Here is a 144,179-nt window from a genome sequence, read left to right as displayed (position 1 = left end):
GTTTGAAACAGTGTTGTTTATTGGCAATGCTAGTTTTCTTCCAACTTTCAATTGTATTCCCTTTAGCAGATGTCTCTTTGAGCAGAGATGGCATATGGGCACAGCTGCAGCCCCCCACCCCCATTTGGTTCTCCTTTCTATATAATCTGGAATGCCTGTCAATGCTTTTCATCATTGTGTACTTTTTTTCATTCAATGTATAATTTTTCCATAAATAACTTGCTGATTTCATGTTCTTGTCTACGATGTGGTAGCATGTCAAAGAGGCTTTTCAATCTGTAAACAAATTATGTCTGTTGCTTTACCCCTGTCAGGAACTCATTGACTTTCTTGCCTGATGAAAGTTAATTGGTTTGTAAGTTTGACACTCATCTTTCTTTTCATCAATCCATGCCATTTTTTCCCCCATAGCATTCTATACTTGCTTAAGTGTTCTCATATTGTTTTTCATTATTTAATTCAGTATTCTTTGTCTAACTAGAGTTATAGTTCTGTTTTACATATTTAATATCTAAGCTAAAGTCAGATGGGTAAATTCAGACCAAAAAAGAAGTGTTTTGGTAAGTTGCAATGTGGGGTCATATCTAAGCACAAGGGGAAGCCCTTGAGATGGGGGACTACTGATCACAAGGGCTGTTGGGGAAGTCATATCAGAAACTTATATTTGTTTGTGAGTCTGTGGGCTGTTATCTAAGACATGTATTTTCGTGAGTGGCCTAGTGTCGATTTAAGGGCCCTGCAGGCTGCTTGGCCAAACAAAATGAATGCCAAGGCAATAATACCACAGAGTAGTCTAGCTAAATTTTCAACAGCCCAAAATATAAAACATATAATTTAAGATAGTAGTCTCTGATAAATTATTTAATTACAAATGAATGTTTATATGAAATTGAAAATACATTTAGGTATTTATCCATCTCTTTGCAATGGAGGAAAGGTAAGACAGGAAGATTCTGTAAAAGCCAATTTCAACTTATATTACCCTTTAAGCCATGCGATATCATATGAAACCATGCTTTTTGACAGTGACATCCATCTAACAAGAGCTCTATCAGAATGTTCCTACAGTGATCAATTAAGACAAAAATGTGACTTCTAGATATATATCCTCTTAGTTATTTTAAATACTAAAATTATACTTTCCAGACACTATTATTTTTATTAGATTCTCATTTTAACTTAGTGAAATAGGATACAATATACCATTAATCCAAAAACATGACATTATGAAGTGATCAAATGTTGAGAAGTTGTATTAAGCTTTCTACCTAGTATAAATTATATCTGTAAAATGATATTGTGGTCATTTAGAACCAGCAAGCAGACCTAAATAGCATAAGACAAGTAATAAATTATGGCTGAAATAGATATTTCTGAACAATGAAGTGAAACAGAACAATAAAATATATATTTAATGATTGACAGGAAATCGGTGAAGAATAGACTTGGCCATTTGGCAGCATGCTAAAGCATTATAAATTTTAGTAGAAATAGTATAATGCTAATTCTATTCATTTTACAAATTTTCTGTAACCTGGCTAATCAAATTGCTTCAGCACTTATGTAAAACAAAGCACTATTCTGGTTATTAGGTGGGAGATGCTACGTTTTCTCTACCTTTAAGGAAAAGCAGGAATGCACACAAATAATATATAGTTATCAATAAAAGGCAAAGGGAAAAAAGAGCTGAATGTGGTCTAAAAATATATTCTAAAAATGGGTGTGATTAGACTCAAGGTCTCAAAATAGAGCACAGGCATTGCATTTTGAAGAGGTTGCTTTTAAATTCCAATCCAGCAAAAAAATTTCAGGTAGAACATCTCAAATTTGAGACCAGAGCACTATCAGATCCTGTAGATTTTTACTCACTGCTGGATTCCAAACTATTGGCCACACCCCAAAATTTTATATGAGGTGACTTCAAATTTCATTTTACTACAGAAGTTAATAAAACAAATGATATCTGTAAAAATCAATGAAGAGAACATAGACATATATAACAGAGAAAGTAAAATACATATATATATATATATTGCATATATATATACAATGATAGTCTTTGTTAATATTTCTTTAAGAAGTCAGACATAAACACAGAATATGGAAATAGTGACAACCATCATAAATAGCACATTTTAGTGTCTAATACTCATTGGCATAAATTATATTGAGAAAAATCAAAGAGAATAAATCAGTATTTATTTCTCTGATGCCAGTACATTATTTGTTTTTCAACAAATCTTAGAAGAATTTCATTGAAATAGTATATGATTCTCACATAATACCTGAGAATGACTAGTATCCATGTTTCTTATTTATTCACAAAATAAATATTTGTTAGATATATAATATATGCCAGGAAATTGCTGGGCAGTGATTGTACATTAGTCTACAGTATTGCTAACTTAATGGAAGAATAACAGAAGATGGACAAAAAAAGAGATGATGGAATTTCATTGCAAACTGGTGGCTTAGAATGAAGAAGAAACCATAATCCAGCTATATAGGAGAAATATTACTTTTAAGGGATATTATTGAATATAGAAAAGTTAAAACAGGCAGGTAAGTAAATTCCAGATGTATAGGGTAGTGATGAGGTATTAGAGAAAGTCAAAATTGTGCAAATTTTAGAAGTATTAATTTTATTGCTTCCAGTCTGACTACCAGGCAAATGAAGCAGAGTGTTCTTTCTGAGAAATACCATTTATTTATTAAGATAATAAACTCCAAAGTCATCATAGAAAAACAAATAGCTTGGTGAAGATCTAGAATCATTTCCATGTAAGGGTGAGCCACTCAGAGTTCTGGAATTATTTAGTTTGACTAGCAGAAGACCTGTGGGAGTGGAAAAGGCTCTCCGTGAATGCAGACATGTCCCAAACTGAGAAAGTTGTAGCTGTTCTGATTCTAACAAGTAGGTCTTATGATCTCCAGTCATGAGGAGCAACAGCTCATTTGTTAATCTAGTTCCCAAATTCCCTCACAACTTCTTTTTTTTCCATTTAATTTTTTTTATTTAGACAATTAAATTTAACAGGGTGACATTGGTCAACCAGAGTACATAGATTTGTAGCCATATTGTTCCATTAAGTCTTCTAGTGATGTCCTTTAGACAGAGCAGGAGAGCAGCCTCATGCAAGGGGTTTGGCCTGAGGAGCTGTTGATTACTGGTAACGTTTAAAGAATGTTATTAGTTGAGGGTGGATATATTGGTCAAAGAAAGTACAAGACTTCTGTTTGGAACATTAAGGATTGTAAAAACATTACCTGTTCTGCTTGTCCACAGTCCCATTGATTAACCTATTCAGAGTTTTTCCCTCCCCAGACCTACTTAAAACTGAAAAATAAAGAAAATATGAGAAAAATAATTACTTAATATAAGATATATACCAGTGAAAACAGACTGCTATTGTAAAAACAATAATAAAAATTTACCCAGATAAAACAAAGATTAGGTAAAGTGTTCTTTCTAAATCGAAAATAGCCTGATCTGAGTGACAAAGTCTGGAGGTCAGTGGTGATGAATCTAAAAGTGAAATTACCCCGTATTGAAGACTGAAGCCAGAAATCACAAATTATTCTTTCTTTTTCTTTTTTTTAAGTGAGAGGAGGGGAGATAGACAGACTACTGCATGTGCCTGACTGGGATTCACCTGGCAACCCCTCTCTGGGGCTGGTGCTCGAACCAACCAAATTATCCTTAGCACCTCAGGCTGATGCTATAACCAACTGAGCTATCTTCAGCACCTGGGGCTTACGCTTAGACCAACAGAGCTATCTTCAGAACCTGGGGCTGACACTCAGACCAACCAAGCTATCCTCAGTGCCTGAGGCTGACACTTGGACCAATCAAGCCACTGGCAGCAAGAGAGGAAAGAGAGACAGAAGAAAAGAAAATGGTCACATCTCATGTGTGCCTGGGATTGAACCTGGGATGTCCACATGCCAATTCAACACTATATCCACCGAGCAAACCAGCCAGGACCTGAAATCACAAAATTTAAGATCAGCAATCTGGTCAGTTTTCACTCTCAGCAAAGATAGGTCACCTATGTAACTCATAAAGAAAGTAACCCAACAGGGAGATGATCTTATTTGTGGAACTTCTTTTTGAGTTAAACTCTTCCTAATCCTCACCCTTGGACTGGCCATGCAGAGTGGGAAAAGTTTCTGGGTCATATGAACCCTCATAGCCTCCATCCTACCCACTTAGGATTAGTGCATATACTGTGATAGGCTTTTCTGTCTTCTAGTCCTCCTACTGCCTCCTGGGTGAGAAGTAAGTAACAGGATAGCCTAGAACAACCTCAGTCTCTGATTCTCCAAAATTGGGAGGTCTGGAGAAGGGTTGGGGCTTCTTCTATGCCACAATAAATGATTGTTGAACAGAAAGATCATTGTGAATATATAACTACATGATTTATTAACTGTGTTGATCAAATTAAATCAACAAAGGACAACTCGTTAACTTATTTATAGTGCCCCCCAAATTCTCAATCAAGAATTTTTAAATGTATATATTATTGCAAAATCAAAAGCATTCTTTCTCTACTTTTTTTTTTAATTCTATCTTGAAAGTCTGCCAGGATGGCTGTGCCATCTCTGTCTTTCTCTCTCTGTCAATGTGGTCTCTACCAACTCTCCCTTAGTCTCAAAGGGCTACCTAATTCTATGTCCAAATTATGCTTTCAATCTATAACCTTATAACTTCACTTCCTTATAATATGGAAAACGGTTTAGTACCATAGAGTGCATTTCTGCTGCCTACACAGAATGGCGATACTTTAGTACATGTACTCTAATACATACAGTACAGACCAGGATGGATAATGCTCTATCTTGCAGAAGTATAGTAAAGAGTACTTTTCTTCCAAGTGTGTGAAAAATGTGTTCTGTGATAAAAATTACACACATGCAAATTGTTGATTACTTTCCACTGTATCTTAAATTCAGCAATGGGCGTTAAACTAATCTCTGTGTTTTTCCACTGTTGTATTTTGCTCTGGTTTCAGTATCAACATTTTCCTCTAATAACTAAATGTACTTTTTCTATTATACTAGTATATTTTTTTTGTGAATTTTACTTTATATTTCAATAAACTAAAATAGGTTCTAACTCCAAGTACTTTCCTTCTTAGAGTCTTTTTAAAAAAAGGACAAATCGGCTTTGCCTGGGTAGTTTAGTTGGTTAGAATCCTAATATGCCAAGGCTGTGGTTCAATCCCAGGTCAGGGCTCATACAAGAATCAACCAATGAATACATAAATAAATGGAACAGCAAAAATGATGGTTCCTTCTCTCTCTAAAATCAATAAATTTAAAATAATTTTTAATTAATAAATTATTTTTAGTTTTATTTATTTATTTTTAAATTTTAATGGGGTGACATTGATAAATCAGGGTACATAGGTTCAGAGAAAACATCTCCAGGTTATTTGACATTTGATTATGTTGTATACACATCACCCAAAGTCATATCCTCTTCCATCTATCTGGTTTTCTTTGTGCCCCTCCCCTCCCCCACCCCCCTCCCTTCCCCTCCCCACCCCCAGTATCCACTACACTCTTGTCCATGTCCCCAAGACTCATTTTTATGTCCCACCTATGTATGGAATCATATAGTTCTTAGTTTCTTCTGATTTACTTATTTCACTCAGTATAATGTTATCAAGGTCCATCCATATTGTTGTAAATGATTCAATGTCATCATTTCTTATGGCTGAGTAGTATTCCATAGTATATATGTACCACATCTTCTTTATCCAGTCATCTATTGAAGGGCTTTTTGGTTTTTTCCATGTCTTGGCCACTGTGAACAATGCTGCAATGAACATGGGGCTGCACGTGTCTTTATGTACCAATGTTTTTGAGTTTTGGGGGTATATTCCCAGTAGAGGGATTGCTGGGTCATATGGTAGTTCTATTCTTAATTATTTTAGGAACCACCATACTTTCTTCCATAATGGTTGTACTACTTTACATTCCCATCAACAGTGAATGAGAGTTCCTTTTTCTCCACAGCCTCTCCAACACTTGTTATTACTTGTCTTGTTGATAATAGCTAATCTAACAGGTGTGAGGTGGCATCTAATTGTATTTTTTATTTCATTTCTCAAATAGTGAAGATGAGCATATTTTTATATATCTGTTGGCCATTTGTATTTTTATCTGGGAGAAGTGTCTGTTCATGTCCTCTTCCCATTTTTTTATTGGATTGTTTTCTTATTTGTTGTTAAATTTTAAGAGTTCTTTAAAAAAAAAAAAGAGTTCTTTGTATATTTTGGATATTAGGCCCTTCTCTGTGCTATTGTTAGAAAATATCATCTCCCATTTAGTTGGCTTTCTGTTTTATTGTCAGTTTCTTTTGCTGTGCAAAAGCTTCTTAGTCTGATATAGTTCCATTCATTTATCTTTGCCTTCACTTCCCTTGCTTTTGGAGTCAAATTCATAAAGTGCTCTTTGTAACCAAGGTCCGTGAGTTTAGTACCTATGTTTTCTTCTATGTAATTTATTGTTTCAGGTCTTATATTTAGGTCTTTAATACATTTTTTTTTCTGAAGCTAGAAATGGGGAGAGACAGTCAGACAGACTCCCGCATGCGCCCGACCGGGATCCACCCGGCACACCCACCAGGGGGGCGACACTCTGCCCACCAGGGGGCAATGCTCTTCCCCTCCGGGACGTCACTCTGCCGCGACCAGAGCCACTCTAGCGCCTGGGGCAGAGGCCAAGGAGCCATCCCCAGCGCCTGGGCCATCTTTGCTCCAATGGAGCCTCGGCTGCGGAAGGGGAAGAGAGAGACAGAGAGGAAGGAGAGGGGGAGGGGTGGAGAAGCAGATGGGCGCTTCTCCTGTGTGCCTTGGCCGGGAATCGAACCTGGGACTTCTGCACGCCAGGCCGACGCTCTACCACTGAGCCAACCACTTTAATACATTTTGAATTAATTTTAGTATAAGGGGACAAACTGTAGTCGAGTTTTATTCTTTTGCATGTGGCTTTCCAGTTTTCCCAGCACCATTTGTTGAAGAGGCTTTCTTTTCTCCATTGTGTATTGTTGGCCCCTTTATCAAAAATTATTTGACCATATACATGTGGTTGTATTTCTGGGTTCTCTATTCTGTTCCAGTGGCCTAAGTGTCTATTTTTCTGCCAATACCATGCTATTTTGATTATCATGGCTGTATAATATAATTTGAAGTCAGGTATTATAATGTCCCGAGCTTCATTCTTTTTCTTTAGGATTACTTTGGTTATTCGGGTTTTTTTATAGTTCCATATAAACCTGGTGATTTTTTGTTCCATTTCTTTAAAAAATAAAATTGGAATTTTGATGGGAATTGCATTAAATTTGTATATTGCTTTGGGTAATATAGTCATTTTGACGATATTTATTCTTCCTATCCAAGAACAAGAAATATTTTTCCATTTTATTATATCTTTTTTGATTTCCCTTAACAATGCTTTGTAGTTTTCATTATATAGGTCCTTTACATCCTTTGTTATGTTTATTCCTAGGTATTTTATTTTTGTTGTTGTTCCGGCCATGAAGGGGATTGTTTTTTTGAGCTCATTTTCTGATGTTTCATTGTTGGTATATAGGAAGGCAATGGACTTTTGTATATTAATTTTGTATCCTGTGACCTTACTGTATTGGATTATTGTTTCTAGTAGTCTTTTTTGTGGAGTCTTTGGGGATTTTGATGTACAGGATCATATCATCTGCAAAAAGTGAAACCTTTACTTCTTCTTTCCCAATATGAATGTCTTTTATTTCTTTCTCTTGTCTGATTGCTCTGGCTTGAATTCCAGCACTATGTTGAATAAGAGTGGAGAGAGTGGACAACCTTATCTTGTTCCTGATTTTAGGGGAAAAGTCCTCAGTTTTATGCCATTTAATATGAGTTTAGCTGATGGTTTATCATAGATGGCCTTTATTATGTTGAGATATTTTCCTTCTATACCCATTTTGTTAAGTGTTTTAAACATAAAATGATGTATTTTATCAAATGTCTTTTTTACATCTATTGATAAGATCATATGGTTTTTGTTCTTTGTTTTGTTGATATGGTATATTATGTTAACCGTTTTACATATGTTGAACCATCTTTGTGATTCTGGGATGTATCCCACTTGATCAAGATGAATTATTTTTTTTAATGTGTTGTATTCGATTTGCTAGTATTTTGTTTCATATTTTAGCATCTGTGTTCATTAGAAATATGGTCTGTAGTTTTCTTTTTTTGTGTTGTCCTTGCCAGGTTTTGGTATGAGGGTTATGTTGGCCTCATAAAATGTGTTTGGTAGTATTGCTTCTTCTTCAAATTTTGGAAGACTTTGAGTAGAATAGGAACCAAGTCTTCTTTGAATGTTTGATAGAATTCACTAGGATAGCCGTCTGGCCCTGGACTTTTATTTTTGGGGAGGTTTTTAAAAGTTGTTTCTATTTCCTCCCTGCTTATGGGTCTGTTTAGGCTTTCTGCTTCTTCATGACTCATTTAGAAAGATTGTATTGTTCTAGGAATTTATCCATTTCTTCTATCTATATTGTTAAACTTGGTGGCATATAGTTTTTCATAGTAATCTACACTAATTCTTTGTATATCTATGATATCTGTGGTGATTTCTCCTCTTTCATTTTGGATTTTGTTTATATGAGTCTTTTCTCTTTTTTCCTTGGTGAGTCTTGCCAAGGGTTTGTCAATTTTGTTGATCTTTTCAAAGAACCAGCTCCTTGTTTTATTAATTTTTTCTATAGTTTTTCTGTTCTCTATTTCATTTATTTCTGCTCTGATTTTTATTATTTTCTTTCTTCTGCTGGTTTTGGGCTGTCTGTTCTTTTTTTTTCTAGTTCCTTAAGATGTGAAGTTAAGTGGTTTACTTGGGCTCTCTCTTGTTTGCTCATTAAGGCCTTTAGTGAAATGAACTTCCTTCTTATTACTGCTTTTGCTGCATCCCAGAGATTCCGATATATTGTATTGTTATTTTCATTTGTTCTTATCTGTCTTTTTATATCTGTGCTTCTTTCTTCTTTGACCCACTCAATTTTTAAAAGTATGTTGTTTAGTTTTCACATTTTTGTGGGTTTGTTTACCTATTTTTTGCAATTTTAAAGCCTAGTTTCAAGGCTTTATGATCAGAAAATATGCTTGGTGTAATTTCAGTCTTTCTGAATTTGGTGATGTTACTTTTGTGGCCCAATATATGGTAAATTCTTGAGAATGTTTCATGTACAGTAGAGAAAAATGTATACTCTGGCACTTTGGGATGAAATGTCCTGTAGATGTCTATCATATCCAATTTTTCTAGTGTTTCATTTAAGGCCAATATTTCTTTATTGATTTTCTGTTTAGATGAATGATCTAGAGCCATCAGCAGTGTACTGAGGTCTCCAAGTATCATTGTCTTTTTTGTCGGTTTTTGTTTTTAGGTCAGTCAGTAGCTGTCTTATATATTTTGGTGTTCCTTGGTTTGGTTCATATATATTAAGAAGTGTTATGTCTTCTTGATTCAATGTCTTATCATTTTGAAATGACCGTTTTTGTCTCTGATTACCTTTGCTGTCTTGTAGTCAGCATTGTTAGATATGAGTATTGCTACACCTGCTTTTTTTTTTTTTTTTTTGTATGTTATTTGCTTGGAGTATTGTTTTCCAACCTTTCACTTTGAATTTGTTTTTATCCTTGTAGCTTAGATGTGTTTCATATAGGCAGCATACAGTTGGATTTTATTTTTAATCCATTCTGCTACTCTGTGTCTTTTTATTGGTGAGTTCAATCTCTTTATGTTTATTGTAATTATTGACACTTGAGTGTTTCCTATTGCCATTTTATATATATATTGCTTTCTGATAGTTTTGTATCTTGTTTGCTTCTTCTCCTTTATTTTTCTATCATTTGTTTTTGTTTGGTTGTAATCCATACTTCTTTTCTCTGTTACTTCTTTTTTCAAGCCATGTGCTTCAGTGGTGGTTTTTTCAGGGGTGGTTACCATTAAATAATGAAAAGGATACATATCATGTTAATTATAGTACATTATCTCATGAGTGCTTCTGCACTCCATTCTCCTTTGCTATTCTGTTAATCTTTGTCCTCTCCCCTTTTTTGTTTTTGTTGTCACAGATTAATCTTATTTTTATTGCAATCTTGATGGAACTTTTATTGTAGTTTTGTTTTGTTTTGTTCTCTGTATCTGGTTGGAAAACAGCCTCTAGTAATTCCTATAGTTGGGGGTTTTCTGATGATAAATTTTCTTATCTTTTCTGTATCTGTGAATGTTTCCATTTCTCCTTCATATTTGAAGGATAGCTTTGATGGGTATAGTATTCTTGGCTGAAAGTTCCTTTCTTTCAGTACTTTAAATATTGGGATCCACTCTCCTCTAGCTTGTAGAGTTTCTGCTGAGAAATCTGTTGATAATCTAATGGGCCTTCCTTTATATTTTGTATTCTTCTTTTCCCTGGCTGCCTTGAGAATTTTTTCTTTGTCATTGGTTTGTGCCAATTTCATTCTGGTGTGCCTTGGAGTAGGTTAGGATTAAGATAACTCGGTGTTCTGTTTTCTTCTTAAATTCAAGGCTTTAATTCTTTTTACAGGCTTGGGAAGTTCTCATCTATTATTTGTTTGAATATTTTCTCCATTCCATTTTCTCTCTCTTCTCCTTCTGATATACCCATTATTCTTATGTTGCTCTTTCTGATGGAGTCAGACAATTCCTGTAGGGCTATCTCATTTCTTTTTAATTAATGAGTCTCTCTCCTCTTCTCTCTTTAGTGCTCTAATTGCCTGTCTTTTATGTCACTAATTCTCTCCTCTATCTGGCCTGTTTTATTTGCTAAGCTTGTTACCTCATTTTTCAGTTCATGAATTCAGTTTTTCATCTCTGTTTGATTTGTTTTCATCATCCTTGGTGAAGTATTCTTTCTGTGCATTGAATTGTTTTTTGAGCTCCCTAAATTGCCTTTCTGTGCTTTCCTGTATATCCTTGAGTATTTTTAGGACTTCAATTTTAAATTCTCTGTTTTAACTCCAAGGTTTCTTAGCTATTAAATTTTTTTCTATAGATTTTTCCTCCTCTATCTGAGCTACATCTCTGTCTTTTATATTCATGACATTTGATTCCTTTTTCTTTAATTGCAGACAGTGGTATTGTTAATAACACTAATAAGAGTTGATAAAAAATTTTCTTTTTTTTTGAGAAAATGCAGTGAAATACTGAAAATTCTATTGTTCTAAGTAAAACAAAAATACATAGAATGGAGGGCCTGGTTTGTTGGCAAGTGACAAAGAGGCACAAAACAAGGCAAGAACCCACAAAATGCCACAGGAAAAAATTTGGATCAAGAATAAAATAATTTGCCTGACCTGTGGTGGCGCAGTGGATAAAGCGTCAACCTGGAAATGCTGAGGTCACCGGTTCGAAACCCTGGGCTTGCCTGGTCAAGGCACATATGGGAGTTGATGCTTCCAGCTCCTCCCCTCTTCTCTCTCTCTGTCTCTCTCTCCTCTCTTTCCCTCTCTGTCTCTCTCTCTCCTCTCTAAAAAAATGAATAAAAAAATTTAAAAAAAAGAATAAAATAATTTGTTTGTAAATTATGGTTGAATGAGAGAAATAGTGTAAGAGAAAAGAGAAAATAAAAAGAGAAAAAATACAGTGAAAAATGAAAATTCTATATTATTAAGTGGCACAAAAACTATAGAATGAAGAGCTGGAGTTGGAGAAAATGCTGAAAAGATAAAAAGCAAAGTAAAAAGCACACAAAATATCACAAAGAAAAAATTTAAATCCAGAATAAAATAATTTGTTTGGGGATGAGATTTAAATGAGAGAAAATGTGAAAGAGAAAAGAAGAAACAAAAAGACAGAGAGAGAGAAAAAACATTGAGTTAATTGTTTTAGAATGTAATACTCATTAAAAAAATGGAAAATGTAACACTTATGGGTAACAAAGTTCAAAATGAAAAGAAAAGAATAAAATGGAAAGAGGATAAAATGACCAAGGTGGAAGAAAAATAAGTAAATAAAAAATCCAAGAAAAAAGATTGAAAAAGTTATAAAGAGTGTGTATTTTTCCTGCTTTTGAAAAGTTATCTACTTCCTTTTTCTTTCTTCTTTCTCTTTTTGGCTGGTGGCACTGTACCCCAGGTTCTCCCCCTGTGTCACTCTTAGGCAGAGATTTGCTGTTGTGTCGCTGTGGTGATGACACAAACTAGGCCTCAGTCTCATTAGTAGGCTTGTTAGCATTTGCAGGCTCTGACAATGGGAGAGTCAGTTTTCCCGGAGCCTGTCTTCAAATCTCTCCTTCATGAACCAGCAGCCTGTGGACCTAGCTGTGAAGTTTCCCCAGCCACTACTTGAAGAGCAAGAGGCTCTAAGAGCTGCCAAATTCCCCACTTTATCCCCACTCAATGCAGGGTTCTGGGTAAGGCTTTGCCAGCCAGAGCTGCCAGCATAATCAGGCAGGGCTGGGAGCTAATTTCCTTTCAGGTGTCTTTCTATGAGCCTCCGGGCATGTCCAGTATGCCTCAGCGCTCCACTGGTCTGCTCTCCAGAGGCTGTCTGCAAGCTGCCTGCATGCCCTTCCCCACACCACTTCTGCAGTTCTCTTCCCCAGGAGTGTGCTTTGTCAGCCTGTATGGCTGGCAGAGGTGCCGCACCCAGACAGGTCCAGGTGTAGAGAAGCTGGCTTTTGTGCACTTTCTACGTGCTGTTGTTTGGGAAGCAAAGATTATTCAGAAACTCTGGTCACAGCCCATGCAGAGGGTCACTATTGACAGTCTCCGACTCAGCCCCTTCATCCGGGAATGCAGGCACCCACACCCGAAGTGCCAGGTGGATCCACTCACATGCTGCCCATGCTCGCTGACCGGGATACAGGGAGTAAACAAGGCAACTGCTCACCCACCTCTGCCAGGGTCTGCCACTGGCATTAGCTCTGAGTAGGCTGAGCTGTGGGCACACTCTCTCCTTGGCTTGAACATCTCTGCCCTAGCCCAGCTTTTTCTGTGCCCCCAGCCCTCGCTTTCTCTCAGTTCCAAGTGAAAGCAACCCTTGCTCAGGCCAGTGAGGAAAGCAGAATACTCTATTCTCTGTCTTATTTCCTTCAGAGTTGATTATATATACCTTTTTGCCCAATCAAAACTTTGTTTGATGTATGTTTATTTCAGATGCTCCTGAGATTGTTTTTCTGTCTCTAGTTGTTGAATTTGTTGTTGAAGTTTAAGGGAGGGGTATCGGGAGCACTCCTCATGGTGCCATTTCTCTGATGTCACTCAATAATTAATTTTTAAAAAAGAACAAATCTTAAAATTCAGTTCTACAGATAAATTTCCCCAGATAATTATTTGTCAAGAATAATTTAAAATTTATTTTCTTGGTAAGGGGATGGAGATAATAAAAAATTTCTGAGGCCCTTATAACTGTCAGTTTCTGAGATGCTATAATTATTTGGCCTCATAAAATACATGAGAGTACATATAAAATCAAGTTACTGTCATAACATTTTCTAATTAGTTGTATGAAGAACTTTTCAAGTAGTTGTATTTATGTCTCATAGAAATCCAATGTGATGAAAATAAAGTTAAGGAGGAAAGAAGGGAAGGAGAGAAAGAGAAAAGGAAGGAAGAAGGTAAAGGGAGGGAATAAAGTTCTAAATAAAACTTACACTACTTTTTCCCAAACAACATCTTCATTTTTTAAAAATAAACTTTTTGTTGTACAATAGTATTAGACTTAGAGAAAAACTGCTACAATAGCACAGAGTTCCCATATACCCTATGTTAGTCTTATTATTAAGATCCTATTCTAGTATGCTGTATTTATTATAATTAATGAATCAATATTGAGACATTATCATTAACAAAGTCCATATTTTGGATTTTCTTAGTTTCAACCTATTATCTTTATTTTTTTCTGTTCTAGACTCTCATCCAAAATATATTACATTTATTTCTTAGGTTTCTTTGGGCTCCTTTTGGCTGTGATGAAACATCTTTAGTCTTTACTGACATCCAGTTCCCTCTGTATTACTTTTTAAATGCCCCCCAAATGTTCCCATTCTAAATAGTATAAATTATTCTAGGGTTTAATTTCTGTAGTTTATCAAGAGAATAAGCTACATCTTAAAAATAAGAGATATATTATAGATTCTACAATAAAGAAACAACTTTTTTTCTTTATTTCTCTTTCCTGTTTTGATTCATTCTTTTCTTTTTTTTTTTTCTTTCTCAAAATATTAATGACTGCCATCTGTGTGTCAGGCATTATTCTCTGCTATGACATTGGATCATTTACAGCAAAATGGTGGGATCTTGATAACATTATACAAAGTGAAATAAGTAAATCAGAAAAAAACAGGAACTGCATTATTCCATACGTAGGTGGGACATAAAAGTGAGACTAAGAGACATTGATAAGAGTGTGGTGGTTATGGGGGGAGGGGGGAGAGGGAGAGGGAAAGGGGGAGGGGGAGGGGCACAAAGAAAACTAGATAGAAGGTGACAGAGGACAATCTGATTTTGGGTGATGGGTATGCAACATAATTGAACGACAAGATAACCTGGACATGTTATCTTTGAATATATGTATCCTGATTTATTGATGTTGCCCCACTAAAAAAAATTATTAAAAAAAAAAGAGAATGTAGCAAGCCACTACATAATCTGCGTTGTGTAGCTTACATTCTAATGAATAAAGACAAAATGTAAAACATAAATGTAATACAGTGGTACCTTGAGATACAAGCAGACCAACATATAAATTTTTTAAGATATGAGTTATGACTCGGTTCATATTTTTGTTCGAGATCCGAGCAAAATTCCAAGATACGAGTTGTGATTTGGGAAGCTGCCACTAGTTGGCGTGTCGGCATACAGGTCCAGTATTTGCAGCACAACACCAGCATCTCGTTCTTTCTCACTTGTTACCTGCAGAATCAAGTCAAATCTCATGCGCTGTACTCATTCTTGCATCATTTTTTATTTTTTACTAACTTTCTTGTGTGCTATCATGGAGCTGAAGAAAGTGAGTGTAAAGGACAATGGTGAGAAGAAGAGAATGATGTCAATAGAAGTAAAGCAAGACATAATAGAAAAACACGAGTGTGATGTACTACTGATTGAACTGGCAAGGTTATTTGATGGCAATACATCTACAATTTGTACCATCCTTAAACAAAAGGATGCCATCAAAAGTGCAAATCCAGTAAAAGGAACTACAATTCTGTCCCAATTAAGGTCAAATATCCATGAAAAAATGGAGAAGCTTCTGCTGGTGTGGGTGAAAGAGAAAGAGCTGGCAAGAGATACAGTGACAGAGACTTTAATATGCAAAAAAGCACGTATTATTTAAGGCAACTTGAAGAAGAAAGAACCATCAACCTCAAAAGAAGCAGCAGAAGAGACTTGAAGAAGAAAGAACCATCAACCTCAAAAGAGGCAGCAGAAGATACATTTAAGGGAAGTCATGGCTAGTTTAAAATTTTCAAGAAGAGATCTGGCATCCGCTTGGTGGTGAGGCATGGTGAAGCTGTGAGTGCTGACGTTAAGGCAGCTGAGGAGTACATCACATGTTTTCCTGCGCTTATTGAAAAAGAAGGCTACATCCCCCAACAAGAGTTCAACTGTGATGAAACAGGATTGTTTTGGGAAAAAAATGTCCTGGAGGACTTTCATCACTGCAGAGCTGAAGAAGCTGCCAGGCCATAAACCCATGAAAGACCGTCTGACCCTTGCATTGTGTGCAAATGCTAGCAGTGACTGTAAAGTAAAGCCACTGCTAGTGTATCATTCCAACAATCCTTGGACTTTAAGACTCACAAGATTCTTAAAGAAAAAGTGCAGGTTATGTGGCATGCCAATGCTAGGGCATGGGTTACGCAGCAGTTTTTTATTGAATGGGTAAATCTCGTCTTTGGTCCTACAGTGAAGAAATATCTTCAAGAAAAGAAACTCCCGATGAAAGCATTACTAATCCTTGAAAATGCTCCAGCCCACCCATATTGTCTTGAAGATGACATTCTTGATGAGTTCAAATTTGTGAAAGTGCTCTACCTCCCACCCATCATGACTTCAATCTTTCAACCTATGGATCAGCAGGTCATTTCCAACTTTAAAAAGCTTTACACAAAGCACTTGTTTCGCTGTTGACTTGAGGTGACTGAGAATACAAATCAAACCCTTTGAGAGTTTTGGAAAGATCACTACACCATTATAATATGTTTATACATTATTGACCTGACATAACAAGAGGTTACAAGAAGAACCTTGAACTCGACATGGAAAAAGTTATGGCCTGATGTTGTTGCAGAAAAGGACTTAAAAGAATTCGAACCAGAAACTGTGACTGAGGTAGAAGCATTGGAGGAAATTGTGTCCCTCAGAAAGTCGATGGGTCTGGAGGTAGATGAGGATGATGTAAATGAGCTCATTGAGGAGCATGAGAAGGAACTCTCAACTGAGAAGTTGAAGGACTACAGAAGATGCAACATATGGAACTTCTGCAAGAGATTAGTAGTGAGGAGGAGGTAGAGTCAGAGGAAGTGATTTCTACAAGTGAAATTGAAGACATGGTGGAATGTGAGAGATGCTTTCAAGTTTCATTGAAAAGCAACACCCAGAAAATGTTTCAACTGGTCATGCTTCAGCAGTTTTTAATGACACTTTTTTGTCACATTTCCATAACATTTTAAAAGGCAGGTGAAAGCATACCTCTTTGGATAGGTAGACTTTATTTAAAAGTCCTGCAAGTGAAAGTGCTGAAAGTGAAGCCAAAAAGGCAAAAACAAGTAATGATTAAATAAAAATATGTAATGTTAAGCTTTAGTTAAGTTTAAAGTTAGGAAAGTTTATTTTTTTAAATTAAGTTTTTGTGGTTTCATTTTAAGTAAAGAAAGTGCAGTTTTAGTTTTTTTTAAAGTAAAGAAAATGCAGTTTTAGTTTACATTTAGTGTTAAGAAAGTGAAGTTTTAGTTTACATCTCTAGAGTGCCTGCATCCCTTCCTCCCTCCCTGTTTCGCTGCCATTCAACTCCATTAGCTGCACTCATATGTCTCCTAGGTAAGAATACAGTACTAAATAACACTTTTTTAAATTTCATATATTTTGTTATGCATTGGTAAAGTATACATCAGTGTTTCTTAATTAAAAACATGTCTTTTTTCATAATTTAGAATGATTTGTGGATGTTTCACAGGGCTGGAATGGAGTAAATCTATTTCAGTTATTTTATTTTTTTATTTTTATTTTTTGTATTTTTCTGAAGTTGGAAATGGGGAGGCAGTCAGACTCCCGCATGTGCCCGACCAGGATCCACCTGGCACGCCCACCAGGGGGCAATGCTCTGCTCATCTGGGGCATCACTCTGTTGCAACCAGAGCCATTCTAGTGCTTGAGGCAGAGGCCATGGAGTCATCCTCAGCGCCTGGGCCAACTTTGCTCCAATGGAGCCTTGGCTGCGGGAGGGGAAGAGAGAAACAGAGAGGAAGGAGAGGGCGAGGGGTGGAGAAGTAGATGGGTGCTTCTCCTGTGCACCCTGGCTGGGAATCTAACCTGGGACTCCTGTACACCAGGCCGATGCTCTACCACTGAGCCAATTGGCCAGGGCCTATTTAAGTTATTTTAAATGGGAGAAATTTGTTTGATATACAAATTAACTGACTTAGTAGCTTGGTACAGAATGAATTAAACTTGTATCTCAAGGTACCACTGTAATTAAATTACATAGCACTCCAAAAAGTGATAAATGACAATGAAGGGTATAAAATAGTGCCAGGTAAGGAAAAGTGGGAGAGAAGATGTAGTCAAAGTCATCCTCAACTGACACACACAAAAAATAGCTGAAGGAAAAGAAGGCATGAGCATTGCAGATATCTGGTGAGATAGCATTCTGTACAAAGGCAGGAACCAAAGCAAAGTCTGTGAGACAGGAGCTGCCTAGAGTATGTGAGGAAAAGCAAGAATGCTGACATAGGTCACTGGAGCAGAGTGAAAAAGTAAGTGGGCAACAGGCAATATATTCAGCAAGATAACAGAAGGTCAAATCTAGTATCTTTGAAAAACTTTTTAGGGACTTATAGTTTTAATTCTATGAAATATTGATAAAATTTAGATAGTTTAAATATAACTGTTCCATAACACTGGGGGAAAAATTTTTTTTGGAATCCTCAAAAACACCTGTTCTTACCTAATTCAAGTATACTGATCTCAAATCTGACATTAGTTTTTCTCTGTAAGCTACAGTTTTTTTTTTGCAATTTAAGATTTTAGGTTTTCATCTTATTGTAAAATTTTCAACATTTAGTTTAACATAATGAAATAAAACGTCTTCTTGGGTATCATCTTTCTGAAAATACAATAATTTATATTATGCAGTAAATACACTAATACACTAAAAGATATGATTGCATCAGAATTTGTCTACAATTTTGAAATAGAACATATTAAAACACTTATTTTAATCATAAAATTTGTGCAAAATTTATTTAAATTCTATTCAGGCAAAAATTTGCATTTGTAGCTCTGTGTTTGTGTGCTTGTTGAGCACAATCTTGTTTGATGCTCCAGCAGTAGTGTGCTCATCACTAACAGCTCTCAGATTTTTGGGAAACTTATCAAGGTGACTGTTCAGGAAGTGAATCTTAATGCTCATGTTACATCCAATGTCGCGAAAAGCCAACAGCATCCTTTGAACCAGAAATTTATAGTTTTCTGCTTTTTGGTTGCCAAGGAAGTTCTTTGTAACTGCCACAAAGGACTGCCATGCTGCTTTCTCCTCCTTATTCATCTTCCTGGCAAATTCTTCATCATGTATGAGGGTTTAAATTTGAGGTTCATTGAACACACCTGCTTTTGTCTTCTTGAAAGACAAGGCAGGAAAAGCAGAAAGAATATGTTGAAAGCATTCACTTTCTCTATTCAAAGCCTGAATGAACTGCTTCATTAAGCCAAGTTTGATGTGAAGTGGGGGAAAAATGATCCTGTCTCAATTAACTACAGGTTCATTCACAATATTTTGCATCCCTACTTTCAGAGCTTCATGTTTCGACCACTCCTTCTGTGTTCAGTGTTTCTCTCGAGCTTGGCTATCCTACAAACACAGAAAGCAAGGATACTTTGTTAAACTTCTCTGTTGTCCTAGCAGGAAATTTACCACTTTAAATTCACAGAAATGATCCAGTTATGCTCCTCATACTTCAGAAAGTCGAAGACAATTTTTATGTCATTATAATCTTCTCGCAGATGAGTTGAATAACCAATTGGAACCGCTGCATAAACATTACCGTTGTGTAGCAGAACACATTTCAGACTCCATTTAGGGCTTTCAAGAAATAGCTGCCATTCTGTTGGACTGTAAGTGGTAACACAGCTGGCTGAGAAAACTACTGATATCATGACAGTAAACAAAGTGTTTGTCTTCGGAAAAAAAGTCAACTAAATTTGTTCATGCTTCCTGAAATGGTATTCTTTAGCTGACTGGTGAAGTACATTCTTTTCTTGAAGCCTGGAGGCTAATAACTCAGCTGCTTTCTTTGATAGGCCCAAATCTCTTACTAAGTCATTCAATTCGGGTTGACTAAACTGCTGAGGGGTTCATGACTGCTTGGCATCAGAAGAAGATCCTTCAGATCCTACAATCATTTCCTCATGCATCTTATCAAAATACACTTGATCACCATGTTCACTTTCTTCATCCTTAGAAGAAATAAATCATTGAAAACTGGAATTGGGAGTGTCTCAGAGTGTGAGATAGGTTGTATTGCTGAAGGAAAATTAGGATATGCGGTCATATGCTGTTTTTTCTTGCCTATGCCCTTTGTATGAATCAGACAGAAATAATAGTCACTGCTGTGGTCCTTAGGTTCACACCAAACCATGGGAATACCAAAAGGCATTCCTTTGTGTTTTCCTTTTGTCTGGTCATGAAGCATTTTCTCATAATTATGACACACAATATGAGAAACCCAATTCTTGTCTTGTTCACCAAGAGAACTTGAAAATAGGTAATACATGCACGTGTCACAAATGATGAAATATTGTGCCTTTGATGTTGAAGTGTGTAACAACCACATATATAACAGAAGGTGTCAGGACTATTCTTACATTTACGCCTACTCGAAGAAGCCATGATTCAATCTTAAAACAAAATAAGAGGGTGTTTTCTTTATCAGATAACTTTTTACATTTAAAAACAACTATAATTATGTAAAAGTGAGGTTTGTAAAACATTAATTGCCTTGTGGTTATGTTCAATCCAAGAGTCATTGCCCTTTAACTTTAATTTAAAAACGAAATGCATGCCTTTAACTATAACAAAATGAAAGTAAAATTGCATAAAAACTAGAGTATGCACCAAAAACGGATTTTAGATTTGGAATCAGTGATGCAGAGATATATAGAAACAGTTCTAAAACCTCATTCAACAGAAAATGAAAAAAAATTTGTTCCTTGGTGTAATTTATGGTAAATCAGAATCACTCTTGCTACTCTGCTGGGAATTGACTGCAGGAGGCAAGAATGAAGATGGAAAAATGTTATGAGGCTACAGCAACAATCCAGGCAAGAGATGTTGGGCAGAGAAACTAGTCATAGGAACAGATGAGATGTTTTAGGAATGTGATCTAGTTCTGAAAATATATGAAGGTTGAGCCAAAAACAATTTTCTAACAATTAGATGTGAAGCATAAAGAAAAGTAAATGGATTCTAAGGATTTGGACCTAAACAGTTGTACCATAAAGTTGTCATTAATGTGACAAAGACTAAAATGGAGCAGGATTAGGGTGGGGAGGCAGAGTTAGAAGTGCAATTTTGGACATGTTAAATATGAGGTATCTATTAGACATTCAATGGGAGCTAGCAAGTAGTATATATATATATGTCTGGAGTTTAAAATTGAGTTTTAGAATGTATTTACAAATTTGGAGCTATTAGCACACAGATCATATTTAAAGTCACAAGATTTTACAAGATCCCAAAAAGTAAGTATTTAATATAAATATAGGCCAAATGCTCACACCCTGGTTTTTCAAAAACGAAGAGTGTAAAACATAAAAAGTTGCTAGTGAGTGAGGCAAGAGGAAAATCCAGAAAAGGAAAACTCTACAAACCAAGTGAAGAAACAAAGGACCTCTGGGAAGAGAGAGTGAATTATCAACAGAAGCCATTAATTTATTTATAATTTTGATTTGAAGTATTATGAAACATAATTAGAACATTTTATATTCACTGTAAAAGTTGATTAAATAGGGAGGATAAAGTATGGGAAAAATGTAGAAGCAATTCCTCACATTCAGCAGCTTAATAAGTCATGAGTTTTCTAATGAGGAAAATATCCTCCTTAACTTTAGTAATAACATAGATTTGGGGTCAGAAGAATAAATGTCTTACATAAAGAGAAAGGTGATATCCATGAAGCAGAAATTGGAGTTAAGTAACAGGCAGGCTAGTGCGGCATTGGTAGCAAACCAGAGAGATAAATATTTTGGGCCAAGCCAATGGTTATTATTTCATTCAGCCAAGAAAGCCACCACAATAATGGCTAAGGTCACCAAAGCAGTGAGGCTTCATATGGTCTGCCTTGCAAGAGAAGAACACTAATGGAATGCTAGGAGATTAGTTGACCATCATTGGACCTTGCTTTAAAGAGGGACTTAAAGATATTGAGGTCTCAATGATTCCATTGATGGGTACTCATATTTAATTATTTTCTGTGCTTCTGAAGATGGGTGTTGGGAAAAATCCATGTTATGTTAGAATAAATATTTGAATCAGTTTCTCTTATTTTCTTCTGTGAGTCTTTGAAGAAATCACAATAGTCAGAAAACCAGTGATCCGTTTCTCTATCTCTAAAAAAGGCAAGCTAATTCTTTTGAGACAAAATGTAAATATATTCTAAAAATTCTCCTAAGTAAACAATTCCATCCTGAGAAAATGTGATCTCATATAAGAGACAATAAATATTGAATGATAAACTAAAACCATTCATAACCAACAAACTTTAACATCAGGAAATGTTTCCTCATTGTTACCTTAGTCTCTCCTGTTTTATTTTTTCTTGCTATGATCTCAGTAAATGTAGAGAATAGCTAACCATCAATCTCTGTATAATATCTGCTTTCTGTATAAAGACTATTATTAAATTTCCTTCATGTTCCTCAAAACCACTTAGCCTTCTCTTCTGTGGGCTAAATAATTCATCTCCTTTTTTATTGTAGTCTTGCCTGAGTTTTTTGCATTAGACAGAAGTCACAGGGGAATTTGAACCCAACATTCCTTAAGTATGTTAAGAATAACGAGAAAATGGCAGTAGTGTGTAGAGATACTACCATTAATACATGGTAACTAATGGAGATTTTCAAAGAAATGGCTAGCAGCTGAATAATTTTATAATTTAAGTTTTCTGTAAGACACAGAAGAAAAGATGCTCAATGAGTAAGAATAAAAGAATTGTGCTTGGTCTATAGTCTTTAAATACATGTGCCCTAGTTCTGTAGTTTTTTAGAACTCCTAAAATCTGAGTTTCCTGTTTAATACCTGCTAATGGGTTCACTCTGTAAAATGGCATATGCCTTGGAGTCTTCTTTGTACAAGTAGATTTTTTCTCTGAAAACTAGAGAAAAGAAAAATGGTTCATAAATTTATAATGGCCCCAGAGAAAAATCTTAAATTCCCTTCAGAGAAGTTAAATATAAAGAATGTAAGCTATTTATCAAGCTGACAGTTACATTGAAAGGAGTAAGGCATGCAAAGTTTTCAGCTTTGACAGAGCTGTGCTACTGAATTGTGTTCAAAATTCAAATGCCATGTCATATAACAGAAGGACATCCTCAGCTTGCTTATGTCATGAAGCAATGGATACAAAAAAAGTTAAGTGTCTTTTCTTTTAGGATACTGAGAATAAACTGGTTCCAAAGTTCATACAGAAGATTGGAAAGTTACATCTTGGTCTCCCGATGTCATGAAAGAGTAGCACTGTTACATTAAAACTCCATTAGGCAATCACTCAAATACTAAAGTTTTAATTTATAAAGTGACCACTTGATTTCTAAATATTTTATTTGAATCAAATATAATAGCCATAGCAATCTCATATCCCCTCCAGATGTATAAACATTTCATGCCTTAAAACTTAGAAAGATTATCTAGGAGACCCGTCATCATCACTATGAAATACAAATAAAACAACTCAGTCATTTATCTTAATCTAAGTTATTAATAGTATTCCATTGACTCAAGCAGTTTGTATGCATCTCAATTTTAATTTTATGTCTTAATTTATACTGTGATTTAAAGAGTCATACTGCATCAAGGTTTTTGAGGAAGGGGGATCTCAAATTTTTCAGTATTTTCCTTACTGAGAGTCTGAATGGATAACTGGTTTTCTGCAAAGCATATCTTGCCTAGGGACTACACTCACTCTGGTTAATCAACTGGCAAACAAGACACCTAGGGTTATCTCTTTACCACCCTACTGTTCCATCAATAATATATAGGCTGTCATTAAGAAGCCATTTCTCCTTTCTGGGCTGAATTTTGAGAGATACATCATGTGGGAAAAAATAGAAATTATAGTGTGGAGACTATGGGTCACACTGTGATCTCAGATACATGCTGTGCTATTTTGCAGACGGTCCATCAAGATATGTTCCATAGCATGCACTAGTGCATATAAAAATATATAGGCTGAGGCCACCAAACTCATTTCATTAGGACCTTTCAAGGTTAACATTATAATCATGCTTTAGGGCATAAACAAATCGCCAGCTGAGCTCAGGAAGGCATTTCACTTCTGTGGAAACATTGTCCCCAGTGGGTCAGTTAGTATTGCAGGTACATTTTACCTTTTGCAAATGTGTCTGCAACAAAATTTCTTACTTTTTTATTATTAATTAAAGTTCAAACCATCAATTTTAAATAATTTAAAGTAATTCTAATCCGAGGCTTTTTAAAAATTTTGGTTGTTTCCTAAATATTTAATTTTTTAATTAATTTTTAAAATTTATTGTGTAAATATGGATTCAAGTGTCTCACTCAGTATAACAACCTCACTGTCCCCACAATGTGCTCTCCATTACATTTTCTTGCCACTCCTCCCCTTGACTCTCTCCCACCCTTCCCTCTGGATTTGCTGTCTTGTTATCTGTATGTATGTGTTATGTATATATAATTTCACTAATCTCTTTATCTCTGATCCCGTTCCCTCATCCCCTTCCCTCTGACAGCTGTCACTCTGCTCCCTGTGACCCTACCTCTGCTTCTATTCCATTCTTCAGTTCACTGTGTTCATTAGATTCCATAGATAAGTGAGGTCTATGATATTTTTCTTTCTCTGCCTGGCTTATTTCACTTAGCATAATAATCTCCAGGTTCTTCCATGCCATCGCAAAAGGTAAGATTTTCTTCTTTTTCAAGGCCACATAGTATTCCATTGTGTATATGTAACACAGCTTTTTAATCTACTTGTCCACTGAAAGACATCTGGGTTATTTCCAGATCTTGACTATTGTAAACAATGCTGTAACAAACATGGGGGTGCTTATCTTTCTTTGAATGGGTGATTTTGTATTCTTAGGATATATTCTTAAAAATGGGATAGCTGGGTCAAAAGGCAGTTCGATTTTTAATTTTTTGAGGAAATGCCATACCGTTTTTCCACAGTGGCTGCACCAGTCTGTATTCCCACCAGCAGTGCAGGAGGGTTTCCTTTATTCTACACCCTCGCCAGCACTTGTTGTGTGTTGATTTGTTAATGAGCACCATTCTGACAGGTTGTGAGGTGGTATCTCATTGTGGTTTTAATTTGCATTTCTCTGATGACTAGTGATATTGAACAATTTTTTATGTTCTACTGGCCATCTGTATATCCTCTATGGAGAAGTGTTTATTCACTTCTTTGGTCCATTTTTTAATTGGATTATTTACCTTCCTGGTATTGAGTTTTAGAAGTTCTTTATAAATTTTGGTTGTTAACCCCTTATTAAATGTATCAGCAAATATGTTCTCCTGTTGTGTAGATTGTCTCTTTATTTTGTAAATGGTGTCTTTTGCTGTGCAAAGCTTTTAGTTTGATATAGTCCCACTTGTTTATTTTGTCATTTATTTCACTTGACCATGAAGATATAGTGGTACAAATACTGTTACAAGAGATATCAGAGAGTTTACTGCCTATGTTTTCTTTCAATATTTTTATGGTTTTGTGACATACTTTTAAATCTTTTATACATTTTGAGTTTAGTTTTGTGAACATTGTAAGTTGGTGATCTAGTTTTATTTTTTTGCGTGTACCTGTCCAATTTTCCCAACACCATTTATTAAAAAGACTGTCTTTACTCTATTGTATGCTCTTATCTCCTTTGACAAATATCAATTGAATGTAAAGATGTAGATTTATTTCTGGGTTCTCTGTTCTGTTCCATTGATCTGTATGCCTGTTCTATGCCAGTACCAAGCTGCTTTGATGACAATGGACTTGTAGTATAACTTGATATCAGGAAGTGTGATACCTCCCACTAGTTCTTCATTTTCAAGATTGTTGAGGCTATTCATGTTCTCTTTTGGTTCTATATAAATTTTTGAAATATTTGCTTTAGATCTGTAAAGTATGCCATTGGTATTTTAATAGGAATTGCATTGAATCTATAGATTGCTTTGGGTAATATAGACCTTTTAATAATCTTTATTCTTTCTATCCCTGAACACAGTATATGCTTCCACTTGTTTGTATCTTCCTTGATTTTTTTTTCAATGTCTTGTAATTTTCTGAGTACAATTCTTTTACTACCTTGGTTAAATATACTCTTATGTACTTTATTTTTTGTTGTTGTTGTTGTAATAATGAAGGGAGTTGTTTCCTTAATTTTTTTGACAGTTTATTGTTGGTGCATAAATATACCACTGACATCAGAATATTAATTTTATATCCTCCTACCTTGACAAATTCATTTATCAGATCTAGTAGTTTTTTGACTGAGACTTTAGGGTTTTCTATGTACAGTTTCATCTCATCAGCAAATAATGACAGTTTTACTTCTTTTCCAATTTGGATGCCTTTTATTTCTTCTTCTTGTCTGATTTCTGTGGCTAAATATCTAATTTTAGATAAACATAGATGATAGATAGATGATAAGTAGATAGATAGATAGATAGATGATAGATAGAGAGATGATAGTGTTTTCATTTACTAACACATTTATGTAAGCACTATGTAGTAGAATTGATTATAATCATGTCATAATGGAAATGTTATCTGACTAAAGACATCAAAAGTACTCTCAGTAATAGCTTTAGAAATGAACAGTTTCTATCGCCCAGAATGGTCTCTGATGTTTCACATCAAATGTATTAGCATAGTAGATTTCTGATATTTCTGGTCACTTACCTATTCAGCAGCATAAAAGACACAGAATGATCCCTACCACCAGCTCCTGCTTATGGCACCATGCTCCCAGTGCCCACAAAAAAAGTCCTTCTTTAAGTAATATTTTCTAAATACTCAATTCCTACACATAACAGAAGTACTCAGGAAGGGAGATGAGGAAACAGTTTGGATCTCCATAAACAGCCAGACAGCAGAGAGAAGGAATATGAACATTACCAGCATGTCATACTGTGGGTTTTTTTTTATTAGAATTTGTCTCGGATTTATTTCTCATTCATCACTAGCTCCTTTTGTTAGATGCTCTCTTTCTTCGCACTGCAGAATGTGAAGATTATTAGAATTAGATAATGCTCAGTGTTTTCTGATCTCCCAGTAGTGCTATCATTGAGAAGTCATAGCTCTTATATTTTCTTCTGGTGATACCATCTATATTCTCATGACACGTTCCTTTGTTTTGCTGAGCTTGAAAAACTCCCTGGAGCTGCATAGTTAATGACATATCAGCGGAAACCATCTACTGAGGCAATAAAGCACTGATCTAGACGACCTGAGTTCAAAACCCACCTTCACCACTTAATTAGACACTTACTTAATTTTTCTTTCATTGGTTCCTATGCCCACCCTACTGCCAGTCACATTTGGGGGTGAGCCACAAGGTCAGTGTGAAGACTACTTAATTTAGTTAAGAATTGCTCCCAGTAGTAGATTTTCAATAAATGTTTTTTGAATAAGTGAATGCAAAATGCATATGTGTCTGCTTGGACTGTAGCAAATATTCGCTTATTTTTGTATTGTCTTTATCTTTCCTTTATATTAGAAATCTTGATCTTATTTGGAAATAGAGCCAAGCAAGAGCTGCCAGTCTTCATAGCAAACCCTGTCTTGGACAATGGCTTTGTTGTCCACATAAGAAATTCTAAAATTTCAGAATGGAAAGGCAAATTTAGGGAGAGAATATTAAATTGCCTAAATCTAATTTACTTGAAATCAATTGGCATAATGATCACTTTGCCTAATGAGACATTCACCTATAAAGTTCATTTATGATATATACAAATTCCATCTGTACTAAATAGTTTTAGCCCGGAGGCATTTTTGTAAACTCTCATAGTGACAATTTGCCTACTTTTGAGAGTTTCCAAAGCATTTCACCCACTTGAAACTCAATGTTTATAGTGTTATAAAATAGGTTTAAAATATACAGTATCTCACAAATGCTTGGAATGGCTTCTTATACATGAAATGCTATATAACAGAATTTCATTAGGAATATGACTATTAGGCTAATGGATATTTTGGGGGGTTGGACATTTTGAGAAGTGATTTGAGGTAAACTGACCTTAAACCTCTTAAAAGATTGAGGTGTGAAAGCACCGCATCATTTTTTGTTCGGGTTTTTTTGCTGACTTCTCTCTGTGACTAGAGTCAGCTCTCTTGTTATCTGCTGACAGATCTAGTATGACAGCACTCAATTTTAGATTTGTGACAAATTTCCAGACCTGGAGCCTGCTCACCCTCCACCCCAGGTTGACCCCATGACAAAGTAGCAAGTCTGTATTCTGCACAGATTTGATGTGGCCACAGATATCCATTTTGCCCTGTCAATGAACTCATTCTGGTATACACGATTCCATATAACAGCTTCCTTTTATTTTACCTGTTTTGATAATATTTATATATATTGTACAATACTTATCTCCTCCAATAAAAAGTATTTTTATCATCAGTTTTCCTTCAGAGAGCAGGAAAGATAATTAAGAGGTAGAGGTATGGAGGGTTTGTCCCAAAAAAGAATGTATAAAAAAATATTCAGAAGGTATGTGGGACATACACAGTTTCTACACAGAAGAATCTAAGACATATGTGAACTCACAGTACCCCTTCTAAAAGCAGCCAACATAATAAATCTTTCTTTGAAATCAGTTTTACTTTCACTGACTCCAGCTCTTACGTGAAAGAGCCAATTTTCTGCTATTGCAACTTCACAAAATTCTTCTTCAATTGTTCAAGTACTACAAAGGCAAGGGATTTATATTTAATGGACTATTTAATTTTCCTGACCTCATAGGAATGTAGAGAACATGCGAGGTGCCCAGAGTTTGTTTAAAGTTTTGCCTGGCTATATAATGATACAAATATGTCCGTCACATCATGTAGTAACTAGTAGAGTAGAAACTGACATCTGCCAACCTATAATGGTGGTCATACCTCACTGCTGCTCCAACTGCTCACAGGCCGGTGTAGCCTGCCACCCTGAGCTCCAGCCAACTGTCAGGATCGTCACAGCTGCCATCTTATTTACTGCCATAAGCTTTCTTGGCATTGTGGACCCAGACACTGCTGAGACAGCGCCTGTCATTGGCTGTCAAAGGCACAGGGACGAAAGACTCTGAGGAACCCTGGGAAGGTGCAACATGTTCAAACCACCTGACGGTGGAACAAGTCGGCACTAAAGTCTCTAAGGTTGTTCTTTGTTGACTGATAAGATTGGACAAGGCACAGTAGGCTCTCCAGAGCTCCTATTCAGAGCTGTTTTAATTGAATGTGTCATTGACAAGGGACAGTCACTTGGACTGTAGCATCTATTCCAAATGAAACAATTGTTTTAAAGTGATTGGTCTGACAAGAAGGTTGGCAGCCATTAAGGATAAGATGCACTCATTTCTATGAGAAGAGAGAGAAAGCATGCTCCCTATAATTGCCGCAACTAAGCTTTTAAACTTTTCCCTTTAATTCTCTTGAAGCAAGTCCTTTTAAGACCTCTAATTTAAATAAAAATAGAAGATTCTAGAGACACCACTTGCTATCTCTATCTATTTTTTTTACACACATAAGAGACTAATTCTTGGCTTATTTAAATTATTCGGTAATGCCGATTTGCAATGGATGTAATAGGGGAAAAAGTACAAAAGGTTAGTTTGTCTCTAGACTTCTTTGCGTTTCTCACTGTTAGCAATTCCTGATACAAGGACTGCAATTACGCAATGTAAGACAGAATGTCAATTACATCAGCTAGTTAGCACAGACCGAGCCAAATTTCCCCAGTCTGTATTTGGTGCCTCAGGAGACCGGCTGAGACTATAAGAGTCAAAAGCATCTAAGCAAGTGATGTCTAGCCATATGACACACCTGTGCAACAACAGAATATATAGCACATTAGCAAGAAAGGAAATGATAGGCTCTAACCCACAATCTTTGCACACACTGTAGACAAGCTCATCCCTACTATAACAATAAAGAAAACCAAAATTTCCAAAATATTTTGCAAAATATTTCATATATATTATCTAATTTGATCCTCACAATATTCAGTGTAGGAATTATCTTTAGCCACGTACATGACTATGTGATAGAAATTAATATAATATAAAAGTAATATTTTTGACTCCAAGTCTCATCATTTTTCAAACATACCACAGTGACTGATTCTATGTTCATCTTTCTCTGTTTGCTATACTGAATATGCTCTTTCTATGAAATCACATCTGGCTTAAGGTATTTTCTAAAATATATAAATAGAAAAAGAAAAGGAATTTATTATCCTTCCTCTAATCCTTTTTTGAACTGAAGTTTCCACTGAGTCACTAGGCACATAAAGCCAGTATGGTGGTTAAACATGCATTCCTTAGTCATATTTTACAGGCTTGAAACTCAGCTCTATGACCACCATAGTTGTGTGCATTTGAGAGCTTTACTTATTTCTCTGTGCTTCAGTTTGTTCATCTATAAAAAGAGCAGTCATTCATTCACTCATTCATTTATACATTCACCAAAGAAATATTACATACCCACTACATGGGAAGTAGGATATAATATGGAACAAGCCAAATAAAATCCCTTCTTATATTACCAGGGAAGGCAGTCAGTTAGTTAACAAATACATCAAAAGATATATTCACTGGGAAGCAGTACCTGTAATGAAGAGAGAAAATTGGTTGGAAGATTGAGCATGATAGGAGACCAGGGAGGAGATGCTATTTTATTTAATTTTTTTTATTATTATTTTTTCTTTTAAAAAATTGAAACGGGGAGAGACAGTCAGACAGACTCCCGCATGCGCCACACCGGGATCCACCCGGCACGCCCACCAGGGGCGATGCTCTGCCCACCAGGGTGCAATGCTCTGCCCCTCAGGGGCGTCGCTCTGCCGCAACCAGAGCCACTCTAGCGCCTGGGGCAGAGGCCAAGGAGCCATCCCCAGCACTCGGGTCATCTTTGCTCCAATGGAGCCTTGGCTGCGGGAGGGGAAGAGAGAAACAAGAGAGGAAAGAGGGGGTGGGGGTGGAGAAGCAGATGGGCGCTTCTCCTATGTGCCCTGGTCGGGAATCGAACCCGGGTCCCCCGCACGCCAGGCCGACGCTCTACCGCTGAGCCAACCGGCCAGGGCCAGCTATTTTATTTATTTAAATTTATTGATTGATTTTAAAGAAGGGAAGGGAGAGAGAGAGAGAGAGAGACAGAGACAAAAACATTGATTTGTTCCTCTATGTACCCTGACAAGCGATCTGACCCATAACCTTTGTGTACTGTGACGTTGCTTTAACCTACCAAACTATCTGGCCAGGATGAGGAGGTGCTGTTTTAGATAGAATGGTCAGAGAAGACATGTTATAGGAAATGACATTTGAACAAAGATCTGTTTGTGGGAGGTAATCCTGTGAAGAGGATTCTAGGAAGAAGAAAGAACAAGTACAAAAGCCCTGAAGTAGGAACATGCCTGAGTGTGTATTCAAGGAAGAGCAAAGAAGTGTGGCGAGAATAAGATGAGAGGCGTGGAGGGAGCTGGTAGGCAACAGTCAGAGAGGGAAGTCGTGGTCGCTCACACTGGGCCTTGATGCCCTTCATTAAGACTTCTGACTCAGGTCTAAGTGTGATGGGAATCACCTGAGGCATCGAGATTTAGCAGTTTCAAGTAATAGTGGAGAGAGATGATTGCAGCTTGGACAAGAGGCTATTGCCATGGAGGTGGTGAGGAGTGATAGTAATCCTTACTGATTAATTGGATGTAATAGTGGATGGAGGAAACAATCAAGGGGAAGGCATTTGGCCTAAGTTATTGGGTGAAATGTGACCCATGTTGCTGAGCTGGAACACATCAAGGATGACAAGTTTTAGGGAAATTAAAAGTGCCTGCTTCATCAGTTGAATATGAAAACGAAAGCTTGGAGTACAAAGCCTGGTCTATAATAAGCCCTCAATAAGCATCAAGTATTGTTATGATCATTATCATTAATATTACTACTAATTAATCAAGTTCTGTAAATCTTATTTTTTAAATAGCTCTCACGTGTATACTTCTCTCCTTATACTCACTGCTGTGTCCTGGGTCAAGCTCTTATTATCTTGTATTTGGATTCTTGTAATGGCCACTTAACTTAATGTCCTGTCTCTAGACTAGACTATATTTAATCTAGTTTATTTACTGTGGGCAAAATAAACTTTCTGATTTGTAAATCTGATTATGTTCTTTTTTTCCCCCCAGCTTAAACACTTCAGTGGTTCTCTATGGCATATAGAATGAAGCTGTAATCACGTAATGATCTGGTCCCTGACTAATTCGCAGCACTACCCTTCTGGTTTTTCCAGACTCCAGTAATGTCAAAATACCTGTAGTTCTCCTCACATCACAGGTGTTGCATGCCTCTCTATCTCTGTTTATGTCTTTTACTTTACCTGGAATACAAGGTATAGTCTCAATGCATCTTGCAAAATTATATTCTTCCATTTAAATCCTAATTAATAGTGACTTTTGTACCTCCACATCATCCCATGTCTTGTACAGAGTTCTATTAACTATAAATAGAACATCTTTTTTTATACACACAGATACTGTTAACATGTATATATGTGTGTGTGTCTCTTCTATACAATTACTAAATCCTTGAAGGCAAAACTATCTCTTCTTTACCTTTGAATAAAAATATGTGCACAGTTAATGTCACATATGTGTCCACATTAATTTTTATAACCTAGTCAGATGATTTCTAAAAAAAAAGGTTTCTCTTTTTCATGCCTGGGGGCTAGATATCAGAGACAAAGAGTGGAGTGCATAAATATGCACATGTAGTCTGATGCTTAAGATCATAGTTGCCTAAATAACTTTTAGGGTTTAAACAGACTTCTTAAGTTTATAATGAATTTTACAGTGACACAGTGGCTATTAACATTATTGAGTTATGAGAAATACAAAAACAAGCACAAAAGTGAAATAAAAGTGACTACAGATATATGACTCTTTTCTTTGGCTCAAGTAACCACTGCATTCTATCACGACCTTTGTTACCTTATGTATTCATCCTTTTCTCTCATTAACTCGAACTATTCATGCCAAACTAGCCTCTTTGCAGATATGTCAAGATCATTTCTGCCTTGGAGCTTTTACATTTCTGCTCTTTAGAACATTCTTTCCTGTTTTCTGAAATTGTGGGCCTCACACATGCAATTTATTAGTCATCTTGAAGTCTTCATCATTCACTCTGGTTTGAATTGATGCCTTCCTTCTCTGAGGTTATAACATTATCTGTACAATTTCCATTGGTTTCGAAATATGCATGGTCTCATGTTATTTTAGTACTATTCCATTTCGGCAATTATTTCTCCAAATTGCTTTTAATATCCTCACTTGAAAGTACTGTCACATAGTCTATTTTTATCTCTCAAAACTCACGGTACAGTTTGACCTCAGTACAGGTGTTCAATAATAGATGTTAGAATGAAAAGAATAATCTGTAAAATGTGATTATCAAACCTATAATTATAATCACTTCAGGATTACATTAATGGACTCCGGCATGATCTTAGATAGAATGTCTTTTTGAGGATCTCAAGGCAAAAGGTAATAAACACTTGTTTCCTTTTACTTACAGTTATATGGAAGAGAATGAACTAAATTAAAACTTAAATTTGATCATCAGTAGTCTTCTTTTAAAATTAGAAAAGGAGGTTCTAATTGGAAAAGAAAAGTTTTTCTTTTCTTTTTTCTTTTAATTTTATATGAATAATAACCTCACAGGTGATCTTTTATCATGCAGGAACAAGGAAGCAGTATTATCATATCTTCAGTTTCTTTTTTTCAAGGAAAATGGGCCCTATTTGAAAATAGTGGGCTAAAAAAGTTTCTTACTAAAGATGTCTAAGGCCCTGAAGATGCCGCAAGGGCCAACATCTTCAGGTCCAAACCAAATGGACTTGAAGCTAGTTGCCTTGTTGGCTCAGGCTGTATCAACTCCATGCCCCAGAGAAATAAATATATAGTTACGTTCACCAGGAATAAGAGCTTTCAAGGACCCAGCAAAATCCATGTTAGTCAATCCAGTATATGATTTAACTGCATTTCATCTTTGGTTTTTCACTCCTGAAACAAGTTTTGGGAGGGAAATTTGAAAGCATTTTCTCTATTTTACATATATGTATATTAAAAATGAAATGAGAGGACATACATTTTTTTATGGTACACAGTCAGAGGACAGTTTCCACTCCCCATACAATATCTAGCATACAGGTGGCTTGTTAGATAATTTCATACTGGCTCCCTCCATTACTTCTTTGTCAAACAAAATTTAAAAAATTAAGCCCAGGACAAAGGGCATTGTAAATGAATTAAAAAACTGTCACAGCTCTTCCAAGTAGCCTGGGAAGACATAGAGTAAATTTTGCTTCCCTCTATGTTATTTTTTTTCCTTAGGATAAATATTGGCAAGTGGTCAGCCTGTCATGAGAGAGTCCAATTAAAATTATATGTCATTGCAAGTTTTCTCTGATGTCAGTAATGGAGATCCTTCAGATAGCCCTTTGATATTCACTCCTGGGCATTTTAATTTCCTGACAAATCTATCATCTGAAATTTACCATCAGGAGTAGTCAGCCCCTGAACTGTGATAAAAAAGCACAGATTCCTGGTACTTCCCTTAGCATTGTAACAAAGAGACAATGGTCATAGATACTATTATGGCTGTCTATGCTTACAACTTTACTGAAGTCTGTGATTCAGTGTTCTGTAGGAATAACTCTAGCTGGGATTTGATAATCTAATGAAGGAATGTATAAAAATATAACATCTTAGACAAGTATTTTTAAATCTTCAGGATCTTTCTGGTCTTTCAAGTCTTTGTTATGTTGTTATAAATCTCTTACACATATTTGACTATGTAAAAAATGTTTTATTTATTCTCTATGAAAAGTACAATTTTTTAAAGTGTGTATTGAAAATAAGTGGAGATATTTTGAAGTGGAAAATTGCTAACAGAGATCAAAGCTAAAAATTTAAGCAGTTAGAAGTTACTGTCTTTGAAATGTATATTTATCCAATTAAACAAAACATGATATTTTTCCTTGGAATGAACAGAAATACTTAGGATCTGAGGGAGCAAGAGGTTTGTTTTCTTCTTTTATTTTTCAGTTCTTAATGACTTGTTACTTATTAAAGTAGAGGCTAGCAAATTAATCTATTTTATTTAGAAAAATTAAATTGGATTAATAGCAGCAATGACCTCAAAATATTTAAGACAGTAACTTAGTTTGTTTTTCAATAGTGACGAGCTGCTGTGGAAGAGATTAATTGATAAGTGAATCGCTTGAATGTGAGAACTGCAAAGATCTCAGCAACACAGAGCAGTGAACCTATGACATGTTATGGGCAGAATTCTGTCATCACAAAATTTATATGTTGAAGTCCTAACACCTGGGGCCTCAGAATGTGACTATATTTGGAGATAGGTCCTTGAAAGAGGTGATTATTTAAAATAAGGCCCTTAGAGTGGGCCCTAAACCAATATGACTAGTGTCCTTTAAAGAAGAGGAGATTAGGATACAAAAAGGGACACCAAGAATGCAGTGCACAGCCTGGTCAGGCAGTCACACAGTGGATAGAGCACTGGACTTGGACATGGAGGACCCAGGTTCGAAACCCTGAGGTCGCTGGCTTGAGTGCAGGCTCATCTGGTTTGAGCAAGGCTCACCAGCTTGAGCCCAAGGTCTCTGGTTTGAGCAAAGGGTCACTCAGTCTGCTGTAGCCCCCAACCCTCAGTCAGGGCATATATGAGAAAGCAATCAATGAATAACTAAAGTGCCACAACAAAGAATTGATGTTTCTCATCTCTCTCTTGTCCAGTCTGTCTGTCCCTATCTGTCCCTCTCTCTGTCTCTCTCTCTGTCTCTGTCACAAAAATAAATAAATAATGCAATGCATAGAGTAAGGACCATATGAGAACACAGTAAGAAGGCAGATGTAAGTCAAAAAGAGGAGCCTCAGCCTGACCAGGCAGTGGCGCAGTGGATAAAGCGTTAGACTGGGATGCGGAAGACCCAGGTTCGAGACCCCAAGATCGCCAGCTTGAGCGCGGGCTCATCTGGTTTGAGCAAAAGCTCACCAGCTTGAGCCCAAGATTGCTGGCTGAAGCAAGGGGTTACTTGGTCTGCTGAAGGCACATATGAGAAAGCAATCAATGGACAACTAAGGTGTTGCAATGCGCAACGAAAAACTAATGATTGTTGCTTCTCATCTCTGGGTTCCTGTCTGTCCCTGTCTATCCTTCTCTCTGACTCTCTGTCTCTGTCTCTGTAAAATAAATAAATAAATAAATAAATAAATAAATAAATAAATAAAATAAAATTTAAAGAAAAAAGAAGAGGCGCCTCAGAAGAAACTAAATCTGCCAATACTCTGATCTTAGACTTATAGCCTCCAGAGCTATGAGAAAATAATTTCTGTTGTTTAAGCCACTCATTCTTTGGTATTTTGCTATGGCAGTTCTAGACAATAAATATACTAGAGGAGGCCACGTCCCATTAGAAATCAATACAATCACATCCAGGATGAAACTCAGGAAGTAAGTTGTGTAATAAAAGTTTCCTCTGCCCCATATATTCACCCAAAAAAGTAAGAGCACAAGAAAGCAAGATTGCCTTTGAAGCCTCGTGGCCAAGGAGCACAGACTTAGACAATGTACATACCAAGCATCCCAGTCTGCATTCTAGAATATAACAATGTGGGGGTGAGTGAATACTGAACCAGTTCTGACATGAGGCTGGGTGTTATTCTGTGTAAGGAAATTTCTCCATACAAAGAAGGATCTTTTGAAATGGGCCAAAAATAAATTAGGGTTTACCTTTAGGGTAAGAGGGATGACAGGAATTAGTGAAGTATCAGATAATTAGGCACTGGCTGAGGTTGAGAGTGGGACCCGTCCTCGATTACCAGGTAAAGGACGGTGGAGAACAGCAGACTCCAGAGTCACATGAAGGTAGGAAATGCTATTTCCCAGAGGCTAAATGAGCTTTGGCTGCTTATAATTCCCCTTACCAGTATATCATATCTTTTACATAGATGGCCACAGACAAGACATGCAGACATTGAGACATTGGTAGAGGGGTGAGGTAGGTTCTTGTAGGTGTATGTATTTATGCAAAGATCCATTAATCATGGCTCAGTCAGCATATCTCAAATCTGGAGGAAATTGACTTAATTAGATTATTCATTTATTCATTCAGATGTTCATTTAAAAGCCAACATTTGTGAAGAAATCCCAAAAACTAAGGTATTTTTCCACTACAATTATATCAGTTACTAATGCTGAAGATGGGGTGGTGGGGAGGGTAGTTTGAAGGGAAGGTTATGCCTAAAGATAGGACTAACATATAGAGAGCTACATGGAAAGATACAGAGAAGTAAACATGTAGATTACATTCATTTATGTAATCTACCAACCAACAAATAGTAGTTTCTTTTCTATAATGTGCCTAATTTTATTGAATTCATTAGAGATTAAAAAAAACACAACACCTTTAAAACATAACCTCAAATTTTAAGGGAATTAAAAACACATTTTTATAAAAATATCAACTATATGGCCAGTGGAAATGAGTATAAATAGTTTTGGTTGATAGGATATGGAAATGTCAATGTAGGTTGTGCTTTTGTAAGTGGGGTCTGCTTTGCATTGGCACCAAGATAAGCATTGAAATCAAGCATCCTAAGGGAAGGCATTGAATTAGTAGATTAATACAGCATATTAAAAACAACAAACACCAAAACAAATTGATTTTACCTGAAGCAGAGGATTACTTGAAGAGCAAAGGGAATTTGAAGGTGTGGGGTTCCCAGGAAGGACACTCTGAGACTGACAGTGCATTTGGAAGTGCTCTCAGGATCAAGCTGTGGCAGGAGAAAGAAAGAAATGGGATTGAGCAAAGGGAGAAATTGGGCTCCAAGTCTGTCTTAAAAAAAACCTGAACTAAGTCCTGGCTGGTTGGCTCAGTGGTAGAGCATTGGGCCTGGCGTGCAGGAGTCCCAGGTTCAATTCCCGGCCAGGGCACACAGGAGAAGCACTCATCTGCTTCTCCACCCTTCCCCCTCTCCTTCCTGTCTGTCTCTCTCTTCCCTTCCCGCAGCCAGGGCTCCATTGGAGCAAAGTTGGCCCGGGTGCTGAGGATGGCTCTATGACCTCTGCCTCAGGTGCTAGAATGGCTCTAGTTGCAACAGAGCGATGCCCCAGATGGGCAGAGCATTGCCCCCTGGTGGGCATGCCGGGTGGATCCTGGTTGGGCACATGCGGGAGTCTGTCTGACTGCCTCCCCGTTTTCAACTTCAGAAAAATACAAAAAAAAAACACCAAAACCCAAAACCCTGAACTAACCAAAATGGAAACTAGGAAGCTGGGATAGATGACCTTTCAGAGTTGCAGCAAGGGGACTGAACTCTGAAGTCTTATACCGATGTGTTCAAGGAATACTGACTTCCTCCAGAAAGTAATATGATCTTGAACAAAACAGATCTCTGAAGCTGAGAGCCATTTTCAGGAAGTCCTAACAGCTGGAGGTAATCACCTCTAATTTTGGAAAAAGACCTGGGTAACACCACAGCATCCTCTCCACTCCATTCCTTGTACCTCTCAGATCCAGTTGTTTGTGTATGTTCTGGAGCAAATCCTCCAGGACTCTGCTACGTGTAGTTTCCTGAGGAAAACTTAGAAGAGGAAGGTCAGTGGAACAAATTACAGCTGCCACTGGTAGAGCTGGTTTCAGGACCACAACTGATATGCATGAGCTCCTTCCTATACTGCATCTAGATTTGTGTATCCTCTGCTAGCACATCAGCTGGTCTAGGTGGCTTGCTGGGTGATGTGACTGTGATGCTCACTCTGATGAGATTTGAGCCTGTCCTTTTTAGGCTGTGGTTTCTGCACTAGTCCTTTTACTGTCAAAGTTGATCAAGGAAGTAGCAACAGGTACCTGTAATGCTGGTGGTTAAGGCCAGGCATGTTTGCATTGAACTCGGGCAGGTGCGAACTGGAAAGTGTCAGGCCATACCCATTTATTGGAGGCTCACAGACACAGGCAAGTGAATAAATAAAGGAAATCCTCCTTCAGGAAAACCGCCTGTGGGGAAAACAGCTCTGTCAGGCTTGCTCACTGGTTTACTGGCTGCAAGCATTTTGCCTGATTGGTGTTTGAGCATGTGGCAGTGCCACGTGTGTGGTGTCTATGTAAGGCCACAGTTACTTGCCGTCAGGGCAGATGGTGAATTGTGGATTACTGCTTGCCATTGTGAAGGGACATTTTGCTGTTCATTTGCCTGAGAAGTGGTTTTTCCCTATCTGTTTGCTTGTCCACCATTGCAAAATTCTATCAAACGGGAATGTCCCAACGCTTTCTGGCTCTGCAGTTTCTCTATCGCCTGTCTGAATCCAATGTGAACCTGTATGGCCTCGGCCACCAGCATTACCTCTGATGCAGTGAGCAGTACTTGGATCAGATCGGCATGGAGCTGCTGACATCCTTGAAGGGTAGAGTAGAGGTGTGGCCATTGTTCTCCACCATATGGTACCCTATGGCTGTCATTTTGGGGGTTGTGGGCTGGGTGATTTTTACAGTTTTGCAAGCAAAACCCAAAAGTTCTGTGTGAGAGGCCTTCTGAGTTCGAAACCTCCAGGATGAGCTGTAGACTGAGCGCTGACAGTGGCAGGAACTGCAACAGTTGCGGAGAAGGAGGCCAACCACTCTCAAGGGCTGCAGTGTGACATGCATGCTGAGTACCAATGGCACCTGGAACTGGAATGATTGCTTGAGAAGGAATTGTGGTTTCATCAGCTGCAATTTGCCCTGGAAGCTGAATGTGGGTTCAATAGCACAAGCTTCAGCTTCAGCCAAGAGCCAGCAGCTGCAGGAGCCAAAGAGGTTCCTGAAGAAGGTGCAGCATCTCTGCTGGTGGAGTAGCTCTGAGTTGGTGGTTGTAGTTATTTCCAACTCTTCTGAGAAGGAGAAGGTTTGGGTTGAAACTGCTGTCCACAGACTCAGAGCCCAGCCAGCGGTCAAACAGAAGGTAAAAACCCAGCAGCTAAGAGTCCCTCTGGGGCAGGCACTACCTTCTCTGCAGTTCGTGGAGAACTCTGTGGTTCATCCTTACACCCATGCAGAGCTGATGGAACTGGGGGCACAATTCAGGCAGAAACCTATCAAGCCCCTGGCAGCCTATTTGCTGTGGTTGTGGGACATAGGGGTGGATTGCATCATGCTCTCTGAAACAGAGATGGAGAAATTGGCATCTTCAGAACTGCCATGACAACCCAGGAAACCATACCCTATTAGAATGGGTGATAGCTGCCATTCTTACAGCTGACAGAATGCTGGAGACTAGCTGGGAGCAGTGAGTCAGTGAGAGTCATATACAGAGCTATAGCAGATCCTCTGAGAACTAGGAATGAAGAATCCTTCTTTCAACCCAAGGTCCTGTGGGCAATATTAGGAAGTATTTATGGCAGGAATGAGGGACCTTATTCTCTGCAGTGCCCCATCACTCCTTTTTTAGTCACTCGTGGCTATCTTGAGCTCCTATGTGGGGCAGCCTCTCAATGCAGTTATACAGATGATGGCAGACTTGGGGGATCTGGAGACAGCATAGAATTGTAAGGCTGTGCAGGTTGCTGCCTATGCTGCTCCCCCCACCCCCACTAACAAGAGAAAAAGGCCTGTAAAGGTTACGCAAACCTAGATGTGGGTAGATTCTATTGTGGCCGAGGCAGATAAGGAGAAATTAAATGGCATGCTTAATAAAATTCTGTTAGTGCTTTGTTGACAATTTAAGCTGCAACAGAGGTTCCCGCCACTGAAAAAGTGGGAAAAGTGGGTGGCCCCAGCAGCTGCCAAGAAAACGGCTTATTCAGCTTGCAAGGTTTCAGGATTACTTGCTGGAGACAACTGAGGGAGAAGAGGTTCTCTAACACCCGTTGTCCTAGTTTGAACAGGGAAAAGGCTAAGGGACCCATCCAATGCAGATGGGCCAGGGGCCAGAGACCCCGTGTGAAATTGGCAATCCACTGCTCCCCTTCTAATATGCAGCAGGTGTTGGTGTTAGAGGATAATAAGTGCTTTTTTATTGCAACAACAGCAGCAGCTAAGGGAACTGTTAAGGCAACACAAGCCTTGAATGTGTTTGACCCTGCCGGGCCCTGTGAGCTTGCTCAGGGGTTTGGATGGGGCTTGTGGCAGTGGACACAGAACTTATAAAAAGGTGCTGAGGTCTGTTATCAAAGAACTGTATAGCTAGTTGCTTGTAATGGACTTTTTCAACTTGGTGATTTGCAGAGACAGCTGGGTTGTCTATTGTGGACTGATCACTGAGTGGTATAATAGACTCCTGGACTGTCACCAGAGGAGGGCACTGGCTGTCTTTCTGGATGAACATGCTGCCCATAGACAGTACTATGAGAGACCCCGATGAGGGTGCCATGGCACCTGTGGAGGCCCGTCTGTACTGGGAAGCTGTTCCCATCCAGTTGCTGAGATGAACCAAGGACAATTTCTTCAATGGACACGGCCTTGGACTATACAGGCCCTCCCTCTTACTGTGGGGTGGGGGGCTTGAGGTGGGCTTTCAGTTAATTCCCTAGGCAGAGTGTTCAGAGAAACATTGTGAAGGGTACCTTTGTAATTATTGTATAACTTGTGCTATTGCTGTAGTCTGTTTATGTAATGTACCTCACTCCTTGCACAGGGACCATCATAAAAGATACTTGTCATGTAGATTGTGAGGAGAGCAACCTTAATGGAGTGGAATGTAGAGAAAACAGCGTCAGGCTTGCTCACTGGTTTACCGGCTGCAAGCACTTTGCCTGATTGGTGTGTAAACATGTAGCAGCGCCACATGTCTGTGGTCTATGTAAGGCCACAAGGGCTTGCCATCAGGGCAGACGGTGCATTGCAGTTTGCCTGCCTGACACTGTGACAGGCCATTTTGCTCTTTGTTTGCCCGAGGAGTAGTTTTTCACTGCCTGTTGACTCGTCCGCCATTGTGAGACTATTAAATGGGAATGGACCAGTGCTTTCTGGCTCTATAGTTTCTCTACTGTCTTCCCAAATCCAATGTGAACCTGCTTGGCCTCACCCACTGGCATTGCACTGCTCCACACGGTGCCGACTGAGGGAACCAGGGAACCACACCTCACAGTGGCACAGGAGAGCAATCTGGGAGAATTGCCCTCGAGAGAAAGCACCCACAGCTTTTCAGAGAAACATATGCCTAGCTTTCTACCATGTGCTCATGCACTAATAGTGCAAAGTGCTTGCAACTGGGAAACCAGCAGGCAAGCCTAATACAGCTGTTTCTCCACAATACCAAAGGGAATCACAAGTTGCCAAACATTTTTTTTCTCCCTGTCTCTCTTGTGTAACATAAAGCTGATTATCACAGTGAATTACGCTTGCCAGGAGAGTGACTCCTTTTCCTGTCCTCTGGTCTTTTGGGACAAGGAGATCAAAGTCTTCAGGCAAAGACACAACTTATAGTTCAATGGAACTTTTGCTGTGTTCTCAGATGGAGGAACCCTCACTTTGGAATCAGAACAAAGTCCAAAGTTGCTTCAATGAGAACATAAATTTCCCAAGACAGTTACTGGAAGTGATGGGGAGCAGTCACTTCTGCCTCCGGGCTTTGGTTCCTGGGTCCACATAGGCTACCTAATGGAGACACAGCGCCTTTGGGTTACACTGAATCCAGGAAGATGGTGCCCCATGCCTGCAAGCTATTGTGTAGTCTGGTGTTTTAGGTGTGCCTTCAACAGACTAGTCCACTACTTCAAGCTGGAAGCTTCTCAATGGTGTGGTATGTGATGCAAACAGGCAATGGTTTCTTAGTCTTAACACTGGGCAAGGCATTATGAAGTTTTACTGAGACAACTGTCCTAACCTGATCGTTATCTTTAATCATTTTTAGTTGTTTAGATTGGGCCATTCTCCCATTGGCTACCATCTATCTTGCTTCTAAGAAAGCCAGGTTCTAGTAACCCCTAATAACAATAATTGCACCCACCTAGATTCTGTTGACTAAGCCTCTCCACCTGTCCCCCAATGCGTGGAAGTTCTATCATACCCATTGTTCTCAGAGAATACAATTCTGTCATGACATATTTTACCACCTGCCTTGGCTTGACAAAAAAGAGGAATAACTGAACTTCTTAGTGATGCTGATTCCTTTATCACTAAAAGATTCCTTAGTGCTTTGTTAAATAATGAGCACTCTGGGTAATCCCAGGGAACTTAGTCATTGGTGGTGTTTCAGACCTTATATAGTATAATCATTCTAGCATGCCTTCTACTGAGGCTTTAGACCCCTCTTATTTGTCTGGTGTGACAATTAGGTCATTTCTACCTTACTTTGTGTTGTTTCTTGATTTTTTACAGCATCTGAGAGCCATTCTAGAAGTGTGTTGCTGAGAGCTTTGTTAGGGGGTATACTTCTTTTTCTCCATTAGCAGGCACAGGACTTCCCTAGCCAACTTTCATTGCCAGAAGTGGAGGTAGGGAAGATTCAGAGGGCATGGGGATATAGGTGTTATATTTTCTTACAGGTAGAATCTTCTGCATCTTCCTCAGACCAGGGGAAGTACCAGCCATTGGTAAGAATGGGTGGGCCATTTTGCCAGGCTGAGAGTTCAGAAATATTTAGAGATTCAATATTTGAGTGCCTCACTGAGGTATCCCATTCCATGATGCTGGGCTACGACCCTTAGATAGCCAACTTGACTAGATCTGGCATGTCACTTTCTTAGGACCTCTGCCTTACTTATGATTAAGTTCTGGTGGCAGAGTTTTCTGTCTTCAAACTTAAAGAAATGAGAGCTTCTTTAGATTCTACCAGAAGGTCCCTTGACTTTCACACACAGTTTTAATTCCCAGTTAATCCTCTGAGCCTGTGTGGGGAAAACAGCTCTGTTAGGCTTGCTCTCTGGTTTACTGGCTGCAAGCACTTTGTGCAATTAGTGTGTGAGCACGTGGCAGAAAGCCACGTGTGAATCTCTGAAAAGCTATGGGTGCTTTTCCTCAGGCACAGTTCTCCCAGATTGCTCTCCCTCCACTGCAAGGTGTCGTTTTCCTTGATCCCTTACCTTCCACTGTGAAAAGCAGATTTTCTTTTATTTATTCACTCACCTGTCTTTGATAGTCTCCAATAAATGGATATGGCCCGATGCTTTCCAGCTCTGCACCTGCAGTTCCTCTACTGTCTGTCTGAATTCAATGTGAACCTGCCTGGCCTCAACCACCAGCATCTCGTTATTCTTTTCCAAGGTATCAATTGTACTTAGCAACACATGTCCATGTCCATAATATGTATAGTAACTATTTCCCCCACAGTTTTCAAACCCCTGATATACTGGCCCCATTAATGCAATCCTTTTCACAGTCATACTGTTCAAGTTCCCAACTGTGCAAGTTTTAAGAATTGCATTGGCCAAGTGATATAAGAAAAGAGAACATAACAAACCAATCAAAGGAACTCAGTTGCCACCTAATCAGATACCGATTTGGTGATGAATTTCTAGGTAATCCTAGTATAATTGGAATTTTTTAAAGTCTATGTATATAAAGGATTTTTTTATTGGTGGTGTTGTTATTTTCTTATATGAGTTTGAAAGAATAAATTAAAATTGATAAGAAACTTGTAAGCTTACTATTTATTAAGCACTTAATTTCCTGGCAATGTTTAATACACTTTTAATAGAAAGACACTTGACCATAAAAATAATTAAATTGAAGGTTTGAAGTAATGAAGCTAGACACTTCCAGATGTGAAAAATATCCTACAATATTATAATGAGTTTAGTAGCCACATTTGGGGGATCATGGTAATATCTTTAAGCCTTAATAAGGGACTCATCAACAGTGGGTATATATATGCTGCCCCAAATATATTGTACTCAGTCTAGACCTAAATTATTTCAGTACTACTCTTACTGGTATGTAATGTAAAACAAACTTGACAGAAAACGAAATGTAGAAATAGATTAGGTTATAGATTCATGTACCAGACAGAAAAGTGTTAAAGAATTGTTTGTATTCACTTTTCTATTTGTGTTTTCTTTTTTAAATTTACTTTTTTAAGATTTTATTTATTTTCAGAGAGAGAGGGAGGAGCAGGAAGCATCAACTCCCATATGTGCCTTGACCAGGCAAGCCCAGGATTTCAAAGCAGCGACCCCAGTGTTCCAAGTCGTCGCTTTATCCATGGTATCACCACAGGTCAGGCCTAGCTGTGTTTCTTAAGGTATTTAAAACACTTCAGTTTTCAGTTTGAAGTGCAGAACAGCATGTTAGAAGCAAGCTGAGCAGAGAACAAACCACTCACAGCCTTATAAATAAAAATCAAGAACTTAGATTTCACTCTAAGTGTATTTTTCTCTAAGCTATTGAATAATTTTAAACAAAGTATCATATATATATGTATATATATATCTGTGTATGTGTATTAAATGAGATCAGTTTTAAAAATTAGAGGCAAGCATTGCTGAGTATTTGAGAGAGCACTGAGAAAGGACTCAGTGCAGAGGGTGAAATTTGATGAAGCAGAATGGATGGATTTGAGATAAATATTTTGGATAGATTGATAGATCTAACTGGTGAATTGGCTGTGGAGACAAGAGTACTTAGATATTTGCAGAATAGTAACAATCTCTGCCATAACTATTACTCAAGAACGAAGGTGAAGTAAATATATTTTCTAATGAGCAATGTTTGCTACCATCAAGTTCACTGAAGGATATTCTAAAAGCTCCATCTTAGAAATGGAAATTGAACCGCAAAAACCGGACTAAGATAGAGCAGGGAATAATAGCAAATTTGCTAGTGTGTGGTAAATATTTACTACAGAAAACAATGACAAAATAATGACTAGTCAATGGAATTAGAATAACAAAATAAAATATAAAAAATGACATGAAAATGTCAAGGGATGACAAGGGTTAAAGCATTTTAAGCCTGACCAGGTAATGGCACAGTGAATAGAGTGTCAGATTGGGACACAGAAAACCCAGGTTCGAGACCCTGACTGAGGTCTCCAGCTTGAGTGCGGGCTCATCTGGTTTGAGCAAGGCTCACCAGCTTAAGCCCAAGGTCGCTCAAGCATACATAAACATATGCCATATGTGACTATATAAACATTAAATAAATGATAGTATAAGATAAAAAAATAAAATTATTAGAAATACAATGGTTTTGACATACTAAATATTGATTGATTCACCATATATAATATATAATTCTTAATATGCATGCATCTAATATGAATTAAGTCACCATATATATGTAATATATCATAATGCAAAAACAAGCATGAATTTAATAATATCATCTCAAAATATAAAAAACAAAAGCTAACAAAATCATGAGAAGTCCATTCTTATAATATATGAAAAATAACAAACAAGTTTATAGTTTTTTGTTTCCTGATATTAAGTTCTTATTTCTTCTTTCTCTAGTTATCTAATTATATGAACAAACCATCTCAAATATTAACAGCTTAAACCACTTATTGTGTTCTAGAAATTGTTTCTTAATTTGCAATATGAACAAGACTCAGAGTTAGCCTGTCTCGTCACTACTCAAGAATTTTGTGAGGTGGCTCCAAGACCAGAAACTAATCCTCTGAAGGCATGTTTAATCACATGTCTAGCAGCTGACTTTGTTATTCAAATGTGATCTTAGCCTGGAATATTGATCAGAGAATGTACTTGTGGCCCCTAAAGATGGCCTGAAGATCTTTATGACATGATGGCTAAGTTTTAAGGCTGAGCATTTGGCGACAGAGAGCTGAGCAGGGCCAGCTAGAAGCTACATTCCTTTTATGACTTGGCTTTGAAAGTTATACCACAACACTTCTAATTCATTCTGTTTGTCAAGGCAGTCCAAAGAACTGCCTACTTTTAAGTGGTAGCAAACAGACTCTACCTCTTGATTAATAAAGTAGACAGGTTCTGGAAGAGTACAGGTTCCAGAAGGAACTGGAGACTTTCTTGTGCTCTCTGTTTGAAAAACACAGTATGTCTTTAACTTTTTTTTTTTATATATATAATTTTATTTTTTTAATGGAGTGACATCAATAAATCAGGATACATATATTCAAAGATAACAAGTCCAGGTTATCTTGTCGTTCAATCATGTTGCATACCCACCACCCAAAGTCAGATTGTCCTCCTTCACCCTCTATCTTGTTCTCTCTGTGCCCCTCCCCCTCCCCCTTTCCCTCCCCCATTCCCCCCTCCCCCCCATAACCACCACACTCTTATCAATGTCTCTTAGTTTCACTATTATGTCCCACCTACGTATGGAATTATACAGTTCCTGTTTTTTTCTGATTTACTTATTTCGCTTCGTATCATGTTATCAAGATCCCACCATTTTGCTGTAAATGTTCCGATGTCATCATTTCTTATGGCTGAGTAGTATTCCATAGTGTATATGTGCCACATCTTCTTTATCCAGTCATCTATTGATGGGCTTTTTGGTTGTTTCCATGTCTTGGCCGCTGTGAACAATGCTGCAATAAACATGGGGCTGCATGTGTCTTTACGTATCAATGTTTCTGAGTTTTGGGGATATATACCCAGTAGAGGAATTGCTGGGTCATAAGGTAGTTCTATTTTCAGTTTTTTGAGGAACCACCATACTTTCTTCCAAAATGGTTGTACTACTTTACATTCCCACCAACAGTGTATGAGGGTTCCTTTTTCTCCACAGCCTCTCCAACATTTGCTATTACCTGACTTGCTAATAACAGCTAATCGAACAGGTGTGAGGTGGTATCTCATTGCCGTTTTGATTTGCATTTCTCTAATAGCTAAAGAAGATGAGCATCTTTTCATATATCTGTTGGCCATTTGTATTTCTTCCTGGGAGAAGTGTCTATTCATATCCTCTTCCCATTTTTTTATTGGATTGTTTGTTTGTTTGTTGTTGAGTTTTATGAGTTCTTTGTATATTTTGGATATTAAGCCCTTATCTGAGCTGTTGTTTGAAAATATCATTTCCCACTTAGTTGGCTTTCTGTTTATTTTGTTATCAGTTTCTCTTGCTGAACAAAAACTTCTTAGTCTGATGTAGTCCCATTCATTAATTTTTGCCTTCACTTCTCTTGCCATTGGAGTCAAATTCATAAAATGCTCTTTAAAACCCAGGTCCATGAGTTTAGTACCTATGTCTTCTTCTATGTACTTAATTGTTTCAGGTCTTATGTTTAGATCTTTGATCCATTTTGAGTTAACTTTTGTACAGGGGGAGAGACTGTAGTCCAGTTTCATTCTTTTGCATGTGGCTTTCCAGTTTTCCCAGCACCATTTATTGAAGAGGCTTTCTTTTCTCCATTGTGTGTTGTTGGCCCCTTTATCAAAAATTATTTGACTATATATATGTGATTTTATTTCTGGACTTTCTATTCTGTTCCATTGGTCTGAGTGTCTATTTTTCTGCCAATACCATGCTGTTTTGATTGTCGTGGCCCTATAATGTAGTTTGAAGTCAGGTATTGTAATGCCCCCAGCTTCATTCTTTTTCTTTAGGATTGCTTTGGCTATTCGGGGTTTTTTATAGTTCCATATAAATCTGATGATTTTTTGCTCTATTTCTTTAAAAAATGTCATTGGAAGTTTGATGGGAATTGCATTAAATTTGTATATTGCTTTGGGTAATATAGCCATTTTGATTATATTTATTCTTCCTAGCCAAGAACAAGGTATATTCTTCCATCTCATTATATCTTTTTCGATTTCCCTTAACAATGGCTTATAGTTTTCATTATATAAGTCCTTTACATTCTTTGTTATGTTTATTCCTAAGTATTTTATTTTTTTTTGTTGCAATTGTGAAGGGGATTATTCTTTTGAGTTCCTTCTCAGTTGTTTCATTGTTGGCATATAGAAAGGCTATTGACTTCTGTATGTTAATTTTGTATCCTGCGACCTTACTGTATTGGCTTATTGTTTCTAGTAGTCTTTTTGTGGATTCTTTGGGGTTTTCGATGTATAGGATCATATCATCTGCAAAAAGTGATACCTTTACTTCTTCTTTTCCGATATGGATGCCTTTTATTTCTTTGTCTTGTCTGATTGCTGTGGCGAGAACCTCTAGTACCACATTAAATAAGAGTGGAGAGAGTGGACAACCCTGTCTTGTTCCTGATTTAAGGGGGAAAGCCTTCAGTTTAGTGCCATTTAATATGATGTTAGCTGATGGTTTATCATATATGGCCTTTATCATGTTGAGATATTTTCCTTCTATACCCATTTTGTTGAGAGTCTTAAACATAAAATTGTGTTGTATTTTATCGAAAGCCTTTTCTGCATATATTGATAAGATCATGTGGTTTTTGTTCTTTGTTTTGTTGATATGGTGTATTACATTAACCGTTTTACGTATGTTGAACCATCCTTGAGATTCTGGGATGAATCCCACTTGATCATGATGTATTATTTTTTTAATATGTTGTTGTATTCGATTTGCTAGTATTTTGTTTAGTATTTTAGCATCTGTATTCATTAGAGATATTGGTCTGTAGTTTTCTTTTTTTGTGCCATACTTGCCTGGTTTTGGTATGAGGGTTATGTTGGCCCCATAAAATGTGTTTGGAAGTATTGCTTCTTCTTCAATTTTTTGGAAGACTTTGAGTAGAATAGGAACCAAGTCTTCTTTGAATGTTTGATAAAATTCGCTGGTATAGCCGTCAGGGCCTGGACTTTTATTTTTGGGGAGGTTTTTAATGGTTTTTTTCAATTTCTTCTCTACTGATAGGTCTGTTTAGGCTTTCTGCTTCTTCTTGACTCAGTCTAGGAAGGTTGTATTGTTCTAGGAATTTATCCATTTCTTCTAGGTTGTTGAATTTAGTGGCATAAAGTTTTTCATAGTATTCTACAATAATTCTTTGTATATCTACAGTGTCCGTGGTGATTTCTCCTCTTTCATTTTGGATTTTGTTTATATGAGTTCTTTCTCTTTTTTCCTTGGTAAGTCTTGCCAAGGGTTTGTCAATTTTATTGATCTTTTCAAAGAACCAGCTCCTTGTTCTATTAATTTTTTCTATAGTTTTTCTGTTCTCTAATTCATTTATTTCTGCTCTGATTTTTATTATCTCCTTTCTTCGGCTGGTTTTGGGTTGTCTTTGTTCTTCTTTTTCTAGTTCCTTAAGGTGAGAAGTTAAGTGGTTCACTTGGGCTCTCTCTTGTTTGTTCATTTATGCCTGAAGCGATATGAACTTCCCTCTTATCACTGCTTTTGCTGCATCCCATAGATTCTGATATGTCGTATTGTCATTTTCATTAGTCTGTATATATCTTTTGATCTCTGCACTTATTTCTACTTTGACCCATTCATTTTTTAAAAGTATGTTGTTTAGTTTCCACATTTTTGTGGGATTTTTTTCCTCTTTTTTGCAGTTGAATTCTAGTTTCAAGGCTTTATGATCAGAAAATATGCTTGGTACAACTTCAATTTTTCTGAATTTGCTGATGTTGTTTTTGTGGCCCAATATATGGTCAATTCTTGAGAATGATCCATGTACACTGGAGAAAAATGTATACTCAGTCACTTTGGGATGAAATGTCCTGTAGATGTCTATCATATCCAGGTGCTCTAGTATTTTGTTTAAGGCCACTATGTCTTTGTTGATTCTCTGTTTGGATGACCGATCTAGAGCCGTCAGCGGTGTATTGAGGTCTCCAAGTATGATTGTATTTTTGTCAGTTTTTGTTTTAAGGTCAATAAGTAGCTGTCTTATATATTTTGGTGCTCCTTGGTTTGGTGCATATATATTAAGAATTGTTATGTCTTCTTGATTCAACTTCCCCTTAATCATTATGAAATGGCCATTTTTGTCTCTGAGTACTTTTCCTGTCTTGTAGTCAGCATTATCCGATATGAGTATTGCTACACCTGCTTTTTTTTGGATGTTATTTGCTTGGAGTATTGTTTTCCAGCCTTTCACTTTGAATTTGTTTTTATCCTTGTTACTTAGATGAGTTTCCTGTAGGCAGCATACAGTTGGATTTTCTTTTTTAATCCATTCTGCTACTCTGTGCCTTTTTATTGGTGAGTTTAATCCGTTTACATTTAGTGTAATTATTGATACTTGTGAGTTCCCTATTGCCATTTTATATCTTGCTTTCTGTTAGTTTTGTGTCTTGTTTGATCCTTCTCTTTCATTTTTCTATCTTTTGTTTTTATTTGGTTGTATTCCATACATCTTTCCTCTGTTGCTATCTTTTTTATCTCATGTGCTTCTGTGGTGGTTTTTTCAATGGTGGTTACCTTTGAGTAATGAAAAGGGTCCCTACCCTGTTCATTGTAGCAAACTATTTTGTGAGTACTTTTGCACTCCATCGTCCTTTGCTACTGTTAATCTCCATCTTCTCCCCCTCTTTCTTTTTGTTGTTGTCACAGTTTAAATTTGGTTTTATTGTGTTCTTCTTGGAGCTTTTACTTGTGGCTCTGTTTTTTTTTTTGTTCTTTGTATCTGATTGGAGAACCCCCTTTAGTTATTCCTGGAGTGGGGGTTTTCTGATGATAAATTCCCTCATCTTTTCTGTATCTGTGAATGTTTTTATTTCTCCTTCGTATTTGAAGGATAGCTTTGATGGGTATAGTATTCGTGGCTGAAAGTTCCTCTCTTTCAGGACTTTAAATATTGGGGTCCACTCTCTTCTAGCTTGTAGAGTTTCTGCTGAGAAATCTGATGATAATCTAATGGGCCTTCCTTTATATGTTGTATTCTTCTTTTCCCTGGCTGCCTTGAGAATTTTTTCTTTGCTGTTTGTTTGTGTCAATTTCATTATGATATGCCTTGGAGTAGGTTTGTTGGGGTTAAGAAAACTCGGAGTTCTGTTTGCTTCTTGAACTTGAGGCTTTAGTTCTTTCCACAGGCTTGGGAAGTTCTCATCTATTATTTGTTTGAGTATGTTCTCCATTCCATTTTCTCTCTCTTCTCCCTCTGATATACCTATTATTCTTATGTTATTCTTTTTGATGGAGTCAGATAATTCTTGTAGGGCTATCTCATTTTTTTTAATTTTTGAGTCTCTTTCTTCTCTCTGTTGTGCCTCAAGTTGCTTGTCTTTTATTTCACTAATCCTCTCTTCTATCTGACCTGTTCTATTAGCTAAGCTTGTTATTTTGTTTTTCAGCTCGTGAATTGAGTTTTTCTTCTCTGTTTGATTTGTTTTTATAGTTTCAATTTCCTTGGACATATATTCTTTGTGTTCATTGAGTTGTTTTCTGAGCTCCCTAAATTGCCTTTCTGTGTTTTCTTGTATATCTTGGAGGATTTTTAGTATTTCTATCTTGAATTCTCTGTCATTTAGCTCCAAGGTTTCCAATATATTAAATTTTTTCTCCATAGATTTTTCCTCATCTAGCTGTGTTACCTCTCTTTCTTTTGTATCCATGATATTCGATTTTCTCTTCCTTAATGGCATCTGAGGGTGGTTTTGTTGATAGTATTAATGAGATTTAATAAAGAATAAAAAGTTAAAAAAAACAATAAAAATAATAAAAAATCGAAGAGTTGTTTTTTTTTTAAAAAAAATTAATAATGAAATAAAGAAAAATAAAATAAAAATTAAAAAAAAGGAAATTATTCCCCCCCCTCCTTTTTTCCTCTCCTCTCCTCTCCCCTCTTTTTTGAGAAAATCTTGTGGTGGACTGTGAATTATAACAAACAATGCCTGTGATGGAGGGCCTGAATTGGGGAAAAGTAATAAAGGGGCAAAAAAAAAAAAAAAAAGGAAAGAAAAAAGAAAAAAAAAGAGCGTATGGTCCCACAAAAAGCAAATAAGGAAAAAATTTGGGTCAAGAATGAAATGATTTGCTTTTAGGTGTTGGTTGTCTAAGAGTTATGATGAGAGGAATAAGAGGAAAACGGAAAAATGAGGGGACAAATTAAAAAATTACTATTGTATTTAGTGGAACAAGAACTAGATAATATGGAGAGCCAGGGATGAGAGCACTGCTATTGAGTTAAAAAGGTGAAGTAAAAACCCCCCAAAATGCCACAAACATAGGTTTGAGTCCCAGATAAGATAATTTGTTTGTTAGTGAGGTTTGAATGAGAGGATATGTAAAGGAGAAAGGAAGAAACTAATATAGAGGGAGAAAAGAAAGAGAGAGAAAAAAAGAGGTAACCACTAAAAGAAGAAAAAAGAAAGGAGAGAGAGAGAGAGAGAGTTAAGGGTTTTGGAATGCAACCCTCATAGAGAGAAAGGAAGAGAAGAGAAAAGATAATGGGAGATGTAACACTTATGGGTAGTGTAGTTCAAGGAGAGGAGAGAGCAAGACCGGTAGAGAGTTAATCGGCCAAATTGGAGGAGGAAAAAAAAGTATCAAGAATGAAGATAAGAGAAACAAATGAACAAATATAATAAAATGGGATAGGTTATAAAGTCTGCAGATTATTCTTGATTTTGAGAGGTTATCTTCTTGCTTTTTCTTTTCTCTCCCTCTTCCTGGTTGGTGACTCTGTACCCCGGGTTCTGCCCCTTTGGCACGCTCAGGTAGAGGTTTGCAGTTGATAAGTCTCTATGGCAATGTCATGTATTGTGCTTTAGTCTCGTTGGCAGTCGAAGCTCAATAGCATTTATAGGCTCCGACAGTGAGAGAGTCCGTGTTCCTGGAGCCTTTCTCCTAGTCTTTCCTTCCTTAATTAGTAGCCTGATAATCCAGCTATGGGGTTGCTGCTGCCTCTGCCTGGATAGTAAGAGGCTCAAAGAGCTGGCAACTCCCCACTCTATTTCCACTCAGCACAGGGCTCTGGGTAAGGCTCAGTCAGTCAGAGCTGCTAGCATAATCAGGCGGGCTTTCTGCCCACTCAAAGACCTCTGGCTCTGCCACTCTATCCGGTAACACAAGCGGGCGCCCACTTCCGGGGCGCTTGGAGGAAACTCTCACTCACTGTCTGCAACCAGGATATCTGGCCAGCAGTCTCACGCTCTGAGTGAAACCCCCAACTGCAGGGAAAAGTTGTAGCGTTGGAATTGAGTCTCTCTCCGTCCCCGTGCGCGGCTTTTGCAAGGCGCTGGGGCGGCTCGAGATTCCGCTTTGGCCCACACAAAGGCCCCTGACTCTGCCCCTCTGTGCGATAACACGGGCGTGCACTGCCGAGGCACTCGGAGGAATCGCTCACTCCTTATCTGCGCGCGCAAACCAAGATATGAGGCCGGCCGCGGTTACCTCTGAGTGAAACACCCTCCAGCACGGAAAATCTCCACCGTTGGAATTGAGTCTCGCTCCGTCCCCGTGCGCGGCTTTTGCAAGGTGCTGGGGCGGCTCGAGATTCCGCTTTGGCCCACACAAAGGCCCCTGACTCTGCCCCTCTGTGCGATAACACAGGCGCGCACTGCCGAGGCACTCGGAGGAATCGCTCACTCCTTATCTGCGTGCGCAAACCAGGATATGAGGCCGGCCGCGGTTCCCTCTGAGTGAAACACTCTCCAGCCCGGAAAATCTCCACCGTTGGATCCCTCCCGTGCGTGGCTTTCCCAGGAAGAAATTCTCACCCACTAACTGCGCACCGACCAGGAGACCGGGTAAAATGGCCGCTCTGCTTTTCTTTCTTTGTTTGGGTTTGGCGCGAGTGTTAGCTTGTATTGCCCGGGTTGCCACAGGATCAGATTTTCCTCGGCTTGGATCTCTGTGCCACAGCCTGGTTTAGCCGTTTGTGCTGCGGCGGCCTGGATCTATTCACCCCCTTTGCCTGCCTCAGTTTCTATATTCACAGTTACCAGAGAAAGCCGCCCTGTTTAGGTTAGTGAGGAAGGAGGAGCATTTCTTACTCCCTATTTCCTTCGGGGTTTGGTTATATATTTAGCCAATTTTTCACTCAATCATACCTTTGGGTGTATTGCGAAGCATCGGGAAGCTCCAAATATAGGTTTTTCTGTTTTTGGTTGAAGATCTTGTTGAGTTTGGGGGGAGATTTATCGGTATCGCTTCCTACCCCGCCATTACTCTGACGTCATCTCCCGTCTTTAACTTTTATTAGATGTACATGGCAAAAAGAAGAGCCCTATCAACTTGATAATTACGTACTTATGATCAACTATTTTGCCTATTTATCTTACTTTAACAGAGGTATCTTAAATAATTAGAGAATTCATTGCCATCTTTATACTGATCTCTTTTAAAAGGTAAGTCAACTTTAGAACGATAAGACTTGTTAAGCCACCTAAAACTTCTTATCTCAAGTAATTAGCTATTATCAGAAGCAGTACTTTTTTCATTGGTAGGTGGAAAAAGTTGAAAAATTGCAACTGGAAGGGAAAACAAACAAAGCCTATTTTATAATCACTTTTCATGAGGTTTGTTTTGTCTGCTAAAACCCCATGTAGTACCCCACTTGGGTCAGATTGTGAAATATTCTATAAGACACTTACACATTTAAAGTTCAGTAAGGAAATAAGATTTTACTTAGTTTCAAAGACACAATTTCTTGGTAAGTGGTGAAAATGTTAATATACATTCTATTGAGACTTTATTGACAGTGAGCATGAACAGAAAGAGTGTTTTGTTTGTTCACGTGGTTTTGTCTTACTTGCCTTCCTTCAAGAAATAAGGTTCATGGGTAATTGTAGCCATATTTTGATTTACTTTAGGTCATAATCTCTATGATAGTGGCACTATGTTGATGATATTTGTGTTTCTCCACTGCATTCATTGCAGTGTACTGCTTACATTGAAAAATTATCACAATTAGTTACAGAAAATGATTATATTGGAAAATTACATATGAAAAAATAGTAAGGGTACAGAAGAGTGGGGCAGTTCAATTAACAAGTTTTCACTAAAAGACATAAAATGGGCATATATTTCTTCTAACTAATGATTTGAGAAATCTATAAGCATATAAGGAAATTTATGAAAACTACTATTAGGTCATAAAGTAATAAAATATTATAATTTAATGTATGTTCTACTAGATTTTTCTTAAATGCTTTATAGTTTTTTTGTTATAGGTTTTTAATATGTTTCATTTTATAACTGTTGTTGGTATATAGGAATGTATTTTATATATTAATCTTACATTGAGAAAATTTGATGAACTCTCCTTAATTCTGAGAATACGTATATTTGTAGCTTCTCTCTGTGTTCTACGTGCACAAGGACCGTGTGAACTACTTAAAAACTTTCTTTTCCATTGATTAGAGATAAAAGAGAGAAGAAGGGAAATAGCAGCATCAACACTGTCTCACTTAGTTGTTCCATTTTAGTTATATAGTCATTGATTGCTTCTCGAGCTTGTGACCTCAGTGTACCAGGATGATGCTCTATCCACCGAGCCTCAAGTTAGTGCCCCATGTGGACTTCTTGAAGAGGAAGGCTTACTAAAACCAGTACTGCCTTTCTCAGTGGAGGCAGGTGCTTTGTGAAGCTCTCATTTCCAAACTTAACCTGCTATTGCAGCTTTCATGCCATTCCTGGCCCTCAGTTGCAAAACTATGCACAGCCTCAGCTCAAGGCTCACACTCCAGTTTTCACCATTTTAAATGCATTTTAGAAGATAACATTAAGGGTCATAAATATGCTCTTGTAAATTAAAGACTACTATTATGTGAAGAATCTCTTTTAGAGGAAAAATATATCAACTATTACACACAAATAAGACAAAATAGAAACAGACTCATAGAGAACAGAACAGCTGTCAGAAGGGAGGGGGATTTCAGGGGGATAAAAAAGGGTGAAGGGATTGAAAAAAGCTCATAGATACAGATAACAGCATGTTGATTACCAGAGAGAAAAGCAGGGGGATAGAAGAGGGAATAAGGGGGATAAATAATGCTAGAAGGAGACTTGACTTGGGATGATGAACACACAATACAGATGATGTATTATTAAATTGTACACTTGAAACCTATATAATTTTTTTAATCAGAGTTACCCCAGTAAAGTCAATAAAAAATTTAAAAATACACAAATAGAAAAAATATTATATTTTATTGTTAACATGTATAGTAATATTTCACACAAAAAAATCATTTTTAAATTTAAAACTTGAAGACCAAAAAGAGATGACATGTAATAAGATTTCAACTTGGCTCTTGTGAGAAACTTGAATTCCAGAGCCAAGTCTGGGGTGTGGGGGAAGCGGGATAATGTTATATACTAGTTCAGCAAATTCTAGTTAAATAAATGTTCTCAAAAAAATAAATGCATCTGTGCCTTGGTTTTATCAAGTCAGTGATTTGAGATGTTTTGAGAGAAAAATCATATATTTATTCATTCATCAGCCTTATTTGCTACTAATAATCTACCATCACTCAGAAGAGAAAAGACTTTTCCTAGCTTTCATAAAGCTTACATTCTATTAAAGATAAACAGGTAAATAAATATATATGCAAGGGGGAAACAAGTGTTAAAATACACACACACACACGAAAATTAAATCAGTATGGTCTGAGATTTTATTTTAAAAGGGTGGTCATGAAATCCTCTGACAAGGAGCCAGCTGAGTAAGGGTTGATAGCAGTGGTCCCCAACCTCCAGGCCGCAGACCAGTACCAGTCCATGGGTCATTTGGTACCAGTCCACAGAGAAAGAATAAATAACTTACATTATTTCTGTTTTATTTATATTTAAGTCTGAACGATGTTTTATTTTTTAAAATGACCAGATTCCCTCTGTTACATCCGTCTAAGACTCACTCCTGATGCTTGTCTCGGTCACGTGATACATTGAGCTGTCCCACCCTAAAGGCCAGTCCATGAAAATATTTTCTGACGTTAAACCGGTCTGTGGCCAAAAAAAGGTTGGGGACCACTGGTCTATAGGAAGCAAGCTAGTGATTGCGGGGATTGTCTTGGGCAAGAAGGATTCAGGCAAAGCAACAGGCCAGAGCACATGTTCAAAGACCGAAGCAAGAGTGGCATGTGCAAAAGACAACAATGAGGACAAGGTGGTTGAAAGAGGGAGTGAGGTAGAGAAAAAGGGAAAGTTATGGGGTTCAAAACTCAGAGAGTTTTACAGTGAATCACACTGCACACCATGGGGGATTCCTAGAGAGTAACACGGTCTCATTTAAATGTTAGCAGGACCCCTCAGGCTGCTGTGTGAAAAGACTCAGGGTTGGGGTGGCCAGGGTGGTATCAAGGAAACTCTCCTGTTGTGATCACCTAGGCAAGCCATCACAGTGAATTCGAATAGGATGGTGGTGATGAAGGTGATGAAACATGGTCAGCTTTGGGCTCTGTTTCAAAGAGAGAGCCAATAGGATTTGCTGATGGGCTGGATGTAGGATATAAGAATTGAAGATATCTCTAAAGTTATTAAATGGTGTAAGTTAAATTTGTACAAATAGTTTCAGAATAAGTATGTGTACGACCTTGAACTGTTTTGGTTCTCCCCCCTCGTGGTTCGGATGAGTGGATGTCAGGCTTGTGTTTGTGACAGAGCATCTGGAAGGCTACCAGAGAGCACAGAACCCACACATCGATGCAGGAGAGAACTGGAGCCTGTGTGTTTTCACCGAATCCCAGGTAAATGCAATACATGCCCAAGTTTAGGAACACCTGGTTTAGATAAAGAAAATATTTTAGGGATATTGACTGATAGTTTAAGACTTTTTCCATCAGAAGCCAAAAGAAATTAGAAATTTATTTTTACTTTATGATCCCGGAACTGCTCTTTATAAGTCACTTAGCATTTACTGGCTCGAGAATTAATCTTACTAAATTAACCATAGATCTCTACTCTTCCTGACATTTCCCTTTCTGCTTAACATTAATCACCAGACTGAATAAGCTCTCCATTTTCCCTGTCATATTTGAAAACTGCATTTATACTTGGTGCTTGTTGTCCATAACCAGGAAGGTAAGTTTGCAATTCTTTATTTCCACACACAGAGGAAGGAATATTTGCTGTCACCATGCAACACTGTGCTAATATCATCTGCTTTGCTACTCTCACCCTTTTGCTCTTTGTGGCTTTCCGTTTCCCATTGTGCCCTCATTCTTCCAATAGAGGAAACTGTACCACATACAGGGATCATGCTGTGTATTCAAATCCTGAAGATAATGCAACTGTGGTCATTGCCTCAAATGGGAAAACCCAGAGACAGAAAAACAATTCCTGGATCTGGGTCACCCCAGCTTTTGCTGGCCTAAGGGACAAGCTTGGGAAGCACCAGACACATGAGAACCTGTGCTTTGTATCCAGCTTTGTTTTTGGATAGCAGGCTGCCTCTGTGTGGCCGGCAGGATTCCTGATAAGATACAACGGCTTGCTGAGGACCAGTGGAAAGAAGGGAACTTGGGGGGAAATATTGGACAAAATGTAAATGAAGTAAATGTAATGGCCAGCATACCAGGCTCTGTTGGTTTCAATAACACAAATGCTTTCAAGAAGATTAATTTCTAGGACAAGAGAAAGACAGCACAGATACAATCTAATTGACAGAACTGTTCTGGGGAACTGATTCCATTACTTTCAATAGGCTGAATCAGAGAATCTGTTCAAACATAGTTATACCTTGTAATGATATTCAAAAGGGAAAAATGTAGAGAGACAAAACTGAATTTAACTTTTACAGATGCTTTGACATAAATACCTAATGATGCAAAGTTTCAAAATGGCCCATAGTATAAGACTGATAAATGGAGCCCATGTTATGCTAAATAATTTAATTAACATCGTTGTGACCTAGAGAAAAATTTAAATGCAAAATTCTCTTAATTTGATATTCATTCATCTTTCAAGTAAAACCTCTTCCTGAATTTTTATGCATCACACACAGCTATAGAATTATCTGAACAAAGCAGATAATTCTAAAAAAAAGCTGATTACAATGGATTTCCATGAGCTATTACATCATGTACTATTTTACTAGATCTTAACCTTGTAGGTATTTATAACATTTTATTTAAATTCATTGTCTCAAACATATAAAATATTCCTTTTGTATTTTAAAACCATTTCCTAAAGCCAAATTATTTTCTCAGTTTTAAGCCAAAAAGAGAAATACATATTAGGAGTTGTTGTTTTTTTTGAAAATATATTTCTAAAGTTGTAAGTATCTATTTTTACTCTTTTCTGTATTTACTAGCTTAAAAACAAGTAACCAATGAAAAATCTAGTGTTAATCTTTTGATCTACATCTCTACTAATGGTCCAGACAGCCATGAAAAAAAAAGCATTGAACAGTGTCTGCATTTTAGTTTCTTAAACTGTTTTTTTAAAACATTAAAAAAATGTTATTTATTTATTCATTTTAGAGAGTGGGGAGAAAGAGAGAAAGAGAGAGAAGAGGGGGGGAGAAGCAGGAAGCATCAACTCCCATATGTGCCTTAACCAGGCAAGCCATAGGTTTCGAACCAATGACCTCAGCATTTCAGGTCAATACTTTATCCAAAGTACTGCCACAGGTCAGGCATTCCCTGACCTGTTACGTGAGGAGAATAATAGCACCAGTCTATGAATTTGTAGGAATGTTATTAAAATTTTTAGCAGAAATGTAACTCATAGGGTTACTAACTCTTTTTATTGTTGTTAATAATTGAGTTAGACTTCACAGGGATCTAGATACACAATGTACTTGGAAATCCCTGAAAATAGAACAGGCTTCATCTGTTCTCAGGGAACTGATGATTTAATAGTCTAGTGGGATGAATTTCTGTTGTCTTTTAAATGAGAAAGCACATTTTAAATTGTAAAGAGTTTTCAAGTTTGGGGGGGTGCTATTAAAATAGCCATTTGTGTCATGATTATGATTTGAAGATCAGCGTTAGTCTTTGGCTCTGGGGAGAAACAATTAAACAATTTAAAAATATATTTTGATGAAATTAGTAAATCTTGCCTTGTTTTCTAAATTCCTTGTTTAACTAAGCATAACTTTACACTTAGAAAAAAATACACTTAAGCTACTGGTTGAATAAATAATTCTTTTGTTTGCCTAATGTTTATTAATTAGCATTCAAAACACTTCATTCTAAAGAAAGAGTTTATAAACTAATTTGAGTCATAGATTCTTCTGTGAATCAAATAAAAACAAAGAATTCTCATTGCCCCACTCCTGTGCTTATATACAAAATTGTCCTTAAAATTTTAAGAAGTCTGAAATCTGTAACTCCATAGGAACTTTATTTTTTAAATGTGATTTCTCCTTCATTCAAGCCAGCTTTATTCAATCTAATAGCTGTAGACCCCTCCTTCTTTGCACATACTGCACACCCACTCCCTTCTTCATTAAGCCTTTCAGAACAATCAGGTTCTGATCCGTGTTCTATCTGAAATAACAAAACCTCAGGTCTGTTGACGGTAGAAAACCGAGTTTTGGTCAAACCAAAGAAAACATCTTGACTTCAGTTGTGATTCAGCTCCAGACCCATGAAAGTGGAACAGCCCTACTGACCACAACCTTGTGAAGCCAGAGAGAATGACAATATGGCTGACACAAGACCAGAGGCAATGATCAACAATCCCCACTCTACCAATCAGTAGAGTCTATGACCCTACCTCCCTTAGTGACCATGATGAATAATTTTTCTCCTATATAACCCATTCATTGGAATCCATCTGGGTGACAGGTCTTTGAGTGATAATGCACCTGTGTCTCTGGGCTTGGAGCCATTTCCTTAGATAAATCTTTACTTTCTTTGCTGCATACTCCCGTTTGTATTTTATTGGGCTTTGACTTATGCAGACAAACAAACCCTGTTTAGTTTGGTAACAAATACAGTTGAAAAATACCTCATATCAAAACAAACTTATTGAGCACTTACTCTGTCCTCAGCAATGCCACAGGTACTGAAGACACAGGGAACTAGGCATTGTCCCAATCCTAATAGATAATATACATGTGTGGGGAAAGACATATGTCTTACCCAATCAAAAAAATGACTTCATTTGACCTCATGAAAATGAAAAAGAGGTAATTATAATAATTTACAATTTTGAATACACTAAGAATTGAAAATATTCTGCTAAAGGGAAAAAAATTTCTCACTTTCTCCTTTTTTTCTTTTTACTTCCTACTTTTTTATTACCATAAAATCTAAGTAAACATAAAATCCAGATTTTGGTTTAAAAAAGTATGTTTTAGCTTATCTTTGAGTTGATAAGTGTTGTTTGAGTGCCTACAGTATTCAGAGCATCACAATAGATACTGTAAAGATACAAATTCAAATATTTTAAAGCTATCTTTTATATCCATTCATTTCTATGCTTTTATAATCATGTGTTCTCTCTCACTGAGCACTTGCCTTTGAAAAATGGTATTTTAACAGTTGACTGTCTTTTCAGCAAAAGCCATCTTATTGAAATAATAAAACAGACTAAGTCCTGCTGAGCATGATATTGAATGAGGAACTAGTGAAAAGGAATAAAGATTTCCTTAACATTAATAAACACAGGAAAAAATAAACAAAATGTCAAGAGATAAAGGATAAATGGCAAAAATTATATATCAGTGTGTATATTCTATGCAGCAAGGTCCCGAACAAAAACAAAAATGTGACAGTGATTTTCACATAAGAAAGTTTAACATGAACCACTCCCCTGTTTGTATTTTATTGTTTCTCATTTGGGAGCTGGTTCATTGGGTCAGTGGAAGGTAGGTGAGTATACTGTGGTTGGCAATACAAACAGAGGCAAAATAATAGTGAAGAATCTCATTAGAGGCCCTCAAGGAGTTGTTCATGAGTTGGGTGTGCTTCTAGTAAAGACAGACCCAATAAAACGCTTCATTCCTGCCACTATTCTTCACCTGGAAAGTAAAGCGAGAAGCACAAATAATAATAATAAAAAAAAGAAAGGACAGCAGAATAACAAATAATCACACACAGTCACTTCAGACCTATTCTGAAACAACAGAATACGCTTTAAAAAGCAGTAAAAACAATAAAAACCCAGTCATTGTGAAAAAGGAGAGCCTTAGCTGCAATAAAGGCAGTCAATAAAGAAGCTCTCTCATTTAAACATCAAATGCACATTGTTTTGCAACACCTGTTATTCAGCCATAATAGCTTTCTTAACCTGTCAAAGTGTTTAAGCTGAGGAAAAGAAATGGGCCTCCAGCTGTGCAGTTCTGTGGAGAAAGTCTGTGCGAAGCGATATTAGTTTAATGAAATGTGTACAGATTGTAATTGTGGTAATAAGAGGGCAATTCCCTGAGGTGCCATGGGAAGGCGGTGAGTGCAGCCAGGCAGAAACAGAAGCTTGCAGGGGAAACGTGGCCTGCTCTGGAGAGAGGGGAGAGCCTGAGCAAGAAAGACTAGGGAAAGAGGAATCTTGTGAAAGCGGTTTTCTCAGGCTCACTCTGAGAGACAAACCAGGTCTCCAGGGGTTAAAACCCTCTCCTTGCAGCAGCTGATCCAGAGCTAATCTGAATCTGTGTTAACTCTGCCTGCCGGTTCTGGGGAACTCAGGGGAAATGACTCAGTTTGGGAGGAGATGACAGTGACCCTTCTGAAACTCATATTCAAGGTGAGAGACAATGAATAATCAAAAAGAAATGAGATACAAAGGGGATGATACAAAAAAGAAGAAAACAAGATATATTGTAGATCAAACAAGTATTGCCTTATTTATTTGTTTATCTAGGCATCATCCCAGGATTTACTCTTACAAGAACATATATAGTACATTAGGAATTTTCCTCAGAGGGGGGCACTTGTATTAGTTACTTGGTAGACAATCAATTTTTCATTATTTGAAACTTCCCAAATAATTCAAAAGCCCGATGGTGAGGTGTGAGGGAGGTCTCCAAGACCAGCATTGTATTTCTAGCTCTTTTTCTAACTGGCTCTGTGCCTTTGAGCAAATCACAGAACCTCTCATGACGTCCATTTTATTATCTGCAAATCTCAGAAGTCAGTCTAAGCATTACTCTGTATGATGCCTATCAATGCTTCCTTATTATCTAAGAGCATGTAGGTCCATTTTAATCTTGACCTTCCTCTCCTCCTCAGGGCTCATGTCTTGTCAATTGGAGTGAAGAATTTTACAGGATTATATTAAAATACCAGTGCTTTCTCTTTTTATACATGATATGATTTAATCCTATCACTTCATGTGTGCTTTTTCCTCTCTCAAAAATATTATTCATTTGCTCAGTTTTGTTTGTTCTATAGGATGAGGCTGGGACTACTCTTCCTGTATACTCTTGTCTGGACTAAAATGGTATCTGCATGCCCCTTATTTTTTAGGGTTGCTCTTTTTCTTCCTTCAATTATCAATTCAGATGTCATTTCTTTCAGAAAACCTTTCCTGAGTGTCTCAGTCTGGGCAGTGTTCATCTCTTCCAATAGTTTCTTCTACAGCTTACCTTATGATATTAATCTATATTGTAATAGCATAGTCACTAATGTCAATTAGATTCAGACTCCTTGAGGAGAAGGTTTATAGGTTTATGTTAATTTTATGGTAGTATCACTAGAGACTAGTCAAATACTTGGTATCTGACAGACTCACAATAAGCCTGTGCCTTGAACAAGAATGGATGGATAGAGCGCTAGGAAAAGCCTAGCTTGCACATCCAGGCTGGGCAAAATATCCATTATATGTTCTGGCCTAATATGTTCCCTTTGAGTTAAATATTCTCTGTCCCTGTCCATCTCACTCACTAAATTATTAACTTCCTTCCAAGCAGAAATGCCATCTACAGCTTGCACAACACCTTGACTTTGAAGATATTTGACAAATACTCACTGAAATCTATGTTTACGCTCCAAAATTGTGTACATATTATATGATGATAAGCCATTTCCCAAAAGATTTTTCACCCCAAAATGATTAGTTTTTATGTTGAATAACTGGTATTGATTAGGAAGTTATATATCTAATGACCCAACACTTATGTTTTAGACAGAACATATGCAAAATCTAGAGGAGTAAACCAAAAAACAAAAAACAAAAAAATAAATACAGCACCAAGTTGAACAAAGATTATTCCTCGTACTTTTTATCTCCATAGAAGGACTATAGGAGATTATAATTTTTGGCCTCAAAAAAATATACAGTCTGAACAGTCCTCAAGGGCTTTTTTATAATTGCTTGTGAATGTAAAATAAATTAACCGATATAAAACTTTTTGGATGAAATTTATTTTTTAATACATAATGTATACCTAGGGATCATTTTCTAAAATAAATTAAATTAATCCTTTATAAAACTGATCTGATAGTGCTTGAGCTCAGAAATCATCTGTTAAATTATCTTTCCTTCTTTGTACCTTGGACATAGTAGAAGGTGGCATAGATTTTGAAATTTAAAAATTAAGTTCATGTCCTGACTCTAACTATCTGTTGGTTGGTCTGTCTGAAACTTAGTTTCCACTTATAAAAAATCATAATAATGATATGTACTTTAATTTCTACCAGACCCAACCAGAAAAGTTTCATATAGCCCTGATAAGTCTTCATTCAGAGTTGCTTAGGGGCAGACACCTTGAAGCTTTGAGCTAGGTGAAAAAAGATTCCGCATCGCATTATTTGATATTAGTACAGATTTTACAACCCTTTTCTGAATATAAAATCACTTGGGGACTAAGTATGCCCTCTTTCCTTTCTCCATGTAATTACTAGGTATTGAAGTCATACAGATACTTCGTTAACTACTCAGAAACTATGGGGCACCATGCAGCATTAATTGTCAATATTAACTAATATTTGCATATAGCATAATAGTTTGTACCACATTTCATGAACAGTTGCTCACTTAATGTATATAAAACATTTATTACATAGAAAATATGCCTAAAATATGATAAGCCCTTGATAAATGGTAAATTTGCTATAGTTCAATTATCTTCAACAACTTTTAGAAAGAGGAATAATATTTTAATCCACAATGTACAAATAGGAAAACTGGCTCAAGAGGTCAAGTGACTTGCTTAAGTTTACACCATTAGAAATTGGCAGGTTAGAAGCTGAATTTCAATGCTACAGTACCAGATTGGGTACTGTTATCATTACTTTATGGAATCACCTAATCCATAACCATGAAAGATGACTAAATTATCATGAAAAGAGGACAATATTAGAAGTCTAAAGATTTTACATCTTACTAGTAGTGTCCATGTATTGGATGTCATTTACTTTCATTAATAATTTATTATAATTTCTTTTTTTTTTTGATTGTGCATTGTTTTTACTCCCACAGGAACTATGTTCTCCTGACATTTTCATCATAGGTGTATCTTGTAGATAATTAAGCTATCGTTTGAAGAGGATATACTATGAAGTGTGAGGCCCTGCAAAGCTAGGACCTATAACGGTTATGGTCTCATTTCATCCTCACCCCAAACTTAGGTGGTAAGTAATATTATGTCTCATCTATTAAGTGAGGAAATGAACATTTAGGACTGCTAATTGACTTGCCAGGTACACAGTTAATGAACAGTAAAGTTAGGATTCTGAGACAACTCTATTTGAGTTGTCACCACCACAATAAACACCTTGGGGAAATGATGAAGAAACAAGTTAAACACTTTTTTTTAATAATAGAGTTTGATTTACTTTTAGAAAAATCTCAGGTTTTGATACACTACTGTACAATAAGTATTTTCAGGTGAAGGTATAGAATTACATAATTATGTTTCTTTGACAATGGAACTTTTTTTCTTTAGAATATCTTGTGGACATAATATTCTAAGTCTGTATATTTTAGAAGTTAGATGATTTCTAAGAAGCCATCTAATTCTAATATTCTGTAGTTTTATTCCTAACTTTACAAACTGGATCTCTGTTCTTTTTCAACCTGGATCTACTTCTTAAAAAATATCAGCCTCAATTTCCCCCATGTGAAATGATATCACAGTTGTGAAAGCCATAGGTGTCAAAAGGTGCCAATAATAAAACAAAACAACTTGAAAAAAAATACACTTTTTTTCTGAAAGGTAATAAAATTGTAGATTTAAATAATATCAGGATAGACTGTATCATCAATTGAAATACTATGGTATTTTTTCCTAGCAGACTTAAATATATTTTCTAAATAATGATCAAATAGCCTGGTTGGTTAGTTCAGTCGGTTAAGAGTGTCATCCCAAACAACAAAGTTGTTATTTTAATCCCTGGTCAGAGCACATATGGGACACAACCAATAAATGCACAACTAAGTGGAACATTTGCTTTTCTTTCCCTTTCTCTCTCTTCCTCTTTCTGTCTCTCTAAAAATCAATAAAAATTAGCCAGACAGCTCAGTTGTTTGAAGTGTCTTCCCAGAGCGCAAAGGTTGCTGGTTTGATTCCCCGGTCAGGACACATACAGGAGCAGTTCGATGCTCCTGCTTGTCTCTAAATAAATAAATAAATAAATAAATAAATAAATATCAAATAAATAAAAAAATGTAGCAAGTGTTTCATGAGGTATAACCTGAGCTGAGTTAGTAGAAGGATTCTAATATCTATTGCAAAAACAGTCAAGATCTCTGAACACAACTTTGTAATCTTTAATTACTCCCATGTGTTATTTACTTTTTTATGATATTTTAAACACAATAAAAGTCAATTTTCCTAGCAAGTTGACCTTTTCATCTCCAATTTGTGTTCCTTTTAATAGTGGGTTCGAGGGTTTCTGAGACCTTTTCCAGCTGAGACCTCATATTACGACACGACACCATCTCCTTTCATTTCTGCATTCTTTTCTGATCCATGATATCATGTGGAGCACCCTGAAGGATGGAACTTGACACTCCCTGTCACTGAGCCAGATGCACCAGCTGTGAAGCCTACTGAGCAACAAGTTTTAGCAAAGGGCAACTTGGAGGGTAAAAACTTGCTTTATTTATTTATATTTTAGGATCAATTTACCTGAATTAGAGTTTTCAAATCTAATCCAACTAAATAATTGTTTATTAAATATATGTATATATGTGTGTGTGTGTATAACTTCTTATTCTTTTTAAAATAAAAATTAAATGTTATTTTGTTTTCTCAATATAAAATAAGAAATTACTAGATTGGTATATTGTTAATAAAGTTTACACTGGCTAATTTGATCTTTAAAAGTTTCTTAAAACAGAGCACAAATATTGTTTTCCACTGAATTATATTTGAGTATCACAAGGGAAATGATAGTTTTTTTCAGTGACTTTTGAAGTAACTTGTATTTTGTATATGGAGATGGGGCTTGGGTGTTCTTGCATGGCTATCAGGATTGGTTCCCTTTTTGTAGGAAGTACTTGGTGATGTCATAAGAAAAACTCTGCATGGGAATTAAGTTCGCATTGGTTTTTTTTCTACTATCCTGGCATTATTAAAATGTCTGATTCTATGAAGAAAGACTGAACTCTGTGAACACCAGCGTTAGATGCAGAGTTAAAAGCACAAACTTTGAAATCAGTTAGACATTGGCAGTTACTAACAGTTGTATTTAACCTAGTGAATCTTAATTTTCCTATTTCTGGAGTAGGAATAATAATAGGGTGATGGAGATAATTCATATAACATAACTTGAAACACAGTGAATGCTCAATAAACTATTGATACTACATTGTATTTTCTTAGCATTTGTCAAGAACATAGAAGACTTTCCCCAAGTTTATCAAAACTGGTTAATTGTTCTAGGCTCTTAGCCTAAAGCTTAGATATCCTTCAGTAACACAATAGCTATGGATGATCAAAACATTCCTTCAACCTCACATTCTCTACAGGTAGAAAAGAGAGCCATCAGCATTTTAAAGTTCCCCTTCATCTCCTGCGCCCAGGACTGAGTTCATTTCAGCTGTAGTGACCAAATTGTGACTTTTCTGCTCAGTGATTTTACTCCATGTTCAAGTTTTTACAAGTTATGTTTATGCCAAGCAGGAAGGTCCAACAATCAATCTCAAGTGAGGATTCCCATGATGAGAACAGCAGAGATCATCACAATGCAAACCTCCAGAAAGAGGAGTCCACAGGCCACTGTGTCTCTTCTGGATTCAGAGTCACCAAAGAGGACTCAAAACACGAAGTACTGGTTGGGATAAGCTTTACTCCCAGAAGTAAAACACACATAGCAAGATCAGCATCTGTAGTGTGTTTGAGTTTCCCATGACCAGCAGGTCCTTCCTGATGGCCAACAGAGGGCAGTGGACTGTTGTACCTCCTTTGTGCTGCAGGTGAAGACACTTTGCCTTGGGTGTGGGGATACAGATCTACTGGTGGACTGGCCAAGTGCTACATGACAAACACATAAGCAAATATGGGGCCCAGGGGCAGCTCAACATCTGTCTTCCTTTAGGAGAATAGGTTAGGCCCATGGCACTGACTGAACAATCCCAGAGTGGGCTGGCAGGTTGAGCAATGGCTTATTACCCCACAGTTTATTTAAAACAAAATGATGATGGAAAGACTGAAGTTCTGTGACTTGGAAGTGAATGTCTTTGTATTAAATTACCAGGTCTTTGATATAATAAGTCTCTTAATTGAGCAATTTCTATCACCAAATTTTATTTTCTTTCTTTATGATCCTATTTCACTCATCACTAGTGCCCTATTTCTCTTGGCTCTTATTAGCTGCTTTTTAAATTTCTTTTTATTTATCAGTCTTTTGAGGAAATGTGCTCTACAACATGTTTTCAACAGTAACAAGTTCATATTTATTTACTCACCAAGCAATCATTAAGAAAGTATCTAATATGTGCAAATAAATGTGTTAAAGATGGACAAGTATACAAGGATAAACTAGATAAAGGTTCTATCCTTAAGGCCTTAGCATTTAGTAGAGAAAATAGAAAAGTACTCACATCAAAGAACATAAGGCAGATTCTGATAAGTTTCATAAAATGATCATCAGATGGGCTTATGGAAACTGATTTCACAGATGCCAGTCTTGCCTTGTTTTAATGTATTTCTCATCCTGAAGTCATATTCGTCTTTAAGAAAAATCATATCATTACTTACCATAAAATTCTTCAATGGGTGCTTTCTAATGTAAGAGAAAGCTTAATACTTTATAGCATAACATTCAATACTTTTCAAAATTTGATCTCAGTTGAGATCTCCAGTCTTTCTTGTTATCCTTCTCTATCCCAACCCCCAACCTACTTTGTGTTTACTCTGCTTCACTACAGAATCAATGTCCTGTTTATCACTCTCTCCTTAGCACTTAACAGTATGAGGCTCATTGAAGTCAGTTGATAAATAATTCTCATTAAGGGGAGAAATAATGTATCTTTTCATATGTAATTCAAATTTCTGGCATAATATTCAGACTAAGATACCAAATAGATAGCTGGAACTATTAGTTAGTGTTTGAGGTAGAAAGTAGGGCCCATTATATAGAATTATTGACAGACACATGATCTTCTAAAGCATAGCAATAAGCAAGAAACTGAAAAGAGAGTTTAAAATAGCTAGATGTCAAGTTAACCACAAACAAGTTTCTTAGTCCTAAGGCTTGAAAAAAACCTAATATGCTATGGTAAATCACTAAGAAGTTATAATACATAGTGTTTTCCAAATTTATTTGACCAAAGAACACTTTTCTCACTGACCATGATCAGTTTAAAAACATTTTGAAAGAGGCCCTGGCCGGTTGGCTCAGCGGTAGAGCATCGGCCTGGTGTACAGGGAACCCGGGTTCGATTTCCGGCCAGGGCACATAGGAGAAGCGCCCATTTGCTTTTCCACCCCCCCCTCCTTCCTCTCTGTCTCTCTCTTCCCCTCCCGCAGCCAAGGCTCCATTGGAGCAAAGATGGCCCGGGCGCTGGGGATGGCTCCTTGGCCTCTGCCCCAGGCGCTAGAGTGGCTCTGGTCGTGGCAGAGCGACGCCCCAGAGAGGCAGAGCATCGTCCCCTGGTAGGCAGAGTGTAGCCCCTGGTGGGCGTGCCCGGTGGATCCCGGTCGGGCGCATGCGGGAGTCTGTCTGTCTCTCCCCGATTCCAGCTTCAGAAAAATACAAAAAAAACACAACATTTTGAAAGAGAGGAGGGAAACAAGGAATTATCAGAAAGGTTGAAAAAGAACCAAGTAAGTGAAGCATTTGAAAGTAAGATCGGTTATTAAAATAAAGTAATGCTCAATAAATTAAGTAATGTTGGAAGGTCAAGAAAAAATTGCCTAGGATAATAAGTGTTTCTAATAAATAAAATATTGGCAGTTTAGGAAATGAGATATTGTGGAAGTGAATAGGAAAATGGTAGCAAGTAAGAGATGCAGGCACAAAATGGGACAGTGTCATAGAGGGCAAAACAGTGGTAGAACTTGAATACAGCCATTCCAAAGTATCCTAATGATATGAATGAGTTCAAACCACTTTTAGCTTACAGCTACATGAACCACACCAAACTGGCCAAGAACTCTGCAATCTTAATTCATTTTCTGCATATATACATAGCCCCAAAAGAATGAGGAGAATGGTTGTACCTCTTGAAATTATATAATTGATAGAATTTAGGCACCAAATTGAGCTTATTTATTTGTTTTTGACAGCCTAAATCCTTAGAATAAGCATATTGACTGTTCAACATTCCAGAATTATTTGCTAAGAGACAAATAACAAAGAGCCCAGAGAGACTACTGACTGCTAATATACCTGTGCTTACTTTGAATTCCCCACCCATTCACCCCACTTCCTTTCCGTTTTATGTATCATTTCTCTGTTTCACTTCACTCTTTCTCTTTGGAATCGAGCTTTCAGTGAGTCTCATTTTCTGCTTATTTTTCACTCTCTTTTTTTTCCTCCTTCTCTGTGACCAACAAATGGTATATAGCAGACAGACTCATTCATCTCTAGAACCTTATCTAGGGGAGCATATGTTTCTTTTCTTTGAGGTCAGATTAACTATTCCTTATATGTAACACAAAGAAGAAATATGCATTGGCAGCAAATTCTGCTACGGTAAACCATCATTTCTGTCTACTCTGTTAAGCCAATTTAACATGCTTAAACATGCCTTTTGTCATCGACAACAAAAGCAAAACGCAGCTGAACTCTGGTTAATAAATCATTTTCCAAGGCAAAAAGACTGCTTGGGAAATATGATGCCAGACTTTTAAGGCTATTCTCTAAAGAGCTTTAGTCATGAGTTTGCCCAATTTCCTCATGATTAAAACTGTTTTAACAAAAGACATTTAAAAGAGCATGAGGAATAACTAAATTTAAAAACAATTCACTAAGTAGTTGAGGCAGATTTTATATTGCAGAAGAAGGGTTTATTGGATAGGTATTCCACAGAGAGAGTGAGTAATGGGAGGATATTATAGAGGTATTTAAAAAAGATATGAATTCTAAGAAATGTGAGCTTGTATATTTCCTAAAAGAATCCCAAGCCTTCAACCTTTCCCTATTTGAGCTTCTATTTTTATTAATTTAAATAAAATACATTCATTCACTTTTAACAGGATATATAGTAATAAAGTGAATGTGTTTTCTCCAAGAGTACATTGTAAAGCTCTGACCATAAAAGTCAGACATCTTAGCAGAAAAAAAAGTGAATAAGTCAACTTGAAATGCTGACCAAAAAAAGGCAAACATCTGGAAGTCTATATGTTCAGCTGAAATGGCTATCTATTATTTGGCCACACACAAACACAAAGATACTATAACTATTGTGGCAAAAAGTTGGCGATGTCAGGTTCTATAATTATCACTGCCAAATATTTAAGATGATAGCATAAACAGGACTAACTACTCACATGTTTGTATTTAATTTTATTACCCTATGGAAAAAATTGTGCCATATTTTACATTTATTAATGTTAAGTAGCACATGCCTTCATGTTTGGGAGAGCATTTTCAGTTCAGTTGATACATTTAGAAATACATCTTCAGGTGGTGCGGGATGAAATTTTTTGGCCCAATTTTATCTTCTCCTCCCAACCAGCTGGTTTATGACTTTTAGAGCTTGGTCATACTTCCAAACTGAGCAAACTCAGAGCAAAGGAGAGTAAAAGCTTTTGAATACACAGGTGCTACTGAATACAGGACCCCTGTTGTCATGTTTACTGACAATATAGGGGAGTTACTAACAACCCTGGCCAAATAGCATAGGCAACAACTCCAATTTCTGAAAATGACATTGTTTCCTGATCAGATCAGTAACATTGCAAAACACCATCATCCATATGGGCACACAAAGCAAAACTGGGTTGAATGGCTTTTAAGGTGATACAGCAAACTATGCTTTGGAAAGAACTGCCTATAGCCAATAGAAACAAGCTGCAAATCTCTGTCTAGTATATAGCTTTCTATATACTCTCTCTCTCTAACTACATACTACATTTATAAAAATAATTTATATTTAACATAATTAGGTCCTTAATTTAGCTAAATGCACTTATAACAACCATAACACTTATGTGCCAGTTACTGTGCTAGATGCTAAGAATTCATTATTTCTCTTGTATATGAAAACGTTGAGCTGATATAGAAAATTATTTAGCATATCTTTTTGAATTTTCTTTTTCTTAGCTTTATTTAATGAAAAGAGCAATACTGTGAGACAGCTTCTAAGTTTGAATCTACTTCAACTCCATATGATTAATATTATTCCCACCATTTTTGCAGGCAAATAATTATTGAACACATACTATTATTGTACAGGCATTATTCCAAATGCCTTACTCATTTAATATTCACAATAAAATGATAAAATGTTATTGTCAATATCTTACAGAATAGAATACTGAGGGGCAAAGAGTTGGGGACTTTTTTTTTTCATTTTTTTTGCATATACCTCATAATTTTTTTAATTTTATTTTTATTAATTTTAATGCAGTGACATTGATAAATCAGGGTACATATGTTCCGAGAAAACATCTCCAGATTATTTTGACCTTTGATTATGCTGCATACCCCTCACCCAAAGTCAAATTGTCTTCTGTTACCTTCTATCTGGTTTTCTTTGTGCCCCTCTCCTACCCCTACCCCCTCCCTTTCCTTCCTCGCCCCCTCCCCACCCCTCCACCCCACTCCCTGTTACCATCACATTCTTGTCCATGTCTCTGAGTCTCATTTTTATGTCCCATCTATGCATGGGTTCATATAGTTCTTAGTTTTTTCTGATTTACTTATTTCACTCCGTATAATGTTACCAAGGTCCATCCATGTTATTTTTTTTTTAAATAATTTTATTTTTTTAATGGGGTGACATCAATAAATCAGGATACATATATTCAAAGATAACAAGTCCAGGGTATCTTGTCGTTCAATCATGTTGCATACCCATCACCCAAAGTCAGATTGTCCTCCTTCACCCTCTATCTTGTTCTCTCTGTGCCCCTCCCCCTCCCCCTTTCCCTCTCCCATTCCCCCTCCCCCCCGTAACCACCACACCTTTATCAGTGTCTCTCAGTTTCACTTTTATATCCCACCTACGTATGGAATAATGCAGTTCCTGGTTTTTTCTGATTTACTTATTTCGCTTCGTATCATGTTATCAAGATCCCACCATTTTGCTGTAAATGTTCCGATGTCATCATTTCTTATGGCTGAGTAGTATTCCATAGTGTATATGTGCCACATCTTCTTTATCCAGTCATCTATTGACGGGCTTTTTGGTTGTTTCCATGTCCTGGCCACTGTGAACAATGCTGCAATAAACACGGGGCTGCATGTGTCTTTACGTATCAATGTTTCTGAGTTTTATATGAAAAGATGCTCATCTTCTTTAGCTATTAGAGAAATGTAAATCAAAACGGCAATGAGATACCACCTCACACCTGTTCGATTAGCTATTATTAGCAAGACAGGTAATAGCAAATGTTGGAGAGGCTGTGGAGAAAAAGGAACCCTCATCCACTGTTGGTGGGAATGTAAAGTAGTACAACCATTATGGAAGAAAGTATGGTGGTTCCTCAAAAAACTGAAAATAGAACTACCTTATGACCCAGCAATCCCTCTACTGGGTATATACCACCATCCATGTTATTTTAAATGATCCGATGTCATCATTTCTTATGGCTGAGTAGTATTCCATAGTATATATGTACCAAAGCTTTTTAATCCACTCGTCCTCTGACGGACACTTGGGCTGTTTCCAGATCTTTGCTATTGTGAACAATGCTGCTATAAACATGGGGATGCATTTCTCCTTCTGGAACCGTTCTATGGTGTTCTTGGGGTATATTCCTAAAAGTGGGATGGCTAGGTCAAAAGGCAGTTCAATTTTCAATTTTTTGAGGAATCTCCATGCTGTTTTCCACAGAGGCTGCATCAGTCTGCATTCCCACCAGCAGTGTAGGAGGGTTCCCTTTTCTCTACATCCTCACCAGTACTTATTCTGTATTGTTCTGTTGATGAGTGCCATTCTGACTGGTGTGAGGTGATATCTCATTGTGGTTTTAATTTGCATTTTTCTATTGATTAGTGATGTTGAGCATTTTTTCATATGCCTATTGGTCATCTGTATATCCTCTTTAGAGAAGTGTCTATTCATTTCTTTGGCCCATTTTTTGATTGGATTGTTTGTCTTTCTGGTGTTGAGTTTTATAAGTTCTTTATAAATTTTGGTTATTAACCCCTTATCAGAAGTACTGTCAAATAAGTTCTCCCATTGTGTAGTTTTTCTTTTTGTTTTGTTCTTATTGTCTTTGGCTGTGCAAAAGCTCTTTAGTTTGATATAGTCCCATTTGTTTATCCTGTCTTTATTTCCCTTGCCCGTGGAGATAAATCAGCAAATATATCACTGCGAGAGATGTCGGAGAGCTTACTGCCTATGTTTTCTTCTAAGATGCTTATGGTTTCATGCCTTACATTTAAGTCTTTTATCCATTTTGAGTTTATTTTTGTGAATGGTACAAATTGGTGGTCTAGTTTCATTTTTTTTGCAGGTTGCTGTCCAATTTTCCCAACACCATTTGTTGAAGAGGCTGTCTTTACTACATTGTATGCCCTTACCTCCTTTGTCAAATATCAGTTATCCATAGAGCTGTGGATTTATTTCTGGATTCTCCATTCTGTTCCATTGATCTATGTACCTGTTCTTATGCCAGTACCAGACTGTTTTGAGTACAATGGCAGTGTAGTATAGCTTGATATCAGGAAGTTTGATACCTCCCCTTTTATTCTTCTTTTTTAAGATTGCTGAGGCTATTCGTGTTCTCTTTTGGTTCCAAATAAATTCTTGGAATATGTGATCTATATCTTTAAAGTATGTCATTGGTATTTTAATTGGTATTGCATTGAATTTATAAATTACTTTGGGTAATAAAGACATTTTAATGATGTTTATTCTTCCTAACCATGAGCATGGTATATGCTTCCACTTGTTTGTATCTTCCTTGATTTCTTTTATCAATGTTTTATAATTTTCCGAGTACAAGTCTTTAGTCTCCTTGTTTAAATGTACTCCTAGGTACTTTATTTTTTTGTTTGTAATAGTGAAGGGGATTGTTTCCTTAATTTCTTTTTCTGACTGTTCATTGTTGGTATAGAAAAATGCCTCTGATTTCTGAGTATTATTTTTATAACCTGCCACCTTGCTGAATTCATTTATCAGGTCCAGTAGTTTTTTGACTGAGATTTAGAATTTTCTATATAAAATATTATATCATCTGCAAATAATGACTGTTTTCCTTCTTCTTTTCCAATTTAGATTCCTTTTATTTCTTTTTCTTGTCTGATTGCTGTGGCTCTGACTTCCAGGACTATGTTAAATAAGAGTGGTGAAAGGGGGCACCCCTGCCTTGTTCCTGATTTTAAAGGGATTGCTTTTAATTTTTGCCCATTGAGTATGATGTTGGCTGTGGGTTTGTCATAGATGGCTTTTATCATGTTGAGGTATGCTGCCTGAATTCCCACTTTGTTGAGAGTTTTGATCATGAATATGTGCTGGATTTTATCAAATGCTTTTTCTGCATATATTGAAATTATCATGTGATTTTTCTCCTTCCTTTTGTTTATGTGATGAATAACATTGATAGATTTGTGAATATTGTACCAGCCTTGCCTCCCCAGAATAAATCCCACTTGATCATGGTGTATGATTTGTCCATATATTGTTGGATCCGGTTTGCTAATATTTTGTTGAGGATTTTAGCATCTATAATCATCAGGGATATTGGCCTATAGTTTTCTTTCTTTGTGTTGTCTTTGCCTGGTTTTTAAATCAGAATTATGCTCGCCTCCTAAAAGGAGCTTGGAAGTCTTCCTTCCTCTTGAATTTTTTGAAATAGCTTGAGAAGGATAGGAGTTAGTTCTTCTTTGAATATTTGGTAGAATTTACTTGTGAAGTCTTCTGGCCCCGGACTTTTCTTTGTTGGGAGTTTTTTGATAACTGTTTTGATCTCATTTGGTGTAATTGGTCTGTTTATGTTTTCTGATTCTTCCAGATTGATTTTTGGAAGATTGTATGTTTCCAGGAATTTTTCCATTTCATCTAGGTTGTCTAGTTTTTTGGCATACAGTTCTTCATAGTATTTTCTTACAATCTTTTGTATTTCTGTTGTGTCAGTTGTTATTTCTCCCCTCTCATTTCTAATTTTATTTATTTGAGTCCTCTCTCTCTTTTTCTTGGTGAGTCTAGTTAAAGGTTCATCAATCTTGTTTACCTTTTTGAAAAACGAGCTCCTACTTTCATTGATCCTCTGTATTGTTTCTTTAGTCTTTATGTCATTTATTTCTGCTCTAATCTTTATTTTTTCCTTCCTTCTACTACATTTAGGCTTTATTTGCCATTCTTTTTCTAGTTCTTTTAAATGCAGGGTTAAGTTGTTTATTTGAGCTTTTGCTAGCTTCTGAAAGTGTGCCTGTAGTGCTATGAACTTCCCTCTCAGTACTGCTTTTGCTGCGTCCCATAAATATTGAGTTGTTGTATGCTCATTATCACTTATTTCTAGGAATTTTTTTATTTCTTCTTTGATCTTATTCTTAATCTATTCATTATTTAACAACCTACTATTTAGTTTCCATGTGTTTGAGAATTTTTGAGTTTTTCTGTTGTGGTTGATTTCTAGTTTCATGCCATTGTGATCAGAAAAAGTGCTTGATATGATTTTAATCTTCTTAAATTTGTTGAGACCACTTTTGTGCCCTAACATGTGGTCTATCCTAGAGAATGTACCATGAGCACCTGAAAAGAACATATATTCTGCTGCTTTAGGATGAAAGGTTCTGAAGATATTTATTAAATCGAGTTGATCTAGTGGGTCTTTTAAGTCTGCTATTTCTTTGTTAATTTTCTTTCTTGAGGATCTATCTATTGATGTTAGTGGGATATTAAAATCCCCTACTATAATAGTATTGCTGTTGATCTCACTCTTTACATCCATCAAAGTCTGCTTTATATATTTAGGTGCTCCTATATTAGGTGCGTAGATATTTATAATACTTATATCTTCCTGTTGGATTGCTCCCTTTATCATTATGTAGTGGCCTTCTTTATCTCTTACTATATTCTTTGTTTTAAAGTCCATTTTGTCTGATTTAAGTATGCTACCCCAGCTTTTTTTTCATTTCCATTTGCATGAAATGCTTTTTCCATCCTTTTACCTTCAACCTATGTGCATCTTTTGTTTTAAGGTGTGTCTCTTGTAGGCAGCATATGTATGGGTCCTGTTTTCTTATCCATGCAGCTACCCTATGTCTTTTGATTGGATCATTTAATCCATTTACATTTAAGGTTATTATTGATATGTAGTTGTTTATTGCCATTTTATTCTTTAAAGCTGTATTCTTCTTTTGCTATATTCTTTTCCCACTTTGATCTGTTTACACCATGCCCCTTAACATTTCCTGCAGCATTGGTTTGGTTGTAATAAATTCCTTGAGTTTTTTTTTTTTTCTGGGAATCTTTTTATTTCTCCTTCAATTTTAAATGATAGCCTTGCTGGATAAGGTAGTCTTTGTTGTAGGTTCTTGTTCTGCATTACTTTGAATATTTCTTGCCATTCCCTTCTGGCTTCAAGTGTTTCTGTTGAGAAGTCTGATGTCATCCTTATGGGAGCTCCTTTGTAGGTGATAGCCTTTTTTTCTCTCACAGCTTTTAATATTTTCTCTTATCACTTAGCTTTGGTATTTTAATTATGATGTGTCTTGGTGTAGGTTTCTTTGGGTTTCTTTTTAGTGGAGTTCTCTGTGCTTCTTGAATTTGTGAGAGTTTCTCCTGCATTAATTTAGGGAAGTTGTCAGCAATGATATGATTGAACAAAGCCTCTATCACTTGTTCTTTCTCTTCTTCTTCAGGAACCCCTATGATGCGGATGTTATTTCTCTTTATGTTGTCACAGAGCTTTCTAAGAGTTTCCTCAGACTTTTTGAGTCTCTTTTCTTTTTTCTTCTTTGCTTTCATGCCTTCATTCCAGTTGTCTTCCAACTTGCTGGTTCGATCCTCAGCTCTATCCATCCTGTTTTTAATTCCTTCCATTGTGGTCTTCATTTCTCATATTGTATTTGTCATCCCTGACTGATTCTTTTTTAATATTTCAATATCCTTTTTTATACTTGCTATTTCTTTATTTAGGTGTTCGTGATGACCATCCATTGTTGTTCTAAGATCCCTAAGCATCCTTACAATCATTATTTTAAACTCCGCATCCAGAAGTTTGATTATTTCCATATCACTCAGTTCATCTCCTGAAGGTTTCTCTTGTGGTTTTATTTGGCTTGCACTTCTTTGTCTTCTCATTATGTCTGTGTGTTTGGGTGTTTTCTTTGTAGAGCTGGTGTTTTCTTTGTAGAGTCTAGGCTTGGTGTTGTCTGCCTCCAGTTTTCACTTGTGTTGTTTCTAGGTCTTCTTTTGTTGGCATCAGCTATTGTTTGTAATCCACTGTCGGATTTGGGCTGCTTTGAAGTCTTGATTTGTTTGTTTTCTTAAAAGGTGATTTTCTTGTTTGCTGATCTCAGCAGGGGGCTTATTTGAAACTGTATCCAGGAATGCAGTGGGTGTGACCTGAGGCTCTGAAGTCCTCTTCTGCCAGTTAATCTCTCTGGGGGTGGGTTGCTTTCTCAGCTTTAGTAGGGGGAGGTGTATCTCAGATCTCAATGGAGAGCTAGTTACTGCCTTTCCTCCCCACTTCTTGCTTTCAGCTGTGTCTTTTTTTTTTTTTCTGAAGCTGGAAATGGGGAGAGACAGTCAGACAGACTCCCACATGCGCCCGACCGGGATCCACCCGGCACGCCCACCAGGGGCGATGCTCTGCCCACCAGGGGGCGATGCTCTGCCCCTCCGGGGCTTCACTCTGCCGTGACCAGAGCCACTCTAGCACCTGGGGCAGAGGCCAAGGAGCCATCCCCAGCACCCAGGCCATCTTTGCTCCAATGGAGCCTTGGCTGCGGGAGGGGAAGAGAGAGACAGAGAGGAAGGAGGGGGGGGTGGAGAAGCAAATGGGCGCTTCTCCTATGTGCCCTGGCCAGGAATCAAACCCAGGTCCCCCGCACGCCAGGCTGACACTCTACCACTGAGCCAACCGGCCAGGGCCTTCAGCTGTGTCTTTTTGCACTGATTGGAGCTGGAGAGATGTCTGTATCTCTGTGATCTGGGAGTACTTTTGTATTTTGCTTTGTGGAAGGAACAGCCCCTCAACTAGTTATGGCCACCTCCAGCACTGAATGAGACAGCTTTTCATGTCATCGCCTGTATTCCTCTCCCCCTTACCATTTGTCTCTCTCTCTCCTTTTTTTTTTTTTTTTGGAAGACATGTGGGCTCTTTCAACACACCTCGTTCCCTGGTTGCCAGGTAAGTGGCTGTGAGCAGTATTTACTGCTCTTTTCCTTAGAGTGAGAGTCCAGCCTCTCCCCCCCTCCATTCCTGTAAGCAGGGGAGAATCAAGCGCTCTCTACCAGGTTTGTTGTGGCTTCTTCTTTGCTCCTTGGTTTTTGAAAGCTGTTCTTATAGTCCAGATTTGGTTTTTCACGCTGATTGTTCATAAATTAGTTCATAATCCAGTTTGGTGGTGTGAGCTGGGAGTCTGTGAGTCTGCCTACTCTGCTGCCGTCTTCAGGTCTCCTGGGGGCTTTTTCTTTATTTACCAGATATTGTACATGTGATGAGAAGCACAAACAAGCCATGTACTCAGATATTCTGGCTGTCCTTAGTCACTGTAATATAGTGCCTCTACTGAAACTTTCAAATGGCTCACTTCTTAGAGTATTTATTGCAAAAACTGTTATGAGGTTTTGTTTGTTTGTTTGTTTGTTTGTTTTTGTATTTTTCTGAAGCTGGAAACGGGGAGGTAGTCAGACAGACTCCTGCATGCGCCCGACCAGATCCACCCGGCATGCCCACCAGGGGGTGATGCTCTGCCCATCTGGGGTGTCGCTCTGTTACATCCAGAGCCATCCTAGCATCTGAGGCAGAGGCCACAGAGCCATCCCCAGCACCCGGGCAAACTTTGCTCCAATGGAGCCTCGGCTGTGGGAGGGGAAGAGAGAGACAGAGAGTAAGGAGAGGGGGTGGGGTAGAGAAGTAGATAGGCGCTTCTCCTGTGTGCCCTGGCCGAGAATCAAACCCGGGACTTCCACACACCAGGCTGACGCTCTACCACTGAGCCAACCGGCCAGGGCTGTTATGAGTTTTTAATACAACCTATTCACTTAAAAATACACCTTGCAGCCCTGGCCAGTTGGCTCAGCAGTAGAGCGTCGGCCTGGCGTGCAGGAGTCCTGGTTCGATTCCCGGCCAGGGCACACAGGAGAAGCACCCATCTGCTTCTCCACCCCTCCCCCTCTCCTTCCTCTCTGTCTCTATCTTCCCCTCCCGCAGCTGAGGCTCCATTGGAGCAAAGATGGCCCAGGCGCTGGGGATGGCTCTCTGGCCTCTGCCTCAGGTGCTAGAATGGCTCTAGATGCAACAGAGCGACGCCCCAGAGGGGCAGAACATTGCTCCCTGGTGGGCATGCTGGGTGGATCCCGGTCGGGCACATGCGGGATTCTGTCTGACTGCCTCCCCATTTCCAGCTTCGGAAAAATGAAAAAAAAAATACGCCTTGCTAATCCAAATGTAGTTTTACATTTGCCAGCTCTTTTCAGGTAATTTTTTTAGATATGTTTCAGACACATATAATTAAAACATTAATATTATATATTAATAAGAAGCTTGCTTTAAATTATCTTTTAATATCATCTGCCTCAGTTTATCCTAATATCCCAATAAAGCTTGAAAAAGGAACCTGAATAAGTTCAGCAATGTAAATGTAATTATCAGAAAAAAAATAGTAAATTAAGAAGTCAACTCTATGTGTTACTCTATATAATTATGTGCAGTCAACTCTAAGAATGCTTAATATCCGAAAATATATCAGTACAATTAATCACATCATGATATTTTTTAAAGAAATAGCCTTAATAGAAAGGACAATTTAAATTTAAAACATTTATCATTTAGTTTAGATCCACACATCACTCAGATATACAATCTTTTAAAAAGTAAAGTTTATTACATCATTCCTTTGCTCAAAATTCTCCAGTGGCTTCCCACACACTTAGAATAAATTTCTGTCTTTATCATGTTCTAAATGGTGTTACATGATCTGGCCTCCAACTATCCCCCTAATTTAATCTCTTAACTACTTTTCATCTCATTTTCCTCCAGCTGCTACTGAGACCCAAAACACTTGTGTAATATCACGGTCTTTGTACTTGATGTTCTTCTACCTGAAAACACTTTCTATTATATTTTCATGTAATTTTGTCTCCTTTCTTCATTCAAATTTTTCTCAAGTAACACTCCTTAGAGAAGCCTTCCTGAGTTCAATGGGAAATGATTTTTCTCTCTTTGTCTCCGTATTGATATACTTCCTAAACCTGCTTTTTTTTTTTTTTTTTTTTTTTTTTACCAGAGGCAGAGATAGGGACAGACAGACAGGAACGGAGAGAGATGAGAAGCATCAATCATTAGTTTCTCGTTGCGTGTTGCGACTTCTTAGTTGTTCATTGATTGCTTTCTCATATGTGCCTTGACCGCGGGCCTTCAGCAGACTGATTAACCCCTTGCTGGAGCCAGCGACCTTGGGTCCAAGCTGGTGAGCTTTTTGCTCAAGCCAGATGAGCCCGTGCTCAAGCTGGCGACCTCGGGGTCTCGAACCTGGGTCCTTCCGCATCCCAGTCTGATGCTCTATCCACCGCGCCACCACCTGGTCAGGCCTAAACCTGCTTTAATATCTTTATAAAATATGTGTTGATGTAAAATTATATTCTATGTTTATGTATTACTTATATGTCTGTGCCACTAGAACAGTGCTTGGCACATGCTAGATGTCCAACAGCAATTAGTAGAATGAAGGGTGAATTCAAATTCTATATGTGCCATGATAAATATAAGGATATATTCTTTTTTTTTTTTGTATTTTTCTGAAGTTGGAAACAGGGAGAGACAGTGAGACAGACTCCCGCATGCGCCCGACCGGGATCCACCCGGCACGCCCACCAGGGGGCGATGCTCTGCCCCTCCGGGGCGTCGCTCTGCCGTGACCAGAGCCACTCTAGCACCTGGGGCAGAGGCCAAGGAGCCATCCCCAGTGCCCGGGGCCATCTTTGCTCCAATGGAGCCTCGGCTGCGGAAGGGGAAGAGAGAGACAGAGAGGAAGGAGAGGGGGAGGGGTGGAGAAACAGATGGGCACCTCTCCTGTGTGCCCTGGCCAGGAATCAAACCCGGGACTTCTGCACGCCAGGCTGACGCTCTACCACTGAGCCAACCAGCCAGGGCTAAGGATATATTCTTAACGTTATCAAGAACAGTTGAGGCAAATCAATAGTTAGCAATATATTTAAAGTAAAATTTCATTTGTATATAAAACAGTACATGGAATATATAATTTTAAATTAAGGAGGAAAAAAATTAAAATAATTTTTATAGAAAAAAAATGACATCTACATGTTAGCAGTAGAATCTTTAAGTAAAGCAATAACAGGTTTACTCTTTTGTTAATTTACTTTATTTTTATTCATTCTTTTGTTTTTTTATTTGTTGACAATGAGTCCTTGCTAATTTTCTGTGTTTCTGTGTTAGTACAATTGTACAGACATGACAGGAAAACTGGATAGTGTTATGGACTAAATATTTGTGCCTGCTCCCTCAATTATGTTGAGCTAACTCCCAGTGTAGCTGTATTTGGAGATGGGTTCTCTAAAGAAGTGATTAAGGTTAAATGAGGTCATTAGGATGGGCCTCTGATCTGATAAAATTAATGTCTTATAAGAAGAGGTACCAGAGTGCTCAAACTCTTGCCACACATATGCATCAAGGAAAGGCCGTGTGAGCACACTGTAAAATGGTGACCTCTGAAAAGCAGAGAAGAGGCTCAGAGTAAAATCTACCCTGGGGCACTTTGATCTTAGTCCTCTAGACCCTGAGAAAATTCTTTTCTGTGGCTTAAGCTACTCAGTTTGTGATACTTTGTTATGGCGGCTTCACCACACTAAGACAATAAAATAAACAGAAGAATCAATCAAGCCATGATCAATATTTTCACTGTGAAGTTATATATTGGGGCCCTGGCTGGTTGACTCAGCGGTAGAGTGTCAGACAGCATGTGGAAGTCCTGGGTTCAATTCCCAGTCAGGGCACATAGGAGAAGTAACCATCTGCTTTTTCACCCCTCCTCCCTCTTTTCTCTCTCTCCCTCTCTCTCTTCCCCTCCCGCAGCCATAGCTCAAATGGTTTAAGCTAGTTGGCCCCAGGCACCGAGGATGGCACCATGACCTCTCCTCAAGTGCTAAAGTAGCTCAGTTGCCAAGAAACAGAGCAGTGGCCCCAGATAGGCAGAGCATCACCTGGTATGGGTTTGCCAGGTGGATCCCAATCAGGGCACATGTGTTAGTCTGTCTCTCTGCCTCCCTGCCTCTCTCACTTAATTTAAAAAAAAAAGTTACATATTGAATTTAAGGATAACAATAATATAATTCTTTGACTTTCTATAATATTTAAATTCAGAAAATTCAAGTAAACTTTACATTAGTCCAACTGCTAAATATTAATGTGCATATCTTTGTATATTACCACATCCCTTATGGGCAAACAATAAACATGTGTGTTTTAAGATATGCGAATCAGAATTTTATTCTGGACACAAAACTCTACTTGCCCTAGTAGCTTCAAAAATATATTCAAAAGAAGTGTTGAAATACTGTTGCTTAATAATGTCCAATACAACATCATTTATAAGGCATTGGCTAAATAAAGGCACATGGCTAAATAAAGTAATAATTTAAGATATAGTCTTATAATAGACATAAGTATACCACTAATACACATCAAATTTTAAAGAGTCATCATATGAGAATTAACAACATAAAATTAAGTGAAAATAACATTAAAAAAAGAATATATTACAGGATTTAATTTTCTAAAAAAATTCTGAAGGAAAGCTTTGCTTTTTACTATAAACGTGAGTCATTTTAGGACATATTAAAAGGTTTAGTAAATAAAAACTAAAATCTATGTAAACACAATAAATTAAAATTAATAAAAATAAGTATATAGGGATATATCTATATTTTTAAGTTTGGGGTTGGGAGCAGAAGAAATATAAAAGGGTAAAAGGAAAAAAAGTGATAAATTTGGCTATTCAAGAAACTGCACCATTTTTTCCCCTAATTCTAGACATAGGAGTTATTTGTAATCTCTTTCCACCAATTTTGCACCAATTTTAACTTCCAATTGTTTATCAAATCCAATTTTTTTTATCTTCAGTTTCTGTCCCACCTGCACTGCCATTTCTCCTATATAGCTTGTACAATAAAGCCAGAAATCTTTGTTTTAAAAACATGATCTAATTCTTACCCTGACCTGTAATCTCAAAATTTAGTGACTTTTCAGCGGTCAAAACCTGTGTGATCATATCCTGCATGCTCCCCCTTGCATAGCATTTTTCTTCCTTTCCCAATCACAGTGACCTTGCTTCAGTTGCTCAGAAGTACCACAGGTCCTCCAACCACAGAGATCTGAAGATACTCTTGCCTACCCACGTTCTTCAAATCATAATTCTCTGCTTACTTCACCCAAACTTTCATGGCTGATCAGTAGGCTCACTGTCAACATTCAATGTCTTTACTTCATGACAATTACCTTATGACAAAGCATTTATTTTGTGCTTGGGTTATAAACGTGGATCTTCTCTGTACTCTAAGTTCAGTGAAGCTTTAGGAATTCAAGGACATTGTCTCTTTTCACTTACTATCACACCCCTCAGGCTAAGTACATGTCTGACATATAGTGGATGATTAACAAGTATTTGTTAAATACAAATCCTCAAGTTTTTTTTAAAAACCTGAAAAAAAAAGAAAATTAAAATACTCAGAAAAATTGAGAAAATAAATAAAAATTAATTAATAAGCATATTAAAATATAGCTTTTATTTATATTTATTTTCTGTGAAAGAGATAACCGGGGCAGACAGACGGGAAGGGAGAGGATGAGAAGCATCAACTCGTAGTATTTGCGGCTTCTTAGTTGTTCATTGATACTTTCTCATAGTTGTCTTGGACAGGGTGGGAGGGGGGAATGATCCAGCCAAGCCAGTGACCTTTTGCTCAAGCCAGAGACCTTGGGCTCAAGCCAGTGACCATGGGGTCATGTCTATGATCCCACACTCAAGCCACGCTTAAGCTGGCGATCTTGTGGTTTCAAACCTGGGTCCTCAGCATCCCTCGATGCTTTATCTACTGCACCACTGCCTGGTCATACTAAAATACAGCTTTTAAAACACATTTACAAAAGATATAACCTGTATATGCAGACTAAAAAAAAAATACAAAAATAACCCACCTTTAACACCGTAATATCACCAGTGGCATCTCTTAAGTATTGCTGTTTTTTATAAATATTTCTCTTTTATTGATTTTTCAGTATTTTCTCATATGGTGATAAGCATCCATTAATATTATAGTATTTAAAAAGAAATAGTTACTTTGACTAAAATAAAATTATTCAAACTAAGCAAAACTATATGAATATTTATCATACATAATAAGAAGTTCAGAAATAGATTCCTAGTCTGATAGATTCAGTAGGTCAGTGATGTCATCACATACACAGGTTTTAAAATTTTCTCTGTTATCCTTTACCTGTCAGCTCATCCTTGATTTGAACCCTCATGTTCCCAAGATTGATAACACATTAAGTGAATCCTCTTCTTTTTTTCACATCTTGTGAATGACCAAAAAATCTCTTCCCCAATGATGAACTATAATTGGGCAAACTTAGTTCACCTGCCTACCTTGGATGAATATTTCACCAGGGCAATACGATACATTTATTAGCTTAGATAAATCAGGTTCTGGTAACTAAATCAACGTCCCTTCAGTCACATAGGGGAAATGTAGATAAATAAGTAAAATTGGAGTGCTGTAAGAGAAAAGAAAAAGGTGAAAGATATATACTAGATAGGCAGCTAAGACTTCCTGTATGTCCCTTTATTAACACATGTTAGAATGTTTTTTTTAAAAAAAGAAATCTAGAAGCAAGTAAAGCATGGTAAAATATTTCCAATCAAGCAATAAAAGCCTTATGCACATTTTGATTTTTTATAATTTATATATTAAGAAATACACATAAATTTTATCCTGGTCAAAATGATAAATATCAACTTTATGTCTACCCTAGATTAACAGACTCATTCTAAGTGAGCAATAAAAATACACATGTTTAAGTATACCGATCTGCTCTGTATACTACATATTTGAGTCAGCCCAGACATTTCTGCCTGTCTAAAAAAATAATAAGGTGGAATGTTAAAATGAGCAGCCATTTGGTTCAACAACATGTTGTAAATAACATAATTAAATGCACCTAACCTATTTTCACAACATGATAAAACTGATGATTCTGCAAAGATTATAAACTTATGTCCACTTGTTTCTCATCCACAAAGGACAAATTTCCTGACTTTATAAAATTAATACAATGGACAAGTGGCAGTATTTACAACGCATTCACAGTCAGCTGCATATTAAAATGTCAGGAATTAGGCATTTTTAGGACACTAGTAGTCCAGGCAGTGTACTTCAGTATTTTAGTGTATTATAGAGCTACAAATTTCCTTTATATTTAAAGATATCCAATCCTCAGCATATAAATTGGGTTGAAAGATATGCATAAAAGTAAATCCTTTTGTTGATGTTGCATGACCAGGCAGTGGTACAGTGGATAGAGTGTCGGACTGGGATGCTGAGGACCCGGGTTTGAAACCCCAAGGTCGCGGCTTGAGCATGACTCACCAACTTGAGGGCAGGGTCACCAGCTTGAGCATGGGATCATAAACATGACCTCATGGTCACTGACTTGAAGCCAAGGTCACTGACTTGAGTCCAAGGTCGCTGTCTTGAGCAAGGAATCACTTGCTTTGCTGGAGCCCTCTGGGCAAGGCACATATGAGAAAACAATCAATAAATAACTAAGATGCTGCAATGAAGAATTGATGCTTCTCATCTCTCTCTCTTCTTGTCTGTCTGTCCATCTTTCTCTCTCTCTCTCTCAATCTCACTAAAAAAAAAAGTAGATTTTTTTTTTTTTACAAAATTTGCATAGTTGCTTCTGGGTAGCTAGATTATTTGTGCAATGTAATAGCTTGAAATTCTTTCAGTCACTGAGAAATTTGTTGATGTGAATGGATAGTTGCCACCTTTTCCACTGGTGTATTTGGATCAAATAAAGGAGTACTGTTTTCAAAGGCAACTTTGAGATTTCAGCTAGATCAAACATCTTGTTTTTGTTATAATTAATGCAGGCAGAAAGAAATGAGTTTTTATGCTCTCCTTAGGAGTTACTCCACGTAAACTAAGATTCTTAAGAGATCTCTCAAGGAAACTGTGCTATAGCAAAAGCTTAGATTTGGATGTGTTCTCAGAGCACCTTACCCTCTGTAGGTCTTCGAAGTTACAAATTGATATATTCTCTCCTTTTTTTTACTTCAAACTTCAGCTTTAACAAGAAAAAAAAAGAAATGCTTTCATTTGTGAGGGCACCTAATTCAACAGAACTTTACTTCTTCGGGTATCATTGAGAAATGGTGTTTTTTTGCATGATCCAATCAGATCAGTTGGTAGGGGCCAGTGTTAACAGTGCATCTCCTTACAGTTACATGAAGTAATTCTCTCAACTCAGTGTAGCATGAGAACTTAAGAAGAAAAAAAAAGATGAGAAGAATTGGTCTGTTTGTTATTTTGGAGTGAACTGATTCTCATCATATGTCACAAAAGCATAAGTATGTACTATAGACATGCACAGGCTCCATATAATTTTGATAAATCTAGACAAGGAAAGGAATAAATAGAGTCTGCCAAGTTCTAGGAAATCACCTTGTATATATTAATAAACTTTTCATAAATATTCTAGTGATAAGACTTAATAGAGTATACAGTATATCTTTAGGCAAAAGATTGTTTTTAGTGATATAATTATTTCTCTGAATTTCTCTAGAAGAGATTTCCTTTTTACCTTTAATCTTCATCCTCTTTGGACCAGTAATTCAAATATGATAACACTAGCATGCTGTCATCATCCTAGGAAGAAAAAGATAAAATCTAAGAAGGCTTCTTTTGTACACTCCTATTTTGTTTATATTACTGCCATTTAAAAAAATATATATGCAGCCAAACCTAAACCAACACTTATAATATAAACCAGGATTGGGAAGATAGGGGTTTCTGCCTAAGGCATAGATGAGCAGTTTTCTTTGTATTTCTGTCTTGGAGAGCATATAAAACGGACCATAGCCACTCTCAGGGATTTCACTGTAAAGAAGAGAGATATATTGAACAAGAATATCACTTCTTGTCTTGATATATCATTACTATTATATTAAAAATGCAATAACTTGGAGTGATTTGGGTTCCTTTCGCATTATTGTATAAGCTGGAGACCAGTTTCACATATGTCAGTTTTGCTATAAAGCACAGATCCACTGGTCTTAAAGGATTTTCATCATTATGTACTTTGTCCCAAACACACTAAAAAAGGTCAACAAATACCTATGAATTGGATTTTATGTAATGATATAAGAGGATATAACAATAGAAGCATTTAAAGAGATTTTTGCATATTCTAAAAATTTGACTAGTAATGACGAATGAAATGTTTAAAATATTTTTTATTAATATAAAGAGAAGGCACATTTAAAAGCAATGAAAATCATTTTTCAACCATTTATACAATATGATTTATTTTAGTTAGAAAATCTTAATAAGAAACAAAAAATAAATTAATTATTAGGATTACTTTTTAATTTGCTTTTTGGACTAGATGTTTTTTAAGTGTTTAAGAGCCAGAATTACTGAAATATATTGTCAGTGCGTGAAATATTTTACATTGTCTTCAGAGTAATGCCTAAACTGAAATACTCTGCATAACTTCAATTGCCAAAGATATTTTTCTGCTTTGTTTTGCCATTGTCATCATTCTATAATGCATCTACATTATATATGCACAAATATCTCAAATATGTATTTGCAAAATCTGTAATAAAAAGAAATGAAAAGCAATCATATATTTATAAATACAAAACAAGCATGGAAGATTTCACAATCCATGGATAGCAGAAACAAAGTTCAAAGGAACTGATAAAACCAGAAAAGAAATTAAATAAATTGCCAGCAATGTTTACCTCCTTTAACTTTTATAAATTTTTTTCTGAATATCTGTAAAGAGAAAATAAAGAAGGGTTTTCAGGGATCACCGTAGAATCTTTTTCCAAATACCATTTGCCTTCTGGCCTGCAGTAAAGCTTTAATACAGAATTAACACAGCCTCCATGGTTAGATTTAATTTGGATCCCTTCACTCTTTAAGGAGCCAGACATTTTATACAAATAGTTAAGAAGACTATTTGAAAAGCAATTGGCAGAGGGGATTCCTCTACCCAGAGTTTTGAGTATGAGGGTTTATCAATGTCAAATCTAATTGCTCTCAGTGCTTTCTACAATTGATGGAGCTGCAGCCAACAAGTCCATAACGTATCTCATCATTATAGCTTTCTCACTGTGGGGTTGATTGGTGTACCTGCCTGTGTCTAACCAAGGGCCATTCAGGTTTGTTTTCTGTCTCTCTGCTGCCTTCATAGAGTAGAGCCTCCTACCCTGAACATGGATTCATCTGTCATTTAGATGAAACATGGATTCATTACAAAATTCATAAACCAATATGACAGAATTTCTTTCCTTGAATTTATTGGGGTGACATTGGTTAATAAAACTAAACAGGTTTCAAGTGTACAACTCATTAAAACATCATCTGCATCCTGCGCATGAGCTCTTTCCATCCCCACTTACCCTCCCTTTACCCACTTCTACTTCCCCTCATCCTCGTTTCTCCATGGCTTTCACCATCCTGTTAGCACCATACATTTACGTGTGTGTGTGTGTGTGTGTGTGTGTGTGATATATATATGTTATGTAATCCCTATTCCGCTATGACAAAATTCAAACATAATGCAGACAAATCCTGATCTTTCTGTATAACAACTATAAACTGGCTTATAGACTTAAACTGTAAACTTGGAATAACTATAAACTAAACATACCTGATAAGCCAAAGATCCACTTAGAAGAAACAGTACATCATGGAGAGGTGCTTAAGAAGCACAGAAAGAAAAAAAATACAGCTCTGGTGGCTGCAGAATCCGAGTGTCATTAAATTACAACTTCAGAAGTTTATGAAGATAATTTTATGTAATATAAATAAAAATGAAAATCACTAAGCTCATTCTGTGTTCTTAGTGTTATGCTAGTTCAGACATAACAATCCCTCTGAAAGAAAACTATATTAAGAGGAGTATACAGATGTGAATTAATAGACATAGCTACAAAGGTCATTTTTTCTTAGCAGAGGAATGATTGCTTCTTAGGGCAACATCTTAAAATATTTAGGTAAGCCGTTGTATGGTAAGTGTAAGCAAAAATATATATGCATATGTCTGTGTGCATGTATTTAGTGTAGAATGCTACAAAATTAGTGTCCTTAAGACTTGGCAGCATGTAATTAATGATTTCCTAAACCTGATTTTAGTGTCAAATATTTATAGATATAAATATTTTACTATAAATGTCCATTCTAAAAATATAGCACCTTAGTGAATAACCTAAAATCATTTTTGCATAAAACTTTAGATTGGAAACAAAAACTCAAGATGAACTGATGTTTTAAAAAAATATTTTTTTTTTGGCTTGCAACATTGATTTTAACACCAACAATTAATCAATATAACTTACCATGGTCAATTGGCTTTTCATCCCAAAGGCCATTATATAGGATCGCAGTATGCTTCCTCTTAGAGATTGTGCCAGTTTCACTGTGGAGCAGATGGCAAGTCAACTGGGTTTAGGTTGATAGTCTAGATAATTTCATATTAAGTGACATCTTGCAGCAGGAAGTCAATATTACTGAACACCACCCTGACACAACACAAGGTTATCTGATGCTTTCCATCAGACCTGTTGCCATTGACATATGAAAACAGGGAGTCTTGGGCAGTCATTATGATATTTAACCAGTATCCTCCTGAAGATTTATTATGAAAATCCTCCAGCTCCCAGTTGAATTTTTGCCCTTTAATTGTCCAAACAGAGGAGGTATGTTTCTACTTCTTTTCAGAAAGAACTATTGACTTAATAGATTAAAATGCATCTACTCTGTATCATCAAAGACAATCCACAACTTTTTATCTGGCTGAAAAAAATAGTGATATTATTTTTTCTTTATCCCCTGGAAGAAAGTTGCATAGAATGATAGGTCAATTTTTTAGGAAAATAACAAAACTGCTAATAGCAAAAATTTCCTCGTCAGAATTATATTTTTAGCAAATGAGAACATATCTGATATCCTACTCAGTCTAAATTCAGGTGACACTGAGAATGAATTTATACATTCTTAGCATGAGGCTGGAGCAGAAATAATTTTCTCTTCTACTTTCCTGAAACTCTGACTTTTATTTGATTTAGCTCAGCACTTCCATTTTTATACCAGAACATTTTATACTGATATTCAGTTCCTCTGAATTGAAATAATGTCTCAGCCAACAAGCAGCTTTCAGTAGGGATCATGTAACTGGCATAGCCATGGCAGAAACAGCAGAATTGCTGCCAAGTTCCCATTCCCTCTGCCCTGGGTAGCTTTATTGTTGTTCATGTTTATGGACATGAATCTTCTTGTCTGAAGATAATGCAAAAAGGCAGGTCTCTGCCTCTTAAAAAAAAAAAACACAAAGCTTTAGAATTTGGTGTCTTTGACAGGAAAACTGTAGCTGGGCAATTTACATCCTAGAGCAGGGGTCCCCAAACTACGGGCCACATGCGGCCCCCTGAGGCCATTTATCCGGCTCCCGCCGCACTTCTGGAAGGGGCACCTCTTTCATTGGTGGTCAGTGAGAGGAGCATAGTTCCCATTGAAATACTGGTCAGTTTGTTGATTTAAATTTACTTGTTCTTTATTTTAAATATTGTATTTGTACCCGTTTTGTTTTTTTACTTTAAAATAAGATATGTGCAGTGTGCATAGGGATTTGTTCATAGTTTTTTTTTATAGTCCGGCCTTCCAACTGTCTGAGGGACAGTGAAATGGCCCCCTGTGTAAAAAGTTTGGGGACCCCTGTCCTAGAGACACAGTATCCACACCTTTGCCAGATTGCAATCAATTAATTTATTTTTTTTAATTTTTTTAAATTTATTGTGTTAATATGGATTCAAGTGTCCCACTCAATATAACTACCTCACCCCCCACCCCTGTGCCCCCATTAAACCCCTTTGTCCTCCTCCCCCTAACTCCCTCCCCTTCTCTCTGGGATTTGCTATCCTGTTATCTGTATGTATGTGTTATGTATATATAATTTCACTAATCCCTTCACTTTCTCTGATCCTATCCCTTCATCCCCTTCCCTCAGACAGCTGTCCCTCTGCTTCCCATGACCCTGCCTCTGCCTCTATTCATTCCTCAGTTCACTTTGTTCCTTAGATTCCACATATAAGTGAGACCATATGATATTTGTCTTTCTCTGCCAAGATTACTTCACTTAGCATAATAGTCTCCAGGTCCATCCATGTCATTGCAAAAGGCAAGATTTCTTTCTTTTTCATGGCTGCATAGTATTCGATTGTGTATATGTAACACAGCTTTTTAATCTACTTGTCCACTGGAAAACATCTGGGTTATTTCCAGATCTTGACTATTGTAAACAACGCTGCAACAAACATGGGGGGGTACTTATCTTCCTTTGAATGGGTGATTTTGTATTCTTAGGGTATATTCCTAAAAGTGGGATAGCTGGGTCAAAAGGCAGTTCTATTTTTAATTTCTTGAGGAATCTCCATACTGTTTTCCACAGTGGCTGCACCAGTCTGCATTCCCACCAGCAGTGCAGGAGGGTTCCCTTTATTCTACACCCTCGCCAGCACTTGTTGTATGTTGATTTGTTAATGAGCACCATTCTGACAGGTGTGAGGTGGTATTTCACTATGATTTTAATTTGCATTTCTTTGATGATTAGTGACATTGAACATTTTTTCATATGCCTATTGGCCCTCTGTAGGTCCTCTTTGGAGAAGTGCCTATTTAGTTCTTTTGCCCATTTTTTAATTGGATTGTTTATCTTCCTAGTTTTGAGGGGTTTTTTTTTTTTTTTTGTATTTTTCTGAAGCTGGAAACGGGGAGAGACAGTCAGACAGACTCCCACATGTGCACGACCGGGATCCACCCGGCACGCCCACCAGGGGGCGATGCTCTGCACCTCCAGGGCGTCACTCTGTTGCGACCAGAGCCACTCTAGCACCTGGGGCAGAGGCCAAGGAGCCATCCCCAGCGCCCGGGCCATCTTTGCTCCAATGGAGCTTTGGCTGCGGGAGGGGAAGAGAGAGACAGAGAGGAAGGAGAGGGGGAGGGGTGGAGAAGCAGATGGGCGCTTATCCTGTGTGCCCTGGCCGGAAATCCAACGTGGGACTTCTACACGCCAGGCCGATGCTCTACCACTGAGCCAAACGGCCAGGGCCCTAGTTTTGAGTTTTAAAAGTTCTTTATAAATTTTGGTTATTAACCCCTTATCAGACGTATTGGCAAATATGTTCTTCCATTGTGTGGGTTGTCTTTTTATTTTGTGAATGGTGTCTTTTGCTGTGCAAAAGCTTTTTACTTTGATAGAGTCCCATTTGCTTATTTTGTCCTTTATTTCACTTGCTCATGGAGATAAATCAGCAAAAATATTGCTATGAGAGATATTGGAGAGTTTACTGCCTATGTTTTCTTCCAAGATATTTATGGTTTTATGACTTACATTTAAGTATTTTATCCATTTTGAGTTTATTTTTGTGAATAGTGTAAGTTGGTGGTCTATTTTGTTTTTGCATGTACCTGTCCTATTTTCCCAACACCATTTATTAAAGAGACTGTCTTTATTTCACTGTATGTTCTTCCCTCCTTTGTCAAATATCAATTGACCATAAAGGCATGGGTTTATTTCTGGGTTCTCTGTTCTGTTCCATTGATCCATATGCCTGTTCTTATGCCAGTACCAAGCTGTTCTGATTACTATGGCCTTGTAGTATAACTTGATATCAGGAAGTGTGATACCTCCTACTTTATTCTTCATTTTCAAGATTGCTGAGGCTATTCATGTTCTTTTTTGGTTGCAATTTTTAAATAATCCCTATTTTACCAGTTGAAAGAATGATGCCGATTGCCTTTTAACAGCATTTTTTAAAATTACTTAATGACAACTATTTTATTATTTTTTTAGTAGAGTGAGTAAAAGTTTTCTAGCTTCTTCTGCTTCATTTTTGTGATATCATAAAGAAATGGTTGTAAATTAAGCTTTTTTTTAGTCAAGTATTCCTGAATTCATATCATAAATTATTAAGAGATAAACCAAAAAAATAGAGAACAAAGAACTTTTAGAGATAGAAGAATAAAGCATTTTTTTTATTGGCATCTTTGTTGTTGGGTTTAACTTTAAAATCCATCTCTCATACATGTGCCATGTGTCTGTGGTTTGTAACATTCCACTTAATTTGTCTGTCTTCATGAACAGGGCATGGAAACCATGCACCACTGAAAGAAAGGTGTTCATTTAGGTTTATGAGTTTCCTGACACCCCTCCAACTTATCCTCTACCCCCCAACGAAGGTTCAAACTAGATTTATTTCTCTACTTCTTTGCTTGGCTAAGAGATTAAGGAAACCACTCAAGACAGACAGATGCAGACACTGTATTAAGTACTTTGTCTATATGGTCTTATTTTATTTTCACAATAACCATTTGAAATAGGCATTATTAACTCAGTTTTATGGTTCAGAGAGCAGAGGCCAACAGAGTTTAGGTAACTCTTTAAGAATCACAACTTATGAGCCCTGGCCAGTTGGCTCAGTGGTAGAGCATCGGCCTGGCGTGCAGAAGCCCCGGGTTCGATTCCCGGCCAGGGCACACAGGAGATGCGCCCATCTGCTTCTCCACCCCTCCCCCTCTCCTTCCTCTCTGTCTCTCTCTTCCCCTCCCGCAGTCGAGGCTCCACTGGAGCAAAGATGGCCCGGGCGCTGGGGATGGCTCCTTGGCCTCTGCCGCAGGCGCTAGAGTGGCTCTGGTCGCAACAGAGCGACGCCCTAGAGGGACAGAGCATCGCCCCCTGGTGGGCAGAGCGTCGCCCCCTGGTGGGCGTGCCGGGTGGATCCCGGTCGGGCACATGTGGGAGTCTGTCTGACTGTCTCTCCCCATTTCCGCCTTCAGAAAAATACAGGAAAAAAAAAAAGAATCACAACTTATGAATAAGAGCTAAGAGCCAAGATTTGAACTCTCGTCTAAATGACTTTAGAACCCATGCGTTTTTTTCTACTATTAATAATGGCAAAGCACTTTTCTATATCTTGGAAGTGGTACTCTGGAAATTTGTCTTTAGAAAGACGCTGAGGTCAAGTTAAGGCCCAAGTGGGAAGAGTACTGGAATCTGTTAGTGATGCCTGCGAAGGCGTAGAGAGAGTTTCTGCATAGGTGCTATATATTTGACTGAAACTGTTTGGTCTCTCATTGCCAGTCCTGTTCTCTGATCTACAAGTTGGAAAACAGGCTTTTGTATTTCTTCATGTTGCCACTTAGAGTTGAAGTAACATTATAGTTGGTCGTGTTATAGTGTATGCTTTGAAAACACAAATTTATGCCAGCGAGATTGATATATTAAGGAATAATTTGAGCATGATACAAATTTCCTATTTGCTTACGTGCAATTTCATCAGTGAGAAAACTTTTGAGACAGTAGAAAAACTGAAACCTGCTGAACCAAGACATAGAAATACATAAAATGCACACATTCACACACCACAGGTATCAGTTCATGGAGCGTGTTATGATCCACACCTCTCACAGCTGGTATCACAACACTCCTACTGAGTTCAGGAAACCCTCTCTTCACAGGACTCTCAGGCTGCATCCTTCTGAGACCTCCTGGAAGTGTAAAAATTAATAAAGAAATAAAGAAGACTTCAACCAAGACTGGAATCAGGTCTGACTGTAGGGGGTGCTGTCATGCCAATGTTGATTCCCAAGGCCTGACAGGAAGAAGGAAGAACTCTGGTTTTAATAGCCCTTCTAACTTCCTCTTCCTGCTATAAAAAACTTACTCTTCTTTGTGCTACTGAACTTGCATGTGGCTCACTAAGGGTGCATGCTCTAGATTGTAATTCTCTTTTTCCTGAATAAACTCTTTTTTGTTGGAAGAAAACCTTGCTAACTTTTTAAAATTGACACAACTAAATTCAAGATCTCTGTCAAGGAAAAGGGTTATATATCGAATTATTTCTCTACTTCTTAATCATTTAAAATGGGTAAAACTGTGCTACCATTTTATTAGATTTCTATCTTTTTCTAATGTGTCACTGAAAAAGTTTTTGAGCACTATGTCTCTAACCTCATATTACCCATAAATCCTGTGATCTTGATTATGTGAGTTGAGAGTTTGACTAAACTACTCCAATAATATGTCTGCCTTAGCATTATTTTGTGCAACCAAGAGGCCTGCAGGGGCATATGACCTGACATCAGCCTCTCATAAAAGTGAATGCCCTAGAAAACAGCTTTAGGGACTCACAAATAAATGCAAGTTCCTGATATGACACCACAACCTCCCTTATGATAAACACTCTCCACCTCATCTCCTATGGCCTTCCCAGTTTGTACCCTTTAGATAAGATTCCCCATTAAAACTTATTAAAACTCCACTCTTTTTGTTTGAACTGAGCAATCTGACCTTAGCCCTGGAACCCCAAAGCACTTGTGGATCCTAACAAAGGCATGTACCCCAGAGGTCCTGCTGTGCTCTCCGCTTGTACCCTAAATTGACCTATCCAATGGCCCCTCAAGCTGTATTTTGAAAACTCTTTCAGCACCTGTGAATAATAAATTTTATTTCAATTCCCTTGTGGTCTTTTTACTGAACCATGTCCTCCCACCCAGTATCCCAAGGCTCTACTTAACAAATATTATTTAACAAAGTCACAACAGTGTGAATTGTATAGTTATTTTTAGAAACACATGTACGTCTTATTATAGTAGTACTTACTGTACCTGAAATAGCCAGATTAGACTCTGATAAAAAAAAAGCTTTTAAAAAATACACCTGGAAAGAATATAATTGATTCAGTGGCAAATCTAAGATGGGACAGCTGGAACTGTCTCCCTGCATACAATGAAAGGATGGATGCACACTGGTCTGCTTTCCCTTGTCACTCTGCCCCAGGATCCTGAACAAAGCCAACAGTAAATCAATCCTTTGTGGAAAAGATATTCCAATGGTTTAAATTTTGAACAATTGTTAGAGTTACCATTAAATTACATAAATATGTAAAAAATAATGTGCAAATAAACTTAATATTAGTGCATTTTTGTTGATTATTTTTTTGTGTGACAGAGACAGAGAGAGGGACAGATAGGGACCGACAGACAGGAAAGGAGAGAAATGAGAAGCATCAATTCTTTGTTGTGTCATCTTATTTGTTCATTGATTGCTTTCTCATATGTGCCTTGACTGGGAGCCTACAGTAGACTGAGTGACCCCTTGCTCAAGCCATGGACCTTGGGCTCAAGCCGGTGATCCTTGCTCAAGCCAGATGAGCCCACACTCAAGCTGGAAACCTTGGAATTTCAAACCTGGGTCCTCTGGGTCCCAGTTCAATGCTCTATCCACTGCGCCACTGCCTGATCAGACTGTTGATTATTCTTTATATTTTTAAAGTTATTTCAGGCAAGTTCCAATTATACAACTGGCCCTTACATAAGTGGGCTCAACTATATACAAATTCATTTCAAGTATAAATTTATAGTTGTTCAGAGTGGTTTTAAGGTTATTTGTGGTACAGTTTATTTCTCTAATGCCTGTAGATCAGCCGTGTGTTTAAATTAGAAATAAACATATTCTTGTATTTAATGTGATAGATAGCAATAAATTAATACAGCACAGTGATTATAAAGACAAAACAAAAACAGTACTTGAGTTCCTTCATATCTGTCTATTCATATGAGCATTTAAAATTTTTATTTGAGTTTAAAATATAAAACATTGAAATGAAGGGAAGCTACCAGACATAATACTTAGATTTAATCCCTGAATCTGTGAATTTGTTACCTTACTCAGCCTAAAGGACTTTGCAGTATGATTAACTGAAGGGTCCTGCCATGGGAGACTATTACAGATTATTAGCACAGGTTCAATGTGCTCATAAGGGTCTGTATAAGTGAAAAGGAAGGCAGAGAGTGAGAGATGTGACTAGGAAAGCAGAGGTTGGAGTGATGTGTTTGTTGCCTTTGAAGAAGGAAGGAAGACAGCCTTTAGAAACTGAAGTTTTATCTTTTAAAACCAAAAGTAATTATTTTCTTAAATTTTGATTGTTTTATTAATAAAGTAAATATCAACAAAATAATCATTATTACTAAATATTACATGTATTACTCAAAACAATTTTGTCACAAGGAAGAGAGGAATATTAACAAATGATGTCTAGTGTGCTCAATATCTCACAAAACTGATGCTAAAGTTCAAGAATTCTGTTGGCTCTTCCCCATTCTATCACATTCATCTGCTATCTCCCTTGATTTATTAATTTTTAACCCCTACTGCCTCAATATTATCATCTCCACTTATAACTATAACTGACTGTTTAGACACAATTTTAAGATATTTTGTATCAATATCTGTACTTACTCTACAGATGGTAAAGGGGAAAAGATAAACAGCTTCCATAACATGAACAGTCCTTATTATTTTTTTGAGGACAAAGACTATGCTTTATTCTTTCTTTCTTTCAGCATCTAACACAGTTTCTGGCATATTATAAAGTAATCAATAAAGTTTGATTAATAAATAAACAATAAAAAGAGGTCTGTATGTCCCTACTCACCAGATGTCTCTTATATAACTCCTAGGTGTCTTTCAATATTCTGCTTCAAAATTATATTTTTACCAAAATTTTCATAGATACTCTTTGACCTAAAACTAAGTTCTTTCTTCCATAAATTCTTATAGCCTATTTGTACCACCACAGATCTCTTATAATAGTCTGCCACACTTTAAATCTAATTACATATGATTTTATTTCCTCTGCTAGATTATGTTATTTTGTGTGTGTGTGTGTGTGTGTGTGTGTGTGACACAGACAGAGAGAGTCAGAGAGAGTGACAAATAGAGACAGACAGACAGGAAAGGAAAGAGATGAGAAGCATCAATTCTTCATTGCAGCTCCTTAGTTGTTCATTGATTGCTCTCTCATATGTGCCTTGACCGGGGAACTAAAGCAGACCGAGTAACCCCTTGCTCAAGCCAGCAACCTTGTGCCCCAGCTGGTGAGCTTTGCTCAAACCAGATGAGCCTGTGCTCAAGCTGGTGACCTTGGGGTTTCAAACCTGGGTCCTCCGTGTCCCAATCAATGCTCTATCTACTGCGCCACCAGCAAGTCAGGCTAGATTATAAGTTCTTTGTGGTTAAGGACATGCAGTTCATTCATACCTGTGGTTATCATAGAACCCACAGAATAATTTTGATATGTTAACCTGATAAATAAATCATTGTTCAATGTAAGATGAAAGTTCCATCGCATCATTGCTACTTCATTTCCATCAATTCATGTTTTAAAACATATACAAAATGTCAAATATCTTCACATACTTTTAAAAGACCATATGTGTAAGATTATACTTTTATCTCATTACCTTTACTTATTTTATACTATCATCCAACAAATTAAAAAATTTCCTCTAGGAATTGATTCTCTGAGATTTCAATATATGTTACATGCACTTGTTCATGACCCTGAGTATAAATGAGTTATTTTTTCTTGCCTTATCAAAACCGAGCAGTTTAAATGGGTCTCTTTTATGTAATGGATTTTCAATACATTTTCAAAATATTTTCCTTCCTGATTTTTTATCTCTCTAAGTCCTCGCCTCCCCTGCTCACATTATATTACTGTGTGTCATATCCTTATTTTCTCTATCCAGGTGGACTATTGAGATTTATGGAGACTAAATATTATAGTAATGACTTTAATAAAAAATTTCACGTGAAACTGTCTTTATAATTTAAGAGTGTATCTCCCACAGTCTTCCCTGGAAACTAAAATAATCTAGGCATCAAACTTTATTTTTCCATATACAAAGGAGGTAGACAGAATTCCAAACTGTCTACATTTCTCCAGCTTTCAAGACACCCCAAGCTCAAAGCCAGAGACACTAACTAGCACATGCTTACAACACTAACATAGTTACTCCAAGGGTCTCAGGGGGCAGCAGTGTTTCCAAAGTCTGATGTATAAATATCTGCAGAACAACTGTTAAAAGAATAGCATCCAGGCCCCAGCAGTGTAGCTCAGTTGGTTAAAGGATCATCCTAACATGACAAGGTTGCAGGTTCAATCCCTAGTCAGAGCACATAAAAGAATTAACCAACAAATGCATGAATAAGTGTAACTATAAATCTCTCTCTTCCTTTCTCAAAAAAATCAATCAAGAAAAAAAATTTTTTTAAAAGACAAAAAAGAATAGCACCCAGTTTAAATCTCTAACATTCCTATTACAAACAATCCATTTGCGGTATCTCAGGTAAACCAGTCCCAGATATTTTGCAACAAATAAATGTTAAGTTTTAGGATACAGTGAAGAGCTTTTGAAACAAACATGGAAAGAACATTTAAGAAAAATTAATTTGTCTGGAGGATACTGAGAAGCAGATAAATCTTCTTTCAGATGAGGCTACTCTATAAAGAAAGAAAGCAGTCTCTTGCCTGACCAGGCGGTGTTGCAGTAGGTAGAGTGTTGGACTAGGACACTGAGGAACCAAGTTCCAAACCCCTAGGTCGCCGGCTTGAACGCGGGTTCATCCGACTTGAGTGTGGGCTCATCAGCCTGAGCACAGATTCGATGTCTTGAGTGTGGGATCATAGACATGGTCCCATGATTGCTAGGTTAAACCCAAAGGTTGCTGGCTTGAAGCAAGGGGTTACTACTCTGCTATAGCCTCCTGATCAATCACATATGGAAAGCAATCACTGAACAGTTAAGGTACTACAACAAAGAATTGATGCTTCTCATCTCTCTCCCTTTCTGTCTGTCTGTCCCTATCTGTCCCTCTCTCTGACTCTGTCTCTATCTCTGTCATAAAATAATAATAAAAGTCTTGATGAAATGCATTAAGCATGTCATCAACAAATATAAAACTGTTACACCTATCTTGTTACAAACTTTGTTTTAAATACACATAGCAGGCCCTGGCTGGTTGGCTCAGCAGTAGAGCGTCGGCCTGGCGTGCGGGGGACCGGGGTTCGATTCCCAGCCAGGGCACATAGGAGAAGCGCCCATTTGCTTCTCCACCCCCCCCCTCCTTCCTCTCTGTCTCTCTCTTCCCCTCCCGCAGCCAAGGCTCCATTGGAGCAAAGATGGCCCGGGCGCTGGGGATGGCTCCTTGGCCTCTGCCCCAGGCGCTAGAGTGGCTCTGGTAGCGGCAGAGCGATGCCCCAGATGGGCAGAGCATTGCCCCTGGTGGGCGTGCCGGGTGGATCCCGGTCAGGCGCATGCGGGAGTTTGTCTGACTGTCTCTCCCCGTTTCCAGCTTCAGAAAAAAAAATACAAAAAAAAAAATACACATAGCAGATAAGGGTATAGTTTCATAGACGAAGGATTCAAATATTTCAGATAGCATCTGTCAATTTTTTTCCTAATGTTTTTGACTAGGCCATGTATGTTTGAAATGAATTCCCATTTATTTGACATAAAAATTTCATTAGTTTGATTTATAATTGCAAACTTACATTTCTTAAATGATATTTGCCTGGTATATTTTTCATATCTATTTATATACAGAGAGATATACTGAATATACAATTTCACCAAATAGAGAATGGTCAAATATGAAAGTTAATATGTGATCAATATTGAAACAAAAGTCAAATATGCCCATCAAAAAATAAATGGAAAAATCTAATATTTCATCCCCAAAATGATCATTTTATTACAAGTTTATTTATTGGTCAAATTTAAAAATTTTAGATGTTTACTGTAGAAATGATTTCTCAGCACTGTTAGTGGCTGGCCTCCTCCCACAATCATGAGACTGTACACTGGGGATACCCAGATAGGTGCCACTTTCTTTGCAGGGTGTGGAGAAGCAAAAGGGTCTGATGGCAGGCTTTTTCATCTGTTGATGGAAAAGTTACCAACAAACTATTTTACCAAAGTAAAAACTCATTACATTTTTAAATACAGGTTTAGACAAAGTGGTATTTTAATATAATTTAAGCAATTCCACAAATACAGGCTCTGTGCTTTTTTCAAATAAAATTTCCAAGTATTTAAGACCTATATTTAATTTTTTAGTAACTTTCATACTGCATATGAAAGCAGTCTATAGCAGAGTAAAGAACATATAGTACATAATATATCCAAGGGAATATTGTTTTGCCATAAGAAAATATAATCTTACCATTTATGCAACCCTGGATAGATTTAGAGGGTACCATGCCAAGTGAAATAAGTTAGACAAAGAAAGAGAAATACCATATGATTTTACTTATATTTGCAATCTAAAGAAGAACAGAAATGAAAAACCAAAACAGAAACAAACATAGAAACAGAGAACAAACAGCTGGTTGACAGATAGGTGAGTAACGGGGAGACTAGGTGAGAAAAATGAAGGGATAAAAAAGTACAAATTGATGGTTAATAAATAGTCACAGAAATTTAAAGTACAGCATAGAGAAAATAATCAATAATATTGTAATAACTATGTTTGGTGCCAGATGGGTACTAGATTTATCAGGGGAGCACTTCTTAAATTGTATAACTGTCTAACTACTCTGCTGTATACTTGAAACATATAAAATAATACTGATTGTCAACTGTGATTGAAAAAATATAAATAAATTAATAAAATAAAATCTATAATATTGTTCCATATAAAATGTAAGTAGGTAGATGATAGATAGATAGATAGATAGATAGATAGATAGATAAATAGATAGATGCTAGACAGATAGATATCATAGAGAGATACAAATTAAAATTGATTCATAATCTTCCCTGACATAAAATGACAAGAACACCTGTTCAGGTAGAATCGTGAAGGCCAAGAAATGTTATGAGGTACCAAAAAACAAACAACTTCTTATGTAAGCAACAATTCATTGTTAACGCAATTTGTCAAGTTAGAATGCGTTTCCCTAAAGCAATCTTTTAGATATGTAAAACCTGATATCTCATCTTGTTTGAAAATCTTGTAAAATATAAAACAAGCAGCTACAAAATCACTTTTATGTCATAATGGAAATTTTACTCCAAGTTGTATACAGAAGATCAAAGTAAAAATTTAGATTTAGTAATAAATCTGGGTGACACACCTTGTGATATTTCTGAAGTTGTTTTCTTGGCTAGATACAGAAGTAAATTATACTATCACATGATCATCATTACTGTATAATTTCTGGTATGGCAGAATAATGTTAAGGCAAGTAGTTAGTTATTTGCCCTTTCTATGTCTGACACAAACTCAGTATCAAATAACAGATTTTGAAAAAAAATATGGGAAAGTGAACTCATGGCAGCATGAGAGCTACTCCTTATTTCTCCTTTTAAAATTTTAACAAATTTAACAACTATACACAAAGACAAAAAAACAACAACTCGGGAGTACCTAAAATACACACACCAGATAAAGGTATGATTGATTGGGTGAGAAGGCGGGCAGAAGATAGAAAACGGTCAAGGAGGAAAAAAAGCCAGAAAATGGAGTTTTTCTCTTTCCTCACTGATCTGAGGGAAGGGGGCACTTTTAGCATGGGTTTTGTTTCAGAGCAGGGAGAATTTGAGAGACTGAGGGGCAGAGTAAAAGGAGTTGAATTAAACCGGGCACTCAAACAAGAGCAGGAACACAGCCCGTTTGGTACCTGCATACATCGCCGAGCTCCATCTGAGATCAGAGGTATTGGATGCACACATAACCTGAGGCGTGCTCCCAACTCATGTGCAAGTAACCCATGGAGATCAGCCTGCAGGGCACTAAGGCTACTTGATCTAACCATGCGGCCCACGGAGTTTAGCCTGCGTGATGTGGAGACGCACTCGATCTGAGATCTGCCCCTGCCCGCCCTGGTCCTGAAGTTCTCGAGCTGGCTCCAGGAGCACAACCCCTGCCTGCCCAGAACTGTGCTTTGAGTGGTATTGGAGGAAGGACCCAGCTATGTTTCCCCCAGTATCCTAAGTTCCAAATTCTCCCTTGCTGTGCAAACAGTGACAACAGCAATCCCTCACAGCTGAGTCTCCAGGCCACTCCCTCCTGTGAGAGGGAGAGGTGCTGGGTAATTGATCCCCTGCTCTGTTGGGACGTGGGGAGAGGTACCAGAAGACCTAAGACGGACAATGCTAGGGACATAAAATTGCAAAGCCCTAACAACAGACCCCTCCTACAAATGTGACCGCGTCCCTGCCTACATCATTACCACAGTGACACCTCAGCAGAATTCTGCCCAAGAACCTCCCAGAGGCAAAACTTGTGTACAGTGCCCCCAGCTGGAAATGGGGAAAAGTTACCTCTTAAAACTGGAAAACACTTTTTTTTTTGTTGCTATTTTTCATTTTTTTCTTTTCTTTTTTCTTTTTTCTCTTTTTCTCATTTGAACTTCATTATTCTTAGTTGTCATATTTTTTAATCTTGTTTTTTATGTGTTTTGGAGAAAAACTAACATCAGATTTGAGATCAGCACACTCAAGTTAGGTAAGAACAAGTGTTTTTGTGGATGCAACGGAAATTTTGTTCCCTAATGTTATTTATCTTCTTCTGCTCTTTTATGGTTCCATCACAGCTTATATCGCATTCTATTTTGATTAGCTACTTACTTTTCTGTGCCCCCACTAAATTAATATTCCATCAAGACAAGAGCACTTAATGTCTTTAGCCCCCAAAACAATCTCAAATTATATCTGTATGCCAGCACTTAACTCCTGGTTTTAGCATACAACAGGTGCTCAATATATGTGTATTGAATGGCCTCATATCTGGTATGTACCCTCTGATCTTTCTGTGAACCTAGATTTTATTTTTGCATTAATATCAAGTTCAAAAAATTATCTTTGTAGCTGTTAGCTTGGTTTCACAGCCCAAATTAATCACACACTAATCTATATGCCCATGGCTTGCTAGTCATACCACTTGTATCACATTTAAACATGTTTGTTTCTATATCTCCTTACTGGTAGGAATTAGTTCTAATTCATTTTCAGTGCTCAGAATCTAGCATTGTGTCTAACAAAAAAGAATGGCTGTAAATATCTGTGAAATTAATAAAGGAGTAACTGCCATGGCAGGAAATATATAAGGTTCTGTTTCCCTAGTGCTGTGGATGGAATTGTTCTCCCCTCCTTCCCCAATAATATGTTGATATTCTGACTGCCAACCCCTTAGAATGTGGCCATATTCTAAAATAAGGTTGTTGCATGTGTAACCAGTTAAAGAGAGATTATAGTGGAGTAAGGTGGGCCATTAATCCAATATGGCTGATGTCCTTATAAGAGGAAGAGAGACACAGAGAGAAGCTGACCATGAAGACAGAGGCAATGATTGGAGTTATGCTGCTATAAGCTGAGGAACACTTGAGGCTTCCAAAAGCTGCAGGAGACAAAAAACCATCCTCCTCTAGGAGCTTTCATGGGAGTATGGCACTCTCAACATCTTGATTTCAAACTAGACACCCGTAGAACTGTGGCATAATACCTTTCTGTTGTTTTAAACCACTGAGTTTGTGGTGTTTTCTTAAGGCAGTGCTAGAGACTTAATACACCTAGTATGTTTAAACTGTCTTATTTTTATTAGTCATGGTTCTCTCTAAAACAGAACTGGTTTATGAAGGAGAATAAAACAAATGTGATATTTAAGGATTGTTTTTGCTCTGTAAGGCACTATATGGTGTTAATTGTCTCCCAATGTTACCGATCTGAAAAGTAACCTTCTTGAACTGAATGAACAAATGAATAAACATAAATTTACAAGTTACTGGGTAATATTTACTTATAGAATGTAATTATCTTTGTTACCAAATATCTCAAAATCATGAGTAAACTGTCTGTAGAATTATAAAAAAAAAGGTGCAATACATTTTTTACTTGGAATCGATAGAGACTAGAGGATATTAAATAGAAGATAATAAATTCATCTATTTATTTATTTACTCATTATTCTCTGTTTCACAAATACAACAATAAACAATATAATAAAGGTCCCTTCTGGAGATTACATTCTATGACAGTAGAGCAGAAAACACACAAAATTGGACACATTGGATGATGCTACAAAAAAAAATTAAGTAGGATAAGAAAATGAAGATTATTGGAGGAAGGTGGCTCTTTAAGTTGGGGTTGTCTAAATAGATGTCTTTCATAATGTAGCATTTAAATGGAATGAGGAAGTTTTATATATATATGTATACATACACATATATATCCTTTGTTACACACACATATGTGCGTGTGTGTATATATATGGATCTAAATGGTCTGTATTTGTATATATATGTAAGCATCAGATGTATACATATTTATATGTGTATGTATATATATATATATATATATATATATGATCTGAGAGTAAAGGGATTGGGCAGAAGACATACAGCATACGGTGGAAGGAAGTATATTATTGGAATAGCAATGAAGCCAGTATTGCCTGAATATTGTGAGAGAAGGGGAGACATTGTGACATTGCATCAGAGAGGCAACTGGGGACGAGATTGTGTCTACTATGAAGACCATTGTAAAAATTTTTCTTTTCCTCTGAATGAGCCTGTTGATAGATGGTAAATAGAGAAGTAATATGAGCTGACATAGGATTTCAAGTGTTCTTCTAGCTTCTCTGTGGGGAAAACATCATTGGGTGAGCAAGCGTAGAAGTAAGCATACTAGTTAGATGAAGATTGCAGTACTGTGTTTGAAAGGTCATGGTGACCTGAGCTAGTGTGAAAAGTGGTTAGAGCCTGGATGTGTTGGAAAATGGAATGCAAGATTGTCAGATGTAGTATTCAGATAGACTTGAACTTAATTTTATCAGATGAATAAATGTGGTGAAGAGAGAAGTGGTGAAGGAGGGAGCAAAAGGGACAGCATTCCATACCTATTAGGAAAAGTGAGGGCTTAAAGAAATAGAAATCTTTTGGATAACAAGGAGAAGAAAAGGTGAGTGTTAAAGGAGATTTCATAGCTTGATGGGACCCAGTTTATATAAAAAATGTTGCTATGTTGTGGAGGTTGGAGTTTAATCTGAAGGTGGCAAAGAGTCATTGAAGGATTTTTGATAAGGAGTGAGGCATTATCCTATTCACATTTTAGTATGCTAATACTTACAGTAGAATGGACAATGAACTGGAGAGAGCAGGTGTGGAAGTTAGAGACCCCGGCTGGAGATTTTGAAGTATTGCATCTGAGAGATAATGGTGGCAAGGACACTGGAAATAGAAATAGATAGATAAGATATATTTAATGACTAGAAGTGGCAAGATTTAGCTATTAGTTAAATAGAGTAGGTGAAAGAGAAAAAGGAACCAAGGATAAGTCCAAAATTTTTGACTCAGGTAATTGGATTGTGGTGAGTCATGACTAGGCTTGTCCACAAATAGCTCCTAAGAGGCCATAAACAGATAACTCATAGGACCTCATAGCAGAGGCATAGATCAAAGATTGCTTTTATTTTGACACAGCAAGAACGTCAAGACCTGAAGGCCTAGGTTAGGTGGTTTAGTATCCTTATGTGATAGTGTTTCAGAGTGCTGATGTAGCAACATATAATGAGCCAGTGAATCAAGAGTTCTGTTTCCTTCCAGTCTACCTGAATCATTACCAGCTAGAAGCAGCGGTCATTGGGACTTGGACGTGTGCTGCAAAGTATAGAATCGTGACAACAGTTCCAGTGCCATGCAGACTTTTCCTGGATGTGGACTTTTCCTGGACTCCTGCTCCTTGGGACAGCTCCTAACAGACTGAACTGGGGTTAGGTTGCATTTATCAGGAATTTGGCATGGTGTTGGGGCCAACTTGGACTTGGTGAACATGTTAAGGACACTACTCTTTTATGAATTCTTGCTGGATTGGCCAAGAGTTTGCTTAAAGGCTTTAATCACTGTAAAAAAAAATAAATAGAAGACTGGATAAAGAAGATGTGGCATATATACACCATGGTATACTATTCAGCCATAAGAAATGATGACATCAGATCACTTACAACAAAATGGTGGGATCTTGATAACATTATATGGAGTGAAATAAGTAAATCAGAAAAAAAACAAGAACTGCAGGATTCTACACTTTGGTGGAACATAAAAATGAGACTAAGAAACATGGACAAGAGTGTGGTGGTTATGGGGGGCAGGGGGAGGAAAAAAGGGAGAGGGGGAGAGGGAGGGGCACAAAGAAAACTAGATAGAAGGTGACGGAGGTCCATCTGACTTTGGGTGATGGGTATGCAACATAATTGAATGACAAGATAACCTGGACATGTTTTCTTTGAATATATGTACCCTGATTTATTGATGTCACCCCATTAAAATTAATAAAAATTTATTTATTTAAAAAAAAGAGTTCTGTTTCCTTGACTTGGCAGACATCTCCTTCCTGATGGGTAGTCAAAAAGACCAAATTTGAGCACATTTTCTCATGAGAAAAGGGAAGAAAACAGAGCCATGTCTACCACTTTTATACTGTGTACTTCCTTTGTGGGTCATGAATAAACCAGAGAAAAGTAAAAACCAACCCATGTCATCACCATCTCTAAGCTTTCAACTATTACCAGACTAGCTCATGGGTGGATGATGGTGCTGTTATTCAGGTCTGTGGATAATAAAGGAGAAGTACATTTTGGGGGGAAGATGTCAGGGACTGAAAAATCAACAGAGTTTTTAGAGTTATTTCTGGGGGACAGAGGTGTGGGGAACTGGCTGCTGCCCAGCCCCCCACCTCACTTGTAAAAAGCTAAGCCCTTCCCTATACCTCCATGTTAGCTGTGATGCTCGTCCTTCCCCTCATGTTCTCCCAAAGGACTAGTTTCTTTGTGTAAAGTTAGGATGTTAAGTATTGGTGGGGTTTTTTGCACTTGGTGGAATTCTTGAGTTGCCTTAGAAACTGTAATCAGAAAAGTCATCGAGTTGCTAATGGCCCACTTTGCCCTTTAATAAAGAAGTATGTGGCTTTTGGGGGTGGCCATGTTTTTCTCTTCTAGGGCAGTATTTTCTGCTAGCAGTAATTGCAAAGCCCTCCCAAACCCTCTTATATATTCTTTAATTCTTTAAGTCTAGTTTCTTAATTCTGCACTGTTCCAGCTCGGGACCTGAATATACTCATCGCAGCTAGCCCATGACAGGTAGAGTGTAGGAAGGACAGAAAATCTAAGAAGAGATTTTCTGTGTCTCTAACTCACATTTAAATCTTGTATCTGGAGTCTCAAAATGAGACTTGACTTCAATCATAGATATCATTGACATTAGGAAATATAAAAGATCCCAGGAAGAGGTCAAAATAAAGAGAGAAGAGAATCAAGGGTTGATTGTAGGAAACATCATAATGCAAGTTATTAATGAAGAAAGAAGATCCTAAAAGTAGAGAATGAGGTGAATATGACCTCAAGGTAGAAACAAAAAGAAGAAAGTGGATCTTGGAACCCAAAGGAGAAAGTATATTTACATAGTTTCAGAGAGGCCACCTGAGGTAAAAAAAATAAAAAGTCTTTATTGTACTTAGCAACTGGGAGTTCACAGATGATGTTAACTTTAATCAATGTGACAATGAGGTACAGAAATAAGATTTCAATGGGCAAATTAAGTTATAAGTGAGACAGTGAGTGTTTAACACTCTCTTTTACAGGCCTTAAGGAAAGAGAAATTAGATGATGGCTAGAGGAGACTCCAAAATAAAATATTTGTTATATTAAAAGATAAACTGAGGCATATTATGCATTTTAAGAGTTTAACTGAGCAAAAATTGATTTGAATTGGGCAGCATTCAATGTAGCCAATATAAAGGAGCTTCAAGGATCCATACAAAATGATAGACTTTTATAGGCATGTGGCAGAGATGTGTGCATAGCCTATGTAAGGCTATGAAGGCTATGGATGCGTGTTCTCAGAAGAGATTGCAGATGGTGGACTGTGGATAACCTGCCTGCCACTGTGAGTGGCCATTTTTGATGTCTGCTTGCCTGAAGTTTCCCCCTGCCTGTTTGCTCATCCACCATTGTGAGAATCTATTAAATGGGAATGGCCCAATGCTTATTGTCTCCACAGTTTTTCTACTGTCTCCTGAATCTAATGTGGACCTGCCTGGGTTGGCCACTGGAATTATATCTACTGTACTTGGCAGGTCTCTGAGCAGGTTGGTATGGAGCAACCGATACCCTTGAAGGATGAAATAGACAAGTGGCTGTATCTGGTGGCTCTCCTATTGGAGACCATGGGCTGGGTGTTGTTTACAGCCCTGCAAGAAGAAATTGAGAGCTCTGTGTGAGAGGTCACTGAGTTTGAGAACTCCAAGATGAGCTACAGACTGATCACCTACAGTAGCAGGAACTGCAACAGTTGCTGGAGACTGACCACTTTTGAGAGCTTCAGTGTGGGGTGCAGGCTGAGCACTGGCAGCATCTGGAACTGGAATGGTCACTGGAGAAGGAATTGCAGTTTTGTGAGCTGCAGTTTGCCCTGGAAGCTGAACATTGCAGCGGCAGTTGTTGGAGAAACAACTGTGGGTTCTAGAGCTCAAGTTCCAGTGACAGGCCAAGAGCTGGCAGCCTCACAAGCTTAACCAGGCTCTAAGGACAGGGCTGCATTCATGCCAATTGAGGGGCTCTGAGTCAATGGGAGCAGGTGTTTCCAACTCTTCTGAGGAGGAGAAGGTTCGGGGTGAAACTCATCAGCAGACTCCAAGCCCAGCCAAGAGTACCCCAGGGACAGACACAGCCCCCTCCTCATGGAGTAGAGCACTCTGGTTTGGTCCTACACCCAGGCAGAGCTGATGAAGTTAGGGGTGAAATTCAGGCAGAAACACACTGAGACCCTGGCAGCCTAATTGCTGTGGTTGTGGGACATAAGGGGTGGATGGCATCATTGTTTTCTGGGACAGAGATGCCCATAAGGCTATGAGGGATGCTGCCTGTGCTGCCCCCATGACAAACAAGAGAAATAGGCCTAAGGCTACCTGAACCCAGATTTGGGTAGATTTGACTGTGGCCAGGAAAAATAGAGAGAAATTAGATGGCAAGCCTAATAAAGTCTTTTTGGAGCTTTGGTGACAGCTTGAGTCAGAACAAAGGTTCTAGCCACTGAAAAAGCAGGGGAAACTTGTGGCCCTAGTATCTTCCAGGAAAATGGCTGGCATTCATGTTGCATGGTTACCTGTTAGAGACAGCTGTGGGAGAGGAGGATCCCCAAGACCTGTTATCCCAGTTTGACTACAGGGAAGGAAGAGGGACCTGCTCAACAAGGATGAGTGAGGAGCAAGAGAGCCCATGTGAAATCTGTAATCCATTGATCTACTTCTAATGTGCAGCAGATGTTGGAATTGGAAGGTAATAGATGCCTTTTTTTTTCAGCAACAGCTAAGAGAACTGTCAAGGTGCCACAGGCCTTGAATGTGTTTGACCACCAGGCCCTGTGAGCTTGGACCTCTAAGGGATTTGGATGGGACTTGTGGCAACAGTGCACTTATGGAAAGGTGCTGAGGTCTGTTAATAAAGAGCTATATAGCTAGTTGCCTTTAATGGACCTTTACCTTGGTGATTTGCACAGACAGCTGGGCTGTCTGTCATGGACTAATCATTGAGCAGTATAAGGGACTCTTGGACTGTGATTAGAGGAGGGCACTGGCTCCCTTACTGGAGGGACATGCCATTTGTGGACAGTACTATGAGAAATTTTGTTGGGGGGCGTGGCACCTGTGGAGGGCCTCCTGTACTGGGAAGCTGCTTTCATACAGTTGCAGAGATGCACCAAGGACATTTTCTTTAATGGACACAGCCCTGGACTATACAGGCCCTCCCAAATACCATGGGGTATGGAATTAGAGGTTGGCCTCTTGTTGATGACCTGGGTAAAGTGCTCAGGGAAACATTATGAAGTGCACCTTTATGATTATTATGTAATTTTTGTTATTGCTATAATATCTGTTTGTTTATGTAATACCTCATTCCTGGCATAGGGACCATTTCAGAAGATACCTTTCATGTGATTTGTGAAGCTTGCAACCCTAAAGGGGTGGAGGGTTGGGAAAGCAACTGTGTTAGGCTTGCTTGTTGGTGTACTGGCTGTAAGCACTTTGCTTGATTAATACGTGAGCATGTGGCAGAGGCATGTGTGCATAGTCTATGCAAGGCTATGGATGCTTGTTCTCAGAAGAGATTGCAGAAGGTGAATTGTGGATAACCTGCCTGCCACTGTGAAGGGCCATTTTTGCTGTTTGTTTGCCTGAGAAGAGGTTTTCCCCTGCCTGTTTGCTCATCTGCCATTGTGAGAATCTATTAAATGGGAATGGCCCAAAGCTTTCCAGCTCCACAGTTTTTCTACCATCTGCCTGAATCCAATGTGGACCTGCCTGGCCTCAGCCACCAGCATTACGGGCACATAGTGAATGTTCCATTAATTCTGGTTCTTTTCTTAAAATGCTGAAAAAAATATAAATATGAGACATCCCCACAATGTTTCAAAATTAAATTGCTCATTACCAGTTCTAAGAAAACCAGTCTGGAATAGGACACTGTAAAAACTGGGAAGAGAAGTCTTTTTTTTTTTTTTTTTTTAAACTGGATTCTTTTTTTTTTTATTATTTTTATTTTTTATTCATTTTTAGAGAGGAGACAGAGAGAGAGACAGAGAGAGAGAAGGGGGAGGAGCTGGAAGCATCAACTCCCATATGTGCCTTGACCAGGTAAGCCCAGGGTTTTGAACCGGCGACCTCAGCATTTCCAGGTTGACGCTTTATCCACTGCACCACCACAGGTCAGGCGGAAGAGAAGTCTTAACAAAGACAAATCAGTCATTCAAAGTCTCTCCGTACACCTTAATAAAGGAAGGAGCTAGAGGAAATTCATGGCACAATGGCACATGATTCAATACAGCATGAAACGAAGTACTTCTGCGATGTCTTTGAATAGATTCTATAAATGCTAGACTCAGTAGAAAGAGGAAAAAAGAAGTGCTAGAAATATATCTAGTGATCTCTGAGACAAATAGAGCAGAACAACTCCGTGGCTGATTTCTTCCTTATTCCTGTTTCAAGGCAAATGCTAAGTGTGAACCTATTCACAGTCAATAATGGATTCCAATGATCATGTATCTATTTTAAGATATGCTTTAATTCTTTTTTACTTACCTTTACTTTTCATATTCTTATTTCTTTTCCTCTATACTTTTTTTTCACAGAACTTTGAAGAACAGGCCTTTGTTGCAAAGAATCTAGATTTCAAATAACACCTCTCTCCCCTCCTTCAGTTCAGTATTACTTTTCTTTCTTCAGCTGTCCTCTCCTGGCCCCTCTAGATGACTTGCTTCATTTAAGTTTGTGAGCCTTGCCCTTTGCACCTTTCAGGCCATCATTAGTCATTTCAAAGGTTGTTTGTTTTTTTTTTACCGAGGAATGATAAAGGAAACTGTTATATTAAGGACTTGGGGCTCTACATTATTTTCTTGGCCTTGACAAATACCCACTGGTAATGAAGACTTCAAAAGACCTTCATTAGGGCCTCAGAAAGGAACAGCGGAAAAGTTAATTACCTGGAGCCAAAAATCCTATTTTCCTTTAAGAACCCAAGGCTGTGCTTTAAATGCAATCAAATGGAGTGCTGTTTGGCAAATAGGCAGCCTGTCTTGAAATGCTGAGTGTAATTAGATGCTCTCCTGTCTGTCATTAAAGACAAATTGTTTGTAAATGGTTAACATTCGAGTGCTACACTGTGTCTTCAACCTTTATCATAATTATATTTCCAATATTGACTGAAATATTCTAAACTGAGAAACGGGAGTACACTGCAAGGCAAATTGCTTGATAACAAATTACTGGTGCTCTTATGAACACTTGCACTATGTATTTATATATTTATTTAGCCTTCGTTTTATTCCAGGGACTTTGACATTTGCAATGCAAATATACTTAGAAGAAGTCTTCTGTGAAAAGAATCATCCATCCCTGATAGTGGCTAATTTTGTTCCTAATTGGGGGCTGTGAACCATTCAAAGAAAAAAAAAATACCCTCTCAACTCTGTCCAAAATCCACTGGTTTGAAAGAAACCCAGATGTCATTATTGTTGTCAATGTTCCCTGGTGAGAGATAAGGATGAAAAAATCACTTTTGACGTTTAGAGCATGCTTTGAGACTGATGTCATCAGCTTCTCCCGTGCTTGATAGTGATGTACTTCATTTGTTGTATCAATTTAATACACTATTCATAGTCAGTCACTCGTCACCCCACATAAGACCAGGACATCCAGAAAGAAAGACACAAAATTCAGGTGCCTGACCTTATGGTGATACTGATTTTGACTCATCTGCATCTTTCAAATAATCTTTCAAAGTGCCACTAGAGCCTGTTTTATGATAAAGCAGGCATCACTGTGACTATTTCTCCAGTACTATTTGAGTACTTTTGTCTTAAGCGGTGAAACTAAGTGGGTTGAGAAGTATTTTTGCTCAGAATTGTGAACAAAATAATACAGATATGTTCCTTGTTATAGAGCATGTTTTTAAAGTAGAAATTATCATCATTAAAACTGAATTACTTCAAGGACAGATATCAAATATATTACATGGATAAAAGCAGAATTCATAGGCTCATTTCTCCATTGCCTGTTTAATAAAACTTTTTTAATAATAGTAATAATTAACTATCAACAATAAGTTATTCATTAATTATTTAGAGATTACTGCATGCTAATAAGAACTATCCTTGCTTCTTTTATGTATGTTCCATTTAATTTTCACAATAACCCCATGAATTAGATATCATTCTTTTCCTTTTGTAAATAAAGAAATTGAGACTTTGAGATATTATTTTCCCTGGACTTATAACTAGTAAATGCTGAGCCAAAATATTAGCTACATTTACTTCCAAAGTTATGTTCTTTTAAGTTACAATTACCTAGTTTTCTATACATTCTATGCTATTATTTTCCACTGTTTTGAAAGGACATTATAAATACTGTAGAAATATATACATTGGTGGCTCTTGACAAACTAAGTGCATAAAATTAAGTAAAGCATCTGCTTTGTTATCAAAATCAACCTTAACTGCATTACCTATTTTTAATATATGGGTCCTGAAATGATAAAGTCTAAGGTAGGCATCCACAAATCATTGCCCCCAGCTGATGCCTATTTTCATGTATAAAGATTTATTGCAACGTGGTCATACCCATCATTTAAATATTGCCTATGATGCTTTCATGATTAAACTATGTAGGGCTCCAGAATATATAACTGTGGTATAAGGATTATTTTATGCTGAGGACATTTAAGTGTCAAGAGACATAGGAAGGTTCTATCTGAGCTCCACTTATCTGCTTTAAAGTACAGCTTCTCCAAAAAATTAAGCTATATATAATAAGTACCTTCCATGAAGTTTCACAAGCAGGGAAGATTGTGTCTATCAACAGAGACATAAAGTCAGAACTGGGATAAGATATTGCCTAAACATAAATTGTTACAAAACTATCATATCTCTCATCTATTCTCCTAAATGCCTACTTATTTTTCCTAAAAGTAAGTCATTTTCACCTGACCAGGCGGTGGCGCATTGGATAGAGTGTTGGACTGGGATGAAGAGGACCCAGGTTCAAGACCCCGAGGTCGCCAGTTTGAGCGTGGGCTCATCTGGTTTGAGCAAAAAGCTCATCATCTTGGACCCAAGGTCGCTGGCTTGAGCAAGGGGTTACTCAGTCTGCTGAAGGCCCATGGTCAAGGCACATATGAGAAAAGCAATCAATGAACAACTAAGGTGTTGCAACGAAAAACTGATGATTGATGCTTCTCATCTCTCTTCGTTCCTACCTGTCTGTCCCTATCTGTCCCTCTCTCTGACTCTCTGTCTCCGTAAAAAAAAAAAAAAAAAAAGTAAGTCATTTTCCCATACATGCCTTTTCTCCTTCACCTCTTTTCCTATTAGGATGATACATATATAAACTCCCAATTCTAAATGTCTCTTTGGCCACACTTTTTGTGGGTACTCTAGTTACACAAGTATGAATAAACTTTGTCTCTTCTCTTGCTACTCTGTCTTTTGAGTTTAATTTGCTGGCCCTCCAGGACTGAAACTAAGAGGGCTGAGAATTTTTTTCTTTTTGATAAAAGTAATGTCGGAATAGTTTCAACAGAGATCCTGCGGCCTACAGATCCTAGGATATTGGCTATCTGGCATTGCAGAGAAAGCTTGCTGACCCCTGAGGAAGCTGAAAAATTATTCAGAAAGGGGATATATATATCTTTACTACCTTTTAGCTCACTTCACAGTGAATATGAAGTTTACATTAAAGGGTACAGCCATATTATCTACTTGCAAATAACATAGCTGATTAAGAAAATACATAAACTTTGTTTTCTGCCATGTTGGCCATGAAATCCCTAGGGATGAGGATCTAAACAGCTATTTCTTATCTTAAGAAAGGTTACTGCATCATTGTTGTAAAAGTTCTTTCTATTAAATGTGCTTAATTTAAGTTCATATCAGATGCATAATGTGTAGTGTATATATGACACAATAAATATTCAAATACCAATAACCTTAAAAATTGTTGTTTAACTTCCATTTTGAAAATTTTACTGTTTGAGGCCCTGGCTGGTTGGCTCAGCAGTAGAGCATTGGCCCAACATGTTGAAATCCCAGGTTTGATCCCCAGTCAAGGCACACAGGAGAAGCGCCCATCTGCTTCTCCACTCTTCTTCCTCTCCTTCTTCTCTATCTCTCTCTTCCCCTCCTGCAGCCAAGGCACCATTGGAGCAAAGTTGGCCCGGACACCAAGGATGGCTTCACGGCCTCCACCTTAGGTGCTAGAATGGTTTCGGCCACAAGGGAGCAACGCCCCAGATGGGCAGAGCATCGCTCCCTGGTGGGCATGCCGGGTGGATCCTGGTCGGGCACATGTAGGAGTCTGACTGCCTCCCCTTTCTAACTTTGGAAAAACACACACAAAAAAAACTTTTACTGTTTGATTACTTACTTAGTTAGGTATTCTTCCTCTTCTATGAATTCTTAGAATCTTACTAACATCTTCCTAACTATTGATATATATATATATATATATATATATGAGTATTTGCTTTTAGTGTTGTATGCCACATTTGTAGAGAGCAAGTACTTTCTTAAGGCTAATAATACTTATCTGTGTTTCTGTTTAAGATATTTTTCAATCACTTATACTTTTAAAAGTTCTTAATTTATTCTGTAATTTTCTGTTAACATTTTCTTATGGTATGCTATTGTTTGAAATGATTTATTAATACATATGCTATTTATATAGAAATTTACTGGTGTGAGTCAACACAAACACACAAATATACTATTTTACTTCCTCCTTATGCCAACCACCACCATCACCACCCACCACCACAACCAAATAGCTAAACAAACACTATTAATAGAACAAGGCTTCACCCTGACCGGTTGGCTCAGTGGTAGAGTGTTGGCCTGGCGTGCAGTAGTCCCGGGTTCGATTCCCAGCCAGGGCACACAGGAGAAACGCCCATTGCTTCTCCACCCCTCCCCCTCTCCTTCCTCTCTGTCTTTCTCTTCCCCTCCCACAGCCAAGGATCCATTGGAGCAAAGTTGGCCCAGGTGCTGAGGATGGCTCTGTGGCCTCTGCCTCAGGCACTAGAATGGCTCTGGATGCAACAGAGTGACACCCCAGATGGGTAGAGCATTGTCCCCTGGTGGGCGTGCCAGGTGGATCCCGGTAGGGCGCATGCAGGAGTCTGTCTGACTGCCTCCCTGTTTCCAACTTCAGAAAAATACAAAAAAATAAATAAATAAATAAAATAAAACAAGGCTTCATATGGGAGAAGGTGAATTGGCTAAGAAATCAAGAACCTGAGAAAGGGCACAGTGGTGATTGCTCTTGGTTTTCCTTTTGCTTCTTGTATTCCAGACATGAAGTAAAATGCATACGTTGACAACTTAGAAACAAACTTCATCAAAGTTAAAAAAACAAAACCATATAAAATGTGCTCTGACCACAATGGAATCAAATCAGACATTAGTAACAGAAGGATAATAGAAAAATTTACAAACACTTGGAAACTAAACATACTTGTAAATAATCTGTAAGTCAAAGAAGACTAAAAAAATACATAAAACAAAAAGAAAAGTACAGCATATTAAAATTTGTGTGTCACAGTCACACAATTCATTTTTATGATCAAATGGTTTCACTGAAGAATACTACCAAAGTTGAAAGAAGCAATAACAATGATTCTGCAAATTTTTTTCCAGAAAATAGGAAAGGAATCTATTCTAGGAAGCTAGTATTATCCTGATACTGAAAGCTAGTTAATGACAGTTATAAAAAAGAAAAAAAAATACATCAATATCCCTTGTGAAATCTACACAAAAATTATTTAAAATATTTGCAAATAGAACCCAGCAATAAATAAAAAGTACAATTCATCATTATTAATTGAGGTTAATTCCAGGTATGCAATGATGGTTTAATATGCAAAAATCAATCTATATAGGTAATTTATCATAGTAACAGGCTAAAAAAATATTGCATGATAATAATTAATAAATAAAATAATTAAACAAACTTCAACTTGCATTCATGATAAAAAATAACTCTCTGAAAGCCAGTTTACTGAGAAACTTTGTTACTTTGATAATGATCATCTATAAAACAAACAAACAAACAAAAAAAAAAACCTCACTACAGCTAACTTTAATCGTGAAAAATGATGCTTTTCTTCTAAGATAAGGAACAAGCAAGGATGTCCACTCTTATTAGTTTTATTTAACGTAATGTGGAATATTGTAGCCAGTGTAAGAAAGAAAAGAAAATAGTAACTTGAAAAAAATATAAATGCCCTTATACTCAAATGATATAATTGTCTGTATAGAAAACTGTATGAATCTATGAAATACTCCTAGAATTAATAAGGAGGGGTTCAGCTGGGTCACAGAAAAGAAGATAAGCGTCAGTTGTACTTCTCTATACTAGAAATAAGCACATGGATAAAAAAATTAATTGTATACAGGGCATCTTCGAGTTGTGACAGTCTCAACATGACATTTTAAGTTTACAATGCTCACTCCCATAAAAACTTTAAAATATTGAGAATGAGTATTTTGGTTTATGCCATTGGTGTCATACTGTACTTATGAACTATGGGGGTGAACTAGTTTGGTTGTGCACAGCGGATGAATATGCAGTAATGCAGCATATGAGTAAGGGAGTTGGCTCACCCAGTACGCTTACCTACACCATTTTCAACTGTTAAAAGCACAGTGTTCCATTTGTGTTGCTTTGTTTGGTGACATTTTGGCTCTTATTATGGCTTCTAAACAAAAGTCAGAGTCTTCCCATGGTAGTGCTTCAAAGAAGAGGAAAACCATCATGGTGGATGTCATAGAGCTACTGGCATCATATGAAGAGGACCTGTCTGCTGAGGACCTCATTCAGCTGGAGAAGCAACTGATTGAAGAGGAAGAGATAGAAACCCCAAAACCCAAGAGATTTACTACCAAGGGTTTGGCAGAAGATTTTTCTAAGGAAGAGGGTGGGTTGGCAAGATTTCAGGCTGAGAACCCTAGCAATAACAGATTCAGTAAGGTCTACAGAGATGTTATGAATGTCTTGCAATGCTATAGGCAGATTTTGGAAGAGAAGTCATCAACCTTCCACATTAGCCTGGAACAATTCTTTAAGAAGATGGAGAGGACTGCAACACATCCTTTACCCTCTACATCAGCTGCTTCTCGAGATGAAACACCTGTAGTACAGGTAGAATCATCTTCAGCGTCTCCTGCATGTTCCTTAGGCAATCCTGATTCACCTGACCCAGTATCTCCAGCACCTTCTGTAGGTTCTCCTGCCTCTCCAGCTTCCTCCTCCCAATAGGTCACTCTCTCCCACCATGCAATGCCCCTTCCAGTGTGCAAAACAACCACAGTAATAAAGGTAAGAAATTTTTTACACTCATTTTTTGTCATTTTTTTTTACTGCAGTACAGTGTACAGAACCAGTATATTTATGTCTTTTTCCTTTATCTCTGGAATAGCTGTGTTATGTTCTAGATTATAATTTTACAACTGTGTTAAGATAGGTAAGTAACACTTGCGTGTGTTTTGACTTACACCAAAATTTGGGTTATGTCACTGTTGTAGGAACAGAACTGTGTCGTAACCTGATGACCCCGAGCAACTCCATTTGCAATGACACCCCGAAACTAAATACTATGATGTAAATCTAACAAAACTTGTACAGAACTTGTAGGCTGAAAACTATAGAGGACTGATGAAAAAAATCAAAGAATACCTAAATAAGTGGAAAAACATATTGTGTTTTTTGATTAGAAGATTCAACATAAGAAATGTCAATTTTCCCCAAGGTGATTTATGGTTTAATGCAATTCTATCAAAATTTCAGTAAAGTTGTTTTATTTAAATATTAAAAATATTATTTAAAATTTATTAAAAAAAAGAAAAGAAATTAGAGTAAAACATTATTGCTAAAGAAGAATTAAGTAGAAAGAATCACTCTACTCAATTTCAAGACATAGCTAGATTATCAAGACTGCATTATATTGGAAGAAGAATAGACACATAAAAACAGAAAATTCAGGCCCTGGCCGGTTGGCTCAGCGGTAGAGCGTCGGCCTAGCGTGCGGAGGACCCGGGTTCGATTCCCGGCCAGGGCACATAGGAGAAGTGCCCATTTGCTTCTCCACCCCTCCGCCGCGCCTTCCTCTCTGTCTCTCTCTTCCCCTCCCGCAGCCAAGGCTCCATTGGAGCAAAGATGGCCCGGGCACTGGGGATGGCTCTGTGGCCTCTGCCCCAGGCGCTAGAGTGGCTCTGGTCGCAACATGGCGACACCCAGGAGGGTCGCAACATGGCGACGCCCAGGATGGGCAGAGCATCGCCCCCTGGTGGACAGAGCGTCGCCCCTGGTGGGCGTGCCGGGTGGATCCCGGTCGGGCGCATGCGGGAGTCTGTCTGACTGTCTCTCCCTGTTTCCAGCTTCAGAAAAATGCAAAAAAAAAAAAAAAAAAAAAAAACAGAAAATTCATAAGTTTCCCCACACATATTCCTAACTAATATTTGACAATGATGTGAAAACAATTCATTGAAGAAAAGACTGGCTTCAAAATACGGTGTTGGAACAATTGGACATCTATAGAATAAGTAAATACATAAATAAAAAATGAAGATCTAATTCTTATACCTTATACAAGAAATTAACTCAACTGAGTCATGGACTTAACTATAAAACAGAAAACTTAAAAAAATAGAATATATTTAGGATCTAGGACTACACAAAAAAAATATTATATCAGCCATCAGAAGCATAATCCATAATGGGTAGAAACACCAAAAAAAATAGACTTCAAAATTAAAAACTTTTTTCTGCAAACAACATTGCTAAGATGATGGAAAGTCAAACTACAGATTGGAAAAAAAATTGCAAAAAGCACATGTAACAAAGAACTACTAAATAGAATATATAAAATACTCTAAACTCAACACTAAAAAAATCAAACAACCCAATTATAAAATGGACAAAAGACATAAAGAGGCATTTACCAATGACCATATACAAATAACAAATAAGTACATGAAAAAAATGTTCAATATTACTAGCCATAGAGAAAGGAAATGCAAATTAATACCACCATATCAGAATGGCTAATTGTTTTAAAAATGGTAACAATACCAAATCCTGGCAAGGATATAGAAAAACTGTATGGCTCACACTTTGCTGGTGGGTAATCTAAATGGTATAACCTCTCTAGAAAACAATTTGACAGTTTCTTAATAAACTCAATATACAACTACCATATGACCCAATAATTGTACTCTTGGGCACTTATCCCAGAGAAATGAAAACTTACGCTCACACAAAACTTGTACATGAATATTGATATCCAAAACTGGAAATAATCCAGATGTCTTTCAATAGATGAGTGGTTAAAGAACAAGTAGTATATGTATGCTATAGAATTCTACTCAGGAAAAAAAAAATTTTTTTAATCTACAACAACCTGGGTGAAGCTCTAGAGAAGTATGCTGAGTGGGGAAAAAAAAATCCCAAAGGCAGAATACAATCTCAAAAGGTATGATTTCATTTATGTAACATTCTTAGTATGGTGGGACATATGTGTCATGGCTGCCTCCATCTGAAATCTGTATGGTCCCCCAGAATGGCAAGTATCACTTTGGACTGATTCACTTTTCAGGAGGATTTGGGAGTAATTGCAGACAATCAAGATGATGCCTTCTGTATCCTGTGATACACTGCTGCATGACATCGAAGATTTTGCATTACAGCAAGATTCAAAGCCACAAGATAGGCATTTTGTAAGAAAGCATATTGTTCCAAAGGTGTGAAGGTGAAATACCCAAAAATATTTACAAGAGGAAGACAGTCCACTGAGTGATAGCACTATTCCAGGCATACAAAAAATTTGAATACAAACATGGAGTTGTTTGCATAATAATTCCGATGGAGAATATATGGACAACTAGCTGCTTATGTATATAAAATTACAGGATTCAATCTAGGATCTCACCATCCATTTATTTATAATATCTCCATAGTCTCCTGCAATCTGTGATAGTTCCTCAGTTTCTTGTCTTTTATGACCTTGAACTTCTGAAGAAAACCAACTAGTTATTTTTCGACTGTCCCTCAACTTGGGTTTGTCTGATGTTTTCTCATAATTAGAGTAAAGTTATATAAGCATTTCTGGGCAATAAGAGTACAGAAGTGGTAGTATATTCTTAGTGCATTATATCAAGGGGTTCATGATACTAATATAACTCATTACTAGTGCACTAACCTCAGTCTGCCACACTTCTCCACACTAAAGTAATCTATCTAGCTCATGACATTTTAGTATATTTTTCTGAGATTTCAAACATCACATATTTTTTGCTACTACTTTCTTTAGAATGAAATTATTTGTGCACTTCTTTTACTCTCTCCATAGATTCTATAGATTGCAAGCTCCCAGCATACAACTTTGCATTCGTCCTCATGCACAAACCGTATTAACTAGCACTATGTTTTCATTATAATAATGCTCGACAAACATTTGTTAAACTGAATTATTAATTTGAATTTAAAAGCTGTAAGAGACATTCATCAGCTTTATGTAAATTATGTAGATTTAAAGGTAAGCCTCATCAAAAATGCCCTTCTGGTGGAGCAGACAGTTAAGATCTTTTTATAAAGGGCTTAGAAGACCAGAAGGATTTCCTTAATTATACAAATACTTCTATTTTATTATGCTGATTGGTGAATAAATGCTTCTGAGAAAATCTGGTTGGTGTTGAAATTCCAGTTTGATGTTTCATATTTTTCAATTTCCATTCATAGTGACAAGTAGCCATGTGCCATGTGGGCAATGTTATAATTCCCCTTCTAATCTTAGAGAAAGAATGCTGGTAGTCTTTACACGTGTACGACTTTTGAGGTAGACTTTGTGTCTAGAAGCCATTTTCGTGGCAGCCATGCAATCAAGTGTCCACTTGGTCAATTAGGAAAATGAGCCAAAGTGAAAGTAACAATCAAGCCTGTATTTACTTGGTGCAACAGTACAAGAAAAGGCAAGAAGAGAGACAGCCTTCTGGGCTCCTAGTTCCCTGGTTTCCCTCCCCCTACCCCAAGAACAGCACAGAGTGAGTGTCCCGGGATGCAGCACACATGGGGGTAGGGGGGAATTATCTCAGTGCTGGGGAGCACCAAACAAAAGGCTCCTGTGAGCCTAGGGAGGGAGGGGGAAGGACTAGTAGAAAAGTACTTAGTCAAAATGGATAAAAGTACTTCAACTGAAGCCCAATATCGAGGCCTCTGAATGGAGAACCCTGGACTAGAAAGGCAGTTCCATTTAAGAGTATGGGCATGTTGGGCTCATGCACATGGTAGGGGCTGACTCCCCTGCCAACTCCTTGCTTCACAGTACCTGATTTAGAGTTAAATATCTCCGTGTCCAAGTAGCATTTTGACTTTGCAAAAATGATTTTGAGTCCTAGAGCCACATCTGTAATTTTTAGTGAACCATTCAGGTAGTAGACTGATTTTTCTTTTTCTTTTTTTCTACTTAGTCTTACTAGTGTCAAATAATGTGCTAGGTCTGGGCATAATTCGGAATTTAACAATATTTGTTTAATCATGGATAGTTAATTGATTTTACTTTTTCCAAAAGTATTTTCATCTAGAATTTAATTAAGATAAATAGGTAAGCACTGAATCATATCAACATCTCCAATTTACCAAATCATCATGAAGGGTGACAATGGCTGTTAGAAGATGCTACATCCAGGACCACACAAGATGCCTCCTGCTTTTTCTTTGACATTTTATTTTTGGTGTACCTTTGACACTTTAAAAGCAGACACTTCTAATGTAGACAACACAATGAAAGGTTCTGTGCATTACTTCAGTGTTTTTGCTTTCAAGAAAGTGAAATTATAGCAGGGCACTTAAATAAAACTGATTATAAAATATATACTTCTTATACCACCCACAGACTAATAATTATGGCTAATACCAGCTGTTTATTATGGGGAACCAAGAATTTAATTTTAGAAATAAGACTTAGATAATTCTAGATTGTGAGTATTAATATTTGTCCTGGTATATACCAAGGAAACTTATGTATATGTGCCCAATAAATATGTGTTGAATAAATGAAAAATAAAAAAACAAATTTTTTTTTCATAGAGTTGATCTTTGATATTGAAAGTAAAATACAGGCTTATGCTCTCCACTCCCTCCTACTAGTCCTGGCTTAGTTCTCTTAATCTTTATTCTCCCTTCTGAGACACTGCATAACAAATCTAATTCCTCTTCCATATGTAGCTTTTTATATAGTTTAACACAGTTTTAATTTCCTGTGACTCAACTTCTTAATATGTAAGTTCTGTGTGCATAGTATTGAATTTACTAAACATGATAACCAAAATGTCTTTTATATAGTAGATGCTAAATAATTTGAAGAATGAATTTTAAATACTATATAGTGTTTGAAAACCTGAATAGATGAAATGCATCAGTTCTTCATTGTATATTCCTTCTTAATTGGGGGGCTCCAGCAAAGCAAGTGAAACCTTCACTCAAGTCAATGACCTTGGACTCCAAGCCAGCGACCTTTAGGCTCAAGCCAGAGACCACGGGGTTGAGTCTATGATCCCACACTCAAGCTGGATGAGCCTGCACTCAAGCTGTAGAAGTTAAGATTTTGAACCTGGATCCTCTGAGTCCCAGTCCAACACTCTATCCACTGCATCACTGCCTGGTCAGGCTCAAACACTGTATTTTAAAATCTCCATGCATGTAAGTTTTTTCCTGTAAGTTCATATTTCTCCTAAATAATGGTACACAAAATTCAAGAAATGATTTTGATGAAGGTACTTCAACCAATGTAGAATAAAATCATATTAGCCTTTTGACAAACAATTACATTGTTAGATTGATTACAGTTTTTTATTTACAAATTAGCTTCTTAATATCCAGCATATAAAGAAATGGAATGTTAAAGTATATAAATTTGTGACTTTGCCATATTTAGTTCCTTTGTTTCTGTGATCAAAGTGCACATTTGTGTACTTTGAAATTTCTTGAAATTTTTGGGAAAAATGAGAAGATAAACAATTTAAGTGTTAATAATGTTTTGGGCAGTGATACAAATCAAATCAAAATACTTTTGTCCACACACCCATTTGACCTGTGTACTCTAACATTTGGGTTGTTTTTTTAGTTTCTAAGGATGGTTGAGTGTTTCAAACATAAAAGTGCTAAATGAATGTCATATATCTTTTATTATATCTATATTCTGATAGAAACTGCACACACACAGATAACATTATACACATATTACATTATATATAAAACAATGTTTTAAAAATAAATATGTATCACAGTCCTCTTTCTTAAAAATCATGGTTTAAGAGAGCTTGAAAACTAAAGAATTTTTTCTTGACACCACTGGGACAAACATTTGACTTTTGAACTGTTGGTCTCCATGTCCAGTCCTGGGGCACCTGTGGTGTCAGCCTTCAAACTGGTTTCAGATCATACAGAGTACTGTGTGTAGGTTTCAGAAAACTGGGAAATAACACCCATGGATAAGCACACATGAAGGAGCCTAGTAAAAGTCTAATCAATCACTCTTATTTCAGGGTCCTACTTCCCAAGTATATTACAAAGACTAAGGAGAAAGTAATGATAAAGAAAAAAGAATAGAAGGCATGTAAATTTTTTATTCAGTTTTTTTTTTATTTTAGCTTTAGAGCACATAGTGAGATAATTAACAGAGGAGAGTATAAGAACCATAAGGAAAGATGATAAATAAAATGGATTGTTCTGAATTCAAAGACTTTTACTAAGACACTAATAGAGTACAATGAGTGAAAGAAGTTTTATGAGTTTAATAAGTGTAGAAAATTCAATATTCAAATTTTCTAATATTTTCTTATAAGTAGCTTTAATTATCTAAGATTTATGAGCAGATTGTCCACATTATCTCTTATTGAAACCAGAACATTTTAAGAGTGAGTGGGTGAGCTATGGATAATTATGCCTGGGTAATAGGCATAAACACAGATTGTACTAGCCAAAAAAAAAAAAAAAACCCAAAAAAAACACCTATGCCCATGACCTCACAGTATTCTGTAACTAAGAGATAATTACTGAATTCAATCAAGTTTCAAGACTTTTTTTTGTTTTCTTTGATTTCTTTCTCTTTTCTTCTTGCCTTTCTTTCTTGCCTACAATATTTTATCATAGATCTTCACATGACTAACTCTTATTTAAATTTTAACTATAATATCTCATTTTTAGAGAGCCCTTTCCTAGAGCACCTTGTCTAATGCCTTCCTCCCCACAGTCTATATAATCCAATTTATCATTTTATTGTTTTCTTCTCTTTATATAGGTATAGTAATGACCTAAAATTATCTCATTTATTTATTTACTTACTAATTGTCTGCATCTTATTCAAATGTAAATTCTATAAGAAAGGAATTTTCTAACTGTCTTATACAATGCCACATCTTTAGAAATTGGAAGAATTTCTGGCTCAATACAAATCTGTTGGGTTCATGAATAAACAACTAACAAACCAAACTTACCAGCATATATTGGTCGTTAATCTGGAACTGGACAGAAAGAAATAACTTGCATTTAATTGAGTATTACCTGAATTTTGTATGTTATTATAATTACATGGTTTTGGAAAATGAAAATATTGGGTTCTGTGTTAACTAATTAAGGAATATGGGTCATTGGAATAAAAGACATAGATTGTGGCTTAGGGTGGAACATTCTATTGGTTTTTATTTTCAATCTGTTCAAATTACAATTCACCTTAGAGGCAAATGAAAATGATCACAGAAATAACATATAATGGATTCCAAACATGACAATTGAAAAAAATTCTGACATGCTATAAAAATAGCCAAGTACACTCTATACCAAGGGAAAGATTTAACTCTATCTTTGTAAAACCCCAGGGTGTTTCTAAATGTTTTATCAACAAAAAATAACAATTCTTAAATTCATCTGTCATCTATTGTAATGAGAGATAATCTGAAATTCTAACTGGCAAGTTCTTCTCCCTCTTCTGCCTTCATGAACACAGCATATTAATAATGCTACAGAATATTCTCTATATCCCAAAATTAATTGAATCAAAATTTCTTGATAAGCATGTTAAATGCCACTGGAAAAAGGGGGTAAAACCTCTCTGAAATGGGTTAATTTTTCTGGAGACTATGCCTCATTTTTAAATTATAAAGCACATTAGTAAGTATACTCATAAGATACTTATAACTTGAATGAGAAAATGGCTGTTCTTCAATTGAAACATAATTTTTCAGACTGAAGAATTAAAAAAACTGTAAAAAAGTATTAGAATAAACTTCATTTCTTGTATGACCTGATTTTCTAGCTTAGTCCAAATGCAGTAACAGAACTAGAACTCGAACAAGGTGGGCAACATTTAAGATTTGAAGGTCATATAGAGAGCAATGTGGCTACAAATCTCTCATGCCCTGTTGTCCTTATGCCCCCCCCCCATTTTTTTGGTCTCTCAACTATTACCTTCAGTCACAGTTTTATCCATAATATGTATTTGATCACAGATTGCTCTTTCTCTCTACACTTTTCTCCCACTTTCTTTCCATGCTTATTCTCTCTCTTACACATATTATTAATAAAAATATTTTAACTTGCAAGTCTTCAATGAATCCCTGTTGGCCTTTATATAAACAATATTTTAAAGGTTATTTCTAGATCATAGATAATGTAATTAAGTCTTTATGGAAAGTGACTCAGTGATACAGAGTAAGAAACTTTGAAATATTAGGGAAGTTCCAGGTACAAATAATTTACAGGAAAAAAATGCTTCTGATTTCTGACAACATGATCTAGCATGGCTGCCAGCTTACCCCTTAAATCCAGAACCAGAAGTAGAAAAGAGAATGATTCTAATTCAATAACCTAGGACAATATACACTGTGGGAAAGGCTAGACAATTGGAACTCATTTGCAATAGGGACAGTGAGACTTAAGGAGAGAGGAGAAATAAATGCCTCAAACTGGGTGAGAGCTTTATCATTATGCTGTTTTCTTTTCCTTACTTAAACATGGGAGGGGCGATTATCTGTATCTGCACTACTCTGGCACAGGAAAACACAGGGAATCACAGAAGAACTAGCCAGAGGTGACAGGGTAACATCTGTACAGTGAGGGAGCCCGGCTGAAGTGAAGAGTAGATAGAGACCAGAACAAATTAGTGAGTGAGCGAGAGTTTTCTTCTCATTTTTTTTCTAAGTGATTTTAACTGAAAGAAGCAAATCAGGGAAAGAACAATGCCAGGGATCAAAAAAAGATATTCAAGGAAAATGTCAATTCAAAGAAAAGTTGTGATATTGATTTTAAACTTAACCAAAATAAAATCTAAAAGAAGAACATTGTATTGGTCACAGTATGGAACTTTTTGCTGGAAGAGAGTAACTTTGTATGGGAAGGAATTAGGGAGTAGAGGTGGGTGAGCAGATTGTAATAGAAGAGACTCTCTTCCTTGAGGTGGGTCTCACATAACCATACCTTAACTTACCATATGGGTAGAATCTCTGTGCCGTCTTTAGCTCCTCCTCTTAGTGACTAATAACCAGTTAAAGTAGTTTATGCACTCAGAAGAAAATAAGCCCACCAAGAAAAGAGTAGCTTATAAAAAATGCTTTCATTGATATAAATAATTAGATGGATTCATAAAGTAATGCATTTATGCAGTACATATTTTTTATCATGTTAAAGTACATGATAAACTATAAAGAAAACTCACAGGATGAGAGAAAATTGTTGCAAAATGTCTGATTGTTAAATAATGCATGTGATAAAATGTATAAAGAACACTTAAAACTCAATAGCCAAAAACAGATAGCCCATTAAAAAATGGTCAAAGGATCTGAATAAACATTTCTTCAAAAGACAGACTAACAAAGAATGCTCAACATCACTAGACAAGAGGAAAATGCAAATCAAAACCAAGATAACACTTCCCAGTCACTAGGATGGCTATAAGCAAAAAGATAGATAATAACATATCAGTAAGGGTATGGAAAAATTAGAATTGTGTTTAGCTGGTGGAAATGTCAATAACATAGTTGCTTTGGAAAATATTGTGGCAGACTATTTAAACATGGAGTTTGATTATAGCCCAGAAATTCTACTCCTAGGTATATGTCCAAGAACAATAAAAACACATGTCCATGTAAAAAGTTATACCTGGATTTGTATAGCATTACTATTTATAATGACCAAAAAGTGGAAATAACACAAATGCTTACCAACTGATGAATGAATAAATTAAATGTGATGTACCCATACAATGGCATATCATTTAGCAGTAAAGAAGGAGAAGGAGAAGGAGAAGGAGAAGGAGAAGGAGAAGGAGAAGGAGAAGGAGAAGGAGAAGGAGAAGGAGAAGGAGAAGGAGAAGAAGAAAAGGCCCTGGTCAGTGGCTCAGGGGACAGACTGTCATCCCAAAGTATGGACATCCCAGGTTTGATTCCTGATCTGGTCACACAGAAGAAGCAAACATTTGTTTCTTCTCTCCCTCTTGCGTTCCTGCAGCCAGTGGCTCCAGTGATTTGAGCATGGTCCTATGCTGTGAGGATAGCTCCATTGAACTGTATCAGCCTCAAGTACTAAAAATAGCTCGGAACTTGAGCACAGGTCCCAGACAGAGCTGCCAGGTGAATCCTGGTCAGGGCATATGTGGGAATCTGCTTCACTATCTCCCCTCCTCTAACCTCAAAACAAACTAACAAACAAAAAGTTATAAAAAAAGTGCTATTGCCTGACCTGTGGTGGCGCAGTGGATAAAACGTCGACCTGGAAATGCTGAGGTCGCCAGTTCGAAACCCTGGGCTTGCCTGGTCAAGGCACATATGGGAGTTGATGCTTCCAGCTCCTCCCCCAGCTCTCTCTCTGCCTCTCCTCTCTCTCTCTCTCCCTCTCTCTCTCCCTCTCCTCTCTAAAATGAATAAATAAATTTAAAAAAATAAAAAAGGTGGTATTAGATATTACAATGTGAATGAAACTTGAAAACACTATACCAAGTAAAAGAAGCCAAGGCAGATTAACAAGATAAAAGACAATTTTAGTTACCTCTGTGCAGAAGGGAGTTCACCAAGAAATGTGACTCGAAATGGTGTTTAGGATTCAGAACCCATTAGTGAGGAAGATGGGGAGGAGAACACTTATGGGAAAACTAATTCCTCTTGGGAAGGGGATAAGGAGTAGAGGAAGGCACTTAAGAGAAAACAAATGATTTTGGTAAGATAAATGGGCCATTAGGAGAACAAATGGCAGATATGATAGTTTTGTGACAAAGTCTTTTAAGAGTACTGCTGCCTCCTAAAATTAATGAATGGGACTACAGAAGACTAAAAAGTTTTTGCTCAGCAAGAGAAACTGATAACAAAATAAACAGAAAGCCAACTAAATGGGAAATGATATTTTCAAACAACAGCTCAGATAAGGGCCTAATATCCAAAATATACAAAGAACTCATAAAACTCAACAACAAACAAACAATCCAATAAAAAAATGGGAAGAGGACATGAACAGACACTTCTCCCAGGAAGAAATACAAATGGCCAACAGATATATGAAAAGATGCTCATCTTCTTTAGTTATTAGAGAAATGCAAATCAAAACTGCAATGAGATACCACCTCACACCTGTTCGATTAACAATTATTAACAAGACAGGTAATAGCAAATGTTGGAGAGGCTGCGGAGAAAAAGGAACCCTCATACACTGTGGGTAGGAATGTAAAGTAGTACAACCATTATGGAAGAAAGTATGGTGGTTCCTCAAAAAACTGAAAATAGAACTACCTTATGACCCAGCAATCCCTCTACTGGGTATATACCCCCAAAACTCAGAAACATTGAAACCTAAAGACACATGCAGCCCCATGTTCATTGCAGCATTGTTCACAGTGGCCAGGACATGGAAACAACCAAAAAGCCCGTCAATAGATGACTGGATAAAGAAGATGTGGCACATATACACTATGGAATACTACTCAGCTGTAGTATGATGAAATGATGACATCGGATCATTTACAGCAAAAAGGTGGGATCTTGGCCCTGGCCGGTTGGCACAGCGGTAGAGCGTCAGCCTGGCGTGCGGGGGACCCGGGTTCGATTCCCGGCCAGGGCACATAGGAGAAGCGCCCATTTGCTTCTCCACCCCCCCTCCTTTCTCTCTGTCTCTCTCTTCCCCTCCCGCAGCTGAGGCTCCATTGGAGCAAAAATGGCCCGGGCGCTGCGGATGGCTCCTTGGCCTCTGCCCCAGGTGCTAGAGTGGCTCTGGTCGCAGCAGAGCAACGCCCCGGAGGGGCAGAGCATCGCCCCTTGGTGGGCAGAGCGTCGCCCCTGGTGGGTGTGCCGGGTGGATCCCGGTCGGGCGCATGCGGGAGTCTGTCTGACTGTCTGTTCCCGTTTCCAGCTTCAGAAAAATACAAAAAAAAAAAAAAAAAATGGTGGGATCTTGATAACATTATACGAAGTGAAATAAGTAAATCAGAAAAAAACAGGAACTGCATTATTCCATACGTAGGTGGGACATAGAAGTGAGACTAAGAGACATTGATAAGAGTGTGGTGGTTATGGGGGGAGGTGGGAGAGGGAGAGGAAAAGGGGGAGGGGGAGGGGCACAAAGAAAACTAGATAGAAGGTGACAAAGGACAATCTGACTTTGGGTGATGGGTATGCAACATAATTGAATGACAAGATAACCTGGACATGTTATCTTTGAATATATGTATCCTGATTTATGATGTTGCCCCATTAAAAAAATAAAATTATTAAAAAAAAAAAAAAGAGTACTGCTGCCTCCTTGTAGTTTGTCTCTGCTCATAAGGATCAATCTTCTTCCCTGGAGGATAGCTTGGTTGGTTAGAGCAGTGGTCCTCAACCTTTTTTGGGCCACAGACCTGTTTAATGTCAGAAAGTATTTTCACGGACTGGCCTTTAGGGTGGGACGAATAAATGCACAAAATAAAATTATGTGACCGGTGTAAAAACTGTGGTATTTTTAAATATAATTGTTGAACTTACAATATTTATTGGGCTAAGTTAAAGGAGGAACGAGCATGTCCTCATTATTCAGGCTGTATTTAAATTTGTTATTCTGACAACGTTTCATGTCTGACATCAATATGTAATATGATAGGTTCAGGCTCGCTACCAATCCACGAACCTATGGTAATAAAAATAAACATGAATCCACTGTGGACTTGTATGCAACTTTATTAGAAGCATCCTCTTAACATCACACCAACAACATAACATGAGTAACATCCTCTCTGCGTCCAAACACTTTCCAGTCGCTATGGTAATGTTTAAACATGCCTTAAAAATAAGATACAACACAAAAGCAAATATAAAGTGCATGAAAAATACAACTCACCATTGTTATGAATATTGTAAGTTAAGGGTTATTTATTATAATGTTTATATAGAATGAGAGATAGTAACCTATCTCTCAACAACCATAACACTAAATCAGTGGGAGCCCTGAGCTTGTTTCTCTGCAACAAGATGGTCCCATCTAGGGGTAATGGGAGACAATGACTCCTGAAGTGTGTTGCTTATGTCCAGTCTGTTCCATAATTTTGTTTTGGTTGCTGTCACTGCAGAAACTTTCGCTTCACACAAATAGGATGTCGGAAATGGCAACAGGGTTTTTAGTGTTTTTGTGGCGATCTCAGGGTATTCTGTCATGACTTTAATCCAGAACACCAGCAGAGTTGTAGTCTCGAACATATTTTTAAGGCCACCGTCATTTGCGATCTCCAGTAGTTGATTCTCTTCTTGCATAGACACGCTGGATTCACCTGGTTTGTTGACAAATGGATCGCAGCATATCTATTCCTTGGCAATTTGTGGGTCTTTTGTGGTTGGAAAGTAGGTTCAAACTCGTTTAAAAGCAAATACAGGTGATTGTGCACCAGCTGGGACAATGGAGGCTTGGGCTCAGTCTCTTCCAAAATTCCCACGAATGTTTGAAACATGTCAAATATACCCCTATTCACGCGATGTCCCCACAAATCCAGTTTGGCTTTAAATGCAGCTACTTTATCTGCCAACTTGAAGACAGTTGTCATTTTCCCCTGAAGTGACCGATTGAGTTCATTGAGGAGATTAAATATGTCACACAAGTAAGCGAGTTTTGTGACCCATTCCTCGTCACCGAAATGTGCTGCTAGCAGTGACTTTTTTTCTGAGAGAAATCTTTGCAGCGGCTCTGGTAATTCAAATACTCTGGCCAGGGACCTCCCTCGGGATAACCATCTTATTTCTGTGTATAAGAGAAGGTGTCTGTGCTCCCTGTTCATTTCCTCAAAAAGCTGCTAGAACAGGCACGAGTGAAGGGCGTGTGCTTTGATGTGGTTAATAACTTTAACGACATCATTCAATATGCTGTTAAGTTCCAGTGGTATATTTTGGCTAGCCAGCATTTCCCTGTGAATGACACAATGCATAGACTCACATTCAGGTGCAACCTCCTTAATCTGAGTAGTTAAACCAGACATCCTTCCGGTCATGGCAGCAGCTCCATCTGTGCATATGCTGACACAAAAAGACCATTTCAGTTTTCCTGATATATAGTCATCCAGCGATTTAAATAGTTTTGTGGCTGTGGTTTTGGTTGGCAATGATAGTGCACATAACATATCCCTCATGCACATTCTCTTGATAAAGATAACGCACGTATAAAAGTAGCATTGCCTTGTTGCCAATATCTGTAGATTCATCAGCCTGGAGAGCATACCACGGTGATTTATTAATCCTTTTCAACAATTGTGATTCAATGTCCTCTGCTATTTCCTCAATGTGCCATGTGACGGTGGTAGCCGAAAGAGGCATCTATGCTATCTTTTATTTATTTATTTATTTATTTATTTATTTATTTATTATTTTTTATTATAATTTTACTTTTTTAATGGGGTGACATCAATAAATCAGGATACATATATTCAAAGATAACATGTCCAGGTTATCTTGTTCAATTATGTTGCATACCCATCACCCAAAGTCAGATTGTCCTCTGTCACCTTCTATCTAGTTTTCTTTGTGCCCCTCCCCCTGCCCCTTTCCCTTTCCCTCTCCCCCCTCCCCCTGTATCCACTACACTCTTATCAATGTCTCTTAGTCTCACTTTTATGTCCCATCTACATATGGAATCTTTTAAATCGCAGCCTCTCCTAGAAGTTCACAACAAATGTCTTTAGTGGCTGGAAAGATCAATTCTTCACCAATGGCGAATGGCTTCTTAGCCTTAGCAATACAATTAGCCACCAAGTATGATGCTTTCAGTGCACTCGCATTTATTGATGTAGTGGCCACCAGTAATTGTTTCTGTCCTTCTTGTTCATGCTTTTTTCTTTCGAAATACTCAGAAGGCTTGTCTTTTAAAGTAAGGTGCTTGGTCTTCAAGTGGTGAAGCAGTTTTGAAGGCTTCACTGCCTCATTACTTAGCCGGTCACCACATATTATGCAGAGCGGCCCTGGTGCGCGAGAATCACCAGTTGCAATAAATCCATACTTCTAGTAGGACTTCTGGTATTGTCTGTTAAATGAAGCCTTCTTTTTCTTTGAGGTCGTAAGTTCTTCTTCTGTCTCCTCATTGGCCTTTTTCCACTTCGCAAAAAAACTTTCGATGGAATTTTGTTTTTCACTCATTTTGCTAGTTTATGGGTTTAATTTTAGCAGCAAAGTATCACGTGACCAAGACAAGCATCAAGAGTGAGTCTTAGATGGATGTAACAGAGGAAATCTGGTCATTTTTTAAAAATAAAACATGATTCAGACTTAAATATAAATAAAACGGAAATAATGTAAATTATTTATTCTTTCTCTGCGGACCGGTACCAAATGGCCCACTGACCAGTACCAGTCCACAGCCCGGGGATTGGGGACCACTGGGTTAGAGCATTGGCCTGAAGTACAGAGGTTGGCAGTTCGACCCCTGGTCAGGGCACATGCAGGAACAGATCAATGTTCCTATCTCTGTCTCTCCCTCTACCCTTCTCTCTAAAATTAATCAATAAAAAAATGATAAATATAATCAATCTTCTCTGGTTGCTCTTGAGAGGAAATTTATGGCACTTCTTTTGGTACCTCTGCTTTTAATCAGATGAGGGATTTCAGGAACTCAAATGTCTTTAGATAAAAGTAATTATTAAGCAATAGTGGTATGTTCTGGATCCCTTCAGAGACGAGAAAGATACACATAAGATCTCCAGGGAAAAGCAGAGACAATAAGATCTTCATTCTGTACCGAGCTCCCTAAGGCTAAGAATAATACTCTAAATATTTCTGTGTTCTTAGTTTGTAGCTGCGTGGCTACCCCATCCAGTGGAGTGGTTAAGGACAGATAGGTTCCACGCCCAGGTTTTCACTCAGGGAATAATGGGTTAGCAGCTTTTGTCCTTGCCCCTCTCCTCCTTTATTTCCTTTTGCTTTTCATAGGGAGAAACAGTAAGTAGTTTAAGTTAGCCAATATTCTCTTTGTGTCTGTTATTTTCTAATTAATTTTACAGTTTAAAAATGTCTACTCCTGATTTTTAAGGAGTATTAATTAGGACCTTGAAGTCCAAATACACCCCTGTGAGTGATTATTAACTAGCAGGGGTCCCCAAACTTTTTACACAGGGAAACAGTTCACTGTCCCTCAGACCATTGGAGGGCTGCCACATACAGTGCGCCTCTCACTGACCACCAATGAAAGAGGTGCCCCTTCCGGGAAGTGCGGCGGGGGGCCGGATAAATGGCCTCAGGGGGCCACATGCGGTCCGCTGGCTGTAGTTTGGGGACACCTGAACTAAGGAGACCCCGAAGCATCCAGGGATCTGCAGTGAGCCTGGGAATATCAGGCCAGGGAGAGGGATGAAGCACAAGGCACTCACTTGGGCAGAGCTGCCTGTACATGTGGGCACTGGAGGAGGGGTGGCTTCAGACACAGTGGCTCTAGAGCCTGTGTGAGGCTGTGGGGTGGGCAAAGGTATCTGCACAATCCAATCCTTACATTCTCTTCTTACAGGCTGAGTATGATACCACCACTATCAAACGTTCTTTTAAATTATCTATACTAAACATGGGATGAAAATTGTTACTGAAGGGTGTTTTTTTAATAAAAATATTAAAAATGCATTTCTCTTTTTTTTCTCAAATGCCATCTTGCTCTCTATATTTCTATCCTAAATTCTGTGGTTGTAACTCTGTTTGTTTCTATTCTTTATTTGCCTTTATATACAGATGAGAGGTTTTAAAGCATTCTCATTTGCTGAATATAAACACTGAAGTGTAACTGAAATCCTTAGAAGAGCAACTATGTCTATCAAGCATCATTACCTTCTACATTGTTTGTGATAACTGGGCTCAAACTTAACAAAAGATTTTGTTAGAAACCAAGGGCAAGATCCCACCTTTTTGAAAGAGTCTATTAAACAAAACATAACCCATGAGATTTGAAAAAAAAAGAAAGAAAGAACTATCTGACCCATTTTAGCATACTAAAATAAAGCACCAGCACCATCTATCAGGAGATTTCAAACACAGGCTCTAGCACAAAGACTGAATCCAAATGGAAGAGTGATTGGAGTTGAACTGTTGATAGGCCTTACAGTCTTTAATTAATTGTAGCTCAGTTTAAACTCCAAACACATTTCCTGCATATAAATATACAAATTATATGTGCATATATGTGTGTATACATACACACAGTGTAAAGTGAGGCAAACACAAGCGTACACATATACACAGTATAATCATGCTAAGATGAGTCTGAAAACACATTACAGGAGTTTTTTCACATATCTAAATACAGGCTGTCAGGTTTCTAATGGCAACCAAGAAAATGTGATCTCTAATAAGAATCACAGTGGTCAAGAACTTGTAGACCTATTTCAGTTAAACTATTAAGTCTATGTTGAACAAATACATGAATAAACTCCTAGGGCCCATGACTAACCAGAGTTGTGCTCTGATTGCATTTTCCAACATATCAGCAAGTTTCTAACTACCACTGAAATAGAAAAGCATGGCTAAGAAGGGGGTAGGCATGGGTACCCTAGTTGTTGTCATAAATTTTAGAACTCTGATGACTACAGCCTTCATGTGAATCCTTTTTAGAAAATAAGGGCTTGCAATAAGAGAGTATATAAAAGATAAATATAATTAAACTTGTAATCTGGATTAAAAATGAGTTTTTATTGTTCTACAAGGGAAACTTCTTGGTATTTCTGGTAATTTACTGTTCTCATGAACTTTTCTTAGTCTAATTTACATTGATTCGATCGAAAAGACACAGAAAGAGTGGCTTTATCAAAATGATCATTGACCCATTTCATGCCAATGTTTTCAAGGTATCATTTTAGGTGACAAGAAATATATGGAAACTGAACCTCAAGCCAAAACACCCTATCCACTATATTTATGAGCTTCCTCTTATCATAACTGACCCCAGCATTGGGGGGGGTATAGATCAGAACTACACTCCAATGGGTTATACTGTTAGTATAAACACCCTTAGCTGCTGCAGCCTTTATTGCTGAGAATGGTTAGAATCAGAACTATTAGTCTTAGAGGAAGGTCAAAAGCAGTCTTCTTTGTTTTACTTTTGTTCTATATTAAAAGTGAGGCATTTTCGTTAGCAGTTTTCCATCTTGTCATGACAGAAAAGGACTCATGATAGGTGATGGACAGGTAGATGATCGAGTTGTTTTCAAGATAAGAATTGCTTAGTGGAAGAGTTATGGAACAAAGCAGCCAATAAAACCATCTACAAAGAATAATGGACAGTGCTGACAGAGCAATAAGCACAGCAGGAAATGTTTTTAGCTCTCTTCCTGTCATGGAGGTGCACTTTCCTCTGCATTAGCAAAGGTTGGGTCAACACCTGCAATGTAATGCATTTTAAATCTCAAATGTGAAATCCGCTGCTCAACAGGAAAATCTTCCTTCAGATTCTACCCTTCACTTTGTGGAACCCATCATTGTGTAACTGCCTAATAGAACACATGGGGCTGGGCATCACAAGAAGAAAATAAGCTGAAGTCTGACACATTTCTTAGCCTTTGGTAATCTCGATTTGTTTACCTATAGAGATAAAATGAACTAATCGAGTTAGAGAACCTTACTTCTCCCTCAAATACTGAAACAGTGCTGAATGAGTCCGTTTTATTAATAACTCCTGAATTCAGTTTTCTTTCCATCATCGTATTTCCAAGTTAGTATTGAAGTGAAGTGAAGAAGAGTGCTGGGAGCACCTGAGAAGTCCTGGCTTGAATCTAAGGTGCTAGTTGGTACAATTGACCAGAACCAGGAAACTTGAAGAGTAGTAGAGAAGTCTAGTTTTACAAGACCGAAGATTTCCTGGGAAATAACTGAGGCCTACAGACACTAACCAATCCTTATTCTTTGGAGGGCTAGTGCAAACAGAGTCAGTCATGAAGTTTGTCCCAACGGAAAGATAGCTAAGTGGAGTACCCCATAAATAAAAAACTAAAAATTCTGCTTTACTAAGGACTTGATAAAACACAGCAGATCAGAATTGGCCATTAAAGTTCCCTGGGCTTGTTTTATTTGTTAATTCTTCAAACAAATTTAAAACGTTTTTGCAGTCAGTGTATATTTAAATGGCTCAAGGAGAAATCAGTTCCCTGTTTATATTGTTTAGGAAACATGTTCACTTATAACTTTGTTTCCATTGTGTGAATCAGATCTGGTGTTTTGAGAATAGTTTGCAAACCACCTCACTTTGCTTTGGTACTTGTTCTTTATACTCTTATGATTTTCTAAAACTTTATGGGAGGCACGTTAAGCCAGTTTACAGCTTAGATAATAAGAAGGAAACAAAATAGTCTCAGTAAACAGCACCATGCCATGCATGGAAAATTTTTCAGATTTTCAGTTAACAGTGATCACTGAATTTCTACCAACCAAGGTATGTGACCTTGCAAAAAGAATTGACACAAGTAGATCTGAGTTAGCAGGGACTTGTTGCTGGATTGTAGTGCTGTTTGCTATTCTGTAGTTTTATCAATTTCTAGTCCATGGCCCAGCCCATTTCACAGATGTAAACATCACAATATCCCAGCCAAGTTTTATTTCTAATAGTTACAAGTAGCAGAGCTACACACTGATTGGCCCATTCTTCTCTCAGCCTCTTCACCAGGACAAAAGCAGCTCTGTTTGGTACTTCTTATCTTACTGGGAGCAACCTTTCAAGGTAAGAGGACAATGAGTCCCCAGCTGTGCCACAGAGCAGTAGACAGTTTTATGGCATATGCTATTCCATTTTCAGAGGACCCAGGTTCGAGACCTCGAGGTCGCCAGCTTGAGCGTGGGCTCATCTGGCTTGAGCAAAAAGCTCATCAGCTTGGACTCAAGGTCGCTGGCTCAAGCAAGGGGTTACTTGGTCTGCTGAAGGCCCACGGTCAAGGCACATATGATAAAGCGATCAATGAACAACGAAGGTGTCACAGTGAAAAACTGATGATTGATGCCTCTCATCTCTCTTTGCTCCTGTCTGTCTGTTCCTATCTATCACTCTCTCTGACTCTCTCTCTCTGTCCCTGTTAAAAAAAAAAAGTCAGAAAGGAAAATTCAGGAAGAGGTATAGTAAACTGATATCTTGTGGAATGAAAATCTCTCAGACTAGTGAAACCTGGGAAAATTTAAGTTACTCATGCATATATCTTATGGCTATAATCAACTTACTTGTTTAAAGTACTTTTCAAGGTATTTATGCATTTAAGAATGAGAATATATTGTGAGGTAGACAGGATAACCTTAATTTTTCTATTTTTCCTATAGGAAACTGAGTATTAGAAGGCTAAGCATTACCTTAAGAGTGAGGAAGGATTAAAAAAATGTATTTTTCCTAATTTCTAGACTGATTTGCTAACATATAACAGAATTCTTCAAGCCAGTGAATTTTTCTTCACAGAAATATTTATCCAGAATTTTTCAAAAATAAAAAGTTATTTATATACAGCTGGATTCCAAAATAGAGAAACACTTTAGGGCTCAGTAATTGTGATGAGTCGACTCTAAGATGGCCCCCAATTATTCTTTAATATTGGTATTCACACCTTTGTATAGTCATTTCCCTCTGAGTGTGGGTGAGATCTGTAACTTTCTCCTGGTCAACAGAATATGGCAAAGGTGATGGATGTCACTTTTAGGATTCTAGTTTTTATCTTCTTGCAGACTCTTCTTATTAGCTTTGTCTCTTGCTGGCTTTGATGAAAAAAAAGAAAAAACTGTCACATGAAAAAGCCTACATGGTGAGGAATTGAGGGAGACTTTCAGTCACCAGCCAGTAAGGAAGTGAAACCTAACAATATCCATGTGAGCTTGGAACTGGAGCTTTCCTTAGTCAAGCCTCAGATGAGAGCCCATCCTTGGTGGACATCTTGTTTGCGGCCTTGTGGGATCCTAAAGCAGAGGTCCAGCTAAGCCACCCCTGTTTCCTAACTATAAAAACTGTTAGGTAATAAATCTGTTATTTCAAGCTGCTAAGTTTGTGATAATATACTATGCAGCAGTAGATAACTAAATAATGGGTGCATTTTCCTTTCAAAAACACAATAAGAATTCTCTTGTAGGTAAAAGCTACAAACAGGCCAAATAATTACACTTCCTGTCATTATTCTATTTCATATGCTACCCTAACTTGTTGTACCAGGTAATATAATAAGCACTTGGGCCTGATGATCTTGTGCAGCAGAAATGGTCATCTTACCTCCCTGGCACAATTTAGTGCTCAGTTGTCTACTACCAATCACTACAAGGCCAAAGTCATTTATTATAAAGTGTTTAAGAATATTTCTGTATTAACAAGTCCTTGTGAGATAAACATTAATAGAAAGCATAACTCAGTCTCAAGGTACCTTATGGAACATTTATCCTAAATTGCTTCACCAAGGCCTGGAAACAAATGATCAAAATTCTCCTCTGATGATATATGCAGTAAAGGACTATTGTGACAGAGAAGAAAGGGAGAGAAAAGGGAAAAAGAAGACATCAACCTCCTTACATTGTTCCCTTTCAGCTTTTCATTTGGGTGTCTATTTTATTAAATGTCTTTTACCCGTCTTTTTCCGCATGCAAGTATAGGAAATGAGGAAAAAATTGGTTTAATCATTTTCTGAGAAATCAGCTAAATTATAATGTTGTTTGATCACATCCAGTAGCAAAAATGTCAAATTCATTTCCATTTAGAGTGCTTGCTTAAAAAGCCGTGCAAATGGGGAACACCCGAAAATCAGCATACATCAGGAGAGAGTTTTGAATTTTTTCAGGACACACTTGCATTAATCCACTCTGATACTCTTGAAAATAATGCATTTTTCCAGCACATCATTTCTTAAATTAGAGTGATCCATCACCATGGGAAATTCACCACTGAGACATGGTAATAAAAGCAGACAGCTTTAGTTGTTTCTTCTTTGGGAAGGTTTGCTTCTCAGGAGTGCAATGTTTGGGTGCTTCTGCCAAAAATCCAAACCAGATGTTTCTGTGACTTCTATTTTCCTAGCTAGGACATTTCTCTAGATAATGGTCTATCATGATTCACATTCTACTCTTCATTAAGAAACTGTTCATCCCAAAATACTCTGTGACATAGTGAGATGGGATTTTTTTCCCTTTTCTGAAAACTGAGTTATTAAAAAATGCAATAGCAATTATACTAGGCATTCTACTCTCTGATTAGTTCAGCTTTATAATGTGATTAACACACACACACACATACACATACATTCAAACACCCATTTGAGTAGTAATCAGTGAAGCTCAGATATATAGAATTTTAGACAAATTTTACATATTTATCACATATTTTTGAATCTTAACTATTTCTGGATCATTTACTTTCTGCAAATGAATAATAACAGGCTACATGAGAGAACAAAGTATTTAAGTTGTAGTACTTAATTAGATTAGCAACTATCTAGAACAGTGGTAGTCAACCTGGTCCCTACTGCCCACTAGTGGGTGTTCCAGCTTTCATGGTGGGTGGTAGCAGAGCCACCAAAGTATAAATAGAAAGATAGATTTAACTATAGTAATTTGTTTTTTAAAGTTTTATTCTACCAAACTTAGCGAAAATCCGGCATAAAGTACTTGGTAAGTAATTATTATTATATGCTTTAACTTGCTGTAACTCTGCTTTATAAATTTTATAAAGTAAAGTTACTTCCCCACTTTATAAATCACCATTACTGTGGAACTGGTGGGAGGTTAGAAAATTTTACTACTAACAGAGATACAAAAGTGGGTGTTACGTATAAAAAGGTTGACTACCCCTGATTTAAATGATGTTTTATTGAATGAAATTATATGATATTTTTTTCTCCTAATCAAATTCCCTCTTTTTTATTCCAAAATGGGTGTAAGTACATCACATATTTAGGTAGCACCCACTGACTCTGTGCAGTTTCATCGCTAAATCCTGCTACTACTTGCTA

This window comes from Saccopteryx bilineata, chromosome 5 (assembly GCF_036850765.1).
Source record: "Saccopteryx bilineata isolate mSacBil1 chromosome 5, mSacBil1_pri_phased_curated, whole genome shotgun sequence".
Taxonomy (NCBI): Eukaryota; Metazoa; Chordata; class Mammalia; order Chiroptera; family Emballonuridae; genus Saccopteryx; species Saccopteryx bilineata.
The sequence above is the reverse complement of the archived record's forward strand: the minus strand, read 5'-3'. Positions refer to the sequence as shown.